Here is a 144,179-nt window from a genome sequence, read left to right as displayed (position 1 = left end):
CATGCAGTTTTAACATCGAGGTCAGCTGGAGTGTGCATGTTTACCTTTCTAATCCTCCGTAGCCAAGGACGAATTAACAGTTGCCACCCTAAAGATGGACCTCGAGTCTTAAGATTTCTAGTTCAATGCAAAATAGCATGACGTGTGCTACAGTTTCATTTTCCATACCACAAAAGGGACACCTGTTTGTGTTGGTGGATCCCCATGCCCTTGTGAATGTTGCTAGCCTAAGCGCGGCCATCCTAAATTCTAAATATAGGGCTTGCGTGTAAGGAGGACTGATGACATTGAGATACATTTCGTATCCAAAATCCTGCTTGATCAAAAGATAACTGGAACCTAATCCTAGGTTATTACAGGCGTCCTCAATTTTTCTTTTGGTATGGACTAATGCAGCTTCTTTGATTCGTGATAAAGGTGCCTTGTTCGCCAAAGCTGGGCCCATCCAAGGAGTGGAGGGCCCTATTCACATGCTCTCCCCAGGGTAAGCATTTACCCCCTTCCAAGCCCATTATATGGACTAATACATCAATGTATCTCTCCAGACCAGGGGCCTCATTCCGAATTTAGAAGTCTGAAATAAGGGTGCTGTTCGCACTGTGCCGGCACCCTTTCCAGACCACCACACTCCAACTCTGCCTTCCTGAGCCATTGCGCACGGGAGGTCTAACCTGCCGGACGCAACGGCTCTGGTAGGTGTTGTCACAGAAGCACCGGCACTGTAAGCTTGGAATTGCATGGGGTGCAGGGGGTGAGGGTCCACATGCTATGTGCGAGGAGGAGGGTGGACTGGGTGGGGGGTGCCTGGTGCCCTGTAGAGCTCAGAGGGAACCAGGTAGCCAGTCACTGTGACAGACGGGGGTGTTAGCAGGGGAAGGGGAGAGCAAAGGAAGAAGAGAAAAGGAGGGTCTTGAGGAGCTTCCAGAATTTAAGGAGATCTGTCTCAAGCCTGAGATGGGCATGGAGACCATTCCAGAGGGAAACTCCTGTGGAGGAGAGAGAGATCTACCCCCACTCTCTGCTTAGAGAAGCATCTGATCTGCAGAGATTTGGAGCTAGAAGACCGAAGGGCTCTATCTGGGAGGTATTTAGGCAGCAAGAGTTGGATGTAGAGGGACTTCAGGCCCCAGAAAGCCTTGTAGATGAAGCAGAGGGTCTTGACCTTGATCCTAGCAGCATCCAGTAGAAATTGGAGAGATTTTAGCGCTGGATAAATGCGGTCCATGAGTTTGAGGCCAAGGATAAGTCTTGCAGTCCTATTCTGGATTAGTTGAAGGGGGCAAAGGGAGGATAAAGGAAGATTGAGGAAGAGGCTGTTGCAGTAGTCCAGCCTAGAGAGGACCAGTGCTCTGGTGACATTGAGTTTCTGGGGGAAGGTGAGGAAAGGGAGAATACCTCTGAGGAGGTGAAGCTGATAGAGGGCCTTCTTGGCAAGGTCTGTGAAGTGAGGAGAGAAGGAGAGAGAGGAGTCACAGATGACACAAAGGTTTTTTGCCTCACAAGAGGGTAAGGAGAGGTGACCCACAGAGGGCGGCTAGAGAGCAGGAGGGAAGGAGGGAGCTGTGGTCCCAATGAGAAGGATCTCAGTCTTACTGGCATTAAGGCAGAGATCATTGGCAACACACCATGCCTGAATAACCGTCAGACAGTCAGGGATGAGAGAGGAGGAAGAGGAGGTAGTAGAGGGAAGCTTGAAGGAGAGCTGCATGTCATCTGCATAACACTGGAACCGAGGAGAGGAAGTCAGGTGGACCATCGGGGCAAGGTAGATGTTGAAGTGCCACGGCAAGCGGATAGAGCCTTGTCGGACATCACAAGTGGAAAGTGAGATAGGGGAGAGAAAAGGGGTTAGTTGAACCTGTGACGGTCCTTCAGAGAGGAATGAGGTCAACCAGCCCAGTGTCAGCCGGTGATGGCAAGGGTGTCACAGAGCCCATTTGTCAGGATGACATGATTTACTGTGTCAAAGGCAGAGGAAAGATCCAGAAGGATAAGAACTGAAGGAGAGTTGCAATCAAGATTTGAGGGCAAGTCTTCTTGGGTGTTCAGTAGAGAGGTTTCCGTGCCTCTGGTTGCTCTGAAGCCAGACTGGGGCTCGCGGAGACAACCAGCAGATTCAATGTGTTCAATCAGTTGGGAGATGTCCAGCTTCTCCATGAGTTTGCACAGGAAGGGGGGGGTAACAGTAGTTAGCCAGGCAGGAGGGCTTGACAGAGGCCTTTTTGAGGAGAGGATGCACAAGGGGTAGAGGGAAGGAGCCAGTGGCAAAGCAATAATACAAGCTTTGTTCACTTGAGAGATCCAGTAGTAGTAGCTCTCTTGAAATCTCTTGAAGTAGTAATAAAAGCAAACTTTCTCAAGCCTATGCTCTGCAATCCTAATATCGAATTCTACCCTTATGGAAAACCCGGGCCTGAATACCATTGTCTTCATTTTTCCAACGTTTAAAACCAGACCCAACTCCTCACATGTTCTCATAAATGTTGCCATGAAGGACTTTAAGCCCACATGGGAGGTAGATAAGTGAACCGGATCATCGGCAAAAAAAGGGTAGGAGGCTATCATTGCCTATTTCTGGTGGATCTAGACAGTCAGCCAGGAGTTCATCAATAAATGTTACAAAATATATACAAAGATAGTAGCGGTGCAAGGACACATCCCTGCCTCATGCCTTTGGTGACCTTGAAAGAAAGAGTGACTTCACCCGCTAGTCCATAGCGAATCACCACCTCATTGTCTTCATATAGTACCTGAATGATGCCGATCAAATGTGAGAATATTACCCTTTGTGGAGAATGTGCCACAGTTGGTTGCATGGCACTCCATGAAACGCTATTTGGAGATTTACAAAGACAACGTAGAGTTTCACTTTTTTCAATAAAGTGTATTTTTGGACCGTGAGAAACGAGTAGAAACCTAGATCGATAGTACTTTTACATTTCCGGAAGCAAGCTTGCAAGTTATTAATGATCTCATGGTCATCTAACTAGTCTTCTAGGTGGCGCAAGTTTATTTTAGCAAAGATTTATCCTGCACTATCCAGAGATGGGTTGATAGTTGGCTGGTAGATCTCACCATCCTTTTTTGTATGTTGGGATAATAACTGCTTGGCGCCACTACCCAGGTAATACATTGGTGTTAATCACTGCAGTGAAAAGGCGCCATAGTACAGCAGCCCAGATGGTTAGTTCATCCTTCTAAAGATCTATTGGTACTTTGTCAGGGCCAGATGCCTTCCCCCCTTTTTGGAGCTTATGGAGCTGGTTTGTAATTACTGCCTTTTGGTAGGTGACAAATGGCTGGATGCAGTCAACCAAAATGCTATACTACCTCAGGACCTCCCTACTGGCATTATCATCTCTACACATATTATCAATGGGCCTCATTAAAAGTTTGCTGGTCTGATCTGGTGGGCGTACCGGCACCCGCGAGCAGATCATGTCAGATGCACCGACACCATTCACGAATGGTGCCGGTGCATCCGACCTCCCCATTCCCATTGAGCCCTATGCGGCTCAAATGGGAATGGGGAGTAATTATTACTGGCACCCTGCAATGGGGATGTACCGGGTCTGTCGGGGCTGGAATGCCCCGGTACATCCCCATTGCCGGGTGCTGATAAAAAAATGATTCCGGCGGCAGCCGTACCGGTAACTACCGGCACGGCTACCGTCAACGTCGTAATGCGGTCCAATGTGTTTTGCGGTGGCACTTTGGTATTACGCTCAACTATTTTGGCCCATTGACAGATCTAATGGCATGGCCTGTCACCATAATGCCCTGGACTTTGTTGGCTATCATTTTATCCTTGGTCCGTTCCAAAGGGAATTCAAGTGTAATAGCCAAGGACTTGTGGTTACTCTTATATTTGTCCAGTACTTCAAAATGAATGATCATGTCCCAGTCTCTGACCAGGATTAATATATAACCTAAACGTGAGGAGCTGGTATTGCCAGTGAAGGTCTCCTTAGCAGGCTGGTCATTAGCATGGTGGCCATTGCAAGCTCTTAGCTCCATGTCATAGCTGATGCGGGCTGTATCAGTGGCCTGGATATGGGCCTTTTTTTCAGGTTATCGGATATGAGTTGACGTAGTCCCCAACCCCAGTCCTGATCCTCCAATAGAGCCTCCAGTTCCCTTAGGGGCTTGAGCTGGAGGTTGAAATCCCTTGCAATTATATGTAGTTTGTCAGGGTTTATCCCCTCCCCAGGGCCAATTAACTCTTGAATTTCTCAGAGCTTGGTCTATTGTAAACATTTTAAAGAAGGGGTTGGTGACCATCTATCGCATCAGAAGAAAGATACTGAAGGTCTACTAGACCAGTCAGATGTACTATAAGGTGCTAATTCAGGGTTGTATCCACCCAGATCATCAAGCCCCCCCTAGGCCTACCCAATGGCCCTTTCAGGGCAGGTATGAAAAAGGTCTGGTACCCTTGTAGGTCGATAGAATCTTGGGCCAAGGTTTCCTGAAATAAAGTTAAATCAAAACCTCTCATGAAGCCACACCAACGAGGATCTGCCATGTGCTTGGCAAGTTGTCAGATCTTGATTGTTGTGAAGAGTATGTATACCTCCGTCCACAAGGACCGCAGAGAGAGAATGCAAGATCACTCCCTATGCAGTCATTGAGGCCACAGGTGGGTGATCCTCGAAGCTCCGGAACCATGGAACGTTGATAGACCCAAGGCCACTGCAAAGGAAAGCGTTATTAGTACCAGATAAGCACAGTACAGGCAATATCACTTGGACACACAAGAGCGTTTGTGTGCTTGCCTACAGATGCGGCGGCCCCATGGGTGAACCTGCTGCTCACCTGACAACCTCCCTCCGGGAATGGCATGATGGAGGGTAGCAGGTAGTGTGCATGTAGTGGGAGCCCTAGATGTTGTAGTAGCCCGTGGTGGTGCAGGGTGGAAGGTCTGGAGAGCATGACAGAGCCCCCCCCCAAGGGCCCATGACCCAGTGGGCAAGAAGGATTGTCCCTATGGAAGCGGGAGACCAGACGAGGGGCATGGACATCCCCTGCAGGGACCCAGGAGCGTTCTTCGGGCCCATAACCCTCCCAATCCACCAGGTAGTGCAAACCCCCCTTCAGGACACGGGAACCCAGGATAGCAGAGACGGCAAAGACATCCGGGGCCTCAGGGGAAACCGGAGCAGCCGGGGGCCGAAGCCGGATAGGCCCAGGACAGGACTTGAGAATGGACACATGAAAGACCGGGTGAATCCACCAAGATCGGGGAGCCTGAAATGGGGCTGAAATTTGCGACAACCCTGCAATCGGAGATGCCGCGAGGACAGCCAGACCCTATCACCCACAGAATAATTCGGGGCAGCTCGCGCTTCCGGTCCGCAAAAGCTTTCATCGAGGCCTGGGCCTCTCTGAGATGAAGCAGGGTTTGCAAGTGGACAGCAGAAACATCCCTGACACAGGTGGTAGCGGCCGGATTGCCAGAGATCGAAAAATCGGGGATGGGTAAGACCCTAGGATGCTGCCCATAGAGAGCATAGAACGGGGAGAAACCAGTGGAAGAGTGCGCAGCATTGTTGTACTCGAACTCAGCCAAATGCAAGACATGAAACCAGGACTGGTGATGTTGAAGCGTCAGACAACGTAGGTACTGCTCCATGGTTTGATTGACCCTTTCGGTCTGCCCGTCCGTCTCCGGGTGATATGCCGAGGAGTAACGAGAGCCAATCCCCATCAACTTAGTTAAGGTTCGCCAAAAGTGGGAGGTGAATTAAGAACCCCTGTCGGACACCAAAATTGAGGGCAAACCAAAAAGACAGACAATGGATCTAAAAAACAAGCCCACCAATACCAGGGCTGAGGGAATGCCCGAGCATGGAATAAACCATGCCATTTTGGTAAAGGCGTCCACCACTACCCAGACAGAGTCAAAGCCTTGTACCTTGGGGAGGTCTGTCACAAAATCCATAGTTAAGGTATGCCATGGCCTTGGGGGTATGGGTAGAGGCTGCAGGAGTCCTAAGGGCACCCCTTCCGATGCTTACATTGCGCACAAACTGAACAGGTATTAACATAGCATTCTACATCCCGTCTCATGGAAGGCCACCAACACCAGAGTTGCAGAAGAGAAAGGGTTAGTCCCTGACCTGGGTGGGCGTTAACGGGTAGATCATGAGACCATTCAGGGCCAAATTGCGAGCGTCTGTTGTGGGCAAAAACAGTTTGTTCTGAAAGAAAGGTAAGCCATCGTATAAGACCAGGTCCCATTCGGGGAGTAGGGTCGGATGTGCAGAAACCCACATGCGAATAGTCTGCAAGAGAGGCATGGAAGGGGTACAAAGACAAATGACGTTACTTTTGTCCAGTAAGGTCTCGGGGTAGATGGGTAGTGAAACACCGCCAGGAGAGCGGGATAAAGCATCAGCCTTTCCATGAACAGTATCTGGACGGTGTTTGATCTGAAAATCATAAGCGGCAAAAAACAAATGCCACCTGACTTGTCTGCTGTTAACGCATTTAATGGAAGCCAGGTCCTGGAGGTGCTGATGGTCTGAGAAGACAGTCACACGATGTTTTGCTCCTAAAAGGTGGTGGTGCCACACCTGAAATGCTTCCTTCACAGCCAAAAGCTCCTTTTTTGTCACCGTATAATAACATTCCGTGGGGTTGAACTTTCGGGAGTGGAATGTGACGGGATGCAGGCGTCCTGTAGTCAGGCATTTTTGGGAAAGATCGCCCCTAGAGCAAACGAGGATGCATCGGCTTCTACTATGAAAGGTAGATCGGGGTCTGGGTGCTGAAGGACAGGAGCTGTTGTAAAAGCTGATTTGAGGGCATCAAACGCTCATTGTTGCTCTTCGGACCACACATATGGAACGTGAGGGCTGGTCAGTGCAGTGAGAGGCACTGCAATAGAGGAGAAACCAGAGATGAAGCACCTATAGAAATTCACGAAACCCAGGAAGGACTGTAATGCCTTGAGAGTGGTAGGGATCGGACATTCCAATACTTTCTTGACTTTGGCCTGATTCATGGCTAACCCGTCGGGGGTGATGTGAAAACCCAAGAATTCAATGATATCAACATGAAACTGGCATTTCTCGGGTTTTGCGAAAAAGGGAATGTTTACGCAAGCATGCTAATACCTCCTTCACATGCAAAACGTGTTCCTCCTTTGTCTGCGAAAAGATGAGGATGTCATCTAAATAGACTACCATGAATACATCTAGAATATCGCTAAAGATCTCATTCATAAAGCGCTGAAATGTGGCAGGCGCATTACAAAGGCCGAAAGGCATGACTAAGGGCCTCATTACACGTTGCGCGCTAAAAATCGCAAATTACCGGCATGGCGCCCTTAACGTGTCCGCCCTCGCGAGGGCGCTAATAGCGTACCATTACGAGTACGTGGACACGAGCATCGCGCCATGCCGGTAATGCCCCAACTGCCATGCCGCTAAACTCCCCCAATAGTCCCTTACCGGCTTCGACGACAGTGCAGATAGCACCTCCGCCTTGACGCAGCATGCAAAAATACGGTCACCGCTAATAGCGGTGACCCTTAAATAGCGGAACCGGAAACAGCGTCATCGCACAGGAGCGGGAAAGAGCACGGTGGCCATCTTTAAAAACACAATCCATTGCCATCCTCTGCCTCCTGGACCTGTTTGTAGGAAAAGGAACATCTGGAACACCCTTACCATGCCCAAGGCTCTGAAAAAAACAACTGACCGGCAGCGAAAAGAAATGTTTTCAACTGAGGAGCTACTAATGCTGACACAGACCCTATCTGAAAATGCTGCAGTGGTCTTCGCAAACGACATGCGGTGGGAGACACTCCTCTGGGAGGAGGTGGCACTGAAAGTAAGTGATGTGGGCACCAGTACCCGCACTGTACGTGAGTGCCGGAAAAGATGGGATGACCTTAGACTCCGGGTCAGAATGATCTTGGCAGAAAATCACAACATTGCCACAGTCGGTGGATCGGGGTCGCCAATCAAACTAAAAGAATGGGAGGAGACATGTGCCAACCTCATAGGAGTTGAATGCATCGAGGGAGTTGGGAGGAAGGAACATGGCGTGGCAGGCACTTCGGATGGAGGTAAGTGTACCAATGAAAGCATGCAATGTGAATCTACTGGTCCCCGCAAATGTCAGGCCAGAATCACCTCATGGATGGCCAAACAGCCACACATGCATCCCACCCTGCCCATGTCAGTGCCAGACCCAAACACACACACATGCACACATCAACAGAGCCAAGTGCCACACACAACACTGCATGGATGAGCCACTGAACTGACACATCACCTGCATCCTTCACAATGAAGTCCAAATGCCCACAACTGCATTGATGATGTATCCTGCATTAAGTACATCGAACCGTAACCAATGCCATCCCCCTTCTTGTCCCCGACAGGGTCACATAGAGACAGTGGCGATGGTGGGAATGCATCCCAGGCACCCCCTGCGCAGAAGAAAAAAAGGTCACAGAGGACACCCCCACAACATCCAGGGGAAAAGGCACAAGGCTCCATTTACAGAGTCTGAAAGATCGGTTGAGTGCCACTGCCAAGGCCACACCAAAGCCAACTGCCCCATCTCCGGAGGTCCACTCACCACCACCGATCACAGCCACCGAGTGACCACCATCAGCTGCAGCCAGTTCGGCAGGAGAGGCGGCAGCCACTGCTCCATTATCGGATGTGGAGGAGCCAACAGAATTCGACCTGGCCATGCACACTCCAAGCCCGCCTGGAACCCTCCAGCCATCACCACCACACACACCTCGCTCCAACGTTACTGGTGATGAGACCATGGCAGCTTTCAGTAGCCCCCCGGTGCCTCCATCTGTTCACCTGCCTGCATCACAATGCACACCAGCCACACCACCAGAGCCCGACACTGCCCTTGACCTGGCCAGCATCAGCCAGCGGCAACAGGGTCTCACTGTGCTGGTTGGGCAGCACGTGGAGGAGGCTGTCCGTCTCAGGGAGGAGATAGCGTAGACATCCAGGCAGTCCAGGGAACGGATGGAGGCATGAACAGACAGGCTGTGTGGAGAGCTCATCCGAGTTCGTGAGGTTCTCACACGTATTGCGGATGCTATGGACCACCAATTCCCACCACCACCCCCACCTGGACAGTCTGCCCCTTCTTCGTCCGCAAGTTGGCGGCAGTAAAGCCCACCCCGACGCTCCGCACGCACCACCAGGCGCACCTCCAGGCAGCCTCCCAATGCTGGTTTTGGCAATGACCAATAGGGAGTTAATGTTCATGCCTCTGCGTGCATGCCTGGACGCATACATTGTGGAAGACACATGAGGGACTGTTGTGGGGGGTGGGGGGAAGGGTGTGATGGGACTGTTGTGGGGGGAAGGGTGTGATGGGACTGTTGTGGGGGGTGGGGGGAAGGGTGTGATGGGACTGTTGTGGGGGTTGGGGGGAAGGGTGTGATGGGACTGTTGTGGGGGGTGGGGGGAAGGGTGTGATGGGACTGTTGTGGGGGGTGGGGGAAGGGTGTGATGGGACTGTTGTGGGGGGTGGGGGGAAGGGTGTGATGGGGCTGTTGTGGGGGGTGGGGGTGGAAGGGTGGTGGGATGTTTGGGGACATACACATTTTCCTATTTAAGTTCATAAATACACTGGTGTTTGAGCAAAACACAGGCCTGGACTCCTTCATTGTGTATGTGTACTTTATTGACCAAGGGTCCATTGTGAGCTCACAAACAGACACCAGTGCATTACTAGCCATATCCAGGTGACAGTACGAGAACATGTTACTCAGAATATTTGGTTGATCAGATGCAGTCTCACAGCACGTCCCTCCTGGCCATCCCCTCTTGCTTGACCTGCATCCCCTTCACCTCCATCCCCATCACCATCATCATCCTCATCAGGTGCTTCTATTTCAACGTCAGGGGCAGTGGCACATTCCGTGTGATACACATATTGTGCAGCATGACACATGCCATGGTGATCCTGGCCACCTTGTCATGGCCATACAGGAGAGCGCCACCAGACCTGCTAATGCACCTAAACCGTGACTTCAAAAGTCCAAAAGTCTGCTCGATCACGATGCGGGTACGGTGTGTGCACGATTGTATTCCTCTTCGTGCCTGTTCTGTGGGTTCCGTAAAGGTGTGAGGAGCCACCCCTTCAGGGGATATTCGGCATCACCTATATGGATGAAGGTATGGGGTCATGTTACTGTTCACCTAAAGTGTGGCCTGTTCATTTCACAAACATTGACTTGGCATTGAGATTCAAGTACACAATCAACAGCATACATGCAAATGGTCTGTGTAACTGCAATGTGCAAAGGTGGGTTCAACCCTGCAAGTAGACATGCCCCATTAATGCCTCCAACAGTAATTGACATGTCCTGTGTGAGGCCAGGTCTTAGGTGTCCCTGTGCCCAGGCAGATTTGGTACCACACTGGTGGTGTACTGCCCTTCCAAAATTGACGTTGCCATGCTGAGAGGCATCACTTCAGTGGTGCTATGGGTTTGTGGTGCATTGCTATGGCTAGAGGGTATCCCTTGACATGCATTGAAGGGCACATTGCATTGTTGTCGGGCTGTACAAATTCTGCATGACTATGTTGACGGCATGGATGACATTTGTGTATTTTGTGCCGTGGAATGTTGTGCAGTGTAGATGTGGTCTGATGTTTGATGTTTCTAGGCTTGGATTGTCATCAGTGTTGTGTAGCACATACTTGCATGTCCGTTCATCTCAAGTATGTTGCGGCCATCCCAGATGCATATTGGCTTACATCTGTATGTGCATTTGGGCGACGGACTACAGACTACACCCAGTTGGAGAATCTATCTTCCCCCCACGCACACCCAGTTGGAGTATCTATCTCTCCCCCCCACGCACACCCAGTTGGAGTATCTATCTCTCCCCCCAAGCAAACCCAGTTGGAGTATCTAATCCCCCCCACGCACACCCAGTTGGGGTATCTATCCCCCCCCCAAGCACACTGCCATGTGCTTGGCCTGCTACTCACCAAGTAGCCACGAACGTTGTCCCGTTTGTCGCTCCATGTAGCGGGTGATAGTTGAATTCCGCAGGACCATGGAATCATGGGTTGATCCTGGAAATCTGGCACAGCAATGTGTGATTATCTTGTTGGCGTCACATACCATTTGGACATTGATGGAGTGGAATTGCTTCCTGTTTCGGTACACTACTTCATTGTGATGTGGGACGACCAATTCCACATGTGTACAGTCGATGGCCCCCCAAGCAACTTGGGATGCCTGCCAGTGAATAGAAACCGACTTTGGTGTTTGCAATCTCCTGGGCAGTCCGTGGCATGTATATGTGTTCGGGTGCATGCTTCAGGAGGGCATCAAGTACCTGGTTCAGTGTGCGTGAGAATACTGGTTGGGAGATGCCATGCATCTGCCCCACTGTATGCTGGTAGGTGCCTGTGGCCAGGAAGTGGAGCACAGTCACCACCTTCAGTAGAGGGGGGATGGCAGTTCTGATGTCTATGAGGCTCACTATGTTGTGGTGTATCATGTCCACGATGCTGGTGATGGTATCCCGGTCCAGACGGTACAGGGTGTGTATCTTCTCAGGTGTTAGGTTAAATGGACTGGCTCTGATCCTGGGAATTGGTGGGTGCCTCTGTGGTATGATTAGGTGCAGTGGTGGTGCTTGCTGTGCCTGTCTTGCCCTCCTCCTCCTCCTACGTCTCCTCTGAGCTGCCTGTTGTTGTTGCAGCTGTGCTGCAATCAGGTCCTCCAGGCAATGTAATGCTGCTAGTATTGGAACCATTTTGGTGTGTGAAGGGGTGTGGGAAGGGGTGTGGTGTGCTCCTTTTGAGCAGCCACAGTCTCCATTGCCTCCACCTGTGCTGATTGTGGCCACCTGTGGCAGGTGGCAACACTGCACAGTTCTTTTAATGGGTGGTTCGCGATGGCGGTATTAGCGCCATGCCGGTAAGGGTTTTTGGGTGCTTTTCCATGCCGCTATTGGCACGTCCGCCTGGCTTGTGATGATGTGCTAATAGCGGCATGGTGTAAATTACGGACGCGAGGGTCGCGCACCCGCGGACTGGCCACTATTAGTGGCACCGTACTAAGCGGTGCCGCAAATAGCGGTGAGCAAGGTCATAATTTGGATGGGGATTTAGCGTTACCGGTATTCCATTACCGGTAACGTTAAATCCCTACAGCCTACCGTGTAATGAGGCCCTAAGTATTCATAGAGTCCATAACGAGTGGAGAAGGCCATTTTCCACTCGTCCCCTTTTCGCACACGTACCAAATTATATGCTCCCCGGAGGTCTAGCTTGGAATACACTGATGCGTGTGTAAGGCGGTCCAGCAATGGTGTTATCAGGGGTATCGGGTATCGGTCCTTCTTGGTAATGGTATTAAGACGGCGATAGTCCACACAGGGACAGAGATCACCCTCTTTCTTGGGGACAAAAAAAATAGGGCTGGCAGCTGGGGATGAAGAAGGACGGATGTGCCCCTTTTGTAAGGATTCCTGTATGTATGTTTTCAGTGCCTGTTCTTCAGATGGAGAGAGTGAATAAATACGACCTGTCGGAACCAGGTCTATGGGGCAGTCGTATAGCCTGTGAGGAGGGAGGACCTCAGAGGACCCCCGATCAAATACCTCATGATAGTCCTGGTAAACGTCTGGTATACCCCCAACCACCAGACCCACCAACTGTGTATTCTCTGTGGGATCCCAGGATTCCTCCAACGTAAGTTGTGTAATGGCACTTAGGACTTGGGACGGCAAGGCCTCCTCAGGGGACACTAAGAGACAGAAGTCCTGACATACTTCTGATTCAAAAAATACATTACCCGTTTTCCAATTAATCAACAGATTATGTTGGAGTAACCATGGAATGCCCAGTATGAGGCCGAATTGTGGCATAGTTATCAGATCAAAACTGATGGTTTCCTTATGTGTAGCCTGAATGATCCAGGTGAGTGGGGCTGTCTGTGGCTTAACTTTATCTTCTCACTTTTCTGGGTCTATATGTCATTTGGTCTTTTTTCATCCCTGGACTCCATCTCTACTAACATTGCTAGCCCCTTTTTTTCTCTGGTCATTCTCTCTGTCAGGGGTAGCCTGATATATTGCCCACGTAGTGTAGATGATGAATTCTACCCAACAATATAACCCTGTGTATGGAGGGTAAACCGATACCAAGGGATCTATTATTTGGAAGAATGGACCCAAACATGTACTGCAGACCTCCTAGAACCGGAAAGGAATTTGCAATTAGTGACAGTCCTTTCTCAGTAAACAGTATACACGGCGGTATGTAATTAAACCACACCTGAATTGGGTTAATGAAGAGCACTTTGCTGTTGCTGGCAATGAAGAGCAATTCAACAGGTGTCAGGAGAATTCTGAAGTATCTAGTGACAGACAAGAAAGTGTAGATTCAAGATTGCTGTATGAGTAAATCGCAATAAGAGCATAAGGAAGTTCAGTCAGGTGAATCTTACTGTTTGCTGAGATGAGGAAGCTTCTCACATGCAGCAGCAAGAGGAAAGGTTACATGAATGACCAGGAAGCACTGGGAAGATGACAGGACTATTCCCGACGGAACGCGTATGCCTTAATGGCCAGGAAGTCCTGTGAAACACCCGATGGAACGAGAACGCTCCTCAATCACCCCTCAAGGTACATAGGAAGTCTGTAGTTCGTACCGGGCTGATTGCAAGGAGATGGGCTTCCGGATTAACTACGTAGCAGGTTCCGTAGGAGAAGGGCAAGTCTGCTGCGTGCTGGAAGATAAGGATCCAAGAGAAAAGCAGTCCATGAAACAATCCTGGTCAGCAATGGGTCGGTCAGATAACCATCCAAGGAGGAGACAAACACAATCCGTAAAGCATTCTGCGTCAGCAACAGGAGGACCTGAGGACACCCGAGGCAGCCGAAGTCAGTCCGAAGAGAGGTCAGAAATCGGCAATGGGCAGGTAAGGCAGAAACAGGAGAGAGCAAATTTAGAGAGCAAGAACAAGGTTCACAAGAGCAGTAGCAGAAAAGAATCCAAGCAGCTCGTTACAGGCAGGTAGTAACACAGAATGGAGTCCAGAAGTACAGGCTAGGAGTCAAGAAACCAGGAAATACAATAAGGCTATGTCAGAACGAACGCACTTCAGCAAAATCAGAAGACTGAACCATCGGCAAGGAGGAGCTAAAAAGGCCATAAGTCACATGACTTGAACGTGCATGTGACGTGTGATACACTAGTGTTTATGCCCCAGTCTCCATGGTAACTTCCACCGTATATGAAAGGGCATAGGTTTATTCCTTGCGACTACGGTAGTATAGCAAATGCTTTGCCGTGTAGAACAGGAGGTACCGTCGGGATTGCTGACACTCTCCTTTCGATCTGCTTTTCTCTTTTCTCTCCTTCTCTTCCTGCATCCCCTAACTTGCCATCTTTCTATTGTCATAATCTTAGGAACTTTATTCCCTCTTCTTTTTTACCTACATTTATTTCTTCTTACCCTCCAATGACTGTGTTCGCTTCTTACTCACCTGACTTACCTATCTCTAGTGTTTCTTCTATTCTGACCTCCAGTCTTGCACTCAAGAAACCCTCTCAGCCTTGGTTGTTCCCCAGTTTCATTCTCTGTGTACATCTCCCAAATGGGCGGAACAGCACTGGAGGAAATCTCACTCCCTCTCCGATCTCTCTTCACTTACCTCTCTTCACTCATCCTCTGATTCTGCTCTTCCCTTAGCCAAATCTACCGACTATTCTGATCATATTCTTCAATTCTCCCCTCAACCTCATCGGCTTTTCAAATGAGTATATCGCTTACTTATTCCTCCTTCTCCAGGTCCTGATTCTCTTTCTTCTTTCTCTGGCCTTGATTTTCTTAAACTTTTTCTCCACTAAGATCTGACAACTACAAGCCTTCTTACCTTATTCCTCCAACATAAATTCTCCTATTTCTTCCACTGTTCCTCACCCTTTTTGTCCTATTTTCCTCTAGTCTGTTATTCTGAGACAACTACCATTCTTTCCAGTCTCCACCCAACTGCTTAACCGTCTGATCAACTGACCTTGCTTCTTATTCACAAAGTATTTCATGCAATTCTACCCTATCTTTCTTCTATCAACTCTTCCTTTTCTTCTTCTACTTTCGCTGCTGTCTTCAAGTATGGCGTAATACTCTGCATCTTGAAAAAGCCTTCTCTGGATCCATATCTTGCCTCTAACTATCGCCCATTCTCACTTCTTCCCTCTCTCTGTGCTACTGGAACGTGCTGTTCTCTCACAAGTCTTTAACTATCTTAACCGTCACTCTCTTCTTCTGCTTCACCAATCAGCTTTTATCCCACGCACTCTATTGAAACTGCTTTAATTCACAAAAGTATCTCGCTCCCACTGCCAGGCACTCTGAGCAGTCGTCTATTCTTCTTCTTCTTGATGTTTCTGCAGCATTCAACACTTTCGATCACCCTACCCTTCTTTCTTCTCTCTCTTCTCTTGGATTCTCCGGCTCAGTACATTCATGGTTTTCTTCCTACCTTTCTAATTGCTTCTTTTCTATTTCTTGTTCTGGTACCTCTTTCCCCTCCTCATCACTCTTGTATGGTGTGCCGCAAGGTTCAGTTCTTGGCCTGCTCTTTTTCTCCCTGTACAGGTCTCCCCCTTCTGATGTCATCTCAAAATGTAGCTCTTCTTTTCATTTCCACGCTGATGATGTGCAGCTCTTCCTCTCCTTACTGACACTCATCACACTACTCTTTTCACATTTCTGACCACATTCCAACAATGGATGAATTCTCGCTTTCTGCACCTGAATCCCACCAAGATAGAGGTTCTTTTCTTCCTGGCTTCTTCCATTCTTCCTCCTCGTGTCTCTTTTCTCTCTTTTCCTGCTACTCCATTGCCCTTTTCTAAATGTGCTCATAATCTAGGCCAAGCTTTTGAGTCATCCCTCTATTTTTCTCACCACATTAACTCTACTGCCTGTAGTTGTCGGTTCCATCTCTCTAAGATTCATAAGACTTTCCCTTTACTACCTTTGTCTGCTTCTGAAAACCTTACCTCCCCTTTTCATTTTCGATGATCTTTTCCACTCTTCTTCTCTTCTGCATTGTCTCATTGTCTATCAGCTAGCCCTACTTCAATCCGTCTACTATCTCTCAATTCTGATTTTGTTTTCTCTTTTCTTACTGTCTTGGTTGTCTCTTCTGTTACCGTCATGTTTCCTCTTTAATTTCGAATGCATTGCATTGAAATCTCTCTATGGTCTTGAGCCCTATTATCTGTCTTCTTGTATTTCCTTCTACTTACCCCCGTTCTCTCTGTTCCTAGTCTTTATTTCTTATTACCGTGCCAAAGCCACCTTGTGCTTCCTCCAGGTTTCGATCCTTTGCTCTTCCTGACCCAAAATATTGGAACTCTCTTCCTCTTACAATTCGTTCTCCTCCTTCTTTACCTTTCTTCAGCTCTCGACTTAAATCTTTTCTCCTGCCTTCTCCTTCATAATTCCATACAGCCCCCCCTTTTTCTTCCTGCACTTATCAGACCTACCCTGTCTGCTGCCTTAAACCTAGCACTTGCAAGTTGCTGGCTCCACTACCACTGTTTGCTGCCTTTATTATTTATTTATTGTTATTTATCTGTTTCTCCTCTGCTTTGCACTTTCCACTTCTCCCCCCCTTCCAGGCACATTTGCCCTCCCCTCTCCCATGCACTTGCGCGTTCTCAATGTCACTGGGCCTAGTAAGACCGCTGTTTAGTTCTCCCCTGTTCCCCTCCCTTGCCTTGTCGCGCTCTGAAACACTTGTGTACGAGCGCGATAGAAATAAAATATCAACAATATGTTTATGTTATTGATCTGTATTTACAACTATTAGTGTACCATTTTTTATTTTGATCAGCACTTAGGCGTAAGCGCTCTATACAAAAATACAAATACAAATAAAAGAAAGCATTGCACAACTAAACCCCATCTCTTTACACTTAGGCCTTCACAAAGATGCTATCTTAAAAACAAACAGAAGTCAGCAATCGGATACAGAGAGCTATTCCAATCAACCCTCCTTTCCCCTCAACTCCAAATATTCAAATGCAGGGAGGATTGGATCCAGAGTAAGGGGCAGGTGGCTCTGACATGCTTCAGTGGAAAACCAGCTAAGCAATACACCTGGAGTAGGGATTGAGAATTTTCCATAGTGGTATCTGGGCCAATCCTCTGCCAGGATAAACCTCTCAAAATCTCTCTGCATCGAGGGTGCCTTTGCACCCAAGTTTAGTTGGCTTGGGTTATTCCACCAGTGAGCCGATCCAGTCATGAATTCAGACGGGAGTGACGGGAGAAATGTGTTGAAATAATGCCCCTCTCTCCTTCCTGCAATTGTAAAAGGGGATAGGCATAAAACCTAAGCCCTTATATTCCTTTGCTACAATTTTCTGAGTTGAAGGACACACCGCAGGCGGCTTTGCCAGGTACTCTCTTTCCTGCATCTTAGAACTACTGCCAAGATGCACTACCTCTATTGTGGTCCCACAGTACTCATCTCCACCATTCAGATGAATAATATCTGGATTTTTGTAGGGTGCCTTCCCGCAACAGACACCTCCTGGGTCTTTGATCTTTCTCTCCTCTGAGAGGCCAGGTTACAATGTCCCTTTTTAGTGACTGAATTCCCCTACTGGACTCGAGATAAGGCTGAGGCAGGTACATCCTGGCCCCTTTCACATAATGAGCCCTCTACTGTCCCTATGTTGTTACTCATGGGAAACCTCTAGACAATCTCAGCAGATGGGACAGTAGGCCTAAGGTATAGTCACTCCTCCCTCCCACCAACCTCATTGACCTAAAAGGGCTTTCTCTGAGAATGGATTAGCAAATTACTGGTCTGACTCTCATCGGAGAGGCCTAGACTCTGCATTCTTACGTAGGGGCTGTGTAACCCATATGCATTCACAAGCGGACTCTCTGAGGCCAAGGCCGACACTTCCTGATGTCTCTCACTCAGATATGCCTCTTTTTTCCCTATGTAACTAACCTCATGGAATAATTCAAGGGCAGCACCTTCTGGGTTACTGTCCTGTCTCTCATCAGCAAGTTCCCCGGGTGGTTTCCCTTTTAGGAGAAGCATAGCTCAAAAGGGTTTGCTAGAACTTTTACTGAGATAGGTGCAGGAGTCCCCTGACTCATCTCACTCACTGGGTTCTTGATTGTCCCTATGTTGGTGACCACAAAGGCTATTTAAGGAGATGATGTCTTCCAGGCTCTTTAGCGTTGAGCATTCCTAGCCAGCAGACATCAGGGCCCTTCTTCCCTTCTCATCTCCTCTAGTATAGATATGGCCACCTGGGACTGGAAAATTGTTTAAGTCAACATACTTTTGCAGTGCCTAGCAAAATTCAGGGTGGCCTTGCCCTTCTGTTGGCTGCAACTCAGTAGAAACAGGGAGGACCATCAGCATTGGCATTCTTTCTAGTCATCTCTTGAAATTCCTCTCTTCTGAGAAGCCATGGTGCAGTTCTCTAACTAAGGGCTGGGTAGCCCACCTGGCCTCATTGGGACTGGTGCAGGTGCATCTTGACACCTCTCACCTAAAGAATTCTCTTTCAGTCCTACCTTGCCAACCTCAGGGACTGGTTTGTGGGAACACCCTCTTTCATTGTTCTTCTCCTTGAGGTAAAGGGCAATTTATGAATCCAGAGGCTGCAGAGCCCAACTGGATTGAGTAACATAGTCTCACTCATCCTGTCCTTTGCTGTCCCTAGATCAGGAATCTTAGGGCCAATTTGCGGCTCCTGCCTCCATATGTACTGAGGATGGGGGGTGGTCCTTCACCAGCAAGCATAGGTGTTTCTCTTTCTCAATCATTTCATCCAGTGCTAAGCTCCCCACCTTCAACTAAATAGCCTCCTGTCAGCACAGCTCTTTCACTAAATTGAGTGGTGGGAAATTGGCTGTTCAGCTTGTGGAGCTGATGGGTCGTTGATTGCCATCAGTAACTGTTATTCAGTACTCGGAAGTTCTCCCATGGCATATATGGGAAGCTTGTCCAATGATGTTTTGTTTTTGTATTGTAGGAGATTTAGATCTGTAATCTTAATGGAAAAAGCAAGACTTTAAGTGCAAGATTGATAGCAAGACCGACATAAGAAGGGGACACTGGAGCACTCTGTTGGTTGCTATAAAACATAAACCTAATAGAGAGTAAATACATCTAGAGACTTAGTACAGTATTGTATGTAGAAGCCCTGCCGATTAACAGACTAGGGGCCAGATTACAGAAACATTGCCCCGGTGCAAGTGCAAGGTTTGCACGGTATTAGCGCCTAGGGCACATTTTGCCCTATTTTTTAAAAAATATGGAACACATTAGAACACGATTGCACCATGACAAGTGCAGTTTGGCATGGTATAAGCACCAGGGAAAAAATTGCCCCAGTGCAAAAAAGATACATTTTTAATGTTTTTTTTTAACCAGGGCAAAGTTTGCACTAGTGCTAATACCATTACGTATTAGCACTAGGCCAAACGTTGCCCTGTTGAAATAATGCAGTGAAAATGTTTATTTTTTGCTGGAGGGCAATTTTTGCCCTGGTGCTTATAGCCTGCCAAACTGCACTTGTCATGGTGCAATCGTTTTCTAATGTGTCCCATTGTTTTTAAAAATAGGGCAAACTTTGCCCTAGTGCTAATATCGTGCAAACTTTGCACTTGCACCGGGGCAAAGTTTCTGTGATCTGGCCCCAGATGTGAATTGTGATCCTTATTTCCATAAATATCAACGGAGCTCTGAATAAACAATGTCGTCTTAATGTAAGAGCATACGCACAGCTGGAGACTAAATAGAGATCATGATTTCGCAGCATGCAAAGATTTAGGAGGAGTTGAAGAGAAACAATAGTAATTTGTGATTGTGTACCACTTGTCAGGGTAGAAGGCATAAAACGCCGGCGGTGGTTTGTCAAGAAGTTTCAGATCACTCATTACGACTCAGGCGGTAAGGGTTTTACGGCGGTGTAAACAGCGCCGACCCTTACCGCCTGAGTACGAGGTCCCTTAGCGCCATGGAGGTTTTAACACCTGCTTTTAGCAGGTGTTAAAATCCATGGCGCTAAGGGACCATGGAGTTAATTACGCCACCGTAATTTACGGTGGCGTAATTAACGCCTTCCCCACTCCCATTATGCCCTATGGGGCAAAATGGGAATGGGGAAGGGTAAATGGGAAAATGGGGATTTACCGCCCCGCCAAGGTCGGAATGGGGCGGTAAATCCGCCAACCACCATGGCGTAAACATAGTTTACGCCATGGTGGTAAAGTCACGGCCCAGGCGGTAACTTACCGCCTGGGTCGTAATGAGGCCCATTGTGTTGAACAGCTGCTTACGATATCTATTAGTGACCTGTAGGGCACTGGTCGCCCTCATAGGAAACTAGGTCCCTGGTTGCAAACTATTTGCAGGTATCCGTTTTAACTGCATGTCACAGAATGAACACGCAGTCAAATCAGTGTAAAATGCAGGTCACATATCGGCTATCTAACAATATAAATGGGCTGTGAATTACCATGAGCACTCTAAAAGGCTCCTCCGGTGCCTGCTCACTTTTCGCTACACAATAAGAATAGTGCAGACTAAGGGAATTAGGGACACCAACGCATCTTTAAATGAACTGGAGAAGCTTGGGCATGGTGTCTTAGTGACATGTGGTGAGACTTACATTTTCAGGAGTGGAAACGCATGGAAATGCATGGCAGTCGCTCAGAAATGTTCACTGAGACATTGAAGTGAAAGGCGAGGTACTTACTGCCACACACTTCTTCAGCCCCCTTTAAACTAGTTCAGATGAAAGAAGGGGCCAGGCACCCGGGGCGTAATTTTAGGAGCGGTGGGGGTGTTTGCCCCTCCCCCCAACTTTCATGGCACAACATTTTGTCCCCATTCATTTGGCTGGGGCACCTTTTCTTCAGATGTCATGTCCCCCAAAGCATTTTCACCAAAGTTACTCCACTGGGGCCAGCGGGTGACACACGAATTGAGGCGACAGTAATTAGAAAATCTGTGTGTATTGCATTAAGTATTCCTATGCTGCAATGCTGCTTAACGTATGCCTAGGAGCTTGTCTTTGAATGGAGAGCACAGTAGATTGACTTTGGTCAGGCAATGAATATGCTTGACGGGGTGTATGGGCGTCTCAATCATGGAAAGCTAAACACTAGGTCCTGCTATCCTGAGGTTGGCAAAGTGGCTTTATGGGGCTCAATCCAGGCTCAGACATCTTTGAGGAATGGTAAAAGTGACAAGGGGGGGCTCAGAAGCTTAGGAGGCGAGCCCTTTGCACGAAGTCACCTTGCAGTCTGAAGGTCTTCCAAAAACTGTCTCAAAGTTCTCCTTCTTCTCCTCCTCAAAAGGTGTTGCCAGGAGCATTGCTTATTGGCTTTGGGTGCTTCCTGATCTACATACAGAGCTAGAAATATTTTCTGCTTCTTCTCCTTTATTATGATGTTAACCTCAGAACCTCCAGGGATACAGCCTCTTGCTAGGCAACTATTTCTCCTGGTCACAGGTCTACAGAAAGATACAAGTTCTTCCAGCAAATGTTTCTTCTCTTCCCCAGGGACTTTCAGAGAAGTGTTTCTCTCCATCATTTGGTAAAGGAGGATTTGGGCTATCAATCTCTCCAACAGTGAAACAGGGTGGGGGTCGCCTACTCCATCAGTGTATTCATCCTAGTAGAGGATTGGTAAATTGACATCCCCCACCCCCTCTGCTTCCCCCGTCAGTATCCAGGCTTTGGTGGTAATAAGGGCAGGTGTGACAATTGTCTGACAAATATTAATTCACTTTGCTAGTTCCCATACATTAAAGCTGATCCCAGTATTCCAGGTGCACTTTGCTCCACGTCATATAACTTCATTTCTGAAAAGTAGTCATGTCACCTAAAAGCTACTGATTTGTCATTAGAATTTGCACAGCAGAAAGTGTTCAAGTCAGCTCACTGTGTGGATGTTAACGGCCCTGTAACGTACCCGTGGACTAGCAGGCCCACCTAGGTGGAAACCATACAGAGTGTATCATGAAACTGAGTCGACTTGTCAGACCTAACTGTCATGCAGAATCCATTCCATTAAAGTTGGAAAAACCTAGGAAGGTTCGCCTAGCAAATGAAAATGCATCACAGAATGACATTCAGGATTGTTGCTTATTGGAAATTGTATTCAATTCATACTGCAAACCAGAACCATAGCCTACTGGGAACAGTAGCCAAGACAAACTACCAAGAGAATGGAAATTCAAGCTGTTGCAACTCGAGAATAATCCTTATCATCTGAGACATACACGTTTGGATCGACCAGTCATTACATTTGAATACCAGCCTGTTCACTCAAACCATGAACAATCCGGCAATTAGTCCTTGAGTAGATAAACCTACAAATAGAAATAGCCATACTCTGGACATCATTGATTTATTTCACCTTAATCTCAATCATACCACCCGCATGGAACACTCCAGGTTAGATTCTCATCCCCTCCTAAATTAATGGGCTGTCTCCAACTTATCCACCCACAACCAAGTAAAAAATAACAACTTGAAACAACATATCCCACTAACACAAATGAACAAAATAAACAGAAACAATTCTGATGAACATTCCACACCCCTTCCTCCAAAATTGTACTACCATTTTGACCAATGCCACCATTATTTTGGGATAAATTGAATAAAACAATTATCAACACCCTTTAGAGCATTGCCCCTAAAAAAAAGAATGCAAAACAAAATCAATGAACCCTAACAACAATAAGTGATTTTACAGCAAAAAAGTCTCCATAAAAAGGGTTGAATGCAACCTGTAACATACATGGAGGAAATCTTAATCACTCAATGACTAACTGGCTTATACAAACCATAAAAGATGATAGTACATGGCCATGGAAAAAACAAAAAAACTGTTCTATCAAGAATGCACCTCAACTTCCCAGTGAAAAATGTAATGAGGCTTTCAAAATCTGCAAAGAGCTAACCAGAAATCTGCCGAAACCTACAGTGGAACTACTGACTACCATGTTAGCAGTGGCCATCAAGGATGACCAGAAAAGATTGAATAATGTTAAAATAATGGGCTCTTGCTGTCCACCAAAATGCCAAGTAGGGAGCATAATTATACCAGGAGACCTGGTCAAATCCACTAAGAAAATTAAAACCTTAGCTTGGCAATGTGATCTCTACCCATTCACAGTGATCAAGGATAAGGTTGTCTCCCAAGCTGAATTAAGCAATAAGACCTGAGACAGGGAGGCATTATCGCGTATGATAATGTCCTGGGGCCCATAGTTACATGCCCAAGTGAAGCCTTGCGTTTTGAAGTGCTACTCCCAAAAGTTGGTGTTCTGAAAAACTTCATACATAAATAAATAAATTAATCATTGGTGTCAGGGAGATTTATCATGTGTATGCTTGCTTCATCCCCTCTCCTCGTGAGACCCCAGCACTTTTTGCTGATCTTCTGGACCTTTTTATTTAATCCTGAACGAGTGTAGTCTTTTTCCGCTCATTCATTCTTATGGGCTCTGTGTTTTGGTACTCTTTCCTTTGTATTTTACTGTCCTATAGAGTCTATTGTCCTCCATATCTCTTGTTAAGGCATATGTATTTTTCTATTGCAGCAAACAGCGTCTTTTGGGCAGTGTTGCTGGGAACTCTTTGGGTCCTCCTTTGAGATTATTTTCCTATCCTGGAGTAACTACAGTTCTTAATACTTAGTATCTCTCCAAAAACGTTATAGCCTGAGAGATTGCCACACCCCACCTAATGTGGAGTGCCAAGGGGATAGTTAGTATCCCCCTTCTATCTGCTCCTGTGACTTTTATATCACTTAGACAACCTCATAGTTATGGCTGGTGGCTGTTGACGTTTTCTACCAACTATTCTGTGAATTTTCTACCGCAGGCTATTTCCATAGCCCCAGTTATACACAATTGTGTCACTCAAGTACTAAATTACTGGCTCCTTTCTTTTTTTATCATTAGTAGTGTGGTTGTGTCAGCCCTTCTTCTACTGACCTAGGCTACAATGTGTCCAGGCATGAAGGAAGTGGGGGAAGAGTGTTTCACTGCCCTGCCCTTTGTCTACCTGAGTGCCTCAATGGAACCAGCTTCCACTGGGGGTCTAGCTGCCCTTTCTGTTTGCTGAAAAAGAGATTGCAGAGGAGTATGTGCTGGAACTGCATAAAAGTTGAGGCTCCTGAGGTGAAAGGCAAGCTGACCACTGGAAACAGAAGTACCCAAAGACGAAGACGACCAGAAATTTCTGCAGACCCTTTGTAACACTGTAAAGAGACCACGGCTGTCCTGACCCTGTTTTCTGTGTGACAGAAGAACTCCAAAGAGGATGACTCCTTCCCTTTGACTGGTGGAAACAACCTGTCCCAACACAAACTTTAATCAGAGCCATCTCCTGGGGTGCTGTGCCTCTCCAGAGATGCAGAACCCCAATACCAGGAGAGCCCTGACCCAATTGGCCCTGATCCATCCAAGTCTTTGCTGAGCTCCAGGTGAACTTTCAGAGACACAATGCGTCCCGTCCAAGTCCCCCTCAACAGAGTGCAGGACGTCAGGAACCAAAGAAGATTGTCTGGGTGAATCGTGTCCTTTGTTGGTGATGCAGAAAAGGCACCAAAGCCGCAGAGTAACCAGAGAAGTGGATGAAAGCTGTGCCAGAGGTCCTTCCTCGAGACAGCTGCTGAGAGATCCCGTCCATTGTCCTGTGTTTCATCATCAGGCCAAGGAATCTGGAGGTTGCGTAAAGCAATGCCACATCAAGGAAAATACAGCCACAATCTTTTCTTCTAATCTAAGGTACTGTGAGGAGAAAGGTATTGCTTACCTTAATCAATGAAGTCACTCCAGAGCGTTGCACATAGAGGTGTCCAGGGTACCACCCGCTGACCTCCCACTCATGCTGCTGCTTGTGCCCCACTATAGAGTCCTTAACAGCATCTCCTAGGCTGGTTTAATCTTACTACTTCTTAAAGACTACAGACTCTAACGTATCCACAGGAACCTTTTGTATTCTGCTGCTTGTAAATACTTTAAGCCCTCTCAGAACTGTCTTTAGCTAGGGTTGCGTTTTGGAACGTAAAAAAGTCTTTGCTGTGTGAAGAAAGCGCCTCTAGAACCATAATCCTTGCAAGTATAACACTAACCAAATATTATATATGTATGCACAGTACATTTATTTACTGTATTTCAACTAATATTTGCGAGTGTGCGTTATTACTGATAATTCGATAGAACTGTCATTACTGTCAAAAGCTGTAACAGATCTAACCGTGAACAACTACAAACTAAGCAGTGACATTTGAAAAGTATTCTAAAGTATTCCTAAGTATTTTGGTTTATTGTGCTAAATATGTAAAAGTGATTCTATATTTCAATATAAATGTATGTGTGTTTCTTTGATGTGCATTACTAACTAGGGTCAGTGTACTTAACCGACAGCTCACATCTTCCTCTTATGATAAGCCTGCCTGCTCTGCCACTCTACCAGGGTTCCATGAGTAGTACAGACTGATACTAAGAGTTGGGGATCTACAAACTATTGAGATAGTGTTGCGAAGTCTTACCTTCCAGAGGACTTTGGGAAAACTCCCCTTACACTGGTGTTACAGCAGGTGGGATTTGTGTACTAAAACATGTCCACTATGGAAAACAATATGGGAGAAGCTCTTATTAATCTTGCTGTTGAGAAACTGAAAGAAATGTGTAAAGAAAAATGGCTTATTACTAAACGAAAAAAAAGCAGTGTTAATTCAAAGCTTGCTGGATTACCAAACTGTGAGTAGGCCTGTAACCCCTACTTTCAGAATTTATCTGGATAACCACGATGGTCAAAGTTTGACACTCAATCTTCATCTTCCAGAAAGTGAGGGAGATGATGAAGTAGAGGAAAATGTGCTTGTTCATCCACCACCAAACCGCCTAACCTCACTCATGCCTGTATCTAAAATGTCAGATAAACTGGTCCTAGAACCAGAGAAAACAAAAATTCAGCTTGAATTTAGGAAACTGGAGATTCAGTCAGGAATGAGATACAAAGATATGATGAAGAAACTGCAACTCACAGAAAAAGAGATGTGCAGCATGAGCTTGACATGAAAAGCTTGTCCCTTGATTACACGTCTGTTTCAGAGTCCCCTATGTCCGACACCTCCTGGAACAGGAAGACTCGACTCCACAAAGATTTTGAGAGTGTGTGTGAAAGAGAGATGGTAACTTGTGGGCCACCTGGGTGTGTGAAAGCCTGAAAAACATAGATGGGTGGATTAAGGGCTACAAGGTGAGCACATATGATGGTATGAGATGCCTCTTCATGTTAGAAAGTATTTTTGATGCCTGCTCCCCAGAGCTGAAACAGCATCTTGCTGACTGAAAGGAACTGGGTCCCAAGAAGCGCACTAGCTGCTGACTTGTGGGTGGCCAACAGGGCTACTCACAAGGGTTCTGGGGCTCCTCACAATAAAGAGGATGGGAAAAAGCATAGGAAGGATCATTCCAAAAATCCCCCACCAAAAGAGGCCCACACAAATAACAAGGGTAAATATCCCCCTTAACTAGTATAGGGCTAGTGAAACCTCTGGGCCCAAACCAGAAGATTTGGTTTATCTTCAGGAATGGGGGTTCAGGAACCCCCATTCCAGAAGATATGTGGGAAATGTGTTGTTTGTTGGTCCGGTGACCATGTGAAAGGAGATCCCAGATGTGAGGGCAAACCTTTAAGGATCCCCTTTGTCAGCTTAGTCTAAACACATGATGTGGATATACTGATGGCAAGGGCTAGCTTTCACACTCCAGCTGATGAACCCATTGGTGTTCAAGCTAGAGTTTCTTTAGTATCTCTGGGAATAACAGAACTGAGAAGTCTAAAATTCCATTCCTGATAACACTAAAGAGTATTATAAAGACAGTGTACTTGTAAATGGTCAGGACACATCCGCCATTAGACACACTTGGGCCATTATAACTTTGGAAGATGAAAGTTTCTTTCAACGTAAGGAAGTTGCTAAGGTTCCCAAACGGCATACAAAGTTAGCAGGAGGTCCAGTCCAAATATGTCCCATACTTCCATGTGTCCCATTAAATGTAATGACATGGCTGTTAGAATAACTCTGAGTGTCCAATCAAAAGTGTCAGGTAGGGTACTCTTGGGCAATGGCTTAAAGGCCCTGGGTGTAGTTTCCTGCACCACAAAGTCCCCCTCTCAGAAGAGAAGGGAGCTCACTAGGGAAGCAAGGCAGGCAACCTTAAAAGACATTCCAACTGAGACCAAGGAGACACCCAGAGTCTCCAAAGGAAAGAAGGATTCTGTAGAAGAGAAACCAGAGGTCACCCCTGTGACCCCATCACCACCTGAGGCTGAGTTGGTGCAAGAAGAATACCCAGAGAAACCATCTTCTGATAAGTCAGAGGTGGAGGAGATTCAACCCTGTCTGGAAGATCTGGATCCAAGAGACCATCCTGAGCTTCAGACTTTGCTTGCAGAAGGTGGACCCTCAAGGACGGATTTCAGTAGGGGGCAGAGAGAGGATTCCTCTCTAGAAGGTCTGCATCAGCACGCAGCTTCCCAGAGTGAAGCGCAAGACCCTGGGAAACATAGGCTGTACTGGGAGGATGGACTCCTCTACAGTGAGCCTTTGGAGTCTATTCTATGGGACCTCGGGAGACTGGTGGTACACCAAGAATTTAGATCCAAATTCCTACAGTTAGCACATGAAGTCCTACTGGCTGGTCACTTAAGTTTTAAGAGGAACAAGTAGAGGATATCATTTTACTTTTAGTGGCCCAAGAAGGGTCCAGAAGTTGAGAAGCAATGTAGGAGTTGTCAAACTTTCCAGTTATCTGGTAAGAGTGGAGCCAAGAATGTGGCACCTTTAGTACCTCTCCCAGTTGTAGGAGTCCCTTTTGAGAGGATGGGGATTGACATTGTTGGTCGCCTATACCCTCCAACTTCTTCAGGCAACCGATTTGTATTGCTGGTTGTGGACCATGCCACTACCCTGAAGCTATTCCAATGAGATCTATCACTGCTCAGGCACTGGCTAAGGCCCTACCTGGTATTTTCTACCAGAGTAGGATTTTCTGAGCGGGTTGTATCTGTAGAGGAGCAGATGGATGCCTCTGCAGGAAATCCCTCCACCATGCCTCCTATATGTTGGAAGTAGGAGACTGCGCCATGTTTGACACCAGCAGTTGAGCCAATACCACAGCGAGTGTTTGAGAAAATGTATCCTCTGAGAAAACCCTATTGAATGTATCCCCGAAGAGATGGCAATCTGAAGGAGGAAGTCCTGAAGGACTGAAGGAATATGAAACAGAGTGAAAGAGAAGCCAGTGACGTCACAAGAGAAGAGCGTGACGCACTGAGAATGCTGGCTGAAGAGAAAATGGATGTTGCGGAAACTCATGACAAAGTTAAGAATCGAGTAAACTTTAATATGCAGAAAAGAAGATTGCAGGCATGCGAAGTGCTATAGAAATGCGACCGTTCAATGATTGTACAGACGCTGAAATGCAAGTAGACTAAGTGATCATAGAAGCTGGTTATACGTAGTGAGTAGACTGCAGGCGAAGCCACCATTGTATAGAAGCTGGACATCGGTGTCATGAATTTTAGCAAGCTGAAACACATGAAGATGAAAGGCTGAGAATTGTGTCACAGCATGAATAAGGTGAAATCCTGGAAGAGCCTGGCAGGGTTGTCTGGCCTGGCATCAAAACAGAAGTAGCCAATGTTGATTATCTATTCTCGAAAGCAATACATGTTAGAAAGAAGACACTGGTTATAGTGTACCTGTCAATAGCAGGGGCTACAGAATGTCAAATAATGTGAGGAATCACATAAAAGGACGAGGTCAACAAGATGCTTGACATTGGAGGGATTGGACATTCCACAAATCCATGGGCTAGCCCACTTGTGTTAGTGCCAAGGACAGGAACTGGGGAACTTAGATTCTGTGTGGACTATAGGGCATTACATGCAGTTACCAAAACAGATTGCCAAGGGTAGATGAACTGGTGGATAAACTGGGCTCACCAAAATTCCTCTGTACTTTTGACCTGACAAGTGGTTATTGGCAGATTGCCCTGACTGACCATGCCAAGGAGAAAATAGCATTCTCCACCACAGAAAGTCATGCTCTTTGGTCTAAAGAATAAACCTACCACATTCCAGAGGATGGTGAACCATGTTCTGAATGGGTTAGAGAATTTCTGCATGGCATATTTGGATGGCATTGCAGTGTTCAGCCCTACCTTTGTCTGCCTGAGTGCCTGAACTGAACCATCTCTCACTGGGGGTCTTGCTGTCCTGTTCAAACATCCACCTGGCCATTTCTGTAAATTGCTGAGAGAGATCACAGAGGAGTATGTGCTGGAACTGTCTAAAAGGTGAGGCTCCTGAGGTGAAAGGCAAGTCGACCACTGGAAACTGAAGTAACTGAAGAAGAAGACAGCCAGAGACACCTGCAGACCCTTTGCAACACCATGAAGCAACCACTGCTGTCCTGACCCCTTTTTTTGTGCGACAGAGAAACTCCGAAGAGGACGACTCCTTTCCTTTGACTTGTGGGAAGGCCCAGTCCCAAGACGAACTTTAATCAAAGCCATCGCCTGAGGTGCTGTGCCTCTCCAGAGCTGCAGAACCCCAATACAAGGAGACCCGCAACCCAATTGAAGTGCAACCCTTGTGTGTATGGACTCAGTCTGCTAAATGTAAGGAAATTCTGTCTTGGTTCCTGCACTAGAATTTATTTTTGCAAATGTTGAAGAGGTCTCAACTTTAGTGTAGGAACCTTGCCAGCTTTGGCAATGTTCAGGTGAATGGATGGGGGACACATGGGTAACTATGCCAAGTATGTTAGTGGACAGATGGGTCAGTGGATGAGTCAGTGGGTGGATATGTAGATTAATGAGCAAATGTGTAAATAGATAAATGTTTAAGTGAATGGGTGTGTGAAGGGTCGATGAATGTGCTCCTGCTGTATCACTGGCCCTGTGTGTCAAAAGAGGCCATGCCTCTTTGCTCTAGGGCTTCCCCTCAAACTCCTTCTCCTTTTTTTTTTTTTAAACTTCTGTTTATTGGCAGGTGGTCAAGACAGGTACAGTATATTTATCGTGTAAGTGAGAACAAAATAGGAAGCAGTATTACAGCATCAATATACATTGCTACCATGATAGCGAAAGGTTTACATTGTAGTGGGGCAGACATATATCAGAAAAAACAGATTCCTACTCCCATGGCGCGTGTCAGGAGGAGTCAAGTGGTGCCGGGGAAGGGGCTGATGTTTGTACGGCACCATCCTTGCCATTGAGGTAGCTACGGAATTCAGTCCATACATTTGCAGGTCGGGATGGAGCTGGCAGGGTGCCGATGTACTCCTCCTCGCATGTTTGTACCCACGTAAGGGCGTTTAGCCACGTGCTGAGGGTGGGGGGAGTACGGCGCTTCCAGCATTGTAATATGCATCGTTTGGCAACCATAACACTGACATTCAAGAACCTCGACATTTTCGTCACATTTTCTCCCGTCCACATGCCAAATAGCAAGGCCAGCGGGTCCATCTCAACCGGGGCATCTGTTATCTCAGTGAGCGCTTGTGTCACCTCCCTCCAGAACCTGCGCAGCGCCACACAGGACCAAAACATGTGAGCGTGGTCTGCTACGTTTGATTCGCATTTCGGGCATTTATGTGTCGAACTAAGCGTAAATTTTGCCACTCTGTACGGGGTGTAGTAGAGTCTGTTGAGTAGCTTGTATTGGATGCAGCGGAACCTGGCACTGAGTGATACCTTTCGCGTGTGTGCACACATCTTACCCCACATCTCATCGGTAATCTCTGTTTCGAGCTCACTGGCCCACAACTCTCGTGGCGCCGGAGAGGCATTCTCTATTTTTCCCATCTGCATTTTATACAGGGAGGATACTATGCCCCTACAGCCTGCAGAGTTCGCAATGTACTGGAGTTCAGGTGAGTCAGGAGGCTCCTCTGGAAAGGAGGGCCACATTGTCCGCACCGCTGCCCTCAGTCTGTAATACTGTAGTATGTCGAGTGCGGAGCCGGAGTGCCCGGGGCGTAGTGTTAGAGATGTAATGAATGAGCCTTCGTGGTACAGGTCAGTCAGGGCGCGGTACCCCAGGTTCTCCCATCGCTGGGAGAGGTGTTGGTCGTGCGTGGGGGTTAGGCCAGGAAATTGCCATAAGGGAAGCCACTTATAATATGGGCGCCGTATTGGACTGGGGGAGAGTATATTGTTCCATGCCCTAATCGTGGATGCTACCGGGTCCCATGGGGCATCCGCGCGGTAACCATGGTGCAGTAGCAGGGTCATAATGTGGATGCCATCTCCCGCCATTTTTTCCAACTTGACATGTGGGGGCGGGTCGGGGTGTGAGTACCAATGGGTAGCATGCTGGGCCTGCGCTGCGTTCCAGTAGAAAGCTAAGTCGGGGGCAGTGAAGCCTCCCTTCTCGTACGGGAGGGTCATGTGTTACCACTTCTTGCGGACCGCCCCCGAGTGCCAAAGGAACTGGGCGAACGACGCATGGAGTCTCTTGAAATACTGCTTGCCGGGCCAAATCGGCACATTTACAAATATATAGAGTAGCTTGGGTACCGCGATCATCTTTATGATGGAGAGTCTCCCAGCGAGGGACAGAGGGAGGTTGCGCCACCTGAGCATCTTGGTTTCAATGAGCAGCGCCGCTGCTTCATAGTTATCCGCCAGCAGGGAGACTCTCGCCCTTGACACCTGAACCCCGAGATACTTAATCCCAGACGGGGACCAGCGCAGCGGGAACTCGCAGGTTGGCTGCTGGGTTGTCATGGTGAGGGGGAAGATTTCGGATTTTGAGTAGTTAATAGCGAAGCCTGAATAGGTGCCTATTTTTGTTATGTCTCGGATGATATGGTCCAGGTGTGTGGAGGGTTGTCTGACGTAGAGGAGGACATGGTCCGCGTACAGCGAGATGATTTCCGGTGTGCCCTGCAGGCGGACGCCCTTGTTAGTGTGACGGTTCCTGACATGATCGGCCATAGGTTCGATGGCGAGTGCAAAGAGGATGGGGGAGAATGGGCAGCCTTGTCGGGTGCCCCTATGCAACGCGAAGGGAGGAGAGGGGACGGAGTTGACTAGTACCCTTGCCGACGGTCCCGTGTATAACAGCTGTATGTAGGCGATCATGTTCTGCCCAATTCCCATTTTCTCCAAGACTGCCCACAAGTATTGCCACGAGACCATGTCGAACGCCTTTTGGGCGTCCAGTGTGACTGCCACAGCATCCGCATTCGGGTCAATTCTCGACATCACGTTGAATAGGCGCCGGATGTTAAGTGCTGTAGAGCGGCCCGGGACAAATCCACTCTGGTCGGCATGGACCAAGTGGGGCATTAGTGGGAGGAATCTGTTGGCGATTACTTTGGCAAAGATCTTCATATCAGTATTGATAAGGGATAGGGGTCTGTAGGAGCCACATTCGTCTGGGGGTTTCCCTGATTTGGGGAGAACAGTGATTAGTGCTTCTCTTAGGGAGGGGGGGAGGGAGTGTGAGCGGAGTGATTCAGTCCAGACCTTGTGTAGTGGTGGCGCTAGTATGGCCACATGCTCCTGGTAAAACTCAGCAGTGAGTCCATCGGGGCCAGGGGCTTTGCCCTTAGGGAGGTCTGAGATCACCTGGACTATCTCTTCTAGTGAGAACGGGGCGTCTAGGAGTTCCCTGGTGACCTGGGAGATCAGGGTCATAGGAATGGATTCCAACAAGTCGTCTAGGTCGCGGGTCGTGTTCTCTGGCTTGGGGCCGTACAGGGTGGCATAAAAGTTGGCGAAAGTGTCAAGAATAGCTTGGTCTGCCCAATGTCTGGACCCATTATTATCGATAATGCTATCTATACGAGTCCCGCCTCTCTCGGCCCGGGCCAGCCTGGCCAGAATTCTGCCAGGTCTGTCTCCCTCACCATATCTGCGGGCGGTTGCAGGGCGGGTATGGTATCTCACTTCGCTGAGGGCATGCGTTTCAAATAGTTCCAGTTCCGTCCTAATTTTCGCTAAGGTGGCAGGCACTGGCTTGGAGGCATAATCCCGCTCCAGTGTTTTGAGTTTAGATTCGGAGCGACTTAAGGCCTGTCTTATGGACTTGAGGACTCCCGCTTCTTTGGCAATGCACATTCCTCTGATGTAGACTTTGAAGGCCTCCCAGCGGGTCCCTGCGGACGTGTCGGGGGCCTTGTTCGTTTCGAAGAATAGGTTTATGTCAGCCAGTATCTCTGCTCTAAAAACGATGTCTGATAGGGCGTCGGACTTAAAACGCCAAGCGGGGCGGGCCCCTGCAATGAAACCCAGCTGGATCTGGAGCAGCACGGGGGAATGATCGGAGAGTGTGCGTGCTAGGATCTTGACTTCGGATACCCTACCCATCCGACTCCTCAACAGGAGGAATAGGTCTATTCTTGAGGAGCTGTCGTGTACCGTGGAGTAAAAGGTGTAGTCCCTTTCCTGGGGGTGGAGTGTTCTCCACACATCGTGTAGTTTCAGGGAGCTCATGTGGGTCAGCAGCCGCTTGGCCGCTCGGGCTACCGGTCTCTTGGCCGTGGTTGTCCTGTCTAGGGCTGTGTCGAGAATGAGATTCATGTCGCCCCCCCACACAATGGGAACCTCAACGTATTTCATGAGAATGCCGTGCAACGTGTCCACGAAGTCGGGAGAATCAATGTTGGGAGCGTACGAGTTCACCAGCAGGCATTCTTCGCCAGCTAATGAGCAGTGTAGGATCACAAACCTGCCCTCGGGATCAATGTGGGAAGCGTGAATCTAATTGATTTGTGGATGAGAGTGAGGACGCCTCTGGACTGAGTGGAGTACTGGGTATAGTACCTGTTGGGGCCCCAGGACTGTGCGAGGTTTGAAGCCAGGAGTTTCTTGGCATGAGTCTCCTGTAGCAGGAGAACCCTGACTCCATGCCTTTGCGCATAAGCCGTAATTCTGCGAGATTTGGTGAAGTTGGTCAGCCCTCTTACATTCCATGTCAGTATTCTGATAGCCATGATAATGAGTTAAGGGACATCCCAGATGTGTATTCTCATTTTGAGCCTAAAATGGAGCTCTGTAATGTAGCAGGCCTGCCGCCCTGTCGCACCGGTCCCGACCAACCCGCCTTTTTGAGAACAGCAAACCCCAACTTTCCCACCCCCCACCCTCACTGCCCAGCGATACCCAGCAGTGTATAGGCAGCCACCCTGAAGCGAAACTGCGTGCCATCCCCAACTCGGCAACGCCTGGAAGGGAGCCCAACGGGGGCTCGAACACAACTTAACTGCCATCAACGGCCTTGCAGCTGCAGTGGGGGCTGCTGCTGCCGTCAAGCACACCCATAATGGAACTTTGAGTGAATGTCAACATATATATTCTTACCAGCATCATTAGACAATTTGAGTGGAGGTTACAGGTAATGGATAATCACAGTTTTCAGTATAGCAAGGACGACGTGGAGTCTATCGTGGGACTGTGGACAGCGGTGCAGCCCCGACCCTGGGGTAGTGACCTGGGTTGGTCATGGAGTCATGTAATAGCCGCAGCAAGGCCTCGTCTACCACCCAGGGTCAGGGGAGGAGCCCAGAAATTACGGTGTCAGTCGCCATCCATCTGTTCCTCAGGCGGGTCCACCAGGGGGACCTGAGCCTCGATGAACTTGACGGCCTCGTCAGGGACCGTGAAGAAATAGCTCTTGTTGCGGTGGATGAATTTCAGGCAGGCAGGGAAAAGCATAGAGTATTCAACTTTTCTGTCTCTCAACATCTTCTTGACCCCGCTGAACCGGCGTCGCTCCATCTGGACTCCCACCGAAAAATCAGGGAAAATTCTGATGACTTGGGATTCCAACCTCAGTTCACCCCTCTCTCTGGCCAAGCGGAGGATGTGGTCCCTGTCTTTATAGCTGAGTAATTTAGCGATGATGGGCCTGGGGAAGTCTCCGGGCTTAGGGCGGGGTGCCAGGGAGCGGTGTGCTCTTTCAACAGTGAAGAACGGGGAGAGCTCAGGATTGCCTAGGAGGTCCTTGATGAGCTGCTCAACCGCGGTCTCCATGCGGCCCTTGAGTGCGGATTCAGGAACCCCCACTATTCGGATGTTGTTTCGCCGTGATCTCGATTCGAGGTCGTCGTTCTTGGCCTTGACCTGTTTCATGTCGCGGACGAGCTCTGAGACCGTAGTCTGGAGGGTGTGGATGTGGTCCTCGTTGGTCCCTATCCGCTGTTCTGTTTCCGTGAGCCTGGACCCGTGCTGGTCAATTTGGGCGCGTAGGGAGGCGACATTAGCATTAATATCGTCCAGCTTTTCATGGAAGGAAGCAAAGTTTTTGGCCATGGACTCCATCATGGTAGTGAGGTCGGGTTGTGGGGGGTTCGGGAGTGCCTCGCCATCCTCCTGTGTCGCGGAGGAGGACGCCTGGTCCGCCCTATGGGCTGGCTTGGTAAATTTGTCCATAGCACCCGTTTTGTTGGCGCCCCGCGCCCAGTTGGACATTGTTGTGGCAGGGAGTTTCCAGCGGCTCCAGCCGGGTCAAAGATGGGCAACGGTCGTGGAGTCGGCGGCTGAGGCAAGGGCCGGACTGTAGGCACAGGGGGGCCACCCGTGCGCCCGTTGGATGGGAGGGGGGGCGACAGAGTGGCCACCGAGGTGGTGTGGGTTGGTAGGGGGGGTGCGTGGTCCCGGGCGGTGAAGTTCCGGCAGGGGGGCAGAGGCCCCAATCATCCAGGGAGCCCAGGGGCCCCGCGTATTTTATGCAGCTTCCAGGCGTCAGGCCAGGCCCAGAACTCAAAGTGGAGAAGGCAGGTGGGGCCCGGGCCCAGTGGTAGGTGAAGGAGACCCCCACACGGTGTCAGCTATGGTCCCTCCCAGGAGGGGTCGGGGAGGGCAGCGCCCAAGCACCCACCTCAAGGCCTCCAGGAATGCTGTGTCCGGCGTGGGCCCACAGCTGCAGCAGTGTTCCAAGGCGATCCGCGTGGCAGGCTCGGGGAGGCGGGGGGCCCAACAGTGGTGTCCTCAGGATGCAGCACGCAGCCCCTTCAGGGGCCGGCGCCTGACTCCCTCTCTCTCTCCAGCGGGAGCGGGCGAACGGTCCGCCTTCCCCCCACGGAGGCAGCGGGTCAGCGCTCTGTCTGGCGCGGGGCCCCGCAGGTGACGCAAGCCACGGCCGTCCGGAGCCTCACGCGGCCGAGGCGGGGCCGGTCTTCCTCGCGGGGGTCTCTCTTTGGCGGCAGCGGGCAGTGGCGCGGGAGGAGCGGGGACCACAGCTCCCCCCGATCATGTGTATTCAGGTTGGCCCCCGGGGCAACGGGCCTGCAATCCGCGGCGCGGGGGCCCGCGGCGTCTCTGTGTGCTCTGGCGGCGATTAGGCCGCAGTGGATCCGGGAGGCCTCGGACGGCCCTGGGCTACACAAGTTCGGGTCCCGGGCGCCGTTTCGCCTCGGGATCACAGGGGAGTACAGCGGACAGCGCCGCTAGTCGAATCGCTAGCTTTGTGTGTAGCAACGGACCGGATTCGTGCTGGTGCAGCAAGGATTGGGTGTGCTGTGACAGAGCTCCGACACTAAGCGGCCATCTTGCTTGGCTGCTCAACAGCGCCCCCCCTTCTCCTTTTTCACCTGGGGTCACTGCAATTCCTCAGCAGAGAACCAGCAATGCTGTATGGCCTGCTTCATGAGTTGGTGCCAATGAACACCACCAGGTCACCTCACATTCCTGGGAAAATACTCCTCCTCCTGCCAGATGAAATACAGCCTCTCACCTTCTTCCCTTCACAGTGTTACATGCACACCGTGGAGAACCTAAAACACACAAGAACTCAAGATAGTGCAAACTCCCGGAGAATCATAAATACATGGAAAACAAGACAATTCACTAGACACCCCCACACAAGACTACACAAAAATACACTATGACACACCAATAGGTAGATAAATGAGTAAATGGATGGGTGGCAGACTGAATACGTTTTTTAGTGGATAGATTTATGAGTCAGTAGATGAGTTAGGTGATGTGCAGATGTGTTCATTGGTGGGGTAGTGAATGGGTACTTTGTGAGAGCTATACAAATAATGTGGGCAGGTAATTGGATGTGTGAAAGAGTTAAAGGATGGGTGAGCGGGTCCATTGGTGTGTGATTTGAATGAATTCACTTGTGAGTGGGTTTGCTAAGTAGTTGAATGGATGCTTGAACATGTAGATGGATGTGTGTGAGAATAGATAGATGAGTGAATGGGTGAATGTGAGAGTTGGTGCTTGAAGGGATAGTGACTAGATGGACATATATATGGCTTAGTTTTGCTTTTCAGGAAGGATATTCACCCCCCATCTTTCCATATTGCTCTTCAAAGAATTACCATTATGAAATAAATATTCCATAACTGAAGGGAAGATTATGTCTGAGATCACATATAGCCACCTTGTATGAGATTCCACTCATAGTCAATTTCATGGACATCACACACAGCATTAATGTGCCTTTAATAGTTTGCATTTAAAAAAGTGAAACAGAAAAATAAACAAAAATATACAACTACGTTTTAATGAAGTTCATAATGTGAGCAATATTGTGTGAGGGATCAGAAGTGTGAGGCAGACAACTTTTGGATGATTTTTCAACATACACCATGGCCTCATTATGACCCAGGTGGTAAGGGGTTAATGGCGCCGTAAAAGGTGGCGCCGCCGTTAACCCCTTACCGCCTAATTACGAGGTCCCTTTGCGGGTTCCCACCTTAACGGCTGGTTTTACCAGCCGTTAAGGATTGGACCCGCAAAGGGACCTTGGAGGTAATTATGGTACTGCAATTTGCGGTATTGTAATTACCGCCTTCCCCATTCCCATTGAGCCCTATGGGGCAAAAATGGGAATGGGGAAGGGGCAATGGTGAATGGGGAATTACCGCCCCGCCAGCCTTGGAATGGGGCGGTAATTCCGCCATTCACCATGGCGGAATCCGGCATCAACCATGGCGCTAATAGTGCCATGGTTTAACGCCTGGGCCGTAATGAGGCCCCATGTCATTAAATTATAAATGTTATCAGACGCCTCACTATCCCTATGGTGACGCGGATTTCCCTGCCTATCAAAACTAAAGGGAAACACTCTAACACAGGATGTCTGGGCCTCTCTCTTAAACATCAAATACATATGTGTAAATAAATATCAAGAGGTCACTCTACCTCCTAGAATGGCAAATAGGCACATTCAAACACTTCTTCTGGTGTTTTACAAGGGTCTAATTTCAAGAATTGTTTATCACAGTGTTTGCTCTTCACGCAAGCGAAAGAGAGAACACCCGATACAATGTAACTGTACCTTTGTTAAAGACTCAGTGATCAACTTCGCATCACTTTTACTGATACGCGAGGGATGATTTAGCTGGATACTTTTACGGGCACTGCTCGCGCAAGGAATCAGAAAGCCTGCTTCAACTCACTGGCTTCTGGGTTCCTTTATCTGCTTGCTCCACCACTTCTAGAACTTCTGACTTCACTTGGGACCCATACCCTTCCTCGCTGAAGGCGTCTCTGGACCGGCCACTCAATTAAGGATCCCATCTTGCTCCTGAGACACACAGCTTCATGGCAACTTCTCGCCACAGACTGCGACACACTTCCTGCTGCACAAATTCTGCAATTAGACTGCATGCCTTCCGCTACGCATCCTCTGCACATCAGAGTTTGGCGAATCAGGATCCTCACAGTACAAGCAGGTGAAACCTCCTGCATCAGAGTCCTAGCATCCCTTTGGGTCTCCCACTTCCGCCTGAATTGCCAACACCATGCCTTCTTCCTTCTGCTTCTGTTACTACTGCATACACTCCACCCATGGTCCCAGAGGGGGCCTTTTAAGCCACTCAGCTTGTCTCAGGTGTGGACTATCAGGCTTAATTGCCTGACTGATACTGCTAAATGACTCTTCAGCCCTCTTCCTCATCCCAGTACTTATGGTATTAGGAGACTTGTAGTCATTAACAACAAAATCAGTTATTTTTGGTAACTTCTTGTTTTTAAGGGTAGATGTATTTCCCTTAAAGTTATTTAGGGATGAACCAATCGAATTTGTTGGTACAGAGAAAGACAGTCTATTTAAGGCAACATTTCCAGTGCCAGTGTTTCCACTTCCCCATTCCCATTGAGTCCTATGGGACCAAGGGAATGGGGTCCTATGGGACTCAATGGGAATGGGGATTTACCGAATTCCACCTCTGGAATTCCCGGGACACCAGGGCTGTAATGCCCTGGTAATTCCGGGAGTCACAGAGGCGGAATCGTAATGAGGCCCTGTGTCTCATCCCATGGGATCTCCTCACCATCGTGAGCTTTGTCTCCTTTGTCTCCTCCCAGGAAATCCTCCTGCAGTATACCACCCGCAAGGTCAGGATCAGGATCAGGAAGCATCTTCCTTTCCCTGGCAACCTGGGAGGAAACTTTAGGCAGGGGTTTAGTGAGGGATCCGTAGGATTCAACACAATGGCCACAATGAAGACTCAGAGTTGCAGACACAGAAATACCGGTCCACAAGTGCATGCAGTCATGGAGAGGGGATCAACAAACAACTCAAAACCAAAGCATTGGTTCACTTTCTTTATTCGTTCAGGGATGGCTGGATACTAAGACAATGTTCTGAAAAACCTGTCATACTGACTCATGGCTTCATCGATCCGATGTCGCAAATTGTGTATCACAGTTGTGGGTAATAATTGGTACTTGTGATGCCTGGTGCTCCATCATCACCTTTCTCCCCTAAACAAATTCGCCTTCCTGGCCTCAAACTGTCACCCATAGTCTTTGGGTTATTCAACACACCACACTTCTTTTTTGGCACATTATAAAGCTGTCCTTGCTTTGGGCTGGACTTGTCAGGATCTCAAATTAGTCCACCTGGACTTGTGGAGTGCATTGGGTCATCTTGACATAGGTCAGGCATCAGACTCTTACAATTACATTGGGCACCAGGAATAACAAACTTCGATTCCCCATACCTGAATTGGGGGCTGAGCTCAGCTGAATCTTTCCAGGCCTTCATCCTTAACCTGGCCCCTCTCCACCACTAGGGGATTTTGTGCAGGGTGGAGATTTTGGTCACTTTCCATCTCTCCCCCCTTGCTCTAACATGTCCGTTTTACTCCTTGTCTCCTCTCCTCGTTATTTCTTTTCTTCTCTCATCCTTTCCATTTATTCAATCGTATCTCTCCCCACTTTCTCTGTTTGTTCCTTCCTCCCCACTCTCTGGCCTCCTTGCTTTTAGCACACAGTTTATACCTTCAATAAGACCTTCCACTTTTTTGTTCTTTGGTTTTCCACTGTTTTCGCTTTTGCTTGTTGGCCTTCTGGTCCTTTCTCTCTTTTGATTTCTTCTTGCTCCCTCTTTTCTCATTTCTCTACTACCTCCTCCCATTTATCTTCTACATTCACTAATTTATTCTCCACTCTTTCTTGGGATAGGGTTTTCAATAAAGAAAGAAGAGGTACCGAAGACATCTGCTGCAACACACATTGGCTATTGTTGGCGGTCTTATAATTCTTTCTGTGGAGGTTTCACAGGCCTTGGTCGGAAAGGGCAAGGTAACTTCTCTCCTTGTCACCCCCTCGGTATGTGCCGTCTTTTTCCTCTTGTTGAACTGCCGTGATGAGTTAGCTCTCATATTGTGCGGTCTGTCTTGCTTGTCTTCTGCTCTTGTGCTCCACCGTTTATCCCTGTGGGGAAGGGAAAGGGCCATCAGGTGTGTGTGATTCTGGTCAATTGCCTGACCATTGTATTGTGACATGTCAGTTAAACGGACTGGTGTTAGTCTGTTGTCTTACGTGTTGTGCGAAAGTGCTTGTGTCGGGAAGGGGTGGTGTTTTGGCATATCTCATGTGGTAGGATGGGGAAAAGGCATCAGAAGAAGGGGGACACTGTGTTCATCCATCAGTGTCCCACTCCCACGGCCCAAGGACCCCCAACCAGGTGATCCTCCCTCACTGGTCCACCCCCAGGAACTGGATCTAATAGAGATGGCCATGTCGTGGCAACCTGGATGACAGATCCCCGGGGACTAGCTAGGGAGACACCTTCAGGTTTCTCACATATCCTTCTCCTGTGTGAGATGGATGTACCTGTTTTTTGGTTAGATTTCCTGTCATTAATACTGGCCAAAGAACAGGGTGAGAGATGTCCAGGCACTCTCGCATATTCTACTGATCGGTTTTAATAGATAGAGGTGAAGTGATCTTATCTGACTCTCTACAATAACCTACGAATTGGGTTTCAAAATCTGTCTTGGGCTTCATGGGTTTTGAGTTTTCCCAATCCCATACTGAAGAGTTTTGGGAGTTGTGACTTTCCTGCCAGGACCTTTGGAGCAGAAAGTCTCCAAAGCGAGGTGGAGATTCCTGTAGGAGACTAGAGAAGATGGGTAAGTCTCGCCCCAGAATAACTTCTTCAGGAAGCCCTGAGATTATGGCTGATGGTATTTTACATGTCTTGTCCCATATTTCTTCATGTACTGGTATCTTAGGATAGATTTTGTTGTCCCCATGAACACAAGTTACTCGGACTAGGGTTGTGTTGTTTAGGTCTTGTGATGTAACTAAATCGGCCCGTATAACGGTCTGTTTACTACTTTAGTCGATTAAGGCTTTTACCTATTTCCCATTTACCCAAGCCTTTTCATAGGTGAACTCGGTAGGGGTTTGACATAAGCACATGCTAAGATCTCTATCGCTTCCTCAGCTTCTTCCCACTCCTCACCCTTCAGGCAGCCTATTTCCATAGGTTTATCTTTTACATTTTCGGACAGTGTCTAGCTAGATGTCTGATTTCTCTGCAGGAAAAACAGACCAGAGGAGGTGGTTTGTTTCCTTTTTGCTTCCTTCCTTTTACTTTCATCTTTAGGTCTTGATTAAAGTTTCTTTGTCTCAACTCGTTCTCGAGGCATCCCTTCCTTGACTCTATATGACCCCTCTTGTTTATCTATTCCCTGGGATTTAGGGCAGTGGATGGGTTTATGAACTCTTCGATCTTCCAATCGATGAGCTGGCTGGAAGTATTTAGCTGCATCCGTGTGGTTTTGAACGGTCTCCATGGCCATGGCTAGGGTAGGTCAATTTAATTGAAGGACGGATTTTTTGCAAAAAAGGGGGTATGGAATTTGTAAATTGTTCTAAGATAATGATCCCAGTCAGTTCTTCTAGAGTTTTATTTTTAGTCCATACGGTTACTGTGTTTTTGATCCGTTCGCCCATCTCTAAAGGAGTTTCCACTCTAGAAAACACCTAACGAAAAGGAAAAAGGCGTGCTTGAACAATAGCATTGGTATGGGCTTCTGCCTGGCCCAACTTGTAATTGACCTGCTTTCAGTCCCAAATGTCCTTTAAAACAGGGTTCTCCTAAATGCGGCCAGAGGGCCGCAATGTGGCCCTCCAAGCCATTTTATGTGGCCCTCAAAGCCATAGAGCACAGACAAAGCATTAGGGTTACTTTTGTACGTTTTGTATTTATTTTATATGCAGCGAGCGTTGTGGCCGCAGTCTCAGGGTATGAATCGTGGTCCACACACATTACGATTTCCTTTGGCTGAGGAACAGCCAATGGAAATACTGTTACCATGCAAGGCACATCGTAATAGTGGAAATAAATAAAAGAACAGTATTTCCATTGGTTGTTTCTCAGCCAGTGTTAAATCATAATCACGTAATGTGGGTGGGTGGAGTGACAGGCACACAGCGCCACCTTCACACATTTGTATTGCGAAGCCCAGGGCAGAGCCTGTGTGAGCCAGCAGCTCAGCCCAGCCCAGGTACACAGTGCTACATGCGGTGCACACCGAGGCCTAGTTCTCCTTGCCTCCAGCAGTGGGAAGTACTGCCTGCTATATTTTCCGATGTATGTTTGCGGCATGCAGTGCTTTTGAGCCTCTGAGATACTGCTGGCCAGATACACTGAAACACAAGTATTTGGCCAGCAGTACCTTGGAGGCTCAAAAGCAGCGCAGGCCGCCTTAATGTTTGAACATTCCGCCTGGGGAGAGAGGGTACAATTTTCATCACTTTTTGACAAAAACCTCCCAGTTGGGTACTGTTAAAATTGCGTCACAAAAGGAATGAATTCCCAATTGATTTTACCTCATATAGGAATTAATTCCTTGCCAAAATGGCTAGGCAAGACAATCACACCATACACACCTGGAAAAGCAGCACAGCGGATAAAATGCCTGGGGCTCTATCCAGTGTTTGCTTTTGCAACTGATGCAAGAAGTGCTAATTTGGACGAGACAAAACAGCCCTTGGGAGGTGTCCATGTCCCCGTCAGAGGAAGGGCAGCTGCAGGAGTGAATTTACAGAGTGCATAACACTGTAGCCCACAGGATCCAAGACACTGTCGGCTTTACATCAGACACCATGAGGTCAATTCCCTCCCCGGTTCCTACAACATGGCCCTCAGCTCAGCTGGAGTGATCCGAGTACTGGCACAACAGCCGCTTTTTCACATTTTATCTGTTGAATTGGATTATGCTTCTTTCATTAACACAGAAGTAATGAATGTTTATTACAGAGATATGCTGCCCTATGTATTGGGCACACTGCACAGGCAGCATCAATCATTAACACAGAAGTAATGAATGTGTATTACAGAGATAAGATGGTATATGTATTGGGCACACTGCACATGCTCAGGCAGCATCAATCATGTTTTGTAAAGGACAATGTAGATCTACATTAGGAACAGCCAGGATAGACATGCTGCTACAGAGGCATATTTTGGGCACAACCATTGTGACAATGTGTTACATCAGTGACAGTGCTGTCTTACACCGTGGACACATAGATCATTACAATGGCCCTCATTAGGACTCAGGCGCTAAACTATGGTGTTATTAGCACCATGGTCCATGCCGGTGTCCGCCATGGAGAAAGGGGGAATTACCACCCCATTCCAAGGTTGGCGGGGCGGTAATTCCCCCTTTCTCCATGGCCCTTCCCCATTCCCATTTTTTCCCCATAGGGCTCAATGGGAATGGGGAAGGCGGCAATTACGGTACGGTAATTGCAATCAAGGTCCCTTTGTGGGTCCCTACTTTAACGGCTGGTCCAGACCAGCCGTTCAGGTCGGGTACTGCAAAGGGACCTCGTAGTAAGGTGCTAAGGGGTTAACGGCACCGCAGCCTTTTACGGTGCCATTAACCCCTTAGCGCCAGGGTCGTAATGACCCCCAATGTGTTGTGCTGTAAAATGTTCTTGTCTGCTGTCAGTGACATGGAATTTTCATTTTACCCTTTAGAACTGAATGTAAATTTATGGCTTTTTGATCAGTTTTTCTGCCATAAAATTCACCATTTCAACCCCATATTTGAAAAGAAATTCTTGGAGGGTGCAGCCCCCCAAGCCCTCCCTAGCTCCTTATAACTCCCTCAGTACGCTTGGCCCCCCCTTTCTATTTCAGGAAAATATTGTATACACACTGAACGAAATCACACGCAACTGACCTCAGATCATTTGATGGAGGGATCAAATGAGGAGGATCATTAGATACTCACTGCCCACTGCCCGTGACACCAAAAGCTATCTTTGGGACTGCATGGGGCATCACTGTCTGTGATGCTATTGTGTCAAAAGTCACACAATATTGCTTTCTAATATACTGCTTTGGGTGAGGTTGTTGACTTTTGGTTCGCCGGCCCACTGGGTGACAAAAAGTTAATGCTTTGGCCTCACATTCAAAAAGGTTGGACAAGCCGGCTTTAGAACATAATGGTATAGTTTTCACAACCTTGGTATCAAGTCCTTTGAATGAAATTATACGTGTCTTCTGCATGGGTTTCATTCTCCCTTTGATAGAGAAAACTGTTTTCTTTTTTTAAATGTTCCAACCCCTCTAGGATTACTTTAAAATACAATTTCTTCTTTCCCACCTTCATGGCGCTGGGACTCCCCAAAGTCCGGAGGTTCTGTGGTAAATATTTTATTTCTTCAACACAAAATGAATTTTAGGGAATTTGCCCCCTCTGGTGATACAGCTCCCTGTGGCCTCATGCACTTAGTTATCCGTTCTGCAGAGTATTCACCTGCCTTTACTCTGTTTCAGCGTAAGACTTGTCTGTCCTTCTTTGATAGTCTTGTCAGCTATTCCAGCCTTGATTTACAGTGTTCCTATCTCTTTTGCTAGGGTTTAGTGGGATTGTGTGCCAGTTAGCTTCTCTTAAATTCTCGTACGTTTGCCAGCTATTCCAGCCTTGATGTGCAGAGTTCGTATCTCTTTCATCCTGGTTTGAAGGAGCTGTGTGCCCGTTAGCTTACCTTAAATTCTCATACTTTTGGCAGCAATTCCAGACTTGAATTCCAGTGTTCATATCTCTTTCACTCTGGTTTATTGGGTTTTTCATACCTGCATCAATTTCAGTGCTCCTAGAAACCAGCAGTCATAGGCCTCGTTTGCCTCCAAATGTCAGTAACGTCTGTTTCCCCCATCGGTACTTTTCTCGGTGGGAATGGCTCTTGATGGATGGAGCTCGGGACCCTGGATTCCTTGTTTCTCTCGGGTCTCTGTATCAGTTGGTAGCTGTCAGACCCTTACTACTCTTCAGTGGTCACGCCAGGTAAAGAAATGGTTGTCTTCCTGCCATCTCTCTGTCCTTGACCGGAGCCTATTGCTCGATCATGGTACCTGCCGTCCAGCCTCCAGCTAGTGGGTCTTTATTCCTTTATGCCACTGCTGGCTCTACAGCTCGATGTGGCTCTGCCCCTCCAGGGCATCGATGCTCAGAGGCTCGCCTCTGTGCAGCACTTGCTCTCCACCCTCCGTTGGAGTCTCTCCTCCATTCACAGTCCACTCTCTCCTTATACACATCATTAGAGCAAATTTAATTGTGTCCATCTTCCTTGAGCATGACATTCAGGCAATGTTCAGAATTACCTGAAGCCAATGGAGGCAAAGAAGGATCATCGAGGTCCCACTTGTCCAGACACCTAGGTAGGGTCTTGTGTAACTGGCTCACTTCCCTAGCCTCAAAGTGGGTGGCTCCCCATTGGGGAGAAGGGACACATTGTCTTGATTAGTCACAAAGTGTTGACACAAAGCTGAAGAACATAAGGTGCAACACCAGAGGTGGAAGTCAAGGAGTGTGGACCCACAGGTGAAGGCTCAGAGGTACATATCAAGTGAGCAGGTGTAGAGCTGCAGACCAACTGGTTCAACACCATAACTGCAGATACAGGGATACAAACTGACAGTGCCATGATCATAATTGCAGATGTATGCGTTGTACCCAGTGCTGCAGACCCAAAGATGCAAACCCAGTGCTTCACACAGAGATATGATGTCTCCATGCACATTAATCCCACTGGCAATACAATTCACAGCAAATAACTGTATGTTATGACTGCCCTTACTTAAATGCCTCAGTCAGTAATATACAGTTGTTATCTAACACTCATTACACATCTAAAGAGCTTTATTTTAAAGTATTGGTTTGTTGTTTGGGCAGTTCACAGTGGTGCCACCTTATATCTTTCTTCCCCTCCACACATTGACTCTGTAGACCCCTGTCAGCTCGCCCACCCTTCATGGCTGCAGGTGGTGGGTATCTCCACAGTGGGTGCACAGGTGGCATTCCTAAGACATGCATGAGGCAGACAACACTCTAACTGTCCATGTGAAGGCTGAATGTAGACCTCAGAACTGTTCAACTTTTGCTGTGGGGTCTGTATGCTCTCTCTCACACACTCCTCCTCTATGACTTTTCCTCCCTGTGGAACTACACAAAGGCAAGTGACCCAGTCTCTGCCAGTGCATGCAATAAACATATGTCCATACAATAGAAAAATATGAAAATAAACTCTCTCCTGCCTGCTCTTCTGTAGAATCCTCTTCTCCTTCTAGTAATGCCCACTTCGATCTCTTTCTCCCCTTTCCCTGTCCTGCTGCTGTGAAAGGGATTGTCCTTAATGCTCAGTCTCTTCCTAAATATTTCCTCAAACTAAATGATCTACTGTTTGACTGAGAAATAGATCGCTCTGTGTCATGAAACGATAGGGGGCATGAATAATCTGGCCCTGCTATGATTTCTGCCATCGCTCTTGTTTGAAAGTGTGTACACATCATCCACTCTTTGATTGTTGGCAAAGGTGTGGCTCTAGTCTTCTGGGACATTCTCTACAACTCCATCCTTCCTTTTCCCCTTATTGCCAATTGCTATTCACTATAGGCCATGTTATATCTTGCTGCATGTGGCTTGATTGATTGTACCCCTCCCAAACCTGTTTAACATTATCATTTCTAACTCATGCTTTACTGCTCCCAGGTCCCCCATTGTTATATTGCCTACTGGGATTTGCCTCCATGCATCCCACTATAATCCTGCTCCTGTGTGTCTCACTTCAATTTCCCCTCTCTGAGTTTTTGCTCCCTGATGTCCCACTGTGAATTGATCCCACTGGTTTCCAGTACAACCGTTGCCTCATCATGTTTCTGCTATCTGATTACCATTGTAATCCATGTTACTGGCTCCTAGATACCACAACATGAACTTTTAGTATGATGGGTTGTTCCTATGCACCCCACAAGGGCCCTGCACTCTGTGGAATACCTAGTCGCAACTTCTTTCACAAACCATGCTCACCCTCTGTCTAGTTAGCACCAAGTGGTGCATAATCCCTATGTCTTCCACTACACCATATGTTGCCCCACTCTCACTCAGGACCAGCCACAGCCAACTGTCCACTGCCAAATAGACAAGCCCTCTCAAGTGAACCTCAGGGCGAAGCCTCTCAAGTACTGCACCGAAAGGGCACAGCACCCCATGCCCACACTGGTGGACTGCTCCAAGTTGCCTACCGGGACCTCCACTAACCTCCTTGAACTATCACATTCAACCTCTGTTAGGGAGTACAATGTTGGAGAATACATTGAACGCCCCAAACTGCATGAAAATAGAAGTTTCAAAGGGCATTTTGAAAAGGCACACAATACAAAGAGAGCAGCCCCACACATGTAGGCTCAGTGAGACACAAGTAACCACGCTTTCGTAAGCCATGTCTCTGAGAGGCAATTAAGCCATAAAGCACAGACCTTACCCTTGAATATAATCACATGTCCTTAAAAGGTATAGTAGCATGTAACAAAATAATAGCAAATGACAGTGAACATTTGCACTAATCGAACAAATGGTATGTGTAGGCCTCAAGACCCAGTTAGCCCTCTCCAAAGCATGAAAACCCTCATCCCCTCACCAGAGAATATCAGCCAGACCTGTACAGAGAGGTGCGCACAGACCAAGCTGCAACATCCCACAGCAAGACTGAATGCTGCGCAGTGATTGGTTAAGGCAAGGGGGGCAAACACATTCCCATGCTTGAATTGCAGTAGTGAGGCCATGAAAAAGTTACAAGGAAATATCAAACCCCAGAGCTAAAAGACAAGCACGGATTGGTCAACACATATTAGCTTATTTGAGATCCCAAGCCAGTGTTCAAAGGACATATAACAACGTATGTTCCTAGTCAATGCCTCAAAACATAAAATAATGAAGGTCACAGGTTGGTAGAAACTGAACAATGAGTGGTGAAGAATATGCCCAGCAAGATAGACTGATCAAGGAGCAACACAGCCCTGTAAAGGAAAAACCTCTGAAAGAGCTCAAATTGCTAAGGAAAATGCCATACAATGTACCATCGCACATAGAATAAAATTAATCAGGCACCAATAATTTGTATGGAAATCCATGAACAACCCTCTCAGCACATATACAATATTAGCGAAGAGCATGTTTATAATATTGCAAGCTGCATTCATATATTCAAATCATTGTAAGAGAATGAAGTTTGCAAGCAACTGAACCATCAGCTCATAAGGTCAGAGACGGGGCAAATGGAATCATGAGGAAGGAATGGGAAGTAAGTAATGTGTCCAAATAGGAGTTGCAAAGTAGAACTTGCGATGAACAGTTGCACAATGATGGGAACAGTAAGACAGTGCCAACCAATGAGGTCTTTGGGAAGGGGATGTAAAAGTTATAATTTTGTTGTCACACTGTCACATCTCACTCAGCGATTGGTTGAAACTTACTCAATCACTCACTCCACAGATACTCCTCCTGGACCAGCAAATCTAATATCAAGTCTAGTTGATACAAAATAAAAAGACGGCATCGAATCAACACTATGATGATCTCAATGCTAATAAAGTGATTTTTTTGTGCCATTTACGAGGTTAGAATATACCTAGGTAGGGCTAGGTAGTGTATAGATTATCCTATAGCGCAAATGACGATGTCCAATCAGAGGCTGAGAAAGTGTGAATAATCTATAACATTTGTTTTCATTTCTTCCTCTGTTATTTGGTATAAAAACAGCCATCTCGTGCCACCATTTTGAATGTCTTCGATAATTCCCCGGCCTAGGCTGTGTAATAATAAACTTTCTGTTTTTCTCACATCTTGTGCAATTTTATTTTGCCTATTTGGATTGATTTTGTTATCAACTTGGGACTTGCCTTAAACCTCTATGCTCCATCACATGCACATATCATCTAAGGCACTAACAGATGGCAATGAAATAATATTTGTTTAAAAAAGAATGTTGAATGTGCCATCTCTGAATCTCAGTCATGTCAAGGCTGCAGAATAACCTTCCCAATAAATATCAAAAAACAGAATGCTACACCTCTACAATCAACATACACATCACATTCCTGGCCAATGCACCCTAGGACCATGGGCTCACAAGACTCCAATCTACATACACGTGCCTCTATGTTTTTGTCACATGAAAATTAAAAACAGACCTGCACACATAGCAAAAAATACTACCAATCAGTAGGCATCAACACAACAGCAAATCTGCCTTGCATTTTCCCTCACTCCCCAATATTCCCCTCACTTCTCTTTCAGACCACCAAAGTGCCTATCAATCATTTAAATGGTATAAATCCTAATAAAGTAGAATCGCTAATTTTGAAATATTGGCTCTTAAATAAACACCACACTCCTGCTATAGTTGTCCCCCTTTTTTATGTCTGTTCAAGCAGCTGACATTTGCTGACACCTTTGCTGTCTCTCTTTTCTCAATTGTTGTCATCTCCCAACATATTCTTGTCGCTGAGATTTCAATGTTTGGGGAAATGTACCTCTTCAGACCTTTACTTCTTCAGTCTTTTACTTCTTCTAACATTCACTTTGTCACTACAGGGAGAAACCACCCTATAACCACCCTTCTTTTCTCAAGCAAATTCTTTGCCTTAACATCGCTTTATCCCAGCCCTTACCTTACAGCTAACTTTGCCATATGCATTGCCACCTTGACAATGTTAAGACGAAGATGAAGTATGGGTAAGAAGAAGTAAATGCATGAAGAAGTAAATGGCTGACGATGTTAATGTAGAAGAAAAAAGTGTACACGTTTTAAGCAACCTGCTTGGCTCATCGTCAAAACTCACCATTCTGGTCGAATGTCACTATTGCTTTTCAGCCACAATTGAATCCCTATGATACAGTCCACTCAACTCAAGACACTGGAACTTACTCACTTCTACTTCTATGGTGATGGCTCTGCCTTTCTCATCAAATTCAAATATTATTTCCCTTCACAGCCTTCATATCCCCAAAACACTTTAACACGGCCCTCCCCTGCTTTTTGTAGACTATGAAGGGCAATTGGGCATTGTACATTTTGGCTTTGGCTCTGTGAAAATTAGGGGCCCCATCAATTCGGTTTCTATCCCATTATCACTCTTTTCATCACCTGATAAAAGTCTGGCTCTTCTCTTCCGACTTCCTCTTATCTTCACCTTACCATGCCATTCATCTCAGTATTAAGTCAAAAGAAAAAGGTGCATTTGGCACTCTACAGCACATAATATAAGCCCTTTGTCTTGTCTAGAGCTCAGTCCAAGAGATATTTATCTGTTTCCACAAGGACTGTGGATGCCAGGGAATTTATGCAGTCACCTGTAAGTGTGTCTGTCAGTATGGAGGTGGCATGCTTATCATACATGTACTGGGATATGGGGGCTCAAATGGGAATGGGGAAGGTCCGGGCGCGGGTTCCCTGAAGGAGGAATTACCGGGCCCTCCAAACTTGGAATGGCCCGGTAATTCCCCATTCAGGGAACCCGGACCCGGTTTTGGTGGCAGCCATCCCGCCAATAGCGGCATAGCTACCGCCAAAGCCGTAATGAGGCCCTATGTGATGAGCAACACAAATAATTAAACAGCAGATGAGTGACTGAACATTTGAAGCCAAGACAGACACCGTAAACAGGGTGATCCGGTGCCACATGGGTGCTCATTTGAAGGGCTCTGTGAGGTCTTGAGAGGTGGCAAATTTCAAAAGGAATTGTGAAAGCAATGTGGTCCTGCAGCGGGTCACACTGAACCCTTTGCACATTCGTAATTTTTCGATAGTTGATGTAAACTGAAATTGCTTCAAACCTGGCTGAGGTAGACTAATTGTGTAAGAGGAAGGATCTGAGGCAGGCTGGGGGGGACCCAGGGTGAACCGTGAGTCACCCAAAAAAGAATATTCTTTGGACATTGTAAAAGGGGATCTGAGCCCAGCAGAGGTGGGATGCAAAGTAAGAATCATTTTATTGAAGGGATCTGAGCCCGACTGAGTATGATCCAGGGTGAAGAGTGAATCACCTGAATTGAGTGCTTGTAAGGGGAAAAGGACTTCCATAATCTCTAATAAGTCCCAAAGCAAGCAGTGTCATTTGCCCCATGGCCCCTGTTATTTCTTCCTTCATCTCCTCCAAGAGTTGGTTCTAAAGATGGTGATAGCCAATGCAGGAGAGGAACATCCATTACTGCTGACATGTAAGTAGTTCCTCTTTAACTACTTCTTTTTCCTCAAAACAAAAGAGGAAATAGGTGGGACCCCTGGGTTCATTGTCTGTGGTCTATTCCTTTCCCACAAAAGTCAGAGATTGGAAAAAGACATGAACAGTTTTAAAAAAAAATGGAAAGAAGAGCTAAATATAAAAGTTGGACTTCTGCAAGTTCACAGACTGAATGTTAAAGTTCATAGTAAGCTACCTTTATAGCTATTGTTATAGCAAATGTACTGAGACTGAATGTAAAATATATATTTTTCAATCCATGTCAGATTATTTCCCATGACCCAATGATTAGAAATATGTTAATACAACAGTATACCACACACACACATTTTGTACAAAATATAGAACATACAATGTACTACCTATGAGGGTCAAAGAAATTAATGTATGTATTTATTCCATATTGTGTTCTACTACTAATTATATTTTCATTTCTTTGCAGACAGACAAAACATTTTCTGATCCGTCCACAATTATCAGCCCAAAATAACTTAGAGATATGCTTACTCTCCACAATACCTGGGCCGTGGCCTTCAGCCATTTCGCAAACCCCATTAAGTTCTGAAAATGCACATTGCCTATTCAACAGCCCATTCCAAGTCCAACTATAAACCCATACAAGGACTATATTGGAAACCCATACATGGGTCAATGTGTATTTTTGGATAAGTTCACAGTCATGTGCTGTTGAAAAAGCCACGTTTTGAGACATTTGCAAAATTGGCGAATTGTGGAGGCGTTCCGAGTCAATACTGTGATGGAGCTCCAGAGGGAGGGTGCGTGACAACAAGAAGAATCCTTGACAGGCTGGAGCTGAGCTCGGAAACCCTAGTGTCAAACCCCTTGAAAGTGAAAAGATCACTTGAATTATGGGATTGGATAGACGCAATTGCCAGCGTGAGATCCCTCAACCCTCCAAACCTTTTATTAAAGGTGGAGAAAAAAATAGGTTGCCTACCACAATACTTACAAAAAATCCCAGACAAAAGTGTAAGAAATAATTTTTTGAGTCTCAGATTAAACATCGTTCATACCAGGGAAATATTGGCAAAAAGGAACTAGGGGGACCAGGCAAAAAAACTCTGTGGAAAATGCGACTCTCCCAGCAAACAATCTATAAGACACTTATTAATGGAGTGTGAAGGCACCTAGGAGGCCAGATTTTTGTTATTCAGGAGATTTGTGGCCAAAGAGGAGAGCCTAATATCAGAGTTCTTTTGGAACAGAATGATAGCCGGACAAGAGATTATGCTAACAGCAACAATAGTTCAAGTCTTGAAAATAAGTTCCATCATAATGTAAATGAAGACATCTGCAATACAAAAAGACTGCCGTTATGTTGGCTGTTTTCTCTAGTGGTACTCTGGTTTCCTTTCTCTTTTTTTTGCTTTTTGTTCCCTTTTCCATATTTATTTTTTGTATTTCGCCTTTAGTTTGGTTTCTTTTTTTTAATATATTTTCTTTTGTAAAGGTCTGAATTTACAAAACCAAAACAAATAAATAAAAAATAAATAAATACAAAATTAAAGGTGAATCCATCCAAGCTGAAACGCTAGGAAATGTGCTGGTAACTTTGGAAGAAATCGAGACTAAGATCTCAGTACAAGAAATGACATGCACCAGGGTTAGCTCTTGGGAAAAGACGATAGCAAGCAGGTATACATAGTTTAAAATGTACTCATGTTTGTTTTTAGTGACAAAGGAAACACCCATGGGCAAAGCCAACAGTTTTGGCATTTACTGCTGTTCTTTGCATTTTGCCTTCATCAGCACTAGGATGAAAGGAGGAGAGTGCAACGTTTCAAACGAGGATGGGAGAAGGGATGCAGGCGTGCATGAGAACGAGAAGAGGCACAGAGCAAGGCAGGAAGCCATTGAGAGAGGGTGCTATCACTGTGCCTTTGCCTCCTCCTTCTTCAGCTCAGTGGTTGAGGGCTTTAGAAAGTGTAACTCTCCCAAAATTGTGATTGGTCTCCAATGTGATTGGTCCCCGCCGCCGCCCTTAAGCCTATCCGGAGCAGGCAGGCGTAGGCTGCTCACCCACGAAGGCTCACACAATAAGGCTTTCCCCTGTCGTGAGCCTGTCAGGAGCCATTAGCGCCGACTGCCAGGAGACCTTTTACACGCTCAACTAGGTTGCCTTTCCATCCCCGGCAACTCTGAACGCTTGGTAAGCTACCGACCCAATTCAAAACTGTCTTTGTTCTTGCCATTTCTAAGTTTTACTGTTATCCCGCATTGACCATGTCAGAACCTCATCAATAACTCTGCACCGAGGCACTTGTCTTGCTTGACATGCTCGCTTTACTGTTGTGCTACCCTGTCTCTTTACCTCGCCTCATTTATACCTTATATTCGACCTCATTGCGACATCTAGTCTCCTGTTTGTGCCAAATCACTAACGTCGAAAAAGTACCCACTGGCTATAACAGGCATATAGATATACAGGCACCGGGTTCTGTCTGCCTGCAATGAACTGGCCATCCGAAATGACATTTGATTCTAAGCTGTGAAATGTATTACTACGCCCTAGCGTAAACATGTATTGATCACCGTGCATTTCCCTACATGATTCTGACTCTGTCTAGATGCTATTCATGACGGCCTACTGCCCATGCTTACTACTTGAATAGTTGTTCTTATTGCTATGCCCATACTTAATCCTTCGATATAACGCCCTTTACACTATGTTGAATCGTGGGCTTTGCTACATGCCTCTCTAACCTGACTTCAGCTATCTTGTATGTTTGCGATATAATTGATTTTAGCTGATTCCACATGATTGCTTAGATGCCTGTACATGTTTACTTTAAAATAACCCATATCCAAAAAGTGCTTTTAGCTGCTCCCCCATGTCTGTTTAAAAAATGGTTCTAGTCGCCTGCTCATGATTATGCCATAAGGGAAGCCTAGCTGATTTCACATGCTTTTTTAGCTACCTTACAGGATTGCTCTAAAATGACTTTAGCCTAAAAGAGTGATTTAATTGTTTTTACACAACTGTCCTAAAAACATTGTCCCTCCTATGCTGTGCCAAAACATACCACTATCCAATTACAGTGACATTATAGCACAATCTCACCACATTACTACTTGCCTGTCTTACATTACAGCTGCCTATTATGACACTGGGCCACTTAGTGCTACCACATCAAATGTTACTCATACTCCAAACCATCTCAGCCTGGGCACTCACTCTCACTGCCCACCTACAGCACGCAAGCCCCTCTGCATTTAACATATCCACTGTCATGATGACAAACCTAGCTAACAGTATCACTTTGAACCAGCCACTACTACAACTACCACAGTCTCAATATCACTTCCTGATACGGCCCCTGACATGTGACACCCAATTGAGTGGCTCAACCCCATCCACTAACTACTACTTGAAGGCCCCCGCCTTATGGTTAGAACACTTTGCTAAAAAAACTATACCGAATCAACCTTGTGTGTTGCACTTAAGAAACATCAGACTGGGTTCGAGATTCTCCTGTGCTATCAGATGCACTCAGAAGCCTTGCACCCCTACCACATCTTCACCTCCCAGTCACAGCTGCATGGAGCCTTCCGTATCGCCACCAAAACCTCATTCTAAAACCCTACCTACTTCCCATAAAGACACACCCATCAGGGGCGCCCTGGTCAATGCTAGGTCCCCCTCTGCGCATGCACTGGACATTGCCGACCTTATCAAGACTCAAGACCTTGATTTTATCACCATAACTGAGACATGGTTATGTGCAGCTTCCGGACCTTTACTCTCTCTTGCCATTCCTACAGACTATTCCATCACTAGATGCAACCGCAACACCTCACAATCTAAAGGGGGCGGAGCCGCCTTTATTCACAAAAACTCTCTTGGTCTTAGAGTAATGCCTAGCACAAAACTCACCACAGCTGAGCTACTCTTGGTCGAGCTTCCCATTTCACCTAACCAAACAGCCACCGTACATCTCATCTATAGACCTCCTGGCCTTGCCACATCTTTCATGGAAGAGATTACATCTCTATTATTGGACAAATCTAAAACCAAATCCCAAATAATCCTCATGGGAGATTTCAACCTGGGTCCCCATGATCCTAATGACCACACAGCAACTGATCTCGCTAATACTTTAACTGACTTAGGATTTACCCACCACATTCAAAAACCTACTCACATCAAAGGGCACACACTCGGTTGGTTAGCGGACTCCAACTGCAACATCAGATTACTAACCAACTGACCTTGCGTTTGGTCAGACCACCATACTATTACGTTCAATATAGAAGCTGTCCATTGTCCCAAACAGCCTATTGCGCCCTCCTTACCCACACAAAATAAAAGGGACATAACAAGAGACAAAGTATTGCCTCTTATCCTTCCCACTCTCAACAGAGTATCTGCCTCCTGCTCTGACCCATCGATCCTAGAGGATACATACAACCATACTATGCATACAGCACTAAACGCTATTGCCCCCATCTTAACTTGTGGTTTACAGCGCAGTTGAGAGTGCTACGAAAAGAAAAACGTAACGCCGAAGCCCGGTGGAAAAGTCATCCATCTGATGCCCATGAGGATGGTCTCATTATAGCATCTATAAACTACAAGGAGGCCATCTTCCAGGCTAAAAGAGATATCTTCAACAAACCTACCTCCCAAGCAGATTCTAACAACAAAGAACTGTTTAAGATTCTGAAGTAACTTGAATCGCCTGCAACGCCCCCTGACTCTTATACCAAAGATAGCAATTGGTGCGCAAGTATACAGACATCTGGACAAAATTGTCACACTCCAAACAAAAATCAAAGACAAGTAAAAGATCTTACAGGCGGACAAGCCTCGTAATATTCCTTTGAAAACTATCCCCAAGGCCAATCCTAACTTTAAGGCTTTCAGCTACTCCCCTCTCACTATTGTCGAAGTTGAAAGTATCATTAACAAAATTAAACCATCCAATTGTCAAGGCGATTCCTGCACAGCCCCTATTATCAAGGAGGCCTCTCACGACCTAGCCCCTTTCATCACTACCTTTATAAATTCATCATTCGAAACAAGCATAGTCCCGGACAACTTAAAGAATGCCTGGGTCATCCCCCTGCTCAAAAAACCTACCTTGGACCCCAGCATACCAACCAACTATAGGCCCATCACCACTGTTCCATTTATGCTCAAAATATTAGACCGAGCTGCGTATCTCCAGATCCAGGACTATCTTGAAGTCAACAATCTCCTTGGTCTGAGGCTATCTGGTTTCCAGCCTAGGCATGGGACGGAAACCGCCCTTATTGACCTCAAAACACAGATTGAGGTATTGAAAGACAATGGGAAACTAGCCTTGCTATTATTACTAGATCTTTCAGCTGCTTTTGATTTGGTTAATCACCAAATCCTCTACCAACACCTCATGACAGCCGCCCATTTTTCTGACGCCGCCACTGCCCTGATCAGCTCCTTCCTAAGCAATAGATCCATGCGGGTTTTGTCCCCATTAGCATCCGCTGACCCTGCCTCCATTCACTGTGGTGTGCCTCAGGGTTCTTGAGTGTCACCCACACTGTATAATGTGTTCACCAAACCATTATTCGATGCTCTTGACTATCTGGGTGTCTCATACACCAACTATGCGGATGACACCCAGATACTCATCCCCATCACAGGTGATTATGTAGTGGACACTAAATCCTTGAACGACATGTACATGGTTATCCAGGCATGGATGGCGCAACATGAACTCTGCCTCAATGATGATAAGACAGACTACTCATTTTGGGTTCCCATCAACGTCTTAATAAACTTGACCAGGCCTTCAAGTCATTCATCATTAATGGCAAGTTTCCAAGGATACTAAAACGTTAGGAATATACCTTGACTCCACCCTCTCTCTGTGCCGACAAACTAATGCTGTCAGTTCAGCATCCGCGTATACATGCAAACTTATTACTGCCTGTAGACCTTTCTTAACCACTCCTAATTGCATCGTCTTGGCTAGAACACTCGTTATGTCTAAGATAGACTACTGCAGTGCCCTTTATCTAGGGACTAGCCAGTCTAACCTCAACAAACTGCAAGTCATCCAAAATAATGCCATTAGAACTGCATTAAACATACCAAGAAACCACCACATCTCCAATCACAGAAGTATTTTAAATTGGCTTCCTGTTAAGCACAGAATTTCTCTGAAAACACTTGCCCTGACCCACAACAAGTGTCTGTCCAATGAGGCACCATTTACCTAGCCAACCAACTCACACCCCACACCTCCACTCGGCCTTTGAGAGCTGCCCAAGCCCATAGCCTATCCCTTCCTAGATTTAAATTACTAAAAGCTGGAGGGGTGAGCTTCCCTGTCCTGGCCTCTAAGCTCTGGAATTCCCTGCCCAATGCTATCAGAGCCGAGCCATCCTTCCAATCATTCAAGAGTAAAACTAAATCTTGGCTCTTTGCACAAAACATATGAGCTAACTGGTGCCCTACTCTTGATATTGCCATGCTGCCACTTACCTTGTATTCTGCTACTGATTATGTGTTTTCATGCCTGTATGTTTGCTGATCCTGTATACCCATCGCCCTCTTAACTTATTGCTTACATATTGCTTGTCTCCCTTTTTTGTTAACCATTTGTTAAGCCAGATGCCAGCTTATGAGTGCCTGTACATGCCTGCGGCATATTTTTGTTGTTCTTAACCTCGTCATACTGGAGTCCTACCGGCATATTGTCAGTAAACTGGTAGCATCTCACTGTTGTTGTGACTTGAAACTGTAATTGTAATTTTGCCCTCCTAAGATTATGCGCCCAGATGCCTTTGGGCCTGGTGCGCTTTACAAATAAAGAAAATACAAATACAAATACAAATACAAAAGTGGTCCAATGACTGTTTCACAGGTTGCTGTGAGTCCCACTCCAGGGACTCAGAGACAAGATGGATCCTTGTTCTCGGGCTTTCAAACACAAAGAAGGTTGGTACACAACTGCATGGGTCCTTCACTACAGTGAGGTCCTGAGTACTACTGTGGCTGACAGAGAGGCAGCTCTTGTTCCAGCAGCAGTTATGATATATGATATGGCATTTATAACGCACCTGTACACAAGTTTTTCAAGACACGACAAGGCAAGGGAGGGGGAAACAGAGGGAAGACAGAGACAATGATCTTACTAGGCCAGGTGATATTGAGATTGTGCAAGTGCAGGGGGACCCACAGTTCCCTGGGGGTAGTTAGGGGTTAGGGCTTCCCTCTTCCTTAGATACTCAGTCTTCACCTCACTGGCAGAGGACTATGGAAAGATAAACTCTCACAACAGAGGTCCAATTAAATCTTCTTGAAAGGTTGGAACACAAAAGATGATTCCAAGATGATTCAAAGAGGTTGTGTGAGACCTCTTCTTTTAAAGATAAAAGTCCACAGGTGATTGGACTAAAGCCACCCTGCTTTAGGCGTCCAATCCCTGCCCTTAAAATAATTGGGCTTTGCCCTTCTGACATCACACCCAAAGTGATTTGTGCTAATGGAAGTGGAAGGCACAGGAAGGAGAGATAGATTTAGAGAGAAACAAGATGGTGGGATCTTCTTTCATCTATAGAGTGCTTCACCTGTCAACACTTAACCTGCCTCCTTAACTTTTCAATAAGATCAAAGGCCTTTTGAAATGCAGCACCCTGGTATGAGAACACACATTTTGTTAATGGGTGTGCCTTTTGGTTCCTGTTCCCAGGTCAGCTTCCTATGTAGTGGCTGTCTTTCCTACCCTTACAATGGAACGAAGAGAGACAATTTCCCAAGTTTACAGTCCTGACAGGAGGGGCAAGGTCCAGCCTGCCTAGTGAGACTACACACAATACTTCCATAGCTGAGCATGGGCTCACAGGGATAACACGTGTGATTTCAAGACTCATAGTTACAGTTTATGAACAGGGGTATCTTAAATGTAGCCCCTGTGCTGCAGAGATGTGGCTGTCATTGCAGCTGTCAAATGGGCAGCTGTGACCTCTGAACCTCCTCTGTGCCACTAGTAGGGCAGGTTCTGCAACTCATGACACTGATACAGCAGGAGACAGGTAAACACTATGGTTTGGGCATGGAGCTTATGAAAGGGCAATCTAATAAGCGGATTTCCCTTTCATCGATGGAATTGCCTGCATCATGTTAAGGGCAGGGCTTCTACATCCTTGACAAATGGCAATCCATCACAGGTTGAGAAAATGGGGTTAGAGTGGGTGGGTGTGTTAGAGAAAATGGGGTAGGGCAGATGTGTGGGGGTAGAGCGAGTGGACATAGGGTGGGTGCGTGGGATAAATAGAATGGGTTTGGGGTGTGTGAGTGGGGGTATAGAGAGTGGAGGTGTTTAGCAAGAGTAGAGGTAGGGTGGCTGGTTGGGGGAAGAGAAAGTATGGGTAGGATAGTAGGGGTAGGGTGGGGGTAGGAGTAGAGAGAGTAGGGGTAAGGTCGGTTGGTGGGCTGGTGGGGTTTGTGATAGTAGAGGTAGGGTGGGTGAGTGGGGGTATAGAGAGTGGGGGCACAGAGAGTGGTTGGGTGGTGGTAGAGAGAGAGTAGGGTAGGATAGGTTAGTAGGGGTAGGGAGAGTGGCATTGTGTGAGTGAGTTGGGTAGAAAGAGTGGGATAAAGTGGGTGAGTGGGGTATAGAGAACGCAAGTGGGGTTGGTGGGTGCTGTAAAGAGAGTGGGGTTATGGTGGGCATAGAGAGAGTGGGGTTAGGCTGTGTGGGTGTGTTTAGGGAGAGTAGAGCAGGGTCATTGGATGGTTGCGGCAGAAAACATGAAGAACAAAACAGACTAGGGAGTACTCAAAATATAGATCTGCTGTCGAAAGTAGCCCAAACTAACCTGAAAAACAGCCCATGCCCATAATGGGGGTGGTGTGGGTGGGTGGTGGTAGAGACAGTGGGGCTCGAGTAGAGAGAGTGGACGTGCATAGTGACAGAAAGGCAGCCTTAATAGGACTAAAACACTGATCTGCAGTTGAAGCAAAAATAATAGCCCAAAATAACCAAAAAACCAAACCACACACACCCGTAATTTTTCGCACAAATTGGTTCTAGTAGCCAATTGTGTGGGAAGTAACCCAGTTGTGTGGGAGATAACCCATTTGCACTGGAAATAGCCCAATATTGCAACTCTGCAAATCACTGTGGGCCTGAGAAATAGAAAGGCAGGCACCTAACTTTCTTCTTACAAAGCTCCTGTTTTGAGCAAATTTTCTTAGGGAACTTATAATTGCTTAGTATAGTGAACAGGTCTGGAAAAACTAACTTACATGATTTGGCATGTTCATGCCTTGTCTTTGCCGGTTGCTTTGCCAACCAGAACTTCTCAGTTCAGAACCCCCCTTTCCTCAATCTCTTCTGTAACAGAAACCAAAGATATAGTGGTCTACTTTAGAAGCCAGCTCAATCACGCTTGCCCCACTATACCTTGTGGGCAGGATCCATGCATGCCAGCCCACGAATTTTGATCAAAAGACCAGGAATTTTGCAAAGTGATAGGACATGATCTGACTTCCTAGCTCCCACACTAAAGCATTGGTGAAAGCTGGGATTGTAGTCACGGGTGGGGAGGGGGTGCGGGACCTAGGGAGCGGGGGTTTCTGGGAGTGATGTGGCGGAAACTCAGGCAAGGATTCAGGTGGAAGCTGTTAGAGAATAAAGACGGTTGTGCTTGTTGTGTCTTTATTGAAGGAGACACCATGCGGTTTCCTAGTCCAGGGCAGCCCCCAGTGGACTTCACACACACTGCAGATTTACTAGAGCCATGTTGCCTTCCCGTTAAAGAAAAAGACTACACATATTGTCACATTAACTAATGATCTACTGCACATTTGTCTCTGTGATGACCTACAGTATAGTATGGTCGTCCTAAATTCATCATTGGTAAGTGAGTTATTAATGGAACAAGATCTCAACGGTACGTTGTCTTTTTTATTTTGCACTTTTTTTCTAAATTGTGCTCCATTCCCTTCCTACTCAGTTCCTATTACCACATAAAATTATAAAACGACATGGTGTGCATTTCTACTTTAGACGTTCTATTTTGAGTAAAAAATATTAACACATATTGCCAGTTATAATAGCTGTTCAGTTTTGTTTATAATAACCCATATGCCTGGTGTCCTGCTGGACCAGATACAACCCGAGCCTAGAAATGAACTGTCAAACTCTTGTGTAGCATGTGTGTCTGCTTTCCACTGCTCCTCCAAACGAATCCGTCAGGAATGTAAGCAACTTGATCCCATATCGTTCCCCATAAAAGAGACAAAAGGCACCAGAGCACTAACAGGAAATGCCTGCGATGTCAGGCCATGACAAACAGAGACAGATCTGGCCCATTACCAGCCGCGGGTTTCCTATTTGCTACAACAACATGCGGTGATTCCTATCTGTGCACTACGTGACATACTGAATTTACAGTTCTTGCAAAACCTTAGTGCTTCCAGAAAATGTTCTGTAATAAGCATAAGTAGTCATGAGCAGCGTGTTCTGTGGGCATGTTTGCTGGTCTCAGATGTAATTGGTACATATCCTGTTTTGGCAGTTTCTAAAAACATCCAGCGATATTTTCATCTTAAGATACAAGTGATAGCATTCCTCTGGCATGCTCCAGTAATTCCAAATGGCTGTTTAGCAGGCGGTCTCTGACGGTGCTCATGGGAGTCAGCTGATTTATGCCTGCAGACCTGGAGATGGAGAGATGTCTCGCGGTACCTCGTGTCACAAGAAGGTTTATACTGCTTGGAGGTGGGCATAGCGAGATCTAATCAAACACGGCCCCTATGGTGTGAACGGTAAACTGGAAAGCACAAAAAACATGAACATGTTATGGGTTTTGCAGACATGTTCAGTACATTCATCAGAACACCCAAGCATTGGTCTGTGGAACACACGGCCAGTCCAGCGAGTGTCTGTCGAAACTTTAGTCGAGCATTTGGGTGGAAGTATGGGGCACTTATTCAATCACCTATTTCTGCCATGTAAACGTATGTGGCAATTCAAGACAAACAGAGGCACTTAACCCAGTTGAGAACAGTAGACAGACAGGAGGAATGTACCATCCTGGCAGATGACACCAACAGACTAAGGAGGAAGGATAGCTCCGGGGCAATGCGTGTTGGAAACAAGACCAAGCAGTGCAACACAGGTTTGAATCCTGATCCTGTGCTTAGAATCCACTTGAAGGTATTAAGTGCATTATAAAAGAACAATTGTAATGATATTTCCTAGACTAGGTAGGGGAGGCATTAGAGAGCGAGCCAGCCAGTGGAGAAGGAACTGTGGTAGCGGAAGTGGGCTACAAAGCATCCAGCAATGGAGGAGCCCTACCAGCTCAGATGGGAAAGAAGAGGTAGTAGTACCATCAAGCACTGCAAACACAATTGTTCTCAGAGAACCAAGTAAAACCTCTTTGGGGGACCTGTTGAGAACCCTGTTGGATGGCCAAATGGCCATCAGTCGACAGCATCAAGAATCACTGACAGCATTACATTGCATGATTATAAAGAGAAGAGAGCAACCTGCAGTATCCCCTGAAATCCTACAAGAACTCAGCACTGGAAAGATCCTGCAGCTTTTTTTCATAAACTCTAAGAGGGTCACCAAAACAGCAGGATGTCACTGTGATCATTAGGCTAAATTCACCCCATTACTAACTGGGGAAGCCCAGCAAGCATTTCAAGCCCTCAACCCTGACGGGAGAACTCCCTATGGAGACTTGAAGAAGGTAATCCTATAGCGATTTGGATAGGAAAGAGAACATTCACGATTTTGGCTTCATCGCCTTGACTGTGTCATGCAGAAACACCCCAACAATGGTCCTTTAGCGCAAGGGACTTACTTAACAAGTGTTTGGTGGATAAAGACCATGAAGCGGTGACAGACATGTTGGTACTAATAAAATTCATGGATGATCTACCAGCGTATATACAGAAAATTATAAGGCACTATATGAACCTACTTTAGAAGAGGACATTCAAACAGCTAATACCCATCAAAGAGGCATGTAGGCCCGAGATGCCAGTGCAGTACTGAAGAAACTGAAGCCATAAGTAGAACTAGACTTTGCATCTCGCCCACGCCCAAGATTAGGCCAAGCACCCCTCCTCCAAGAGACTCTAAGATGTTATGCAAGTGGGAAACCTGGCACCTTGACAGATTTTTCCCTGAGAAACCGAAGGAGAAACCAATGGAAATGTAACTTCTCTGTATGGGCCCAATCCCACCTTCAAGAGGCAGAAGATGAACCCGGGTGGACAGAGGAAGTGGTTGAGCCAGAATATCTCAAAAATCTGTTCCAGGAAATAGGAAGGACGAGAACCAGGGGCATGTTCCCTTTGACCTATGGAAGAAAAAGGCCACTAATTTTATTTTCTTGTTATGGTACACCGGCTACCCAACAAACCACTCCTAGACTCAGAAAGCCAGAAGACCACTGTCAGGGCAGTGATCATGTTCAATGAATTACAGCCAAGAACCTAAATAGCTTGTGTCCATGGAGATGTGGATCTGTAACCAAAAGCCAACATCCCCCTCTAGATACTAAAAAGGGAAATAGTGATACCCATGAACTTGATGCTAGGACTCCCAAAGAAGTCCTATTCAGCACAGACTGCCTCTAGGGGGCAAAAACATCATAAAAACCTTCACACCCATGGCGGTAAGTTAGCTAGTGGTCAGGCGGAGGAGGAGGACTTAGAGGAAAGGGTGGAGGGGTGCAACCAGGTCATACTTTGACCTTGTCATTGAAGGATAGGAACTCCCCTCAGCCCGGGGTGGCAGGCTGACAAGGGAGGAATCCAGAGCCATTCTTATTCCAGCAGTAGGGTTACAGTCGGCCCCAATTCCTGTCCCCTACCCAAGTCCCAGTCTATAGATGTGCAGTACTGCAACTCCCCATACCTCTTACCCAAAGAGCTAGGCAGTTTTTCCTTACTATTTTAGACATGCAGAAGAAGCCACAGCTATGGGAGACCACCCACAGGGCAAAAACCTATCTGAGATCCATGCTAACCCAGGCCAAAACCCAACCAGGGAGAAAAAGCCGGCAGAGAGAGGGTCAGAACTCCTTGTCTTTGGTATATATTAATACAGAGCAGCAGAAAACATTGAGGATGAAACCCTTGAGTTTTTTGGGCCGAATGTCAGTGCAAATATATGTGTGGGGTGGGTTAGGGTTACAATGAATGTGAGGGGAGTATGGAAGAGGTGCGGGGGAGCTCCCCCACATATACTTGCGTTGAAATTACCTACAAAAAAAACTGCAAGGTTTTCGTCCTCAATGCTTTTTGTTGTTGTAATCATGTAGATACTGCTCTTCTACCATGAGGCTTATGCCAAGAGTGGACATACACCGCCAGAAAAGAGGGAGCAGGTGAGTGAGGAACCAGAGCTCCTGCACGGCTGCTAGAGAAGCTGTGCACCACAAGTCAACCTTCACATGCACAGCAATGATAAAGGTTTATTAGAGCCAGACCACCAGGTACAAAACAATATAACAAACAAGGACTTACTCACCTTAAGGGGAACAGGGCCACAGGCACCTAACATTAACTTGGACACTATGCAGCACGCCCACTATTATTGCAGCATGGCAGCACCACATGGAGTAAAAGAGCCGGGGCTTAACCTACTCTTTAAATATTTCTGTAATGCTGAACTGTCCCGAGTGAGGAACGCAGGGCCAGATTTCCTAGGTCCAAATGACCAACCAAGAAAGGGGAGAGGGATTGAAGAAGCCCCAACAAGCAGGAATGTGTGAGTTGTTCAGATGAGGTCAGATGAGGAGGAAGTGGCAGACCAAGAGACTATCAAAAGGAAGTATGGTGGAGTGGATTGTGGAGGCAATGTTTGGAGCAGGTGAGGTATTGGTTAGTAAGTGCTATTAGTACTGTGTTGCGAGTGAGTGTGAAATATTAGAGGGTGTTATTAGGAGAGGGAGTGTAAAAGGTCACTGTGAAGTGGATGTGAAAGAGAATGAGGGGTGTCTGAGAGGAAGGTGGGGTGGAACTGTAGTAGTAGTGTGGAGGATGGAGTAGTAGTGCAGAGGAGGGAGTAGTAGTGTGAGTTTGGAGTGTAGGAGGGAGTGCTAGTGTGGATGTTGGAATATTAGTGTGTAGGAGGGAGTAGTAGTATAGATGAGGGAGCAGTAGAGTTGTGATTGGTGCAGTAGTGTGTAGGAAGGAGTAGTAGTATGGAAGAGGGAGTTGTAGTATGGAAGAAGGAATAGAAGTGTAGAGGAGGGAGACTTTGTGTGAGGGAGGGAATAGTAACATCACAGGGGGAAGGCAAGGCTTAGAAGGAGTGAGAGACATTGATAGGATGTGAAATGGGAAGCTCATAGAGCTGGGTTCCTGCACATCAAGTTAAGATCAGTTTACATCTCAAAAACAAATAGATGCTCCTTATTCTGATGTGATAAACACCTCTACAGTGCTTTAAACTATTCCAAACGAAAATAAATATGTGTTCTTAGCCTCTCCAATGTGTTACTGTGCACAGTCATTGGCCTGTGAGGCACATTTGACAACCGGAGGAGCTAATCAAGACACATGCATTTCCACTTGTTTCCATTTTAAAAAAAATACAGAAAGGAAACAGGTATTTCTGTATGTATTTATGTTGAAAACCATAAAAACGGGGGGACCGAGTCATAATGTCTGCCAAATTGACAAGCTCCCTGTTTGCTCTGCACACCTACTTGTGTTGTTATTTCTGTGAGGAGCACCAGCACTATTGCCCCAACTAACAAAGTTAGAGTAGCTTCTAGAAAATGGCTGACACCGAAGCAGAGATTTCCCCATGATTCACTCTCTCAGCAAGACCTAGCAGCTGCTTGACCTGAGGGCCCCTGTGCATATTGCTGCAGTGCTCTTTCAGGGAAGTAAAAGCTTCTCTATCCTGACCTAGTAAAGACCTGAGTTAGCTGCTCGACTTTTGATAAGGTCGTTCAGTACAAAACAATGATATGAAACAGCTCAAATAGCCTTTACAAAAGCGATGAAAGCCACCAGAAATGTTTGTAAACCTTTATGGATACAATTACACTGTCTTGCAAAAGCAATAATCTGTATAAGAAATGTTATCATGTGATATAGTATATTGCAAAGATGTATTCGCAATAATTCTTTATTACATTACATGACCCAGATCAAAGGTGTAATACACAAGGAAAATGCACATGGCACACATGCTCCCTGATAATAAAATGTAGGATTCGGTCCCTAAAATGATAATGACTTGATGCAGCTGAAAGGTGGCACGTGCAAGGAGAACAATAACATTGTTAGGCATGTCCCACCATTGCACGATGGTGCCTGTGAACACACCTCCTCTAGTGAAGATACAACGGTCCAATGAAAGGCAGTCTTGATACCACAGAAAAGCCACATTGTCATGGATATAAAGCCTTGTTATTTTAATAATGTAACCACACTGTAATGCAACCCAAAAGTGGGGAAAAAGAGCAACCTCTTCCCTACATCTTGCTGGAATCAAATCCCCTTTTCACATTGTATATCCTTGGTTCCAGTGTCGCCTGGAAAAGCTTTGCAAATGCTGTGCAACAGTGGGAGAGGGCACGCCATGCACGTTATCTTATGTATGTTGATAATTAACATTTCGAAGTCTAACTGTATTGAATAACTCAAACTGGTGCTCTAGACATACTGGTATTTTTAATATGAGCACAGCATCATAATCGATTGGGAGGGCGCCTAGTTTCTCTCTATTCAAAATAGGTACGTCTGCCTCTAAATGTATAATATGTGATTCTATATAATGAATATACAATAAAGAGGGGAGAGGCAATAGTAACCACCGCTGCCTAACACCTTATGTTATGGGGAACTGGCAACCTGTCTTCCCATCTGGGCCGCAGCACACTACTATGTGATTCCCTGCGCAAAGTGGCTGTATGGCTGCTACCTAGGCAGGGAGACCTGACAGTTCTCCCAGGGATGTTCTGATCTTCGCTTGGGAGACTGTGTCGGAAGCAGTCTTTGAGTCCACAAAGAGTAAAACACCTGTTTGCCAGGGTCACATATTTTTGGAGGAGTAAACTCAAGGAGGGCATCTGATCTACTGTAGAAACAATACCCTAGCTTATTGGTGAGCTGGTATGTTGCAATCTGTACTCAAAGTTACCAATCACCCCAATCATATGTTCTCAAATAAAGCAGCATAGAAACCAAAGAGGCTCTTAAAATATTAAATATCTCCCTAATATGTACAGCAGCACAGGTTGCTACAAATGGTTTACACTGCCACTGAGATGTCATGGTGAAGTTCTCTTTCTGCATTACAGAGCATGTTATCGACAGCTGCGCCCGTATATATGTTGTAATTGCTCTGGTAGGCACCTAATAAAGCACTGCATCAGCGGGTAACACCTACTTTTGGGCAGCTGGATATCTTTGATTTACAAAGGGTGTTAGTTAAAATGACTATGAACTGATTATGAAATGTACCCATATACACGCATTAATCGTTTAATACAAACTTGTAGTTCAGTGATGAAAGGGCATTTTAGCACTGCCAGAATGCAACCATCTGTAGAATGGGTGAAAGGACAGTATTCAAAATTGCAGCCGAAAACGCTTGAAAGTGACAGAGCTGTCCTGTTCTTTAACCCAACTCAGGGTATTTTAGAAGTGCAATTATGAGCAACAGAAAACCACCAACCCACAGGGCGGAGAGCACACAATAACATTTGATAGGTGAGCCATGCTTTGCAAGACTCTGAAAAATGAGTCATTTCTGGGTCTCTCTAATTCCTGAGAGCTTAAAATATGTGATTTCATCAGGTTCCCCGATTCATGATATGTGCAAACATGAACATTGTTATCTTTCTCCCTGCTGAAAAAGATCCATAAACACGAGAATGCATCACCACCATCCTCATTATCATCATCATTATCATCATATTGTTTTTCCGGATCAACAAAATCAATCGAACAAATATATACATCATTTAAAATCCTATAAAACCTCAAAAATTAGCAAATCATGAGTTAATCACCTCTGAAAAATACTCATATTCTTTTGCATATCACTATCTTACAACTGATCTAAGCTAAATAAAATCTCAGTAATTTTCTTAATTGCGTGAAAAATATCAAAACATTGGTTAAAACATTTTAATTAAACTCAGATTGAAAAATCATCACGTTTGCATTTATGTGACATAATTACTCTTAACAAGACTAAGCATAAAACGATGTTAATAATCCATGCAGTAAATCCCTTTGTTTGATAAGGACAGCTGAACATTCTTCCCTCAGAATAAAATTCAAGTTTACTACCTTCAATTCTTTATTGCCAGTTTCCACACCTAACCCAAATATTTTGCTACTCCAAAATATGTAGATGAAACAGTTTTCAATGCATCTACATGAAGTGCAAACAACACTGCATCGATGTACATGTTTTTTTTTAGTATTTTAGTATTGGTTATTGGTTTCAGCCAACAATTCATTGATCTTCTGTAAAGTTGCCAAAGAAAACATAATTGAAATACATCCTCTTTGCCAATCAGGCAAAGGGGGCAGGTGTCAACAGATCCCCTGTACTAGTGAGGTGTTAGTGTAGCTAATGCTAGAAAATTGAGGTGTAGCTTAATACACAAAGTTCCACTTGGCAACTGCACTATGCAGTGCAAATAACCTTCAGCACTGTGGTGTCTTTCAGATATTGTCATTGTGACAGCAAGCCATCAGTTCTACAAGTTAATACCCACTGTGATATTCACCAATTATTGAGAGCCTGTTGAACCTATCTTTGGCACCAGTGTTAATCAAAGGAGTGTTTATCCAAAAAGCATCCATACCCAAATTCATGAGTGTCCCTCTAACAAGCTTGAATCATGGCAAAGAATGCTCTCCTAGCAACACAAGTACCTCATCCAGTGCACTCTTACACAATGTAAACAGGATGTGTATCTTGGTACCACATGAGACTTTTAGTAAATGCATTTTCCTTAGTGTCTCATCTATTAACATTATCTACTGCCCAACATTCTGCTCCAGATTTAGCCACTGGAGTAGATTGACCTCATTGTGATTCCAGCACAGGCCCAATTGCCTTTCTAAAAAAAGTAAACTGAAATCTCCCAAACACTTCTCTGCACCTTGCTAGAATGAAATAATTGTTGATGAACTCTTTTTTTCCATACTGTCCCTGCTGATCCGCAAGCCCAAATTATCAAAGTGATCCAATTGTTCCAGTTGTCGCTTAGAAAAGTTATGTATGATCTTGGCAGCTGTCGAAGATGCACATGATGAATTTTGTCTTATGTGTTTTAATAATGAACCCCTTTGCAGTACAACTATACTGGATCATTCAAACTGTCTCTGTAGACCTCCTTGTATTTTTAAGAGCTCCGCTTAGGTGACTGTGTTGGAAGCAGTCTTTAAGTCCATAAAGGCCAAAACACTTACCTGTTTTCCCAGGGCCATATATTTTTAGAGGAGGAACATCTGATCTACTGTTAAAATACCCTTTTGAAATCAGCTTTTTGGTGGGTTCTGGAATGCTGGTGGACCAGGCAGCAGCTTAAGCCAGCTGCTCCTGCTCCCTCCCCTGCCTGTGGACAATTACCCTAAGGAATGAATACTGGGAATAAGAAGAGGATTGATGTTCCTGAGACTCATATCCACAAAAGGCCAAGGCAAGGGGGCGAGATGGAGGAAACACCCAGCAGTACTGATATCTACTCCCTTTTACTGAAAGTCTCTCAGAGCGTGAAGATATGAAATGCTCCTTAAATGAATTGACCTCAAAGGTGAACCATCTGGAGATCAGAGTTACAAAAGTCGAATCTGGTAACTCTTCTTTGACATCGGAAGTGGTAGGAAGCCATAGAGCATACAAAGACTTAAGATCTGAGATGTCTGCTTTAAGAAATAGGAATTTATCCCAGGAAATTGAAAGCAGGAACTTGAATCTGCGCTTGCTAGGAGTCCCGGAAAATGACTTGGGTAAAGATTTGAATTCTTGAGTCCTTGGGCTCCTGCAAGAGGTGTTGGGCAAGGAAATTGTGTCCTCTGGTGACTTGGATTATACCAACAGAGCAGGGAAGTTCATGAAGGATAGACCCAGGCAGATAAATATGGTCTTACCCTTAGGATAAAGGAGAACATTCTGAAGGCTGCAAGGGAAAAAGGCAAACTGGTTCTGGATGGAAGTTCACTCACTATTTTTATGATAGTGGATAAAAGGAAGGCATTTAAGGCTGCCAAACCATTGCCATGGAGAAAAACATTAAAACTATGGCAATCCTGAAGATCTACATAGAAATAGGGATGAAAACTATAGAAGACCCTGCTGAGGCTGAACAGTGGCTCACAGAAGCTGAATCACAATAATTAGCCAGGATTTAATTTAACTCAATTTAATTTAATTTCAAAATTTAACTTTGGGTTAATTCTAAGACCTTTTACCGATTTGGCTTCAGTTCTTTACTGTTCATGTTGTTTCATGGTTTATATTATGATGTGATAGTCCTTTATATACTGTTAATTGTTTCAAAGTTAAATTACCGTTATAAACGGCTGCAAGAATCTTTGTGTACGTATGGTGAGCGAATGAACGTGCAAATAGTTAGATCCTTTCCTTGAATGATACAGAAGAAGGCATGTTCCTAATGGAGGCGCTGATTACAGATCCGCGTATGAGGCAGATGAAATTGTAGTCACCGAAGATACAACAGAAGGTTAGGGCAGATTGTGAAGTGCTGGCCGGTGGTGTATCGGTGCAGATTCGCAGATTGCATGCATTGTATTTAGGTGGGGGAAGTTTTCGGCTATGAATGAGATGAGCTTTGTAGCTGGAACTCGGTACCTGGGGAGGGCAGGAGCTTGAATGATAGGGGTACCGATCTGTCCCCCCGCATTGCAGTTCACGCATTCCCCGGAGGGAGCCTTATTATCGTTTAACTACTTACTCAGATTGGGCACTTGCAATTGGACACACACTACCATCAGCTTTTTGTTGTCAGCCCGGGGTCTCCTTACCATTTCCTGCTGGCTTAGGAGCCACGGATTTCTGCGCTGGAACTGGCAACTGGCATGTCGCTGTGAGGTGGACACATATCATTACAATACTGGTATGTACGCGAGGTACAGCTCTGATGATACTTAGCGCACTAGATCTTTGTGTGAGTTGAATGGATTGAGTTAGATAATTGGCATAAGGTTCGCAGCATACTTAAAAGGTTAACGTTAGGTTACACTATGTTTCGTTGCCATTGGAGCTGTTGGGAAGACAGGTTTTTGTCTGCGGGTGGCCCGGATTCTAGAGGGTATGTTTTGACTGCCTTTCTGGCACTCATCTGTGTCACTTTGATGACGTGGTTGCACCTTTCAATCTCTTGGTCTTTTATACTATCCCCAAGAGTCACACATTTCTCCAATACAGCTGACAATTCATGTAATACTTTGCAATGATGGGTAGTATGGCACTATTGGCATATTCACAGACTCCCGTTCGGTTGATGATGGGCACCATAGCCTTTTGTTTAATTTAGTAATTTAATTTAATTAAATTATTTGCCTTTACATTTCAATGTCATTGATGCAGATCAGAGTTAGCGAGAGAATGATTCTTGTCAGTAGGGGCTTAGATTCCAGAGAGTACATTTAATCTGCCTATTTTATTGCTCTTCCATGTCTCTTCATGGACATAAGAAGTTACTGCAATTTTAAGACTCGCAGCATTCCCTATTGACACCGGGAGTGACACAGTTGAGTCCCATGGCTGGCGACTAGAGTAGTACAGTGCGGCGGACGCATAGCGTGGTATTGTTGGTAAGCTTGCAAAATGTAACTCTGTTAATGCTCAGGGCAATGATCCTTTTATGTGATCGCAGTAGGATGACTCAAATAATTGGATTAAAGTGTGCCACCCACTTATGAAGCATAATAAGATGTGCTCTTTTGTTACATTATCATTGGAGCAGATCGGCAAGAGAGTGGGTCTTTTCTGCAGGAGTTGGGTTTGCAGAAAGCATATTTGCATGCCATTCTTATCATTCATCTATGTCTTTTACTGAAGTGATGTGTACTTACATTGCAGTAGGAATGATCATAAAGAAACATATAAGTATACAGAGGTAACATATATCATGCAATAAGTGCAGAATTTCATAGGACCTTTGAAGGTCATGAAAGATCAGAAGTAAGAAGATCGCTGTGGGATGAGTCAACAAAATGGTATGAAGAAATAAAAGGTAATTTAGAGTGGTTAAACCAGGGTGAATGTTTAGGCACTTTGTCGATGTAATTGATATTTCGCTGAAAACATTGAGTACAGAAGTGTTATATGGTTCTGATATATTAAGTTATTATAGAATTAGGCCTAATAGTAACAGGGAATTGGTTTTAAAGGAACTTCAGGAACTTGTGTATTTAGACAATGGTTAAGAATCTGTAGTTAAAATGTCATTATTCGGGGGTGCGGGTCAGGTCTCCTTTATTTCTCTTTTTAAATTTGGAAGGGAGCTGCTGGTGGGTTTGTACTGACAAAGCCTAAAGGTTATATGCTTTCTTAGTGTGGCAATCGCTCAATTTAAATATGACTCAGACTAACAAGGACAGTATTAAAATAGTGAGTTGGAATTTGAATAGATTAAACCATTTGACCAAAAGGAAAGGAAATTTAAATAGACATAATGAACTAGAAGCAGACCTTGCTCTATTACAACAAACACACTTGTTAGATACTGAAGCAGAAAAAATGCAACGTGTTTGGGTGGGGTATGTTTTTTGCTCCAGCTTCATTTCTAGCTCCAGGGGAGTTTGTACACTGATTAGGAAAAATGTACCGATATCTGATATACTCTATAGTAAAGATACTAAGGGGAGAGTGATTGTATTAATCTGAAAATTCAAGATATCGAATACAGTATCTGCAGTGTGTAGGCTCCAACTGTTGGGGATGGAACGTTTTATGTATCACTAACACAGTCTATACAAAATCAGAATCAACAAAATATTGCGGTGGGAGGGGATTTCAATATCACATTAGATTCAATGTTAGACAAAAGCATAGTGACATTCAGCAATGAAAGCAAAGGGAAACGAGATGCAATGTTAGACTTTATGAAAGAATGTGGATTAGAAGATATGTGGCGAATTCATCACTCACAGGACAGAAGAAACACATTCTATTCAGGACGTCATAAAACATTCTCGCGCATAGACATGCTGCTGACATCTGGCATTTGTGCACAAAACTGTACCCAAAGCAAAATGAGTGCTATATTCAATGCCAAAGAGTAGCTATTGGAAAATTAATGTCACCTTACTGGAGGATATGGAATTGGTGGACAAGATAGTGACATAAACTAAGTTATTTGTGGAAAAGAACTGGACAGCAGAGGTAAAGGTCATACACATGTGAAAGGAAGAAGAGGAAGAAGCAATTGAAAGATTACATAAGCAGCTGCAACTTTAAAAATATTGATTACGATGCGAGCTAGAACCTAAAAAATAATTTAGATATTGAAGAGCTTGAAAAAGCGGCATGCCAACTAAACACAGGAAAATGTCCAGGGCCTGATGGTTTGACAGCTGAATTTTACAAGGTTTTGTCAGATGAAGTGTTTGCTTTTTTTAGAACCAGGAAAGTCTAAGCTGAATATGAGCAGTTACAGGCCCATAAGTCTTATCAACACAGACAATAAAATATTGGCAAAAGCCATTGCGATGAGACTTGGAAAGGTACTACCAGAAATAATCGGACAAGAACAAGCAGGGTTTGTAAAATGACGACATGCTTCAGAAAACATGCAAAGACTGATTTTGACACTATTTGAAAGCAAGCGTTTGGATAGTGAAGTTTCAGTAATCTCATTGGATGCAGAAAAGGCGTTTGACTGCATTGACTGGAACTATTTGGTGGTCACAATAGAAAACTCAGGAGTAGGAGAATATCTACTAGGGTGGATCAAACTGCTGTATTCCACACCTAGAGTGAGTATATCAACTAATGGTGTTTGTTCATAAAAATTTGAATTTGGTAGAGTGACACGTCAAGGATGTCCTTTCTGCCCATTGCTTTTTGCTCTCGCTATGGATCCTCTGGCTGCAAAGATCAAGGGAGATTAGTTGATTTGGGAAGTCCAATTTGGTGAAGTCTCTCAAAAATGATGGCTATACGCAGATGACATGTTTCTGATGATATTATAAAAGAAGGATAAGATGGTAAACTTTCTCTACTTCCACCCCTCCTTCTCCCCCAACGATTAGACACCTCTGACAGAACCCCGCGAGTCATTAGCAAGGAGTTTGTTTCTCCTAATCTAGAGATTGGTTCTCTCTTTTGTAATCATCTGCAGACTTGGTTGTCATTACAAGGGATTTCCTCCCCTTGCCCCACGTTGTGGGTGGCTTCCCTTGCGTGAAGGTGTGACGATATTTTCGGCGGATTGAGACGCCTTTTGAAGTATCTTGGTTTTTCAATGAAGAAAAATTAGCCTATCTGTCATTTACAGACGTGCGTTGAAGATTCACCACATTAAGGCTGGAAACTACCCATTCAACACGGTGTTGAGAAGAATAGTGGATGTTTTAAAGGTTCCCCTCAAGAATGTTCGCCCGAAAGGGGCTTTAAAGAACAGAAACATGTTGGGATTATATGTTGTTTTAGTGACACATTTAGGTTTTTTCTATGTACTGTGATATGTGATTTCGTCTGTGTCCATTTGTAAGTGGTTTATTTGAAATTTAGCTTTTTAGATTTTGTAGGTTTTAGTGGTAGTTTTGTACACTGTGTTAGGTGTGGGTAGTATTTTATGTTTTAATTTAAATATTCTGTATTAAACAAAAATGTTTTTTGAAATTTGGAATGTTGCACGCAGTCTATGTTGTCAAGACCTGTAGTGCTGGAGAATCTGTCAGAGGTGTCTAATCATTGGGGGAGAAGGAGGGGTGGAAGTAGAGAAAGTTTACCATCTTATCCTTCTTTTATAATATAATCTATGTTCCTATTGGTGGAGTAAGATGTGGTACATATAATAGGATCCTGTGTACCTATTTGATTACATGTTTCTGATGATACAAGGCACAAGAGAATCAGTCAAAGCACTAATGAACCAAATCAATGAATTTCTGGATATAAAATAAACTGGTCCAAATCAGAAGCAATGCCTGCACAGCATCAAAGACGTGTACTGCACAGCAGCTGATGGAATTTGGCTTCAAGTGGTGTCCATAAAAATTACGATATTTGGGCATTTGGCTAACGAAGGATGTGGATCAAATGATGGAGGTTAACATGTATGGGGTTGCTTATGTTTCCATGCAGAAGGGACCTGGCCTAGCAGTTCGGACAGGGCTGTTCCCATTAGTGGCAGTACTTGACTGATTTGCATATGTCTGGACCCCTTTTGCAATGACGCAGATGGGCTATTAAACAGTGGTGTGGAAGGGTGACCAGAGCAATGCCAGTGGTTCAGATTAATTCAAAACATTCCACCCATCACTTTTTTTGGTTTCAGGAGGTTAATATGCGCCAAACTAGAAAAGATGGAGTGAATTGAAATTGAGCCTTTGGGGTAGAGTAAACGCCATCAATGAACTATGTCCCAAGTATGATTCCACTGGTTGTGAGGAGAAAGCAGATAAAGAAAATGGAGAGTCTAATACAAACATTCTTGTGGGACGGCAAGCAAGCACGCTTAAAACTCTGGAAATTCCAATCATCGACAGAAAATTGAGGTTTGGCAGTACCGGACATTGGTAGCTATCATCTGGCTTTTGGGGCAAGGCATTTGCTTCCATTCACTGAAAACTCTCCAGATATTTGGACTCAAGTTGAAAGCAGCCGATGTACTACACCAACTCCAAGAGCATTATTGTCTTCAGAAGATGTACAAGGATGTAATTCAAGTGCAGCAAAAAAGTTTATATGCGCATGCTGGAGCGGTCCTATGAAATTTACTGAGGAAGAAGGTTCCTGCTCGAAAAACTTTTCACTCTGGTTAAATCCAGAAATTAAACTGGATGGAAAAGAATTGTTTTGGCTCAATCGGTTTTAAACGGCATTCAGTGGTTAGGGGACCTATTTGAGGATGGGAAATGGATTTCTTTTGAAAGATTGAAAATTGAAAAGAACTTTGAAAATGTAACATATGGAGAATATAGGAAACTAAGGAATGCAATTGGTAATAAAATCACGGAAGTGGGCAAAGATTGGTTTGATTGGCTGTGGGAGTTCAAGAAGAATGGCCACATGGCCTCCAAGGTCCATAAACTCCTAGAACAGTTCAGGGTTCCAAATGAAAACCTTCTAGTGAAATGGGCTGAGGCATTACATTCAGAGGTGTCTGTGGGTAGATGGAAAAATATTTGCAGAAATGTATCCTTAACTTCATTAAATCTGGGAGAAAGAGTAAGACAAATTAAAATCATGAACAGGGTGTTTTGAACGCCACAGCAATTATTTAAGAGGGGATTGTTAATGACTAAGGCATGTTGGAGATACAAGCATAGGAGGGAAACATTTGAAAACATGATCTGGAAATGTGGATCTGTGAGGGTTTGTTGGAGGGAAGTAAGAATGACAATGAATCGAGTCTTAATGTTCGATGTGGATTATGATTATGAGAGTTTCATTCTAGGTGAAGAAACCTGATAGAGGATTTGTCATATCTGCAAAGATTTCATTTTTTTCGAGCATCACTATCTGCTTAGAAAATTATTCTAAGGTACTGGATGAGTGAATAAATTCCATCTGTTTCTGAATGGTTGAGGGATCTAGAACAGATGTCAAAAATGGAAAGGTTGATCTTCTTCAAAAACAAAAAAAGAAATGTATATGAAGATATCTGGGGTAAATTCCTGGAAATGTAAAATGTTTCGCTTTATTGGACTCTAATTCTTTAGACTGTACTGAGTTGATTTGACCACACTTGTGAACTGTTGTTTCTCTGTTTCTTAATTCTAAATGTACTGTGTAAAATTCAAATACATATTTGAATATAAAAAAATAAAAGAAATCAGCTTGTTGATGAGTTGGGATGTTACATTCTGTACTTCAGGTTTCTGATCTATCCAATAATATGTTCCCACATACTTTAGATAGGGGGTCTGGTAATGTGATTAGTTGATATTTGAAGGGGTCTTCTTTCTCCTCTTCTTGTATACCATTAGCACCCTGGGTGGGGGAGCCAGCCAATCTGGTGGCTAGGAATGTGGGCTTGAACTGCCAGTACAAGCCTACGTTCCAAGCCACCTGATGGCTGGCTCTCCCCGCCACCATCTTTGCCTACCCTCTGGCCCCGTTTTTTTATCTTCATAAACTCCCTGCCCCCCCACTTACCTTATTTCGGCTGCAGCGGCCCTTGCTGCCGCAGCCACACCTTCCTCTCAGCATCCCATGGCCACCATGGAAAGGGAAGAGGGGCTCCATAAGGAGCCCCTCTTCCCTTTCCATGGTGGCCATGTTGGTTATGGATTTTCCTTCCTACAATGGGAGGTGCACAGCGTCTCATTGTAGAAAGGAAAATGCTTTGTTTTTTAGCACCCCGGGTTGCCGCTTTGGTAACCCGGGGTGCTAATGGCGTTATGTACCCGCTCCACAAGCAATGCCGGAGGGTAATGGCCCTGAGCCCACGTTAATGACCCTGGCTTTGTTCGGGTCATTAACTGGGCCCACGGACCGTTACCTCCAGGTGTTGCCCGTGGATTTTTAATAGCTACCATTGATTTGCATTTTCCTTATTTACATTGATTATTAAATCATCCATTGTTATTTACAACCTGTCTAGAGACATTGCAATCCTTTTTGACATACAGCTGAATGTCTAGGTGTCTATTACCAAACAATCTGTACTAGGTGATTGTGAAAGGGTTTCTAACAGTGGTACAATCTCAGTATACAAGCATGGAATTTCAGACTCTTGGTTCAATTTAGACCAGCATACTGTGCTGTTATTTGCATAGGTCATCATTTTTACTTCTTCATCCAATCCAGTTCTACTGTTGCTGAAGTCCCTAAGCTAACAACCACTTTCAGTCTCTCTAGCAAATATGTGCTTGCCAGTTGAACCAAAGGTTAGTCAGTGTGGCTTTAAATGAGGACCTGAAAGTTGGTACACACATACGTAGGCTACCAGTGCCAGCTCTCAGTTCTTCTTATTTATGGCTCTACCTTAGATGGGTTGCATTCACATAACTGATAGGGATAGAAGCTTGAACACCTGTGATGCCCCGGGATGCCTCTGTTTTGATATTGTATAAGCTCTGCAGAGGCTTAAATTAGGTGTTACAATCCCCATTAATATAGTATGCACTGTAAACTTTTGATTATAAAGGTTACTTAATGACTAAGCAATTATCAAGCTCGAATAATTCAACATTCCCTAGCCTACAGTATATAAAAAAACCTACAACACATGTTGAGCCTCAATACCAAGCATTACAATCTTTATGCACACGATGTTTGTCAAGGGAGTAGAGATCATTGTTACCTATACTGGAAGATCGACATCTCCCCTAAAGGATATTTCACTGCCAGTTTGTAAAACATAACATAACCAGCACTTCCCACCAAACCCCACTCCCCTGCACTACTTGCTACTGCATTTGCATGATCCGAATGACACAAGTCATGGTAGGACCATTTATGTTACTCTTCATCCCTGCCCCTCCTCCCCTTTTCGTTCTGTGGCACCTTGAAACACTGTTTGCTGGGTAGCCACATTATAAATACCCAATAAAATAAAATAAAAAATGACTAGATTTTTAGGATGGTTCAAGAGCCCATGTCTCCTGGAGAAACACAATCTAGGCCCTTTAGATAAGCTCCTGACAGCCTGTAGCTTTCATTTTGCTTCCCAGACGAGCACGGTTCCAATATAGAATTTAAAGAGTGTTATATACATTCAGTTTGTTACCAACAGCAACTATGCAACTTGAATCTTGTCCATCACTCAGTCGGAGGCTCATCATGTACGTGCAGGGTTGTGAATTCTCCAGTGAAGCGAGAGAGATCCAACACTTTTTGTGGCTCTATATGTAAAGGTAGGTATTTTCATGTATTGTAATATTAGGATTAGATTGCTTGCTTTTTCTGATGCACTATACGTGGATCCCCAGACCTGTATGGGGAAGGGTTTTAAACTCTATATGTAAGGCCCCTTCTGCCAGTTATCTATGTGCCAGAAAGAGTTTAATAACAACATATTCGGGACTGTAGTCATCCAGGTAGCGATGTGCCAGACCTATATAGTCTTCTTAATCAAAGAGAGCACTCATTTTAAGTTCACCTTTCTACACACACCCCTTGCCAGTTTTCGAGCCTTTGTCATATACACAATTGAAGCCCCTTCCAAAGGTGTTAATACAAGCTGGACTAGAGCTCCATTTGAGTATTAGATTCTGTTTACTAGGATTCTACTGGTTCCTAGTGATAGCATCGACAGTCAAAGCGTCGACAAAGCATAGCATTGACACCAAAGCATCTAAAAAAATAAACATTGAATGCATATTTTTTATAGGGGGTTTCCCCCCAGACCACCTTTCTAATGGTTTAAAACACATTTTTACTAAACTAAACCTTTTACCGTTGAAAAAAATGCATTAGATTTTTTTTCGATGCTTTTTTTCAATGGTATGGTTTGTCGATGCTTTGTTTTAGATGCAATGACCGGATACCGATTCTACTACCTCCAAGGTGTGTAAAGGGCTGTTGTACCACATTATTTCTGTTTACCTAACCTGTGGCAGGTTTCTAATTTTGGGGTTAACTCAAATAGATGAGACCTTTTGAGTAAGTTTTGGTTTCCCACCAACCTCATTCATTGATCTCACTATTTCATTATTTGGACCAAAAGTAATATGTTTGCTACCACTACTTGCATATGATTTTTTTTAATTGATTTATTTATTTATTTTATTTAGTGCATTTGATTATACAAGAAAAACCTTTAGCACATAGAAAAAAAAACAAGTACTTACATTTCATTAAGTGTCCAGAAAAAATGCAAAATTAAAACATAATGAGCATCATTACAAGAATGGCGGTCCGGGAACTACGGTACCGGTAAGCATGCTGGTAACGTAGTTCCCGGACCGCCATACTACGTGCTCTGCTTGCGGGTGCCGTTTCACCCGCCAGGTTTTTTCTGGCAGGTGTAACGGCACCCGTGAGCAGAGCACATCGGATGCACCGGCACAACTCTGTATGTGCCGGTGCATCCGACCTCCCCATCCCCATTCAGCCCTATGTGGCAGAATGGGGATCGGGAGGCCCTTGATTCCGGCACCCGCAAATGGGCAATTACCACATGCAAGTAATGCATCTTCTTAATTGACAACTGCACATCCTCATAAGGTATTTACATGGAACATTTGGTTGAAAGCCTTGAGAATTGCATGTTTTGTAATTTTTTTGTTATGGCATGCTTTCAAAACTATTATTCACATGCCACACCTTAGTTTTACCCTTTAATATAATCAGTGATGTGGGGAGGGCAATCAAATGCACCATAGTTAGCCCTAGATTACTCAGGTGATTTGTAACAGTATCCCATAGTTCAAATAGGAAAGGGTTAGCTTGCTGACAATGATATTGTTTTGCAATAAGACCTAATAATAGTTCTGTTTTCAATTGGGGAGAATATAAAGTACAAAAATGCAACGTCATAATAACCTTAGACATCGCAATTATGATAAGCCGAGCTCTAGTCTTAGTGCTTCCACTGGGACCAATGATAGAACTACAAGTAGGGAATGAAGAAGTTTTCCTGGGACCATGCTTGTCCTATAAATGTGAATGAGTCCTTCTATGTGGTATCCTCCCTTATTGCTAATTAACTTTTTCATCACCAACCATTTTCTCAGTACGCTGGGCATGACAATGTCACCATAGAAAACACGTTCACGGAATGATTTGATTGGAACTCCAAGATACATCGACTCTGTACAAATAACCTAATACAAAAAAACAAATGAGAAATTATTGAATTTATTTGACCGAAAATAGTTAGTATTTTGATATAGGTATGATACATAATAGGTGGGGTGTGTGACAAGGGCATAAGTTAGGGTAGTGGTGGTAAGGAGGGGTGTGGGGGACTCCCCTGCATTATAAAAATATGTAAAAGTTAAAAAAGCAAAAAGTGATTTTCGTTTTTCTGTCCAAAAAATTTGGTAATTTCTAAATTCGTGTTTTTGACTAGAAAATATCAGCGATATACAAGATACATATATGTGTCTACCACTTCAAGAGGTTTTTGATTAATCATTCATGTAAAGGGTGTTTTCGATCTAGGCCTAGCTCCAATAATTACAACATTAGTTTTAGATATGTTGATTTTAAGGTTATTTTATTTTTTATAAACTGATAAGGCACCTATTGAGTGCTGCAGTCCAGTGGGGATATAGTCTAGGAAGATGATATCATCTGCATAGCGTAGCCATGCTACTGATTCATCCCCAATTGAAGGAGGGAAGTTACAAGGAGTAGCAATAGCTAAATGACTTCTTCCCCTCTTGCCTGGCAAAAATACACTTTCCATGATTCCATGAATCAGTTTTTGTGTCGGCAGTGCAATGTCACTTTTCAGCAGTGCAAATTCACTTTGAACCGGGCAAATATTCCATGCATCGTGCCCTAAGTCTGCAGGCCTGACTGGTTAATTAATTTGCTGTGTATTTACCAAGAGAGAAGTCGGGAAACGCCATCATGTCTGTTGTCTTCAGGCTTCAATGATTTTTAATCATACCATGATTGTTTACTAAATACCACAATTTTTGATAAATTGTCATATTCATTAATACTGCTCGACCTACATATTTGCAGTGGCAACTATTGCTCACTAGTATGGCACCTAATCACATACAGCTTTATACGTCCCCCTTGTGCTGTTGTTCCTTCCCCCCTGCGCTATTGGTCTTTCACCCTTTGGGCTGTTGCTCCTTCTGCCCCTTGTGCTGTCACTCCTTCCCCACTTGCCCTGTCGCTCTTTACCCCTTTGCCTTGTCACTCCTTCCCCCTTGCACTGTCACTCAATCCCCCTGCCCTGTCACTCCTTCCCCCTGCCATGTCACTTCTTTGACCCTCCTCTGTTGCTCCTTCCCCCCATCCTTTTGCTCCTTCTCATCCATCCTGTAACGTATTCCCCGCTTCCCTATTGATCCTTCCCCCTGCCTTGTTGCTCCTTCCCCCTGCCCTGTTGCTCCTTCCCCCTCCCCTGTCACTTCTTCCTCCAGCCCTGTCATTCCTTCCCCCTGCACTGACACTCCTTGCCCCTTGCCCTGTCTCACTCCTTCCCCCTTGCCCTGTCTCACTCCTTCCCTCTTGCCCCGTCATTCCCCCCTTCCAAATCACTCCTTCCGCCCTTGCCCTGTTGCTCCTTCCACCCTTGCCCTGTCACTCCTTCAGCCGGTGTCCTGTCACTCCTCCTGCCCATTTGCACTGTTGCGCCTTCGTGCCCATTTGTCCTGTTTGTGCTTCCCCCTATTTGCCCTGTTGCTCCTCCTGTGCATTTGCCCTGTCACTCCTTCCCCTATTTGCTCTGTCGTTTCTTTCTTCCCCCATTTGTCCTATCGCTCCTGCCCCCATTTGCCCTATCGCTCCTGCCCCCATTTGCCCTGTCGACCACCCCATTTGCCCTGTAGCTCTTTCCCCCTTTGCCCTGTCACTCCTTCCTACCTTGCCCAGTCACTTAATGGGAGTATTCTATAAGCAAATAAAAAGTTTCATTTCTAAAACGGAAATGATTGTGTAATCAATTTTTCTTTGCTCTTGCACAGTACGGTTTAATGCACATTAGAATATACATTATTCACTCTTGAGATCAAGCAGTAATCATATTAGAGCTTCTTCCAAGGGACACTGTGTGTATTACTGATCCTAACATATCCTTGGGGCTGTGTGGGTCAAAGAAGGCGGACATGCTCCTATGTGTCTGCTTCCTATTTTTTGGGGGAGAATGTGTATTCCCTATTTCTCTTTTTTAGGACGTAAAAGTGACTGATACTCGTTTTATTTGTAGGGATGGTTTTACCAGCCCCATCCTGAGACTATATTTGAATAGAGGCTTCTTTGAACTCTAAGTTATGTTGCCTTGCTTATATCATCGCTCACCCTCCCCGCAATGCAAAGAAAAGTAACCAATCCAATTCACACTGTCACAAATCATGGGCTCCTTGTAATGCACATTGCTGGGAACAATAGTGAACCCCAGTAACAGACATCCCAAACGAGAGTCACAATGCGGAACAGTTGATTGAAGCACATCCATAGATAAGCTACAGACACACAAACACACTAAACTGTCAGCCGAAAGGAACACGGATGACTAGTACATGGAAAGGAAGGAAGGCACCAGCATTCCCCATGCAACTACACAAAACATTGAATAAACAACTATTGATTGTTCCACCTACTGACCTCCAGTCATCAACCCTTCCTAAGGTATCAACATGGAGAAAACAACCCAACCCACAACCAGACCAAGAACACTTCACCTAGTGTGCTAACTCTCAACCTACCAACATGGCTTGTTTGCAAACTCAGCACTACTGGGAACCAGGAAGAACAAACCAGGGAAAAGTAATGCGAAGGGGAGAAAATGAAGCTAAAGCAAGAACAACAAATGCACAAATGCAACAGAACCCCGCAGTCCAATACAAACACACTACCTAAGCTACCCACTATTGGAGAATCCAAACAAATCAAACAATTACACCCAGAAAGAGTAATCACAGAATGCACTCAGAAACCTAGCAGCTAAACATACCATACATTACAAATGACTGGCAAGCCTGCCCCTCAGCTGGATTATTCAGGTAACCACACTGAATAAGAATACGATGATCCAAAATAAAACATACTGGAATAGCTCAATGACGAACTCAAGAAAGAGACTCCAAACTCCCAACATCAGTAACAACTCTCATCAAAAGGGTCACATGTCAGCCAACCCAACAACAACAGAAATATACAATTTCAAGCCATACCATAGAGTGGCCCATCGGCTCACCAAACTGTACACTTCCATCTGATCAGACCCACTATACCTATAAGCACAGAACTGACAGCATTGGCATTCTATTTGGCAACAACTTATTCTTCATCACAGATCCACGGATGACTGACGACCTTAAGGTGATGTACACAAAGCCCTCACACCCGACTTCTCACTCATCCATGCCATTCTGAAAGGAATATGATGAGGACTTCAGCATTAGAATATCACTATCAACTAATATTCTGGACCGCATATCTCTCTGTGTCCACCTCAACCTCCAAACAAATGTATCCTGTCTACTAATCTGCCAACCTCCATTTAAAACCATAATTTCCTGGAGAGATCTACAAGCACTGCTGCTGCAATCAGGCTAGAGCACTGGTCTGAAGAAACAAATTAGACTTTAGCTGTACTCCTACATGAGAAAAGCTACACCTCAAACAAATAGTAAAAGAAGCATCCCATTCACTGAGGCATGTCATATATGCAATCTTCACCAAGGAGGGCATAAAACAGGCCATCAATACAGTTATTGTGGAGTGACTACCACATGGTACCTTTCGTGATTGACACACCAAGTATCATGGTGCCAACACACAATAAAAAAGCACTATTGAGCAGGAGAGTATGTAAAACTATCATTTTAGAGCATCTCAACACATTAATGTTGAACACCAAAATGAACCATGCAGTTCTACAGCACAGATTCTTGGTGGAAGACACAGAGAGGGATTACTAAAGCACTGGGTATAATTGGCATGGCAACCTTGAAATGATTTACCCCATCAGAAAAAATACTATTGGCCAAGATGGTTCTCACCTAATCTTCATATTCCCAAGAAAACCAACTTAAAACTGGAACAGGCATAGAAGAAAAGCTACAAAAAAGAAGACAAAGCACCATGCTAGTGACAGATTTAACACTACAATTGCAAATGCAAAGAAATTCCTTCATGAAGAGTACATCACAATGGCAACACATCGCCAGAGAGGGCTGTTCAGAATTATAGATGAAATGGGAAAACCAATTGCATGCAGAACCGATACCATCATAATAATTGTTTAGAAACGTTGCCAACCAGTTCAGTTTTCTCCGTTTCCTTCGTTATTTTGGCCAGATAGGCCATAAAAGGCAACTTTTCAAGACTAACCAAACAAGATAAGTATCAGCGTGCATATAAAACAAATGAGTGGTTAAAAACATTGTCTAAAAGAGCAGTAAAGTATTTTACTTCAAATGAATACTCGTTTCTGATTGTCACAACTCATGTTACAAATTGATTAGCAGACCACACAATCAATGGACAATTAACTTTGATTAAGCATAATAATGGAAACCGACAATTTTGTGTTTTGGAGAGATGAAAAATAAATGCAAGGTAGTTTCAACATTGTCAGAACAAAAAGGACAAAAGACCTTCTTAGAATTATTTAAAGACAAGATATTGGTCACAGAATTGAGCCATAAACAATTAAAGCAAATCTATATTTATAAAATTGAAATGTGTGGTTTGTGGCTTGGTGAAGTGTTGTTCCTTATACATTTCCACACCGTTTCACCAATCTGCACCAAGTTTTGATAGTTACCTGGTAGGACCCTACGTACATTAATGGCTACATAACATTTGGACACCTAACCCCTTCCCCCAGATTTCAGCACCTTCACACAGGAGACAGTTGCCTGAAATCTTCGAAACATCAATTTGGTCGTAGAACGACCAGTCCTCAACCCTAGAGTGCACAGTTTCTGGGACATTTGCACCGCAATGCACAGCAACAAACTGCACCATGCCAAGGTGAGTCAACAGGTGGGGCGAGAGCACAGTAGGTTACAGTATGCAGCAACACACCAACTCTGGCCTCCCCCCAACATCTTCTGCCGGGTATGTCAGCCAGCCACACATATCCATTCTCATTGCAGTTTACTTTAGAGTGCAAAGCACATCAAGCGATAAGCGAATCGAAACAGTCACGTACAGAATCATTGATTTTCAACCATTGATGAGAGTGTTGTCATGCCTGTCCACTGAGCCCGTTCTGAGAACGGGTACTTTATGCTAGTTCTAACTATAAAAAGTAGACGTTTAAGTAAAGAAACCAGCTGAGACATGGCTGTATTCCACGTTTTATTAAAATGAAGTTATTTAAATGTTTCAGTAAATCAACAGTTCCTCTAGTCATGGCATAATAACACTATATTATAGATGTAATTATTTTGATTTCATATTTTGCCTGGACAACCTGCCCTAACAACTCTTGTTGAGAAAATGAATAGCCAATTTTCGTTATTCTTTCGTTGACGTTGGCAGGCCAGTTTTCTTTAAATTAAATCCAATTAATCTCATAATACATACAATCATTTTAACGTTAAACGTTCTTATGGATTGGAAAAAGTATTTTAAAAAGTACATGAGGCTCTACATAAAACTTATTTATTAAACTCATGTATTAAATAAGATTGGGGCATCACCAAGAATCTTATGAAAAATCTATTTTCTACGTTGTACAAAATCCCTGTACACCTGCACCACACAGGGCAACATGTTTGGCCTTGGCTTTTTATGCCCGCAGTACATAGCATGCCCTAGATGTGGTACAAAGAGATTAAAAGGATGAACCATCTCTCAAATGTCTCACACTTACTCCAAACACATTCACAATCAACAACTTTAAACAATCACTGAACCGAAATCCACCATCTTGTTTAAAAAAAGGATCAATGCAGGCTCAACAACCGACCCCTGCCCTAGGCAAAAACAAGGACATCCTCAGCAAGAAAATTCTGGACAGCCTCCATCAGGAACTTATGAAATCATCAATAGCAATAGGAGCTGTACCACAAAACAAATGTAAGTTTGCCTGTTTCAAACTGCAAGGCAAAAACAAAACAGGAACTTCAGAAAACCCACAAATTACCAACCTAGCCACAAGATACCATTCCCAGGAACAATCTTGAAGGGATATATGTACAATCAAATTTTGGGCAACAAATAATTGTATTTAATGGGGTTCACTACTTGTTCCGTAATATAATCAAATGTTTTCATCAAAAGATTAATGTGTCAATAGATTCCAGGTGCCTGGTCAGTCCCCCCGCTAATGACATGAAAATAATTATAAAAAATAGCCGGTCAAAGAAATGTCAAGTGACGCAGTCACTCTAATGGGGCAATTACCCCTAATATATCCCACAAAGTAAATTAGAATAATACTCAAAGACAATTCATATGGATCAATATATTTTCATTGTATCTCAATTTAAATAAACATCATATTCAACTCAAACAATTTCAATTTATGTTTCAAAAAAGGCAAAAAAAAGAAACACAAAAAAATATAAATGATCTCATGTATTCATAAATTTAAAATTAAATACACATTGTTTTTTTTTAACACCATAATGTTTTGCATCATGTCAGATAACACTCTTGAACTTATACCAAAGCGATAAAACACCAATAAAGATGGAATATTATTGATTTCAGAAATTCTTCTATAAGTTATACACTACATGTTTCGGGGCTAAGGCCCCTTCTTCAGGTGTAATTGTTATCTTTTACAATATCTTTTGGAAAAAAGATAAACAGTATAAGGTCAAATTCCCAACCACTATCTATATTCCTTGTTTAGAGTAAATTATATCAAAGAGGCACTAACCTGTATAATCTTTACAATGTAGCAATACCTACTCCAATGCTGGGGCTGGAAAAGGAATACACATGACCATGTGTATTTGTTTTTTAAGTTTCTATTTCAATCAGACAATAGTAGTGAAGAGTTACTATTTAGAGCAAGCTCACCTTATATCTTGCTCATGTGTGTCAGTAACAGCGGTTGCTTTAGATCGCTATGGCAACAAGTGATCAGTCACCTTCAATGCAATCGAAATGGGCATGATGTCCTTAATTTAATCTAATAATCAAAGCTAGTTCACTTCATGTTATAATCCTGAACTGTTTAGTTATAATGCTAAATTGCTGTTGTTCAGTTGATGAATCGATGCATAGAAAAGGAGAGCTGCTGCAGACAAGTCCTCCGTACTGTCCCATCCTGGATTGTAAATAACATTTTTCTGCAGTCTATAACGTTGTGTGTATTTACTGAGTTATATAGTCTAACATATATAATATTGTGCAACATGCATCTTGAATGCATGGCACAGGAATCGGGAACCGGCTGTAAAAACAGCAACCCGTCCGGCACTGACTTTGTGTAACTGAATGTTAGCTGTAGGCTTACCTTATTTCCTCTCCGAGATGCTTGGCACAGGAATTGGGACACAGCTGTAAAAACAGCCTCCTTTCCTGCATCAGCGTTATGAAGTAGTAAGCAAGTCATGTGACTTGCAGCATCACGTGAGGCTTCCCTCACAAAAACATATCAGAAATGTCCTCAGGTTGTACGGCGACCATCTTTAAGTATGTCGCTTTTACAGAAATTGTGTACATATATTGTCACTCATCTGTTGGTATCAAACCACCAACACCTGTTCTTTTATTTCAGGTAATACAATTCTTACCTAAAACTCTGCATATTTAATTAACCTTACCATTAATTGATCTTTATGTTCATATGAGAAATTCCTCGGCCTTGAAATGGCAGCAGCATCTAATTAATGTTTTTTTTTCAATAAATATAATTCTGTATGTTATTCCCATCAAGATAATTCATCATTAATATTAGTCTTGGGGACTGAGACCATTGGGATATATCATTGTGCACTATTGTAAATACCCCAATTATTGATGATGCATCACTCCCATGTAATTCAAGACATAGGCATTAATATCATACAAACAATTACAAGACACATTCTCCTAGTTTGATCTTATACAAAATATTATAATATCAACCTTCCTTGTCTTTGCTCATGTGGTCAATATCTCATGATCTCCAGACAATTTTGCATTCAACTTCTCAAATTGGTAATGAAATGTGAAGATTACATTTTTGATCAATCAGTGATTAATGCCGTTTGCAGAATCTCTATGGAGATATCATCTTCTGTTCGCACTCTCACCTTTAAATACTCCAATTCATAACTCATTATTCACAAAAAGCATGTCAGATCAAATTCAAGGTTCATACATCATGGATTCAAGGAGTCAAAGCACTCTATCCAAAATATCTCTTTCTGATGGAGCAAATTAGTTATGTCTCTTTTAGGACATTTCACCTATTCTAAAAAATACAAATCTCATCTGTGCTAATGTGTGTTGAGCAGTGTCAAAATGTTCCACTTCTGGTGAATGTAGTTGATGTGTACATACATTTGATTTATGTGCGTCCACCTTAATTTCACTATCCTTGTGGTTAGACCAACATAAAAGAAGCCTCAATGGCATCTAATTCCATGAATTACATTGGAGGAATCATAGTTGTAGCATGTCTTAATTCAATCTTCTTACAAATATATGGATAATTAATGTAGTTAACTTTTATGATTTTATGGCAATGCTGGCAATTGATACAAGCTAATGTTCCTTTAAAAGTGTTTCCTGTCTTGTATTATTTACAAATTCTGCCCCAACTAAATGATCCCTTACTGACTTACTCTTTCTGTAAGCAAAGGTTGGTGGTAGTTCAAATAACTGGGCTAATGTTTGATCAATGTTAAAAATATCCCAATTTCTCTTGATGATTCTTTCCATTTTTGAACTTTGCCGAGAGTATGTTGTTACATAGACTAACTTTTCTTCTTTCGATGTTCGAGGTGGCATCAATGTGGTTGCTCTATTTACTGCTGCAGCCTTCTCTTCAGCTGCTAATATTGCAGCTTTGGGAAAACCTTTTTCTGCAAATTAGTTATGTATGTCTGTAGATCTATTAACAAATTCTTGATCTCTGAATATGATTCTCTTGTACCGTAGAAATTGACTGTATGTTATACTTTCAATTGCGCATTTTGGTTGAAAACCTGCAGCCATTAAAATGCTATTCCTGTCTGTTAATTTGGTATATATTGTAGTTTAGCATTTGTGGTCCTTCACGTATAATTCAACATCCAGAAACTGAATTTTACTTTTACTGTGCTGTGTTGTGTTGTAAGCTGTATTCGTGGAGCAAGTTGGTTCATGAATTCAGAAAAGTGATTTAGTTCATTCAAAGTTCATCTCCAAATTCCAAACACATTGTCAATGAATCTATATAAACACTTCAGGTTGATTTTCCATCTCATGTGATTCAGAACAAATTCCTCCACAAGATAAGCCATACAGGTATTCACATAGCTCGGCGCCATGGCTAATCCATTAATTTTGTTCTGCTTTATCTAGTAATGATCGTATTACAGCAGGTATTTTTTCTGTAGGATCTTCCGCCATGAATGTTTCTTGATCTGAAAGTTGTCTTTCAATTTCTATTCTGTATTTATTATGATCCATGATCACTAATGCACCTCCTTTGTCTGCCGGCTTTAGGATGATATTAGGATTATTCCACAACCTGGAAAGTGCCTCTTGTTCGTGTTTTATAAAATTGCCTTGTTTCTTCTTTTTAAATGATATTTTTCTCATCTCATTCAGTACCTTTTTCTGAAATGCTTCCAACATCTGATTTTGGACTCGAGGGAAATAGCGACTTTTAGGATTCTTTTCAAGATATCTCTATGGATCTGTGGATGTGGCCCAATCAGTGGTCACAAAGGATAGTTTTAAACGCATCTTGCATGTTAATCGAAAAAAGTCTATTTTTTCTTTCAGTAAACTACTGCTATATTCTGCAACAAATGAAATACCTTTGTGTAAAGTTTTTCATTCAAAATCAGTCGTATGTATTCAGAAATGTTGATAACTAGGTCTTTTTGGCTGGAAAATTCAACTTTCTTGACAGACATTTTCTTTTTGCTTCATCTGGTTTTTGGCACCTCTCACCCAGGAACTGGGTACTCAATGTTCCTGCCCTGTGTTTTGTTTGGTCCTGCTATTCTAATAAATCCCTTGCTCTTGCCTCTTCCTCAGTTTCTCTACTAGATGCTTCAGAGGATTTTGTATGTGAATCCAAGTATCTTCTTGGTCTCGGGGGATTCTGTGACCTGTAATAGTAATCTCTCCAGGTATATACGATGTCCAATTTATAATCTGAATTTCCAGACCTTCTTCGATTCTATCTACTTATTGAAGTTATCAAGTTTTAAATCGATTTCTTCTAAGGTTGTTGAAAGTTGTTCATTATTCATAAGCCTTGTTAGAGATGTTTTGATCTGATCAATTTCTTCAGTTAACTGAGATATTGATTTTGCTAATTACTCTATTGTCAAAAGAATTAAGTCCAGGGAGCGTTTATTCAAGGTTTGCCTCCATCATTTAACAAATCCTGGACTGTCTCCACATAATGTTGGTTCTAGGTTTGCTCTCAGACCTCTCGGAATCCGTTGAGCTTTGAATTATTGAAATAATGTACTGGCATGTCATTTTTGATTAATCTCTCTCCTTATCTGCTTCTCCAGTTGGCTAATTAGTTTTTCCGTTTTTTTTTATGTTAGTGCTCTAACGTTCAGTATGTGAAATTTAGTTTAATATCTTTGCTGCTTCTTCTTTTGAAAAGCGTACTGTTTCAGCCCTATTAGTGGTTAAAGACTCTATTTTTGAAAATTACATACTTCGAAGGAACTAATTTCAATTGTAAATGTCTGCTACTCTACCCAATGTATAGCAAAATGTTGTACAACAGACAATTTTATTGAATGGGGTGCACTACTTGTTCTTTAATATAATCAAAAGGTGTAATCAAAAGATCTATGCTTCAATAGATTTCAGGTGCTCTGGACAGTCCCCCAGTTAACGGGACAAAAATAATCACTCTAATGGGGTAATTACTCCTAATACATTCCACAAAGGAAATTAGAATATTACTCAAACAGAAAATGATGTATTTCCAATATTTATTCATGTAAAAGAAAATTCATATGGATCAAGATATTTTTCATTGGGGGACATTACGACATGAATTCTCTGGTGCCCGGGAATGGGCAGCCCCAGTGGACCCATTCTCGGGTGCCGGAAAATATTACTCCCCTTTCCCATTTCAGTCCCATTGGACTCCACGGGAATGGGGAGGATGGGTGCACCGGTGCCATTCATGAATGGTGCCGGTGCATCCGTCGAGTTCTGCAATCGGATGCTGTTCCGCCCTGCAGGTCAGACCTGGGAGCTGAAAGGCTCCCGCTCACAGAACTCATAGTTTGCCGGTTCGGAAACAACAGTACCGGCAAGCTTACCGGTAGCGTTGTTTCTGGACCAGCAAACTTGTAATGAGGCCCATTGTATCACAATTTGAATAAACATCATATTGAACTCAAACAATTTCAATGTATGTTACAAAAAAGGCAAAATGAAGAAACACAAAAAAATCAATCTAAATAATCTAATGGATTCATCAATGTTTAAAATTGAATACACATTATTTTTTTGAACACCATAATGTTTAGCATAATGTCAGATAACAATCTTGAACTTATATCTAAGTGATAACTAAGCGATAAAATACCAATAAAGATGGAATATTATTAATTTGAGGAATTCTTCTACAAGTTATACACTGCACGTTTTCAGTTGTACGTGTTCTCCTTTACAATATCGATTGGAGAAAAGATAAACAATATAAGGTTACATTTACAATCACTATCAATATTCCTTTTTTAGAGAAAATTACATCAAAGAGGATATACATTGTATAATCTTTGCAAAGTAGCAATAACTACTCCAATCCTGGAGGTGGAAAAGGAATATACATGACCATGTGTAATTGTTTTTTAAGTTTGTACTTCAATCAGACAATAGTAGTTAACAGTTACTATTTATAGCAAACTAACCTTATATCTTGCTCATGTGTGTCAGTAACAGCTGTTGCTCTAGATCGCTATGGCAATAAGTGATCAGCCACCTATAATGCATGCATTTCACCTGCAATCGAAATGGGCATGATATCCTTAATGTAATGTCATAAGCAAAGCTACAATCAAATCTTGGAGCACGTTGAGTACAACAATATATTGTACCATGCCTACGATTCTGACAAATTGGAGGAACAAAATCAGCACTCCTATCCATTTGGAGCAACCACAAGTCCAATATGAATAGCAACATGACCTTAGCCTTCATACTACTGGAACCACTGAATCGGTCGACACAGTTATCCACCCCTCACTAATCAAAAGATACCAGCAAGCAGTATGAGTCAACACCAATTTGTGATGGCTGAACTTATTCCTCACATACAGAAAGGATACCAACTACACCTCCTTAAGGTATTCTTCCTTTCATCTCCTTCCCCCAGAATCTCACTGTCTCTAGAGCTCTGGTTCTCTCTAGGCTGGACTACTGCAACAGCCTCAGTTTAAATCTGCCTGCTTCTACTCTCCGCCCTCTGCAAATCATCCTGCAAGACCTGTCCTTGGCCTCAAGCCCTGGGATTGTATCTCTCTAGCCCTAAAATCTCTTTATTGGCTCCCAGTGGCTGCAGGGATTAAATTCAAGACCCTTTGCATTGTCCAAAAGGCTTACTGGGGCCTGGATCCACAATACCTTCAACTCTCACTGCTTAAATACCTTCCTGCTCTAGTTCGCTCCTCCACCTCCAACTCCCTAAGGGTCAGTCAATTCTCCAAGCAACAAGTTGGAGGTAGATCTCTTTCCTCGTATGGGGCTTCCCTCTGTAACAGCCTCCCTGCCTCTCTGAAACTTGAGGAGAATCATCTTCGGTTCCGCAAGCACCTCAAGACCTTCCTCTTTGCTTCTGCTTTCACTCTTCCTCTCCCTGCTGATCTGTGTGCTTCAGCACTGGGCAACAGGTTACCCTCTGATTCTCGGGCCTAGGTCCCTGCCCACTCAGCCACACACCCACACTGCCTCCTGGCAACCCTTGCACTTGGGTCTGTATATGTAACTCTACATTCCCCTTACCTGCACTTATCAGACACCCTTTGTCTGTGCTTTAACCTTGCACTTGCCACATTGCTGGCTGTACTACCAGTTCTGTTGTTTTTATCCCTTGCTCCGCACATTCCAGTCCTCACCTCTCCCTTGCATTTTCCCCCTTCCCTTCCCCCTGAACTTGCACGTTCTCAATGTCACTGGGCCTAGTAAGATCGCTGTTTTGTCCTCCCTTGTTTCCTCTCACTTGCCTCTTCTCGCTCTGAAACACTTGTGTATGAGTGAAATACAAATAAAATATCATATCATAGCAGCTAGCGTTTCCCCTGCATATTGAAGTCATGCTATAACATGTGGAGTACCCAAAAATCAAATCTATCATGCCTGATCCTCAACATTTACGTGGCCCCACTCATAAGACTTATCAAGAGACAGGGACCCTCGTGTTACAAACCATCTCCAAACTCTCAACCAACGACACAAACACCAACCTCTCATAAGTGAACTCATGTTGTTAGATATTCGAGACATCACAAACTGGTTCATCTTTTGTAAAAAAAATAAAAATACCTGTTCTAATTGTGTGATCTACCTTTTGGCTTTAGATGAGTGCTTTGATTCCTGTGGGTTATAGTACTGTCAACTCATGAAAGGAAATGTAATGAAACGGCTGACAAAAAACAACCTGAAACTCAGCCTTAACACTATGATTTGCCCTGCTAAACAATCACCTCACAGAATAATTCAATGGCCTACATTGGGCCCTTGTACAGAGATATTGAAAGTTCTCAAGACCATAAGAGTCCTAATGCACTGCAGACTAACTTCAGAGTTAGAAATCAGTGCTGTGGCCAACAGGGGTGAGGAGGAGCAGATGTACACATCCGCAGCAGATCCTACCCCCCTACCTCCCATGTATTGAAGACATGAGACTGTGCCCTGTCTAACTACAGCTATTGTACCAATACCACAGTGAGTACTTGAAAGACGGTATCCATTAAGACAACCATATTGAATGTACCCTTGGGTTGATGACAACCTACAGAAGGAGATCCCTGAAGGAATATGAGAAGTAGCTAAGAAAATGGACTAATGACGTCATAAGAAAGTGTGCACAAAGTCCTGAAATACTGAATGAAGACAATGTATGAATCCTAGAGGAGAAATGACAAAGTAAAGAATCAAGTGAATCTTAAAAGTGTAAAAGAAGAAGATTACACATTAGAAATACTGCGGAAATCAGACGTTTAATGAATGTACATACACTGAAACGCAAGATAGATCAAGTAATCTGATAGGCTAGCTACAAGTAGTGAGTAGGATGCAGGCGGAGCCGCCATTGTACAGAAACTGGACATTGGCATCATGAAATAATTAAGCCAAAGAATCACGAAGAGAAAATGAAAGGCTGTGTCGCAAGTAGAATAGCAGGTTGTTGGAGCTGGGAGGCTGTCTGGCCTAAAGTCAAGAACTGAGAAGTGAAGGTCAGCTATTTACACTGAAGAGGAACATGTGTGTGGAGGATGAATTCTCTCACGTAAAGGTGCAAGAAAGAACACAGCGGATGGCAAGTCTTAATTTATTAAAACATTTAATAGCTTATAGAATGAACAGAACCGTGGTCTCTTGTCATGTGAGTCAAGGCTGAAAATAGGGCTTGAACTTGGAGTTCCAGATACGATAGCGAGTCCCTACTCCTGTTGCATTCCTAGGACAATAATACTCTGCAAGGCCAAGTACAAAGAGAATTTCATGGCAGAAGGCATGGGTGATGAGAGATGTTGGGCTAATTGGGTGGTAGGGCAGCTTCATGGCCTAGCTACCTGCACCTGGGTCTTGGTTTATGTGCTGCTAATTAAACCAAATGTTCCAGACATGGCACAAGCATGCCAAACCAATTGTATTAGTCCATATAACAAAGGACCTTATAACTTGAGAAACCAATGAAACACTGTGTAAATTATTTTTCTTAAATGACACATATGAAGAGGCAGGCATAAGTTGTCCACCTGATATCTGACAGCCAATAACATACCTAGCTCCTGTATGATTGTGTATCTAGATGTGTCCCTTAACCAATTCCAACCCTTGATAGGTTTTTCACTATTGCCACATAGCATGATATCATTCTGATGCATAAAGAAGTATATCATTTTACTGAGAATTAGTGTACGTTAGTGTACGTCCATTCATGTTTGTTGTAACTCCCTGTTTTAGATAAAATAATTGCTAATAAAACAGCAACTTGCCATCTTCTTGAGTATTCTGGTGTAATCCCATCCAGTAACAGATGCACGTTTCCAATGGCCATTAGTGCAAGTGTTTTCATCACGTATGCTCGATCAGACAGACACTGCCATGCCTCACCTTCCCTCAGAGGACTTTTGCATTAATATCACTGGTTCCATCAAGAATCAATTATGGCGCATGCATATACCTTGACATCCTGAAACGTCTATGAAAGCAATTGCAAAAAGAGTTCAAATCAAAGTCAAAACATAGCTACTGAGACTCGAGTAGGGAGATAACATTGCAGCACAATTATGAATGATCCACTGGCTTCAAATGAAGAAAATAATACAATTAACAGCACCTTGTATCCCCACTGCACCCTTCACGACCATTGAGCTGAATATATCTGAGAGAAAATCACCCGATACCACCCAAATAGGGAGTCAGATTTTGCAATGACATGTGCCTAAAAATCCCTCAATACCCCATTCTGGGTGAGAGGTGCATCAAACTGAATGTATCCCTTTTAAATACACACTCAACTTAGATTCAGTAAAACTCCAGGCTGGCAACCAAAATATGGACCTAAGAACTCTCAAATTGCATCTTAGAACCAAAGGGCAGTGCAACTACTGAAAATGTGCCAATGAATCATCTTCAGAGTAAACCAAGTGCTGTCATTTCTCCCCTGGAATGTTGGTTGAGACCCAAGGAAAGCTCAACCATGGAGATCCCTATCAAAGAACAGTCCAAAGATGTCCCCTTGCACCTTGTTTTCACACCCCAATTGTATCTTGAAGTGCAACCCTCACATCAGCACAGCCACAGATCTTGGCCATGCTGTGGTGATGTGGCTACAGGGCAGCTTCTGGGATGCACACTATCCTGATAGTAGCACTGTAGCAAGTCATGTTCCTATTGTGACACCTGTTTGGGATAGTTATACTAGGGAGAACTTTTGCAGATAGGTCCAGTGCACTGTTCCTTTCCGTACCTAAGGAGCCCTCTCTAGGGTGCCTCATACCAGTTTGCTCCTAGGTACTCCATAACTGTTATTTTGCTGTGAAGGTTGTGCACTGTGACTTGCTCCTAGGAGTTCTCCTGCTGTAGTTTGGCCTTAGAATTTCCTCACTGAAATGTTGCTTCTAGGCGTATCTCCTACTGTGATTTCACTCATGGATGTTTTCCCACTGGAAGTTAGTGTCACCAAAGTCGAGTGCACTCCACAGAGGACCTAACTCATGGATTTAATTAAATCAGTCTTTATTTGGAATTCTGTACAAAACCTGGGCAGCCTAACTTGGGATCTGAAAGGCAAAAACAGAAAGCATTTCCCAAAAGCTCCAGGTCCCTCCAGGTCTTCCTCCCAGTCTCAGTCACAGTCTCCAAATCAAGGCCAGGTGGGATGATGTTTGGTCCACAGTGGACCTTTCCCCGTATCCACATTTTGGGTAGCATCTCCCAGGTAGAACAGAATGTGCTGCTGAAGTTCCAAGCTTTGATACAGTATGGTCCAGAATGTCCCCTAGAGGTGAGTCAAGCCAGAAGTGTCTCTACTAGTGGCTGGTCCCTCAGGTGCTTCACTCACTCTGGGGCATGATCCTATCCCTCAAGCCATCTCACTTTCCTCTTCACTGAACCAAAACTCACTCATGCCTGGGTGCTGCCTCTAGGTCTCAGCTCAGACTCTCAAGATATGTGGTGGCTAACTTCCTCACTGATTCACCATGGTAATGTTGCTACTGCTAATCCCTCCATATGATCGGAAGACTGGTGTTGTCCTATTGTGTGACTTTAGCTGCCCCTGTGCATAAAGATAGTTTCCCACGTGTACCAGTCCTTCTTCTGTCTCCTCCATTCCTTCCTAGGCTTTGATACCTTCAATTGACTCTGATATTGTTCCTTCTCCTTGGGGCTCTCCACCCCATCCTTTTTGGCACTTCCACTTCCTCCTTGGTGTTCTCTTCCTTTAAGTTCATATGTCCTCTCCCCCTTGCTGCCTCAGCTTTCTCCTCACCTCCTTCTGCCCCTCTGTTTCCCGGCTCCTCTACCTCCTCTGGCAGTTTTGGTGCTTTCCCCTCATGTACTCTAAGCACTCTCCATTCCTTCTGCTCCTCCTGCACGTTTAGCTCTCACCCCTCCTTCCTATCCTCCTGCACCCTCACCTCTCTCTCTGTAATAACTACATCTCTTCACCTTCAATTCCCTCTGCACCTCATCCATCTCCCGCACATTCAGCTCTCTCTACACCTCCCTGACCTTCAGCTCTTTTTTAACCGTCCCCATCCCTGCTCCCCATGCCCTTCCTCACCACATCTGGCCACTCCACCACTCCAAACACTGACATTTGATATGACTTTTCCCAGTCTTTTATATAGCCTCAATTACTCCCCATTGACCAGGCTGCTATTTATGTGCTGCACGTGTTATTGGGATTTTTTCTGTACTTGGTATTGGTTGTGCTGTAAAGACTCAAGTGCATGCAATGAGTTTCCCGACTTATGTTTTTCACTGCAGACCAAGCCTTTCCCAGGTCAGTGTGACATCTTGGATGTGTTCATTGTATGCCTGCATGGTGATGGGTAAACACAGATTCCACAGATAAGCAGCAGTGGGGCTGGAGACTGATCCTGGGGCTGGAGACTGATCTTTTTTCGGCTCACACATAAATGAAATCACATTGAGAACTCAAGTAGGTGATTTTTATTTTCTCACTCTCAATAACTACCTCTGTAGGTCTTCCTGGTTGGGCTGCTGTGTTTGTCTTTGCCTCACATAGGAAGTGATATTTAGGGCTAGCAGCAGGCATGGGATGAATGTGGTGGTCTGCTGCCCCAGGACCCTGTTTTTCGGGGGGAAACAAGGAGATCTTCCACATGTCAGTGCTGGGCCCCACATCATGTGGCAAGTGGTGGGACATGGACCCTGAGGTGGTGCCACAAATACCCATATGGCAAAGCAAGGGACTGCATCAGAGTATTTGCCTGCTAACATTTTACTCCTAGGTACTGCATCAGAGTATTTGCCTGCTAACATTTTACTCCTAGGTCTTCCACAACATCACTTTTCCTTATTTTTCCCCCCACGGTGATTTGCTCTAATTTATTTATTTTTTATTTTATTTATTTATATTTATATAGCACGCAAACAGCCCAGGGGCATTGAGGCGCTGTTACTTGCAAGAGCTTAGTTACAAAGGTACAGGAATGGTAGTAGTCGTTGGCACATTATGAATAGTACAAAAACATAATTGTGTTGTTACAGCTTGCACTTGGTCATTCCAATACAGCTTATGCAGTGGGTCATATGTTTAGTATTCATGCTGATGCGAGGGACCTTATGTGAAGAGGATAGTTTTCATAGCTGTGCGGAAAGCGATGAGGGAGGCCTCACCTCGGATTGTGGGTGCGGGATATGGGAAGCTGGATCCCTAATGGGTCCCCATTGTAACTTTGCTCTTACGCGTTCTCCGGCTCGGACATCTGCACAGCTATGGTAGATAACATATTTCAAGTGCCCACTAGGGTCTGGATGTACTGCTCCTCTCACTACGCCACTCAAATACTGTTTCCCACCGTCTACCACGCACATCGACTAAGCAACTCACGGTACCATCTCAATTTGATCTTTTTTTTAAAACATTGTTTTGACAAACAATATGTTTTTCTCCTAGTAAACAGTATCTCAACATATTCTAGGACAAGTAGGATTAACAGTGGCAACTGGTAAATTTTTGAACTGCGAGGGCATATATCTATGTGTAGAGTATGCAGGAGCCACCGAGAAAAGTGAGGGAGCCCAAACCAAACAGGGGGGGTTTGTAGAGATGCCCCCCACCGCCCAAGAAGAATTCTTTAAAATAATTGATTATAATGGTGCATTTTACAACACGTACTGGGAAACCCTGGTTAAAAAGCCACACATTTTGAAATCCGTTTTGTATGTTAGCACCTGGAAAGCGTAATAGATGCAAGTCACCAACACTGCCCAGGACCGTTTTCCAATGCATTTCCATGATGCCTTTGTCCACAACATATGCCAGTTTATAAAACATGTTCATGCTGGCTGTGCCCATACATGTTTATACAGTCTGCACCAATATATGCCAGTATTAATATTAAGGACCCCCAACCAGTAATAAAATCCGATGCCGCAGAAAAAAAATATATCCAGAATGGCTATACCAAGATAGGCCAGTGTGCATTTATGTTTGCTTTTACCGTTGATGCAAAGTTCAAAAATGCCATGAAACACAAAGAGTATATGGCCAGACTGGAGCCACGAATGTAAGCCAGTATAGTAATGTAATAACACTCATCATTTTTGCTTTACCCTTGTTGCCAAGTGAAAAGCAACACATGCTATGACACAGTAAACAGGTAAATGAACAGTGACACCATAGGTTAAGCTAGTCAAGTAATAACACTTGTCATGTTTGCTTTCCTCTTGATGCCAAGTAAAAATGCCATGACAGATTAAGAAAGTATATGCAGATTGACACTAGCTCTAGCTGCATTACTCCTGCATGCAAACGCATCTATCGCTTTCGGCAGTGGTGGGAGTTCTTCTTGGGTTAATTTCTTCATCCCATGTTTATTGGTTGCGAGCACATTCACAAGAATGATCCTATCTTTACCATGTTGGTCTAGAGGTATACACTTCATGGCACTTCTACTACTAAATACCACGATTTGCTGATGAATAGGGTCAAGTCAATCAATTCTATATTAGATCTCGCTCAAAATAATATGTAACTATCGAGATCTACATGAATACTTACGTTGTTATTTAATACATTTGCAGATACAATTCTTCTTTACATCTGAAGAAGGGTGGTGGTCCGAAACGCTTTGAGCTATAGCAATAAACACTTTTTTGTAACTTAAAGCATTGCTGTCTTTTGGCTTTACACGTTTAGTCGATAGTAGTGTTTGTTCAGGCACTGTAATAGTATACTAGTGGTCTCTGACTTGTAACCTTGTTTATAATTTTTAAACAACTGTCTGTTATACATTACATTGGTGTGCAGGGGACACAAGTGTCTTAGATATTAATACACTTTCTCCTTTCTTTGACTGACACACATATGGCGTCATTATTAGTATGCCGGTCCGGTAACAAAGGTGCCGGTAAGCTACCGGCACCGTTGTGACCGGACCGGCATACTCTGTTCTGCAAGCGGGTGACTTTCTGTCCGCTAGGCCTGACATGGCGGGCGGAAAGGCACCCGCTTGCAGACCATGACGGATGCACCGGCACTGTTGCACACAGGGCCAGTTCATCCGTCCTCCCCATTCCCATTGAGTCCTGTGGGACTCGAATGGGAATGGGGAGTCATTTTTTCCGGCGCCTGGCTATGGGGAATTACCGGGACCGATTGGGCTGTAATGCTCCGGTAATTCCCCATTGCCAGGCACCGGAAAATGAACGCCCCTGGCGGCAGATGTGCCGTTTTTACCGGCACGGCTACCACTAGGGTCGTAATGAGGCCCATAGAGCCAGTCTGCAAATACTTTCTTAATGTGGCATGGCATATTTTTTAGCACTGATGATTATATAAACAAACTCCAATCCTAGAATACGTGGGGAAAGTGCTCAATAGTGAGAGAAAAAAATATTCTCCTGACAGTATGTTTTTTTGGACGATATTATGACTGGCTATTGTATAGGGGCACCTGCACACACAACCTTGCACTATGGTATACAGCCACCTCAAGTGCTATCAACACAAATCATCTACAACATATCCGCCCACAGAACTAGACCTGCACAGCTATCCTGCATGTCCCTCTATACCAGCTAACCCAAGCGCCAAGAGACCATGCAAATGGCAGAGGTGCGCTATAAAAGCCTGCAACGTGTGTATGTCAGATACTCCAATTGTGTGCAAAGAATTCCAATTCGAACACAAACCCATTTCTTTTCCGAACACAATTGGACTTGGCAAAGAATAGCATACATACCGTGTTTCTTAAAGTCACTCTTTAATGTGTCAGAGGGACCTGCAGGATTGCGGGTTTGTACTTTCACAACTTCAGATTTCTCTAGAGGCCAGGGTGACATTTCCATCTAGAGGGCTACAATGTGGCTCGGTTTTCACATTATGCGCTCTTTTGACGAATAGCATTTGGTCTGGTTTTCCGTCTTCATCTGTCATGCTTTTCACTAGATATACCTGTGTGCTAGCGGAGGCTTGGGTTGGTTTAACTACATTGGACAAGTGCTGCTTAGCTTGACCTCCAGTGCGCCCATATATCCATGATAAATGCCACCGCTGTTAATGCCAAGGTCTCATAAAGTACAGCATGTTCTGCCCACGCAATCACACAATGTTTCATGAGCGCATGCAGGAGTTGCGACTGGTGAGATTGGCAATGATTCTTTATTTGAAAAAAGAATTACCAATTCTTGTTATTCCAAAGGCTCTGACTAATAACTACATATTAAATCATTAATCCCAAGAGGAGTGTTAGCAAGAATGATTGATGATAGCTCCTGTTTGTGTCCATGTTTACTTTATCATCCTTTAAAGCATAAATTGCATGCAGCCCAAGAAAGGCTATGCCTAAACTCAGCATGTTGGAAACTGCGCTTGATGAACTGTGTTTCATTCAGGGGCATACCTACTGTACTCAGACATGGGCACATAGGAAAGTTAGTTTATCTGTATATATTAAGAAAACTGCGAAAACATAATTTCCCCCAATAATTGTGTGTAACCTTACGTGTGACATCATTAATGACATCCGTGTTAAAATAGTATATGACACATATCTGTATTCCTCAATAGAACTCCCAGAGCCGCCTTCCCCATAAGTTGTTCAATGTTTTTGTCCACCTCCTCTGGTCCCCAGTGCTTACTCCTCTCTGTGTACATTTTTAAAATGGAGGTACTTCTTTATTATAGTGAAGTTGAGTGTTGAGTTACATCGCAGTTCCATAGGAAACCCAAACATTTAATTGCTAATAACTTTTGGCTCGGATGATGGATTTGGCTGAAATTTTGAAAGATTGTAATCACACCTGACTTAAATTTCTTGACTGGTTTGGAGTAAATCCATCCAGTAATAGCCAACGGCCACCGCCACCTAGTGGGCGTAAAAGAAACATGCAGTGGGAACATATATAGTGGACACGGCCAAAGGCCATGTGCCTTGTAAAAACGATGCTATATCAAAACCCTTGAAATTCACTGAAAAACTTTGAAGTGCAGTTAAGTTGACCAGATTTAACGCAACAAAACCCTTGAAATTCAGCAGATGTGGGAAGTTATGACCTGCTTTACTCGGCTTCAAGATGCAAGAGGGGTTCCACATCTACAATTCCAAAGGCTGAAGTTTTCAATAAAGCAACACAATAAAAGGGTCACTTACACCAGACAGGAAAGTATTCACAATCAAATGATGCTTGAAAAAAAGCTTTCAACTGATATGATTCTGCACATAAATTGTGAATCTGCTTCGCAGAGATACAGCAGGAAGCAGGCCAAAGACAAAACAAAGAAAGACCTGCCACAACAGGCAGGTGACGAGTAAACTGAATCCAGCTTCAGGTTCTGTAATTAGATGCAAATAGTGCATTCTCACAAACCAACGTCATCTTGCCATAGCTCAAATGAATTGGCACTCGCCTCAAAATTACTGCAGCAAGCGGACATCTCGTCCATAGCAATGGAGCCCATGACAAAACCACTGGTGGAAGCTACAGGTGGCCTTCTGGGGCCAGATTACAGAATCTTTGTACCGGTGCAAGTGCAAAGATTGCACGGTATTACCACTAGGGCAAAGTTTGCCCTATTTTTAGAAGCACTTGGAAATATTAGAAAACCATTGCACCATGACAAGTGAATACTGGCATGATTTAAGCACCAAAGCAAACATTGCCCCAGCCAGAAAAGGTACATTTTCGATGCATATTTGCACCAGGGCAAAGTTTGCCCTAGTGATAATACCATTCCGTATTAGCACTAGGGCACACTTTGCCCTGGTGCAAAAATACAGTGGAAATGTATCTGTTTTGCAGTAGGTCAATTTTTGCCCTAATGCTTATAACATGCCAAAATGCACTTGTCATGGTGCAATGGTTTTCTAATATTTCCAAGTGCTTTTAAAAATAGTTCAAACTTTGCCCTAGTGCTAATATCCTGCAATCTTTGCACTTGCACCAGTGCAAAGATTCTGTAATCTGCCCCCCTGGTGCATATTATTGGTTAAGAGGCAGAGACTGACACTTATATTTAAAAAAAAAAAGGTTTTATGCTAGGAAAACCCCAGTTATGATCTCATGATGGGTTGGATGAAGAAAACCTTCAACTGAGAATTCAATAGCTGTTTCTTCGAAGATAAAACCTTACAGAAGAGCTCTATTGAGAATTCTACTGGCCAATGTGATCATTGTTGGACTCTGTAATAAGAAGGCTTTCCGTTTGCAATTATTGCGGTCGGTGTGACATTAAAGTTTCTTTTGCAGATGATGCTAACAGTTGGAGCACTGACATTTTGGTCCAAAGTTGGCAAACCAGTCTGGGGTGTACTGGAGACAGTGAAAATTCACCCCCATACTCCCTGCACAGGTCGGGGTCTGACCCCGTGCTATCAATATATGCGATTTTGGGAGATTGCTGATTTTGCGATTGTTACCATAAGAGTTGGTGGGCTGAAGATTTGGCCCGAGGTCGGCATATCAGTCTGGGGTGTACTGGCGATAGTGAAATCTGACCAACCTCACCCATTAGCCCTGCACAGGGCGAGGTCCGGCAGTATAGGCAATTTCGGGAGATTGACGATTTTGCAACTTTTCCAAAATTAGGAAGTTAAGACACAAGGTCAGCAAACCAGTCTGGGGTGTACTGGCCATATTGAAATATGACCAACCCCACCCATTCGCCCTGCACAGGGGTGGATCGGGGTCTGGCCCTCTGCTATCAGTATAGGCAATTCCGGGAGATTGCTGATTTACGATTTTTCAAAAATAGGAAGTTATGACACAATAAAACATACACAAGGCTATAGCAGACGCCCATGTACATTTCAGCTACAGACCCAGGCAAGGCTAGGTGCTACCACTAGTTTCTCATAATGCCCGCTATTCCTCTAGTACTGATTATGTTTTGGTCCAATTTGGAGATTGGCAATTATTTCAGGAATGTATTGTGGGTGTCAGGTGCGAGAGTGACCAATCCCTTGGTGCATTCTATCCAGTGGGAAACCTAACACTGCTAAGGTAAGTGCAGTGAGTGTAGGGGAGGTCTGTGATAGTTACAGGCGATTGAATTGGGAGTTTCTAAACAAAGCAATAAAATCAGTCATAATTGTATTTGTAGTTTTACCAGATAGCCAAATTCATCCTGCTAAGTAACATGCTGGAAACAGCTAAATTGGATTTCATGACAACATTTTATAATGTCAAAATCAGAAGATCAAGTCTGTGCCCTGGACATAGTTCATCAAGGGCACAAGCAAGCCCGTATCAGTGTCTAAGAAAATCCTACTTATGACGTGGCAATCGTGGACAATTGTAGTCAAGATTATAAAAAAAACTATAAATGAGAGGAAAAAGCTTCACAGAAGAAACTCACTGTAGATTTTGAAACAAGCTTCACTTGCTAAGACTAGTTTTGGGGGGTGATCGCCAAAGGCTTAATGTTGCCTGAAATTCTAAAGAAGGCACCTTCAAATGTTGTAGGATGGTTTACATATTTGACCTCATTATAGTAACTTGAAGCTGAGTCCACTACAAAGACAACTTTTCAAATACTTGTGGATCCTTGTGCAAGCTATGTAAGGGTTAATTTACTGGATTATCCAGCTTTCACTGGTAAAAAAAGGTGTAGGATGATTTTCTTGAATCTGTCAGTGTGGACGACTGCTGCACAGATCCACCTTGTCAATGGTAAGTCAATTCCTCTATTTTCTCTCACATTGTTTGAATCCCCCATTGATCCTCTGCATGTCAAACATTGACTGATAATTAGATTGGTGTGCCACTCTAATGGTTTCTGGGAATTATTTAATCCTTCTTTCCATTGTTGAACTGCTGCTAAACACCTCAATTTGAGGCTTCTTTGCAATCTTTAGAGTCCTATGTCAACTTCCCAGTTCTATGTCAGCTTGTATCATCTACAAAGCAGTCCCAAGGAGCACATCAGCATACCTGGTGGTTAAGCTACACAAATCTGGTGGCACAAGCTCCTCGTGCAGCAAATTGAAGAACCGCCTTGAATCACATCTCATCTGCAAATAGAGGGCCTGCAAAGAATCATACTCTTTTCACACACCCATACTAGCATAGGCTAGGAAAGCCCTCATAATATTCCAAATACATGGCTTTCTTTACTGTCAAATGCCCATTTTTAAAGCCAGGCCCTTCATCCAGAATTTACATTTGTGAATTTGCTTCTGTTTTCCTAAATCTCATTTTATTCTTTGGAGTATGGCCTGTAAAGGGCTTGTCCTTGATTTTAAGCAGGATGGGTGTGTATTCCTTGAGTCAGATATGCTTGCTCTTTGTTAATCTTGTCCTGCTTAACTCAGAATTCCATTGGAATATAGTAATTGTTGCATCCAGCTCACATTTTCCTTTCCCCTTGTTGGCATATGTTTTCCCCAGGTCATATCTCTGCTTGGGATTGGACACATGAGCTCTGGGGCTTTTACGGTTGATGGGAAATATTTGTTCTAAAGTCTTACTGAGCTGGATAGTATGAAGGAGGTTTTTCTATCCGCTCACTATCCAACGATGCGTTATAATAAAAGCTACCTTAGCCCGTGGAATAATCTTGGAGAATCACTTGTACAAAGAATTGCTGAACCACTTGGAATCCAACTGACTGCTTGAGCAATGCCAGGTTGGCCTTAGACCCATGAGAGGAACTGAATCAGTGTTCCTTTCCATATGGGATGACCTAAACATCAACGCTGACAACAACACCCAATCTGCCCTCATACTACTGGACATATCTGGAAGAATCCGGCCTTCAATTCTCTGCTCTATAATGATGACTGAAATAAATTCTTACTGACAGTACCGAAAAGAAACTAGCTGTCACCGTTCACATCAAACAGAAGAAGCATCGCCTGCTGCATACCACAAGGATCAAGCCTCCACCCACTTCTCTTCAATATATACATGGCCTCACTAGCGAAACACATGCAAACGTACAGTCTCACATTCTACAAATACGCAGATGACACCCAGATCATTTTCAAGATGGCTACCAACAACGACCCTGACAATGTTCTCAATAATTGCCTCATTAATATAAACATCTGGATGACATATAACCTCAAACTAAACCCAACGAAAACAGAAATGATCTGACCCCACAAAACAACAACCTAACATAGACATCTCTCATCTGGCCCCTAAGAATGGTGTACAGGAGGAGCTAAGTACCTCTACCGGAAGTCCCGCCCATATTCTGCCTATATGTTAGCAGCCGGAAATTGCGACATGTGCAACGCCAGTAATGGTACCTATACCGCAAAGAGAAATTGAAACAAGGTATCTATTGCGAAAACCCTAAATGATGTATCCACGAAGAAATTACAGTCTTCAGAAGGAAGTTGCAGCAGAAGTATGAAGATGTATGAAAGAGAAGGCTGGTGATGTCACATGAAGCAGAAATGACGCACCCAGAACAGATGCCAATGAAGAAGGTGAACAGACCTTATAGAATCTGATGGCGAAGTAAAGAATTGAGCAACATTTCATGAGCAAAAGGAAGAACGCACGTGCAGAGAACACCGAAGAAAATGCGCCGCCGTTTTATAATTGTACAGATGCTGAAACCCAAGTAGACTAAGTAATGATAAGGCTGGCTATACATAGTGAATAGGCTGCAGGCGATGCCGCCAATATATATATATATATATATATATATATATATATATATATATATATATATATATATATATATATATATATATCAGTGAAAACACTTTGTTAAAGGGACGTTATGGTTAAGTTGTGCTACTAAAAACCTATGAAATTCAGTGAAAAAATGTTGTCAAAGGGATGTTATGGGTCCAAGTAAAACCGAAAAACCCTTGAAATTCCCCAGAGTGAAATGACCTCAGGTTTCGCTTCATAGTAGTGGTCCCAAAGCTGTACTTACCATGCTTCCCGTGACTGAGTATCATTTTGCACACATTGCAGGTAACACGGTTCGCACGAGCCTTAGGAACATTCCCATGAATGGTAAATAACCGCCACACCCAAGACTCACGCCTAGTGCGGGTAGTAGGGTTTTCCTCTACGTCATTCTCATCATCCTCTTCTTCCTCCTCTGCATCCTCACTCCTGTTCCCCTCTTCAGGCCCTTGGGGAGGTGGTGGTGGTGGAGGGGGTGGGGGTGGTGCTGAAGCAGGTGCAGCACCAGGTGGCAGTTCTGCAGCCAGGGATGCCATCTCGATGGTGTAATCAGCAAGTTGCTGGAGAAATAGCTGTGCTCTGAAGAATAGCCAGAAACACAATGAGAATAAGCTCTAGGGCGTGGTCTTTTATAGGGGTGCTTGTGCGCGGACTGCGGACATGCGTGCTGTCCGCGGACAGATCGAACACAAAAAAAAGTTTGAAAAGTTTCAAAAGGTATGTAGAAACTCAGGATTACTATGTGGGACTTGTGCCATGGTGAGATTTTATTGAAAAATATTATGGATTAATTGAAAATGTACTTTTAATTTGTTCGGGGACCCGAACAGTGTCTGCATTCAGAACACGCGATCAGCGTGGGCGCAGTCATATGATCCGTTCGCGAACAAGTCCGCGAAGGAAGCGCAAGTCCGCAGGACACGAAATGCACGGAGATCGGCTAGCGCATGCGCGTTGATGTTCTACGGACACTGTTCGGGTCCTGAACTAATTAAAATTGCGTCACACATGAAACGAACATATCAGGACACTGCGTGTGTTCTTAGAACAGTTTAAATTTGTTAGCGAACAGTAAGGACAGATATAGTGTTCTTCAGGACACATTCAATTTCGTTTATGTATGAACAATTCAGGACACCGCGTGTGTTCTTAGAACAGTTTGAACTTGCTAGCGAACACTACGGACAGATATAGTGTTCTTTAGGACACTTTCATTTTTTTTTTTACGAACATTTCAGGACACCTGCACTGTCTGCGGACACCTACATTGTTTAAAAAAAAAAAAAAAGAAACTATTTACAACACAATATAAAAATGTAACTTTATTTAACATATATTAATAATTTATGACAGAGAAGGTGAGGCAGAAACAGAAACAAAAACAGGAGAATTAGGGGTTTCATCTTGATTGTTATTAGGTGAAGAAGGGATGAAGTCTCATCAAAACGTTTTGGGTTATGAAGAGGGTTTGGGGATAATTAACTGGGATAAGGTGAGGAGGGACAAGTACATGTGGGGCAATGGTACGAGGTTTTTGGTTTAAAATGATCTTCCACAAAAGTTTTCAAATTATTAAAATTAGTCAACAATAAATCCATTTTTTCTTCTATACTGTGAAAAGTGTTATCCATAACAGGTTTTTCTGAAGTATTTTCTATTTTGGTATGCTCTGTACAAAAAAAATATATATATGTTAAATGTATACAAAATAATAATAATTAAATGGTTTATATTATAAAGTGTTTACCATTAGTTTCACTATCTTGTGACATTTCTTCATGTGGGAAATGTTCCTCTAGCCATTCCAGAGTACTAGACATTTCTGTGAGAGAAAAAACAAAAGATAATATATTTTTTAATCTAATACAGAAAGTTTATAAATATATGAATAAAATTAAGTACACTTACTATTTCAGGTAAGATATGTCCTATGTACTCAGTGGGTCTGCTCTTGTTCTCAGTTCTGTCGTGTTTGTGAGGTAATTATGTTGGAAGCCAATTTATTTTCTTGTGGTATATTCCATTTTAGAACATAGTGCATTTAAATGAATGGTTAGTGTGTGGTATATATGGGTTACATTTCTTATATATTAGTACATATAATGTGTTTGTGTGCTTTTTTTTGAATTTGTTAAATGTTCCTATGTTATGATATAACAATCAAACATACCCCCCAGAGTTTTTAGGTAGTGGTACTGTTCTTCGAACATGTCCGCGAACATTAAATGAGTACACGCGATTAGCCAGGGCACGTGTATCACAGGGGTACGCAGGAATTATCACACGCGATTTGGCTGGGTACGTGTATTACAGGGGTGCGCGGGAATTATCACACGCGATTTGGCTGGGTAGGTGTATTACAGGGGTACACGGGAAGTTCTACACGCGATTTGGCTGGGTACGTGTATTACAGGGGTGCGCGGGAATTCTCACATGCGATTTGGCCAGGTACGTGTATTACAGGGGTGCGCGGGAATTATCAGATGCGATTTGGCTTGGTACGTGTATTACAGGGGTGCGTGGGAAGTTGTACACGCGATTGGCCAGGGTACGTGTATTACAGGGGTACGTGGGAATTATCACACCTGATTTGGCCAGGTACGTGTATTACAGGGGTGTGCAGGAATTATCACACGCAATTAGGCTGGGTGGGTCCTCACAGGTGTTCCCTGTACACCCTCCACGGCCCCTGCAGGCAGCCCACAAAACAGGGGACTACCCTGCACACCTGCTCATGTCCCCCTGCACCCCCACCCCCCAGCAGTGCAGGGGCAGCCTCCACCAGGCCCCCACCCATGTCTCCCACCACCCCCACCCCCCAGCAGTGCAGGGGCACCCTCCACCAGGCCCCCACTCATGTCCCCTATCACCCCCACCCCCCCCGCCACCAGGGGCACCCTCCACCAGGCCCCCATCCATGTCTCCCACCACCCCCACCCCCCAGCAGTGCAGGGGCAGCCTCCACCAGGCCCCCACTCATGTCCCCTATCACCCCCACCCCCCCGCCACCAGGGTCACCCTCCACCAGGCCCCCACTCATGTCTCCCACCACCCCCACCCCCCAGCAGTGCAGGGGCAGCCTCCACCAGGCCCCCACTCATGTTTCCCACCACCCCACCCCCCTGCCACCATGGGCAGCCCCCACCAGGCCCCCACTCATGTCTCCCACCACCCCCACCCCCCAGCAGTGCAGGGGCAGCCTCCACCAGGCCCCCACTCATGTCTCCCACCACCCCCACCCCCCAGCAGTGCAGGGGCAGCCTCCACCAGGCCCCCACTCATGTCTCCCACCACCCCCACCCCCCAGCCACCAGGGTCACCCTCCACCAGGCCCCCACTCATGTCTCCCACCACCCCCACACCCCAGCAGTGCAGGGGCACCCTCCACCAGGCCCCCACTCATGTCTCCCACCACCCCCACACCCCCAGCAGTGCAGGGGCAGCCTCCACCAGGCCCCCACTCATGTCTCCCACCACCCCCACCCCCCAGCAGTGCAGGGGCAGCCTCCACCAGGCCCCCACTCATGTCTCCCACCACCCCCACCCCCCAGCCACCAGGGTCACCCTCCACCAGGCCCCCACTCATGTCTCCCACCACCCCCACACCCCAGCAGTGCAGGGGCACCCTCCACCAGGCCCCCACTCATGTCTCCCACCACCCCCACACCCCCAGCAGTGCAGGGGCAGCCTCCACCAGGCCCACACTCATGTCTCCCACCACCCCCACCCCCCAGCAGTGCAGGGGCAGCCTCCACCAGGCCCGCTCATGTCTCCCACCACCCCCACGCCCCAGCCACCAGGGTCACCCTCCACCAGGCCCCCACTCATGTCTCCCACCACCCCCACACCCCAGCAGTGCAGGGGCACCCTCCACCAGGCCCCCACTCATGTCTCCCACCACCCCCACACCCCCAGCAGTGCAGGGGCAGCATCCACCAGGCCCCCACTCATGTCTCCCACCACCCCCACCCCCCTGCCACCATGGGCAGCCCCCACCAGGCCCCCACTCATGTCTCCCACCACCCCCACCCCCCAGCAGTGCAGGGGCACCCTCCACGAGGCCCCCACTCATGTCTCCCACCACCCCAACCCCCCAGCAGTGCAGGGGCAGCCTCCACCAGGCACCCACCCATGTCTCCCACCACCCCCACCCCCCAGCAGTGCAGGGGCACCCTCCACCAGGCCCCCACTCATGTCTCCCACCACCCCCACCCCCCAGCAGTGCAGGGGCAGCCCCCACCAGGCCCCCACTCATGTCTCCCACCACCCCCACCCCCCTGCCACCATGGGCAGCCCCCACCAGGCCCCCACTCATGTCTCCCACCACCCCCACCCCCATGCCACCATGGGCAGCCCCCACCAGACCCCCACTCATGTCTCGCACCACCCCCACCCCCCAGCAGTGCAGGGGCAGCCTCCACCAGGCCCCCACTCATGTCTCCCACCACCCCCACACCCCCAGCAGTGCAGGGGCAGCCTCCACCAGGCCCCCACTCATGTCTCCCACCACCCCCACCCCCCAGCAGTGCAGGGGCAGCCTCCACCAGGCCCCCACTCATGTCTCCCACCACCCCCACCCCCCAGCCACCAGGGTCACCCTCCACCAGGCCCCCACTCATGTCTCCCACCACCCCCACCCCCCAGCAGTGCAGGGGCACCCTCCACCAGGCCCCCACTCATGTCTCCCACCACCCCCACACCCCCAGCAGTGCAGGGGCAGCCTCCACCAGGCCCCCACTCATGTCTCCCACCACCCCCACCCCCCTGCCACCATGGGCAGCCCCCACCAGGCCCCCACTCATGTCTCCCACCACCCCCACCCCCCAGCAGTGCAGGGGCACCCTCCACCAGGCCCCCACTCATGTCTCCCACCACCCCAACCCCCCAGCAGTGCAGGGGCAGCCTCCACCAGTGAGCCGCGCCTCTTCCGCCCGCCGCCGCTCCGCACCTATGGCGTGGCCCAACCGCTGCCACACGGAAGACACTCTCTGTCCTGGGTCCTCCTGTCCTCCGGCCGATGCCTGCCCCTCCGATGTGGAAGGCCCAGAGCCTTCATGGCTCCCACCATGTTGCTGCTGCTGCTCTGCCTCTGCCTGTGCACTGCCTCCTGCTGCCTGCACATCCTCCGCCAGCTGGGGTGCAGTTGTTGATGTGGCCACCCCTGCTGGACGTCTGACTCCCGACTGTGGCAGGGATGCCTCCTCCACCAGCCTGGCCGCACTGTCAGAGGCAGCTCCACAGGGCACCCAGGTGACTGATGGGTGGGAAGATGGCACAGAGGACGACTGGCGCGTAGGGGGTCCAGTTGAGGAGGGGGTCGGAACAAGCCCCATCAGACGGAGGAATCCGGTCTGGGTGACCTGTCCCAGCAGGCTGACGTGGTCAACGAGCCATTCGAGATGACGTGCAGTCTCTCCATGAAAAGACTGCAGGTCACCTCGCATGGCCCGTTGACGCAACGCCACACCAGCCAGGACAGGCTCAACCCGGACCTGGATAGCCACGTCCGCAGGCAGAGGAAGGCCAGTTGACGTCAGCTCATCCCCTGCCTGGAAACGGGTCTGGACGTAGGCATCCCTGCTGGTGCAAGATGATGCAGGGACAGGATCGGGGACAGGATTGCACACAGGCACCTCCGCGGCAGCCTGTGCTGCCTCCTGTCCCTGGTCCTGGACTGCACCACTAGCACCAGTGGGATCCCCACCTCCAGACCCCGTCTCTGGTGCTTGCACGGCCTCCTCCTCCACCGTGCCATCTTCCCCTGTTGGGCCCTGTGGGGTCCCAGCTGCCCCTTCTGCTGCCGAGGAGTCCAACTCCAACCTCCGCCTCTTCGACCTCCCCCCGGCAGCTGCGGCCTGGGACGCGGCACCGGACTCCTCACTCCCCGACGAGATGACAACACGGGAGGAGAGCCGGGCCTTGCGTCTCCGGCTGGCGGTCGGATCCCCGCCGCTGTGCTCCACAGCACCTTCTCCACCCTCTTCATCAGTTGACGCTGCAGACAGGGAGAAACAAAACACAGGCATCAGGGCACTGTACAATGGACACATACACACATGACAGTTGCACATGAGTGGCATTGGCAAACCTCAGACATGTCAACACAATCCCCAACACACATGTCATTGCAACTCGCACACATGAGCCATACCACAGCCATATCGCAACTGCCACCACCATCCATACACATACAACAGCATGAGCAGCCAAAGGTGACCCAGACATCACATGCAACACAGGAAGTGCACCACACATGTACACACACCACCACACTTGCATGCATGTGTACACCTCTCCCAAGTGTCGCACTGTTCAGACGGGCATCTATGTCACATCTGCCAATCAGGCTTACACATACGGCAGTCACATGCATCCATGTTGCATCACTGTTGCACCCTTGTCAAATACACACACATGCACATGTACACAGTGCTCATACATGCAGCCCAAAACAACATACATGCGTGACATCACGGACATGTCTACTTACATACACATACATACAAACATGTGTGCACGCACAACTGCATTTGCCATGCAAGCCTACACACACAAGCACCATCCATGTCTCACACATTACAGCCCTCGCATGTGTCAGCCCCACGGCCATGTACACCCCCACCCATACTCGACCCCATATAAACAGATGTGCAACCTACACAATACCGAATAATCACCACACGCACTGCTCACAATCAGGATGCATGTACACTCACCGCTTGACTCCAGACGGGTCTGCTTCTCCAGGACCTGGACGTAGAGCGCTGGGGATATGCGTTCCAGGACCCCCATCTGTTCTTCCGACAAGTGGCCCCGGCGCCCCTTGGCATCCGCTGCCTTCAAGAGGCGCCGGGCCTTGTTCAGGGTCCTGGACCTGAAGTCCTCCCAGCGCTTCCTGACATGTTGTAAGTCCCGGACTGCCACCCCCTCCGCATTGATGGCAGTCACAATGTCAGTCCAGATCCGAGTCCGTCCTTCCTTGTCGGCGCGGGAACTTCCGAAGAGGGCATCATACTGCCCCAGGACTTGCTCCACCAGGACACCAACTTCGGTGGCACTGAAGCTGGTGCCCCTCTGCCTCTCTGGCCGGGGGTTGTCAGTGGGCCCAGATGGTGTTTGCCCCGACATGACAACCCCAGAGGCAGGAGTGGGTGGGCAACTGGGTCCTGGGGCTGGGCTGTGGAGCGATGGAATCCCAGTCGGGAGTCTTCGGTTCCAGCAGGGGTGGTCACAGCAACAGCACCCCTGGCTGATGTGCAGGCAGCAAATGGCAGTGCACGTGGGCAGCAGGCAATCAGGCAGCAGCAGATGGTAGGTGGGAGCATGCTCGGGGCTCTGGGGGGCAGTAGTTCGGCCTTCTGAAAATCGAGGAAAGGCCATTAGCGCGTAAGCGCGTCAGCACGCATACGCGATTCTATTGGACCAAAGGCCCTCAGCGCGTAAGCGCGTCTGTGACGTGACCCGCACGGGTGTTTCCCACACAGCACGTGATGACAGAGCACACGTGGAAATACTGCACGTCAGAGTGTCATCACGTGTAATTGGACAAAAGTGCGCGTACACGCGATTGGCCTATGTACGTGTATTTAATGGGTGCGCGGGCACTTACACACGCAAGTACGTCAGCGAACCTGTATCCCGTGGTGCGTGTGAATTTCCACACGCTATTGGACTGGGAACTGGATTCCAGGGGTGCGCGGGTCACACGCTGTATCCCGTGGTGCGTGTGAATTTCCACACGCTATTGGACTGGAACTGGATTCCAGGGGTGCGCGGGTCACACGCTGTATCCCGTGGTGCGTGTGAATTTCCACACGCTATTGGACTGGGAACTGGATTCCAGGGGTGCGCGGGTCACACGCTGTATCCCGTGGTGCGTGTGAATTTCCACACGCTATTGGACTGGGAACTGGATTCCAGGGGTGCGCGGGTCACACGCTGTATCCCGTGGTGCGTGTGAATTTCCACACGCTATTGGACTGGGAACTGGATTCCAGGGGTGCGCGGGTCACACGCTGTATCCCGTGGTGCGTGTGAATTTCCACACGCTATTGGACTGGGAACTGGATTCCAGGGGTGCGCGGGTCACACGCTCGCCTAGAACACGCGCAAAGCATAAATTTGCGCACTTTAACAATAACAAGCTCAGACGCCAGGATGAACATACCGTTCCTAGCAGCAGTGGCAGTGGGCTACCAAAGGAGGAGGAGGAGGATAGTCAGGGCCAGAATATTCACACCCAGAACCAGCCATTTCGGGATGCCTGATGACCAGGTGTATGGGAGGTACAGGTTTCCACCACACATTATACTGGACCTGGTGAGTGAGTGGGAGGATGACCTCACATCACCCACCCTGTGCTCCCAAGCACTCAGCCCCCTGGAGAAGGTCCTCAATGTACTGCACTTCTTAGCCACTGGATCATTTCAGCGGACAAGTGCCATAGTGGGTGGGGTGTCACAGGCCACCCAGTCACGCTGCCTACACCAGGTCTTGAACATCATGACTGCACGCCCATCAGTCCGCAGGCACATATACCTGCCCAGAACACCTGCAGAAAGGCATGCTGCCGCCCTGGATTTTTACGGTGTGGCACGATTCCCCAAAGTGCTAGGTGCCATGGACTGCACCCATGTGGAGTGAGTTCCATGTCTACTACTGGAGACCCACCTCCAGTCACTAGAGTTGCGGCATGACTTGAGGCCAGCTTACTCTTTGCCCTGCGCTTTAGGTCATTCCAGCGCTTATAGCAATCATTGGCTGTGCGCCTCACGATTCCAAGGGCACTTACGATGTCCGCAACGGTCTGCCAGTGTGCCTGGCGTTGTGCAGGTGTGGTCTTGGACCCTGCTACAATGACCATCTCGTTGTCATGTCCGGACACATACTCGACAAGTGCATTCAGTTCGTCATCCGTGAAGCTGGGCTTCCTGGAGGGGCCGGACTGTGTAGCCGTGTCTGGGGCATCAGCCTGTGCCGGACGAGCACTCTTCCTCTTCCGCTTGGAAGGTGGTGATGATCCTGAGTGTCCTGCGCCGCTCTGGACACTAGGGGCAGGAGCCCTGGTGGACTCTGTATCAGGAGTGTGGGATTGCACACTCAGCATGGGAGTTGGTGCAGGCATTGGCTCTAGTGTGATGGTGTCAGGGGGAATGTCAGCAGCATGGACTAGGACCGACACTGTCCTGGCTGGGTGTGTGAGGGCTGGGGTGGATGGAACCGCAGCTGCCCCTGCAGCCTCTCCGCCCTGCCTCCTTGGTGCAGCAGATGACCTTGCTGGCCCAGATGCACGTGGCATGGTGACATCAACGTGCACCAGCGCACATGTCATAGGCCTGCTGACCTGGAAGTCAGCCATGGAGTCAGCCAGATCTGGTGCCACAATGGGCTGGTCCAACAAGGGCTGAGCATGGATGGTGTCAGCCACATCAGCCTCAACGGGAGGGGGGGGGATTATGGGTGCCCTTGACTGGTCCTCCACACATGGGGGGACAGGCTCACCCTGCAAGTAACGACCACGTCCCCTACCGGATCCACCACGGCCACCACTTGTGGCTCTTCCACCTTTGCCACCGTTACGGAATCCTCGCCTCCCAGCCATGGCACTGATGTAAATGTGCGTATGGGAGTGGCTGGAAACTATTGTCCTGGGCAATAGGGGGTCAAAGGGGTTGGGTACCAGATGGTAATTGTACCCTAGTGCTCTTGCAAGGCTGATTGTAACCCCTGGGGAAAGATGACGGGTCACGCTACACACAGGAGCCCCAAAAAAGGGAGATGACGTGCACGCAACCCCTCCTAGACCACGTGTGCAGAAAGTGAAACCTGCACTACGCTGTGGCACCCAGTAACACAAGAATGAACGTATGCGTGTCACACGCAGCCTAGAATGACCTCTGAAGGGGTAGGCTACACACGGGGCAAGCACAGATGTTAGATACGTGCGTGACTCACCGTCTGCCTGGTAAACGAGCGTGTAAAAGGAGCACGTTTGGTTGGCAACACCCCCGCCAAAAGAAGATTTGTACGCTGTCTGAGGAGACAGGACAACAGTAGAAGTGAACACTGTTTGAGGGAACAGCCCGCGACGTCCTGAAGATCAAGAAGCGCTGGGAGGACTTGAGGTCCAGGACCCTTGTGAAGGCCCGGCGCCTCGTGGAGGGGGGCCGGGGCCGCATGAGTTCCATCCAGATGAGGGTCCTGGAACGCGTACGCCCAGCACTCCACGCCCAGATCCTTGAGAGGGAGGCCCGTCTGGAGTTGAGCGGTAAGTGTCCAAGCATTACTGTGTGAGACAGGGCATGTTGCGGTGTGCTGGTTCTATGATACTTGCCTGTATGTGTGCCATAGGCCATGTATGCATGTATGTGTGCAGGGACATCATCGTAATGCATGTGCGAATAGTGATGTGTGACCCACATGGTTGTTGCATGTGTTCAAATGCTGCATGGGGAGCCCTATGCAGATTTTGAACATGAGAGCATGCCAGTCTCTGTACCTGGACATGGGTGGGGGTGAGGGATGGGTGCTGATGCCAGGTACATATATGGTAGCCATGTCTGTGTGCCTGACCTGCGTGTCTGTGACTTGTGCATGCCATGGATGCATGACACATGTGTGTGACAATGCACAGATTCAGTGAAGCAGCCAAATTACCCTTGTATCCGCTGTGTTTGGTGTGTTTGGGGCCAGATGGATGTGACTGAGGTGAAGTGTGTGCATGTGATAGGCATGAGCCATGATGCATGTGAGTTACATATCATTGAATGTTTCAAGAGTCCATTGGACATGCATGGAAATGTCCATGGCATGCACCATGCCTGTTACTGTGTGTGTTTTGCCTGGACTGACCCATGTGTTGTGGAGGGACATGATGGAAGTGTACTTTGACAGTGGTGCTCATCTGCTATTGCTTCCTTTCTAGGGGACCATTGTACAGTGCCCTGATGCTTGTGTTCTTTGTCTCCCTCTACGCAGCGGCTAGTGAAGAAGAGGGCGGAGACGGCGCTGTGGAGCAAGGCGGCGGGGATGCCCCCACAGCTGCAGCGGAAGGGGTGGGTGAGCCCCCACAGGGGCCTGCTACGGTGGGAGACGGTGAGGAGCCATCCAGGTTGGTGGTTTGCACAGAGGAGGAGGAGGCCGCCACTGGGGCACACATGGGGCCTGGTGGGGGCATCCCTGCTGGTGCAAGTGGTGCAGTCCAGGGCCAGGGGCAGGAGGCAGCACAGGTCACCGTGGAGGGGCCTGTGCATGTCGCTGTCCCTGACCCTGTGAGTGCACCACCATGCACCAGCAGGAATGCCCCGTCCCAGGCCCGTCCGCAGGTAGAGGGGATGTCCATGTCACCTGACTCCCCTCCACCTGCGGACGTGGGAACCCCTGGCCGTGTGGAGAAGGTCCTGATTGGGGTCGCGATGCGCACGGCTGTGATTCGTGATGCCGTGCGTGCTTCCCGGGAGGACGACGCACGTCATCACGAAGTGCACCGTGCCGACGTGGCCCAATTGGGATCGGCCATGTTCGGGGGTTTTCTGCATGTGTTGTCCAATCTGGCGGCCCTCTCCTCCTCTGTGCAGGCTATACACCAGTCGTTCTCCTTGCCGTCTTCCGGCCCAGATGCCACCAGGGCCCCCTGTGGACCTGCCCCGACCAATGCAGCCAGCTCGGTGGGGATCCCATCCCTGCCACAGTTGGGAGTCGGAGGTCCAGCAGGGGTGGACAACACAGCAACTGGACCCCAGCAGGTGGAAGATGTGACAGCATCATCAGGCAGGGCACGTGCACGACGGCGTCGGTGGTTTCCATCAGCCTGGATGCCGTCGTGCTGGCAGAGGCAGTGGCGTCGGAGGCAGCAGCAGGCTCGACGTGGGAGGCATCATGGCTCGGGGCCTTCAAGATCAGAGGGGCGTGTGGGAGCAGTTGGTCCAGCGGATAGGTGCGGAGCGGCAGCAGGCGGAAGAGGAGCGGCTCACCATGGTCAGGGCGGAGTTCTCCATGCGTCGGGCGTTGAGGCGGTCTGAGTGCCTCGAGGAATCTCGCAGGGAGTTTGAGCTGAACATGGGGTTATCCCTACGAGACCTCGGGGCCAGGACAGAGTCCCGCCTCCAGGACATCGACATGGAGTTCGATGATGCCCTGGCCAGCAACATCACCGAGTGAGCCGCAGGACTTGCCCGCTGCCTTTGTATATAGTTATTTAGTTATTTAGTGTTAGGTTTCCTTTATTAATTTTTTTTTTTTTGGACCGCTCGGACAATGGCCACTTTTTTGTATATATTATTTTCATTAGGTAGTAGTAGGTTTCATTTATGGTGTTGGGCTCATGGACCCTGGAATTTTCGTGTATATAGTTTGCTTTTTGAAGAAATTTTTTTTTTATTAATTATTGTGTTCACCATGAGGAAATGGTTTTTCATTATTTTACTTCCACATGATTTTGCTTTGGACAACATTTGTTTTTGGATTACTTTGTTTATTTTATTTTTACATTTGTTCTCGGACATGGACCATTTATTTTGTTATCGCCATTGTTGTATGTTTGATTTTTTTACTTATTTTTCATCTTTAATCCATGTTCTTTTTAACTTTCACTTGTGGTATGTTCTCATTGGTTTCATACATGTCATGATATGGGTTTTGACATTGACTTGCACCCATTGTGTATGTGTGTGTGACGGACATGTGTTCATTTACAGACTTGCCATTGGGGTTGTATCATGTAATTGCATTCACTATGTGGGTGGATGCAATCCTTGCCTGGGTGTTTGTGCTGGGTATGCTGCCCATTACTGCCATGATTGAGTATCGTCAGGACCTGGGGGCAGGGGGACATGTGTGGGTGCCTGGTGGAGGCTGCCCCTGCACTGCTGGGGTGTGGGGGTGGTGGGAGACATGAGTGGGGCCTGGTGGAGGGTGCCCCTGCACTGCTGGGGTGTGGGGGTGGTGGGAGACATGAGTGGGGGCCTGGTGGAGGGTGACCCTGGTGGCTGGGGGGTGGGGGTGGTGGGTGACATGAGTGGGGGCCTGGTGGAGGGTGCCCCTGGTGGCTGGGGTGTGAGGGTGGTGGGTGACATGAGTGGGGGCCTGGTGGAGGCTGCCCCTGCACTGCTGGGGTGTGGGGGTGGTGGGAGACATGAGTGGGGGCCTGGTGGAGGGTGCCCCTGCACTGCTGGGGTGTGGGGGTGGTGGGAGACATGAGTGGGGGCTGGTGGAGGGTGCCCCTGGTGGCTGGGGGGTGGGGGTGGTGGGAGACATGAGTGGGGGCCTGGTGGAGGGTGCCCCTGCACTGCTGGGGTGTGGGTGTGGTGGGAGACATGAGTGGGGGCCTGGTGGAGGGTGACCCTGGTGGCTGGGGGGTGGGGGTGGTGGGTGACATGAGTGGGGGCCTGGTGGAGGGTGCCCCTGGTGGCTGGGGTGTGGGGGTGGTGGGTGACATGAGTGGGGGCCTGGTGGAGGCTGCCCCTGCACTGCTGGGGTGTGGGGGTGGTGGGAGACATGAGTGGGGGCCTGGTGGAGGGTGCCCCTGCACTGCTGGGGTGTGGGGGTGGTGGGAGACATGAGTGGGGGCCTGGTGGAGGGTGCCCCTGGTGGCTGGGGGGTGGGGGTGGTGGGAGACATGAGTGGGGGCCTGGTGGAGGGTGCCCCTGCACTGCTGGGGTGTGGGGGTGGTGGGAGACATGAGTGGGGGCCTGGTGGAGGGTGCCCCTGGTGGCTGGGGGGTGGGGGTGGTGGATGACATGAGTGGGGGCCTGGTGGAGGGTGCCCCTGGTGGCTGGGGGTGTGGGGGTGGTGGTAGACATGAGTGGGGCCTGGTGGAGGGTGCCCCTGCACTGCTGGGGTGTGGGGGTGGTGGGAGACATGAGTGGGGGCCTGGTGAAGGGTGCCCCTGCACTGCTGGGGTGTGGGGGTGGTGGGAGACATGAGTGGGGGCCTGGTGGAGGGTGCCCCTGGTCGCTGGGGGGTGGGGGTGGTGGGTGACATGAGTGGGGGCCTGGTGGAGGCTGCCCCTGCACTGCTGGGGTGTGGGGGTGGTGGGAGACATGAGTGGGAGCCTGGTGGAGGGTGCCCCTGCACTGCTGGGGTGTGGGGGTGGTGGGAGACATGAGTGGGGCCCTGGTGGAGGGTGCCCCTGGTGGCTGGGGGGTGGGGGTGGTGGGTGACATGAGTGGGGGCCTGGTGGAGGCTGCCCCTGCACTGCTGGGGTGTGGGGGTGGTGGGGGACATGAGTGGGGGCCTGGTGGAGGGTGCCCCTGCACTGCTGGGGTGTGGGGGTGGTGGGAGACATGAGTGGGGCCCTGGTGGAGGGTGCCCCTGGTGGCTGGGGGGTGGGGGTGGTGGGTGACATGAGTGGGGGCCTGGTGGAGGGTGCCCCTGGTGGCTGGGGGGTGGGGGTGGTGGGTGACATGAGTTGGACATGGGTGGGGGCCTACTGGCAGGTGCCCCACAGTGCTGGGGGGTGGGGGTGGTGGGGGACATGAGTTGGACATGGGTGGGGGCCTGCTGGCAGGTGCCCCACAGTGCTGGGGGGTGGGGGTGCAAGGGGACATGTGTTGGTGTTCATTAGTTCAAGGAGACATGTGCCTTTGCTGGGGGGCATGCCCATGCTGGGTGGGCTGCCTGCGGGACATGACCAGGGATGCAGGGTAGTCCCCTGTGGTGTGGGCTGCCTGCAGGGGCCGTGGAGGGTGTACAGGGTACACCTGGGAGGACCCACACTGTCAAATCACATGTGGGACTCCCCGGCACCCCTGAAATACATGTACCGTGCAGAAATCGAGTGTAAAACTTCCCGCGCACCCCTGAAATACACGCGCCCAGGCTATTCGCGTGTAAAACTTCCCGCGCACCCCTGAAATACACGCGCCCAGGCTATTCTCGTGTGGAACTTCCCGCGCACCCCTGAAATACACGCGCCCAGGCTATTCGCGTGTGGAACTTCCCGCGCACCCCTGAAATACACACACCCAGGCTATTCGCGTGTGGAACTCCCCGCGCACCCCTGAAATACACGCACCCAGGCTATTCGCGTGTGGAACTTCCCGCGCACCCCTGAAATACACGCGCCCAGGCTATTCGCGTGTGGAACTTCCCGCGCACCCCTCAAATTCACGCGCCCAGGCTATTCGCGTGTGGAACTTCCCGCGCACCCCTGAAATACACGCGCCCAGGCTATTCGCGTGTGGAACTTCCCGCGCACCCCTGAAATACACGCGCCCAGGCTATTCGCGTGTGGAACTTCCCGCGCACCCCTCAAATTCACGCGCCCAGGCTATTCGCGTGTGGAACTTCCCGCGCACCCCTGTAATACGCGTAGCCCGCTCCCCCAGGCCCGATCGCGTGAGGAACTTCACGCAAACCCCTGTAATACACGTAGCCCGCTCCCCCAGGCCCGATCGCGTGTAAAACTTCACGCGAACCCCTGAAATACACGTAGCACGCTCCCCCAGGCCCGATCGCGTGAGGAACTTCACGCGAACCCCTGTAATACACGTAGCCCGCTCCCCCAGGCCCAATCGCGTGAGGAACTTCACGCGAACCCCTGAAATACACGTAGCCCGCTCCCCCAGGCCTGATCGCGTCAGGAACTTCACGCGAACCCCTGTAATACACGTAGCCCGCTCCCCCAGGCCCGATCGCGTGAGGAACTTCACGCGAACCCCTGAAATACACGTAGCCTGCTCCCCCAGGCCCGATCGTGTGAGGAACTTCACGCGAACCCCTGTAATACACGTAGCCCGCTCACCCAGGCCCGATCGCGTGTGAAACTTCACGCGAACCCCTGAAATACACGTAGCACGCTCCCCCAGGCCCGATCGCGTGAGGAACTTCACGCGAACCCCTGTAATACACGTAGCCCGCTCCCCCAGGCCCGATCGCGTGAGGAACTTCACGCGAACCCCTGTAATACACGTAGCCCGCTCCCCCAGGCCCGATCGCGTGAAGAACTTCACGCGAACCCCTGAAATACACGTAGCCCGCTCCCCCAGGCCCGATCGCGTGAATAACTTCACGCGAACCCCTGTGATGCACGTACCCTGCAAATCGCGTGTGACACTTCCCGCGCACCCCGGTATACATGCACACGTATTTTTTGTCAGTGGGTGTCCGTGTTTGTGGGTACCCCTTTGCACGTCATTTTTCCTGGAGGGCCACAGTATGGGACATTCATCATGGCAGTATATAGGTGCTATTTGTTGGCGCACCTTTTGGCGCACATTTCTTACAGCCGCAGAGACGCTACCGCCTCCTTTCTTCTGGCGGTCGTGTTTGTGCCTGTGCGCTGGTTTGAGCGTGCGCTTTTTTCCCCTATTCTATTCCATGAATACGTGTTGTAGGCGAGCGTGTGGGCGTTCCGTGCACTTGTGCCCTGTACTTCCCCCGTGACGCCCACGTTTTGGCAAGTTGTTCCCCATTCCGAGTGTTACGCCCGTGTTCCGCCTACTTTTGTTGTGTGCGCCGCGCTATGTGCGAATTTTGCTGTGGCCTGTGCGATTTTCGCTGTGACTTGGCGCACGCTGTTAGATGGCCTGTGCGCCAACGTGCGCCAACGTGCGCCGCACACTTTTTTATCGCACATCCGCTGGTTTTCTCGCGCACGGCCTTCCATGAATCGACGTGCGCTGCTTTTCGTGCGATTTTCGCACTTGCACTGCGATTTTCGCTATTCCACTGCGATTCGCACGTTTTTGCCCACTTGCGCCGCGCTAATTATTCCATGAATCGGCCTCAAAGTGTTAAAGGTAAGTCACCTAAAATACATATTACATAAAAAGAAAAGAAAAAGAAACATATATCAATGATTATAATGCAATCATTGCCCACTTATGGAATGCAAACATAGATGTGCAGTACATTGCAGACAATTCTACTACAGTTGCACGATATGTCACAGCATACTTAACTAAAGCAGAAAAGACAGAACTCCAAGACCTCTGGAATGACCTGTCATCAGATAAAACAGTATCTCAGAAATTATACATCTTGGGCATAAAAATGCTCACCCGTAGAGAATGTGGATCATATGAAGCAGCTGATTGTTTAACTGGTACTGCATTGTATGGTAAATCTGAAAATATAGTATGGCTAAGTCTTGGTCCAGCTAAATCTAGAAAAAGAGTTCTAAAATCATATGAAGATATAGAAACAATAGCCAAACATGATCCCAACAGCCAAGACATTTTAAAAAACAATTTATTGAACACATACTACCCAAACAGAAGTAATACTTTGGAAAACATGTGTCTGTACCACATTGCCCAAAACTACACATACAAAAATAATATGAAACCTGATGAAAAAAAAAGGTAAATATAGAGTGACAAACTGTGAAGGCAGCTTAGTTAAACTCACTAAACCAAATTTAATTAATCATATCAAATTGTCATTAAAGACCCCTCAACATAAAGAAATATATTACATGTCCCTGCTACAACTTTTCAAACCATGGAGAAAAGAAGAACAATTACTAGATAACTATGACTCATAGGAGGATGCTTTCAAAGCAAATGAAAGCACTATAACTGATGTAAACTTTACACAGTGCAAAACAATGTTGCACAATGAACAGCAACACGAAGAAGAACTCCAAGCCCAACTAGATAAGGACACTCCTGACAGTAGTCAACCTTCTGTAACAGGAAGCCAAGAACCACTGGGAGAACCACTAATAATAAATGAGGCAGAATTAGCTATGATAGAAGTAGAAAACACTATGTGTCAGTATGAAGATAAGGAAGGCTTAACTATACTACAATCAAAACTAAACAATGAGCAAAGAAGCATTTTTCAAGAAATAACAAAACAAATTGCACATGGTGTAAAACATGAAAATAAAGAATGTTCCTGCCATAATTATAAATCTATACTACTGTACGTCACTGGTGAAGCTGGTTCTGGCAAAACATTCCTAATCAAAATCATTAGTAAGTTCCTTCAACAATTGACAAACAACAAACTGTCAGCTGTTGTCACTGCCCCCACAGGTTTAGCTGCCTACAACATAGGTGGTGTTACATTACACCGATTACTACTATTACCATTAGAACACCAGAACAAATTAGACTGTTACAAACTTTCTGCAGAAGCTGCAATGGAATTACGCAGATTATTGAAACAAATGAAAATGCTACTAATAGATGAAGTGAGAATGGTCTCCAACCTGATGTTAGCTTTGATTCACCTCAGATTACAAGAAGTACTCAAACAGACTATGAAGAGCTCTTTGCAGGAAAACACATTATTGTTTTTGGAGATCTGCTTCAATTAACAGCAGTAAAAGGTGAGCCTATTTTTAAAACATTAGTACACAAACTCTGCCGTAAAACTGTTGGCAGCATTGGAAATGTCAACCTTTGGCAACATTTCCAATACAGAGAATTAACAGAAAACATGCGGCAATCTGCAGATCTCACTTATGCCAACATATTAAAAAGTATCAGAGTTGGTATACTTTCTAAAGAAGTAGAAGCAATATTGAAAACCCGTCGCATCAATGCACTTTATGGCGATAATGCACGTTCTACAGATCTTATGGAACAATTAGCCCACAAAAATGTCAATTGTATGGCCTTAATGCCAACTCTTGCAAGCTGTTTCAAATTCAGTGAAATCATGCTAAGTAAAGAAATGCAACCAATCATGGAAATTAGCGCAACAGACAAACTAGATGTATATGGTATGACACTACCCATGTGTGACCAAGCCACAACAAGACTAAATAGTTTAGAAAAATCAATCTCAAACACAGCAGGCTTAGAAAACATATTAGAATTATCCTTAAATTGCAGAGTAATGCTTAAGCGTAACCTTGACGTGGACCAAGGACTAGTTAATGGAGCACTGGGTACAGTTGTTGGCTTTCAAACATACCCACGCGACAACAAAATTCAGTTTGTCAATATACTCTTTGACAAACTTTCAGAAGTAAAAAGGATAGGACGCTCAACAGCTAGATTTCTTCTCTTCAAAGATATGTATGTACGCAGAGAACAATTTTCTCTAACTCTTGCATACGCAGTCACGATTCATAAATCACAAGGTCTTACCCTAGACAAAGCAATGATAGATATTGGTAACACAGTCTTTAAAGAAGGCATGAGCTATGTAGCACTATCACGCTTACGTACACTTGACGGTCTATTTCTAATCAACTTTGATGCAAGTAAAATAAACGCTGATATTCCTTGCATTTTAGAATACAATAGACTTCGCTCACTATACACCCCCCACCTAAACACATATTCTGTTCCACAAAAAGTAAAACGTTCTAAAAGAAAAATAAATCAAACAGAAATGCAACAGGATGTCACTGCAAATCCTCCAAAGAGAGTAAAAGAAACTAATACTTCATCAAGTACCACAAGCAAAAAAGAATAAATTAGGGAAAGTAAACCAGGTACTTCTTTAAAGAAGGAAGACAAACTCCAAAAAAAGCAGTTAGATACAGAACTACCTGGACCATTTAAATTCTCAAATATTGTTGGTGCAAGGTGCTACGCAAATGTAGCAATGAATATTATATTTCAATTACCACCAATTGTTAACAACATTTATTTACACAGTACAGACCCATTGTGTTTGCAAATGTTAGTACTTCACAGAAATGCAGCAAACAATCCTGACAACACGTATAGTGTTTATGGAATAAGACAACAATTGGACTACTGTGCTGGAATGGTGTAATTCACTATAAAATCACAGGAAGATCCACAAGAATTTCTAATGTACTTACTACAAGTACTGGAAAACAAAAACATACCTATAAAAGAAATCTTTCAGATTTCATAAATGTGGAAACATACATGCACTATCTGCAACAATGTGACACAAGAAGAAATCCCCAATGAACGCTTCATATATATATCAATACCAAATTGTGAATCCATTCCATTTCAGCGACTTGTACAAAATGCAAACCATGGTAGATTATGTTCTACCTGCAATTCAGATAGTCGCTCCACGTTAGTAATACAAACACATAGTAAATACATAATACTAATGCTTCTACGTTACAATGCAGATGGTACCAAAAACAACTGCAAGCTGACTGGATTCACACATGGTCAAATATCACTTGGTAAGAACACCTTAACAACAATAGGTATAATCTACCACGCAGGAGCCACAACCAATTCAGGGCACTACACTGCATATATAAAAAAGAAATATGGATGGTTTGAATGTAATGATAGTACCATTACTCTAAAGCAGAGATTACCAGGAAATCTTATAAACGCTTATTTGATGTTCTTAAAACCAAAATTTGATAACTAAACTGTATTTAAACCCTAAGTAAACTTGTGTTAAAAAAATATAAACTGTTAGAATACTCCAAAAGCTATCTAACTGCTCAAAGATTCTACAACAACTAATCAGATAAATGAATACCACTAAATTAGTCCAAAAAATACACAGTTAGAATACGCCAATTGGTATCTAACTGTCCCAAAATTTAACAATAGCCAAATAGATAAATCAATACCACTAAAATATATCAAAAAAATAGACAGTTAGAATACGCCAATTGGTATTTAACTGCTCCAAAATTTCATAATATCAAAACAAATAAATAATATGTTACTGCTCCAAAAAAATACAACAAGCCAGAAACAAGTGAACACTGAAAACAAACAAATAAATAAACTGTAGCATAACAGAAAATGTTTTTTTTAATCCAACATGGATTTTTTTTTCTTCCACAGACCCAATGATTTTAGCAACAAATACAGAAACTGAGCAAATTGCACAGTACTCTGATTTGTAATGTACTAAATATGAGGGTCCAAAAAAAAAAAAGTATATTGATTATACAATGTAATAAGTCATTACAAAATACTAATACTAACATGCTATTTTCATTTATCACAGAAATTAACAAGAAATACATGTACTCCGGTTACTAGACCAAACAGTAAGTATACAGTAATAAGGAGAACCATAGCAGCATATCACATCCATAGTATCTAATACCTTTGTTCCTTATACATTTGTTTTTCACTCAAAGTTATAAGCAAATATGAATGTGATATGCTGCAGTGGTTGTTGCCAGGGCATAGAGTCTTGGGTGCATGGCCAAATGGCCATGCACCCAAGACTCTATGCCCTGGCAACAACCACCGCAGCATATCACATCCATAGAGTCAAACATTTCAACTATGGTCAATGTAAACTTTTAATGTCCGCGGACATTATGAGTGTTCTTAGAACACTTTCATCTTGCCAGCGAACAATACGGACAGCGTTTTCAGGACACCCCCTACGAACATTTCAGAACAACGCAAGAGTTTTTAGAACACTTTCAACTTGACAACGAACAATACGGACAGCGTCCTCAGGACACCCCCATTTTGTTTATTTGCGAACATTTCAGGACACTGCGAGTGTTCTTAGAACACATTCAACTTGCCCGCGAACAATACGGACTATGCCTTCAGGACACCCCCTACGAACATTCCAGGACACCGGGAGTGTTCTTAGAAACGTCTTCAGAACACCCCCATTTTGTTTATTTGCGAACATTTCAGGACACCGCGAGTGTTCTTAGAACACATTCAACTTGACAGAGAACAATACGGACAGCGTCTTCAGGACACCCCCTACGAACATTCCCGGACACCGCGAGTCTTCTTAGAAGTGCTCTTCCTATGGAAACAGCAACTTAACCATAACTACATGGCCACTACCGTGGCCATGTAATATATATATATATATATATATATATATATATATATATATATATGTGTGTGTGCATAGAATCTGGATGTTCCACAACGCATTTGGCAAACTAGGATCCCATGAACAGAAGGGCTGAAAGTGTGGCGCAGTTGAATAAAACAGCTGACTTCGAAGGACGATTCGAGATGGCTTGTCTGGCCCACTGTCAATGGCTGGGGCAGCCAAGAAACTGGAAGAAGATACAACGAACATGAGAAGCGAGACGTGCTCCTGTTGAGGTGTAATGGGAAAACACTGGAAGTGCCAGGTTTTATTAATTTAATGGTATTAAATGCGAAGAAGGAGCTCAAAACACGGTCTCCTGTCACATGGTCAAGATGAGAATATAGTTTGGGAGGGCTACACCGAGACCAGAAGATAAGGCCATGCTCACACTCCCTTTTATTCTCAGGCACAGTGATACTTGAAAGGCCGAGTTCAAAGAACTAATTGAATGGCAGACAGTAGGAGTGATGATGGATGTTGGGCTAATTGGGTGGGGAGGCATGACCAAGCCACCCCTCCAGCACCTGCAGTACCAGATTGCGTGCTCCTAGCGAGTGGAATATTCCAGAAGGGTACAAACATGCGAACCAACGTAGCAGAGAGCCCTATAGTTTGAAAGCCAGTGAAACTTGTATTTTTATGGCGCTGAAGATAACTTGCACTGGGTGTGGGCATATCTTTCCACCTTACCTTAGAGACCCAATCCTAGTCCAGTTCCCCATAGAACGTACACTTAGATGTGCCCCATTAAGCTTTTCACATCCCCATGTAGGTTTTCATATTTTGCCACACATTATGATGTCACATATGACACATTTTTGTTATAAATATGTCTTTTTTCACGTGATGCTTTGAGAGAGAATACTTGTGAGGCATCCATTGATGGCACAAGAAAGTTGTAGAGAATCAACTTTTATTCTTATCAAGAATACACTGTGCAAACAGCCTCTACCAAGGAATGCCCGACTACCTCGCCAAAAAATTACAACTCATCCAAAACTCAGCAGAAAGACTACTCCTGAGACTAAATAGAAGGGACCACATGAGCCTGGCACAATACATTTGAAAGTCCTCTACATAGCCCACAGAAAACTACACATGCAAGGAGCTGAATTCCTCCAAGTAAAAATCACCCTATACCAACCAGAACATCTTTAAGATCTAGCACCGACTGATGAATAGAAAGAAGATACCATGAGAAAACTACATTTGGAGGAACTGCTTTCTCTACTCTCATAGCCAAACTTTGGAACTCAATCCAGAAGGAAATCAGGATGACAGAGGACCACCTCATCTTTCTAAAATGAATAAAAACATGGTTATTTAACTCACCAGGATGAAGGTAGACCACCAACTACACACTGATCATCCTTATGGGGACACCACATTGATCCCATACAATGCCCAAGCCACATACGCAAATGAACTGAAAAGTGAGCCTTTAAGTTAATGAATCACAAGCATCCTGACAACCTCATGTGCTATACATCTCCTACCAATGCATCATGAAATATGCACACGCGTTTGTTTAATGGACCAAGAGGAGCCAGGCAACCCAATAACCCCTTGCCCATTCCCCAGCCCCTCTAGATAAATTCTCACACATGAGACAGCTGACAGTCCCCAACACAATAATCACTATTATGCTAACACTTTTAATCGATCCCCAAACCTGGAAAAGCACAACTTTGTCCCATCGATTAAACCTTGTGTCACTGCAAAGGTGCGTGCCCAACCAAATGAAAAAGGAATAGCAAAGCTTCACAATACCCAGAGACTACCCACAATATGATACCCAACACATTCTAACCATTTCCTTTTCTCAACCACCCTTCCTCACCACACACTTACCAAACATATCCAGATGGCTAGTCTAAAACTCCCTAAACACCCAAAACCACACATCACTTTCAAACCAAACCACACACCCCCCTAATAGCCTCTCACACCCAACAACACAAACACTGGATCCCTTCCATCCGTAAACAATAAGCCCCAAGTGTACAAAAAAACACACCCTCTAAGTACACGTGCACAGACACCTGTTACTCCAGTTCCTACACAACTCAACAGCTAAGCACAATACATGTCCTATCCCTCTCTTCCACCCTATCCAACCCACCCCACTTTACCTTATGGAGCCACAAGAGCACCTGCAGACCATAGAAATGGCAGCAGTATGCAGTATAAATCAACTTAACATAGCATAACCTCCTGACTAAGGTGGGACATGCATGTGGGGCCATGATCAGCAAGGATCTCCTTCATGAAACCCACACGGGAGAGGAAGGAAATAAGATGCTGACTGCTGGCTGTGTTATTCTTCAAAGGGAATACCTTGAGATAACAACTAGCATAATCAATAATGACAAGTATGTACTTTTTGCAAAAAAAGGACCTAGGCTCAATAGCTTTCGGTGTGGGCTGCACACCCTAAAAACCACTCAGGTGGTTTATTTAAACTTCAGTATATTAGTTGATCATTCACTTGTAATCAAGTGTGTTAATCATTCTTAGCAAATAAATTTGAGATAGTTTATTCATAATAGTTTCAAGAAGAATAATTTGGAATTTATTCGCAGATGCAAAAATAAAAACTGCCAATGCATTTCGGACTTTATTTATTTTTTCCTCATGGTGTTACTGTTTCATTTGATCGACAAAAACGGTTACAATTAAACCAACAGTTCAAATGTCAATATGTGGTTAAGTAAAACACAACAATCCAAATAATCAATTTCCCAAAAAATAATGGGCTTCATTACGAGGCTGGCAGCCGCGAAATGAACAGTGCCGGTAAGGGACCTGCACCATTCATTCCGGCCCACCACATTACGAGGTCTGCAGCAGGTCCCGTTCTGGACGCCTGGCCAGACCAGACGTGCAGAGCGGGACCCGCTAGCAGCCCAGGATGCTAACAACAGGCCCGTCATTAATGGGCCCGTTTTTAGCGTCCTCCCCATTCTCATTGAGCCCTATGGGTGCTCAAATGGGAATGGGGACGTACCGGGTTTGGGTCCCGCAAAAGGGAATTACCGGGCCCTCCAAGATCAGAATGGCCTGGTATTTCCCTATTTTTGGGACCCGGACCCGGCACCTGGTTTGGGGGTAGCCATGCCGGTAAGAACCGTATGGCTACCTCCAAACTCCTAATGAGGCCCAATGACATTCCAAAATCAAGTACATACATAATTAAAAATTAAACTATAACATTTAAAAAAAAAAGTACATGCAGGCCACATGACAATGACAAACAACAGTAGACCAAAATATATGAAAATATTCAAGAACAAAGAGAGAGAAACAAGCACATATCAGTCCATTTCTATTAACACATCATAACGCAGTGTAATCACTTGTGTGCCCTTCGTTACATATTATTATTGGTTTCCATGTCTTAATATACAAATAACTGACAACCTCTTCCAACATGCTCAAAACATCTAAATTTGTGTGACAATAAGTAGTGGTTGTGACTGTCAATTGGCACTAAGTGCTAATTCTAAACCAAACTATTATAATGGTGTGTTGGTTGCGCTGGTAATGACTGGTGCAGTAAATACCATATAGATCCTATACATAAATTCCATTTCTAAATCACCAACATGATCCCTTGTGTTTGAGTAACATGCAGCTTACCTATTTTCACCTACTGACCTTGCTATCTCATAGAGATGTGTCCTGTTAGTAAGATAAGAACTGTGATGGTTTGTTACTTAAGTGTGTTGAAATGTCACTATGCACAAGACTTTTGCAAAAATAAATCTAAATAACTTTGATTTATAAGATTCTTATCTCTTGGATGCCATGTATTTCGATAGATATCTCTCTATAAATAGATGTGCAAAAATTGGATGCTAGCGCACGGCGTTCCATAAGAAATGCCGGCGAGCACTCGTATCTACGAATGTATTTACAGTTACTATGGTAATAGCTCTAGAAATAGACGATGTCTAGTCTGGTGTCAGTAAATGAATATGGCGGCCATCTTCAAAAGAAGTGTGTGTGACTTTTGAGAAACTATGAGGTCAATTATACTAGGCTATACTGAGATGTTATCCTAAGTTTATGACAAATATAATAAAGGACAACAATAGAGCGACTAATCTGAGTGGTTAATGCTAACTAACACTCTGGTGTTATTGTGTTGGAAGTCCCAGATTCTCTGCTACTGTGGCTCTACTGAGGGTGTTCATGCCCCCTAGGCCGCGATAATGGATTGTTATAAAAACATGCTTCAAAACAGGCCTAAATTCATTTTTTATAAAAAAACTCAAATGATCATTTCCATGTTTAGTTGTATCGAGTACTTAGTTACCATATGTAAATTGCTCAAAACCATATTTGTCATTGTCATGTGACCTGCAAGTACTTGATTTTGGAATATTATTATTTTTTTTATTGATTTTTTTAACACTCACTGGATTGTTGTGTTAATGTGGTAACTTAACAACATATTGACATTTGAAATGTTGGTTCAATTATAACCGTTTGAGTCGATCAACTGTAGCACTAACGCCCAGATGAAGGACTAAACACAGTCCTAAATACATTTGGCAGGTTTCTTTGCATCTGAAAATAAATCACAAATTCTTCTTCTTGAAACTATAATGAATAACAATCTCAAATTTATTTACAAAAAAGTGTTAATCAATTAATAAAAATGATCAACTAATATATTGAAGTTTAAATAAACCACTTGAGTGGTTTTTAGGGTGTGTAGCCCACACCGAAGGCTATTGAGCCTAGATACTATTTCAGCTATTAGTTTTATGCATGCGCAGCACTGAGGCGTGATACAGTGGGTTGCACACCACTCTGAAATCTACATTAATTAAATAATTCTTCAACTGAATCAGTAAGATCTTCATTTTTCCTTAAGTAGTGCCCTCTCATCCTCTCCTTTTAAAGTACGTACTTGTTGCTCAACTTAGATGGTTTGAGGAGACCCACTACATCCATTGCTATCCTGGAGAATTGTACTTCAATAATGGAAGAGAGTGTCCACATCCTGTACCACTGTTTTTTGAGGACTCCCTGGGCAACGGGTTTACCTTCCTTTGCGGTGTAACACTGAATTCCCGAGTTGTGTAATACTATTTGAATCGCTCCTCAGTATTCTGGGTTTACGACCCCTTCTGCTATGTCAAGAGAAATGTGCCAGGCTAAACCAGATTTGGCTACTAGTCTAAGATTGCCGTGAGGAGGTGAGATACTCATGTCGGTGGGGATTAACTGTGTTTCTTCGCAAGGTATCTCAATCTCTTTGGTGCTAAAGAGAGCAAAGCTAATAGAGTGGGGAATGGCCTTTTTTGGTAGTTTGGCTGTAGGATTCTGGCATCAAACTAATATGTCTCCCAACCTTGTATCACATTGTTAGGATACCACTTCTGCCACCACTTGTGGTGAGTCAGATATAGGAGACAGATAAGAAGACATGGTTCAAAACCACTGAAAGGTTTTATTAAAGGAAATAATGTCCCACCCATCCATGCAACTATGATAATGAGTTTTCATGAGCTTCAAAAAATAACAAACTGGTACTTGTCTTGCAGAAAGAGCACAGTCCTCCATCGGCACCTAATCTACCCTAGTATCTAACCCTACTACAAATACCAAGGGAAACATGAACTTAGCCTTCCCCATTTCTTGGCTTGTGATGCTGGTTCCTTACCAGGGGTGGACTGGCCTTTGCGGGACCGTGGAGATTTCCCGGCGGGCCTCTGCACCCTGGGCCTCTTTTCTGTGGTATTTCCAAATTTTCTCATAGGAAAAGCATTGGGCTTGCTGAAAATGTGTCATATGGGGCCACTTTGAACTTTATTTCCAGGGCCTCTTTTGGTCCCCAGTAATTATTTCCAGGGCCTCTTTTAGTTCCCAGTCCAGCCCTGTTCCTTACCACCACACATATGTGTTGTTGGTTCTCTCTTTCTTCTAGGCCTCAGCCTTCCGGTAGAGGTCAAAATAGGTCCTTTGTCCTTCCTGGATTTAAGTAATAGGGACTCCAGACCCACACACAAATGTACTTGTCAGTTCCAAGTGTTTGTTTCTCAATTGGAATAGCTCTTCCTCTAAACCGGCTATGTGTTTCGTATAATAGGCCCTGGGCCTATATTTAGAATCATTTCCTTGTTCACTCCTATAGGGTGTTTCAATTTATCATGGATTAATGCATCTCTTGACCCGGTGTGGGCCTGTTGGCTCTTCCGCCTGTCCAGCTTGGCACTGTTCTCATCCCTCCATGGGGTATTTTGTATCTCAACCGGGCATGGGCTATCTGGCCACTCATGTCATTGAGCTTTCTTGTTGCTTTCATCCACTCCCATAGTATTTTGTGTTTCAGCCCTGCATGGGCAATCTGGCCTCTTAGGCCATCTGACATCCATATTGCTCTCACCGCCTTGTGGGGTACCTTGTGGCTCAGCTCTGCATGGACTATCTGGCCACTCAAGCTGTCTGGACCTCGTATTGCTCTCACCCCCTTGTGGAGTGTTTCAGTGCCTCACCCGCCCACCTCTGTCAACCACAACCACATCCACATACCTAGTTCTTGGTGGTGGATTTTGTTTGGGGAGACAGCTTTTCCGGTTATTGTGGAATTGCTGTTCCAGTGTCTTTTCGCTCAGATCTTCTGCTTTCGGTTCCTACTGTCTTCAACCAACAGGACTTCAGTGGTGAAGCTGCTGAACGCTGGTATGCTGCATCTGCGATGGCTCAGTCTCTCATTTGCTCAGCTGTCCTGAGTTTGGTGGGCTCTCTGCCTACCTGGGCTCAACAGCATTCTGTGCGCTCCAGGTTTCCTTCACCCACCACATTGACTGAGTGGCCCTGCCTCCAGAATCAGACCTCTCTACTGCACTCCTACCTGACGGTTACAAGATCCTCTCCGTGCCCAGGCCCAACCGTGCTGGTGGGGGTGTGGCCCTTATCTTTCCTCTGTGGATTCCTGCCACTGTCACTCCTACGCAGACCTACTCCTCTTCTGAATGCCTTGTCTGCCGACTCTCTCTCTCTCCTAGCCGTTCCCTTACCGTGGCTACTATCTATAGGCCACCTGGTCAAATTTCCTCCTTCCTCTCCGAGTGGGAGGACCTCTCCTGACTCCTGTCCTCAACCACTCAACTCCTCTTTCTTGGAGACTTCAACATCCACCTGGATGCCTCCTGTCCCCCCTCTGGACTCTATCGCAACCTCTGTGACTCTCTCTCACTCTCTATTCTCCCGTCTGGGCCGACTCATTCTGCAGGGCCCACCCTCGATGCTCTGATCTCTTCTGACCTTCCCCTCTCCGTCCCTCTCGCCACTCCTCTCTCCTGGAGTGATCACTTTCTCCTATCCTCCCACCTCACCTTCCCTACCCCACAGGCAAAGCCACCCTCATCAATGTCACCCTCCTTCTCGGTCATCCGACCCATGAAGCGCGTGTCAGACTTTCACCCTGACACAGCCCTCCACGCTCCACTCTGCTATATCTGATACTCTTGATATCCTTGCCCCTGCCATGAGAATCCGCCTGAAGCCCAAAGCCAAATGTAACTCCTGGTATGACTCGGATCTCGTCACCCTAAAATGCAAATGCAGGGTGGCAGAGAGGAAATGGCGTGCTTCATGTTCACCCTCTAACAAACTGGCCTGCCGCCTGCTCCAAAGGCACTACCGGCTCTCCGTTCTCACCAAGAAGAGAGCCCTTATCCAAGCCCGTGTCTCTGCAGCATCTAACAATTTGGCCGAACTCTTTAAAATCTGCAAGGAGCTGGCCAACCCTGCAGCAGTCTCTACCTCTCCTGTCCGATCCCAGGCCCTCTGCACGGCACTGGCCTCTCACTTCATCTCTAAAACTCAGGACATCCTGTCCTCACTCTCCTCCTATCACCTCCCTCCCTCTATCCCCTGCTCTTCCTCTGGCCCTTCTGCAGCCACCCCTCCTCCCTCCTTCTCTGCCTTTCCCCTTTTCCCTGCTGACGAGGTTTCCAGACAAGTCTGATCTATGAAAGTCTCGTCAAAACAGGTTCACCCCTGTTCCTCCAAAACTTTCAAGGACCACATCGACTCCCTGGCTCCTGCCCTGGCTGACTTTTGCAATCACTCCTTCACCTCTGGAGTCTTCCCATCCCCCCTTAAGCACTCCCTTGTGCACCCTCTTCTTAAGAAACCCTCTTCCGTCCCCTCCTGCACGGCTAACTATCGCCCAATCTCCATCACTCCCTTCCTGGGCAAGCTCCTGGAGAAACTGGCCATCTCCCAGCTTAATCTCCATGCTGAATCTGTTGGTAGTCTTCATGACCATCAGTCTGGCTTCAGAGCTGCCAGAAGCACGGAAACTACTCTCCTGAACCTCCGTGAGGACCTGCTCTCGAACCTTGACTCCAACACTCTGTGTGTTCTCATTTTGCTTGATCTCTCTTCTGCCTTTGATACTGTCAACCATGCCATCCTGCTCAACCATCTCTGTGATAACCTGGGTATCACCGGTCAGGCTCTGGCATAGCTGACATATTTCCTCTCCAATTGACCCTCCCAAGTCCAACTGTGGTCCTTCCTCTCTTACATCTGTTTCTCTACCTGTGGTGTCCCCCAGGGGTCTAACCTCTCTCCCTGGCTTTTCAACCAGTATCTGGCACTCCTTGCCAACCGCATCGCCGCTCTCTGCCCCAACTTTCAGTGCTATGCGGATGATACCCAGCTCATTTTCAGGCTACCCTCGGCCTCCTCCTCTATTTCCCCTCATCGCTGACTGTCTGTCTGCTATCCAGGAATGGTGTGCCGTGAATGACCTCTGCCTTAATGCCAGTAAGACTGAGATTCTACTCATTGGCACACCCAATCCCTCTTTCCTTGCAGCTCTTTGGCCGGCCTCTCTTGGCCCTCTTCCTGCTCCTACCTGCAAGGCAAAAAACCTTGGGGTCATCTTCGACTCCACACTCTCCTTCTCTCCTCACATATCTGACGTCTCTAAGAAGTCACACTACCAACTGCACCTCCTCAGAGGTATTCTTCCTTTCCTCTGCTTCCCCCAGAAACTCACTGTCTCCCGAGCCCTGGTTCTCTCGAACCTGGACTACTGTAACAGCCTCTATCTAAATCTGCCTGCCTCTACACTCCGCCCTCTGCAACTTATCCAGAACAGGACTGCAAGACTTGTCCTTGGCCTTAAACCCAGGGACCGTATCTCTCCAGGACTGAAATCTCTACACTGGCTCCCAGTGGCGGCGAGGATTAAGTTCAAAACCCTCTGCATTGTCCACAAGGCCTTCAGGGGCCTAGGGCCTAAATACCTTCAACTCTCTCTTCCTAAATATCTTCCTTCTCGAGCTCTTCGCTCATCCGCCTCCAACTCCCTCAGGGTCAGCCGCTTCTCCAAGCAACGAGTCGGGGGTAGATCTCTCTCTGAGGCAGGGGCCTCCCTCTGGAACAGCCTTCCTGCCTCCCTGAAACTTGAGGAGAACCATCTCCGGTTCCGGAAGCACCTCAAAACCTTCCTCTTTGCTTCTGCTTTCTCTCCCCCTCTCCCCTGCTAATTCTTGAACTGAAACTGCACTGAATCTGCAACTGTGCCACTCTCACTGATCTCGGTCCTTGGCCCAGCCACTCTACACTTGCACTGACTCCCTGGCAACCCCAGCACTGCGGGACTGTCTCTGTATCCCTACATACCCTTCCCAGCACTTGTCTGCACTTACCTTACACTTGCAACCAGCTGGCCCTATTATTTATCTATTATTCTATCCTGTACTGCACTTTTCCCCCCTCCCTTTTCCCCATGCACTTTTTCCCTTTGCCCCTACCCATGCACCTGCGCGATCTAAATGACACCTGGCCTAGTAGGATCGTTGTCTGTCTTCCCTCTGTTCCCCACTCCCTGCCTCGTCGCGCCTTGAAACACTTGTGTATAGGCGCGTTACAAATGCCATATCATATCATATCATATCATTGCAGGCATCAGCTTTGTGCCCTCAGGCAGGCTCTCCCCCTCTCCGCATCAACCTCAACTGCCCTATGTTTTTCCGTGGAATGGGAGAGGAGACGCCATTGGTTCTCCTCTTCAAGCATGGAATTCAACAGAGTGGGGTCAGTCACCAAGCCATTCATTTTTAAAGGGCACTGCACATTATTACATAGTTCAATCCCTATATAACCAACACACATTTGGGACTCTGATTTCAAGGGAGGTATAACCAATTCTTTACCTGTGGATTCCTTGTCCCCTAAGTGGTCATCACTCCTAGTGTGATCCCACTTGCCCTGTCCCCTAGGGGGTGTTATATCTCAGGGGCTCACCTCCCTAGTCCAACAGGGGCTGGCTCTCACTGGGGGAAGGGTTGAAATCCCTGGATTCATGAAAGGTGGTATTCAAACTCTGCTCTCAGTATTGCTTCTAGCATGGAGGAGTCATGTTGTATTCACTTGCCAATCCAACACTGTGCAAGTGAAGCCAGCAGAAGCACAGATGAGCTTTACCACAACCCATATGTTACCATGCAACCACCTCAGAGATAAACCTGTGCATGGGCAGCCTGGGACCATCTAATGCCACACCAGGTTGAAGTTCATATCAGTGACGGAAAAAAAGAAATCCATTAAGCAGACATTATTTAATGAGACAACAGGACTCACATCAAGAACAAATGTGTATTGTGTTTCTGCTGATATTTCAACTGTGGGTGGCAGGTACTGAACTATTGGCCTGAATTGTAGCACGTGCATTTTACCCTGATTGTATTTTTCCTAGTGCTTTATTTTCAATGTACAGTTTTGAATATAGTATTCTCATTGCATTTGTGTTGGCCTTAGGCTGCTCAATGTGTGGGATCGTACACAGTGCCTGGTGCATACGCTATTGTGCTGAATTGTGTTACAAGCATGTTTTTCTGAGTGTTTAATCCGAAGTGTATGATTTTGGCAGTAACGTTATAAGACTATCATCTGTTTATGTGCTTGTGGTGTGTAATCCATTCATTCCAGTCTTAGTTTTTTCTTCCATTGTTGCTAATTGTTTTGACTCCAGACAGGTGGTGTTCTCATAAGTTCATTCAGCACTTTGGTGTTTTATTCCACTCATGCCCATTGCACATGTATGAATATATGAATGCATTTCCACTTCTTATATTAATGTCTCTAGCTTGGATGATGTGATTTTTTATATTTTTTGGACTGCATTAACTCCACTGTGTGAGCTCAGTAAATCGAAGGGTATCAGGTCAGTGTATTTTTTTTACATTTGGTGACGAGATAAAAGGAAAACCATTTATTCATTTCCCTATGTAAATTGTCATGTGCCCTTAACTATAGAGTCACTACTACAACTCTATTGCATGCACATATATGTGTATTTCGATATTCAAGAATGTTAGTTTCAGGGAAGTTAAGGTGAGAACTTAATGCAACAAAACCCTGGAAATTCAGCTAAAACTACCTCAACTTTACGCCTCCTGTTGCGCAGACTATGAGCACTATGAGCACTATGATGACATCACATATCACATCACCGATGTCATCACTAATTACATGTTGTATGAGAACAATTATGACATTACAAATCACATCACTTATGCCATCACTGGTGACAACAGTAATTGCATTGTATATAACTGATTACATCAACAATTGATATAGACATAACATCATTTTTAAGTTAGCTCATGAAAACTTTGATTACATTAATAACAATTTAGGTCGTGGACTTGGCCATGACAAAGGCTGGGGTTACTGTGCAGCACCAAAGGCCATAGCTAGTGGTCGGTTAGTGTTCAACTGCCATGCCTAGTAGCCTGTCACTGTTTAAAAATATGCAGCGGGCAACTTTGAAAGCTGTAGTCAGTGGCCATGGCTAAAGGTCATAGCTATTGGCCATTAATATGTTAGAATATACAGTCTGCACAGCCAAAGGCTGTGGCCACTGGCTAATGTTGTGTTGAAGACCATGGCTAGTGGCAGGTTAGTGTATATAATATACAGTGGCCACAGTCGAAGGCCATAGCTAGTGGCTGGTTAGTGTTGTGTAATACACAGTGGGCACGGCCGAAGGCCATCACTTATTGCATTTTATCATTTTAAAATGTACAGTGGACATGGCCAAAAGATGTACAAACTGCTCAAGGTCAAAGGCCATAGCTAGTGGCCCATTTATGTTAGAATACATAGTGGCTACAGTCACTTATAGGGCCTCATTACGACATTGGAGCTAGCCATGCGGCTATTTGCGGCATGGCTACCCCCATTCCGGGTACTGGTCCTGGTTCCCTGAATGGGAAAATACCGGGCCATTCCGAACTTGGAGGGCCCGGTATTTCCCCATTCAGGGAAACTGGACCCGGTACATCCCCATTCCCATTCGAGCCCTCGTAGGGCTCAATGGGAATGGGGAGGATGCAAACAGCGGGCCTGTTAATAGCGGGCCCGTTGTTTGCATCCTGGTCTGCTCGCAGGACCCACTAGGGACGCCTGGTTTTACCAGGCGTCCTTACCGGGTCCCGTGAGGAGACCTCTTAATGAGGCGGTAGGGGGATAACGGGGTGGCATCTCTACCGGCCCCGTTAACCCCTACCGCCAGGGTCGTAATGACCCCCATTGTGTCCACTGGCCAATATTGTGCTACGTTCCATGGCTAGTACCTGGTTAGTGTCTGTAATATACAGTGGCCATGGTCAAAGGCCATAGATAGGGGCTCGTTAGTATTGTATAAGACACAGTGCGCACGTCCAAAGTCCAAAGTCCATCGCTTATGCATGTTAGTATTTTAAAATCTACAGTACACATGGCCAAAAGATTTACAACTGCTCATGGTCAAACGCCATGGCTAGTGGCCCATTTATTTTTTTTGTAAATTTGATTTTATTAAGTTTTACAAGTGTGAGTCATGGTACATCAATAAGAAAAGCAGTACATATCGTATAACAATAGAACTAAGCCATAACATTCCATGTATTCCGTGTTTGTCCGGCAGACACGATCTTCATACATAATGTTCGGTTGTAAACATGACTTCCCCCCACCCCTGTTGCCCACCCCCCTCCCTCCCGTGGTCAAGCAGCGTTTGGTACAGTTCTTGCAGCGTTCATCTTATGATAATCAGAGTCAGTATGTGTTGTCGGGAACTTCCTCAACCCTGAGAGGACGTTTTAATGGTGGCGGACTCAATATTATTTAAGCCTCGTTTCTCTCTTCTGTCCTTGGAGTGGTCAGTCTATGGTTGAGGCTTCCGTTGGGTAGGTGTATGTTCTTGTATTCCATCCAGAGGGCTTCAATCTGCGACGATCTTCCATGTAGTGACGCTGTGATATGTTCCATTATGCAAATATTGTTGGCAACGTTGGTCCATTCGCTTTTCGTAGGGGTTGTGGGGGCTTTCCATTTCATTACCAGCGTTGCTCTTGCCGCTAGTAGCAATTGTGGGGCTATATCCTTTATTTTGATCCAGTCATCCCCATCCTTCTCGAGGCCGAAGAGCGTGAGGTAGGGATTAGCTGTTCTGATAATGCTGTCGACTTCTTTAATCCATCCTAACACTTCAGACCAGAAGACTTTTATTCGGGGGCGCCCCCACCACATGTGCCAATAGTCTGCATTTTCCCCACATCCTCTCCAGCATTCTGGCTTGGTTGTCTGGAACATCTTGGATAACCTGACTGGATCGTATTGCCATCTATGGAGCAACTTGATTGCGTGGAGCTTGTAT

Source organism: Ambystoma mexicanum, chromosome 9, assembly GCF_040938575.1.
Source record: "Ambystoma mexicanum isolate Mex_15411 chromosome 9, UKY_AmexF1_1, whole genome shotgun sequence".
NCBI lineage: Eukaryota > Metazoa > Chordata > Amphibia > Caudata > Ambystomatidae > Ambystoma > Ambystoma mexicanum.
This window is presented reverse-complemented; position numbering follows the sequence as displayed.